Source organism: Pelecanus crispus, chromosome 5 (assembly GCF_030463565.1).
Source record: "Pelecanus crispus isolate bPelCri1 chromosome 5, bPelCri1.pri, whole genome shotgun sequence".
Lineage (NCBI taxonomy): Eukaryota > Metazoa > Chordata > Aves > Pelecaniformes > Pelecanidae > Pelecanus > Pelecanus crispus.
Genome location: NC_134647.1, coordinates 41,367,682 through 41,511,860, shown reverse-complemented (window position 1 = coordinate 41,511,860; position 144,179 = coordinate 41,367,682). Strand labels below are relative to the sequence as shown.

The 144,179-nt window shown below is 43.2% G+C and overlaps 2 protein-coding genes across 5 annotated transcripts; one reads left to right on the top strand and one right to left on the bottom strand.

Annotated features, from left to right (window-relative positions):
* Positions 1–59,253: 59,253 nt before the first annotated feature.
* FN1 (fibronectin 1) lies at positions 59,254–114,346 on the top strand. 2 transcript variants are annotated; one of them, XM_075711642.1, is made up of 46 exons: positions 59,254–59,407; positions 59,801–59,929; positions 61,396–61,533; positions 63,326–63,457; positions 63,583–63,720; positions 66,265–66,423; positions 67,840–68,040; positions 68,527–68,706; positions 70,139–70,315; positions 71,250–71,402; positions 73,282–73,410; positions 75,033–75,176; positions 77,782–77,903; positions 79,125–79,302; positions 79,427–79,603; positions 81,037–81,165; positions 81,283–81,372; positions 81,921–82,115; positions 83,508–83,780; positions 87,047–87,313; positions 88,880–88,974; positions 89,331–89,499; positions 90,353–90,439; positions 91,194–91,385; positions 93,706–93,978; positions 95,026–95,208; positions 96,190–96,279; positions 96,833–97,102; positions 97,505–97,621; positions 98,057–98,221; positions 98,924–99,079; positions 99,870–99,983; positions 101,709–101,978; positions 103,854–104,041; positions 105,148–105,235; positions 105,414–105,590; positions 105,828–105,917; positions 106,135–106,314; positions 106,889–106,978; positions 107,814–108,280; positions 108,854–108,992; positions 110,459–110,623; positions 111,888–112,013; positions 112,593–112,699; positions 112,990–113,100; positions 113,547–114,346. In XM_075711642.1, exons 1-46 carry the CDS (start codon positions 59,254–59,256, stop codon positions 113,619–113,621), a joined length of 7,449 nt encoding a protein of 2,482 aa, XP_075567757.1. In that variant the 3' UTR covers positions 113,622–114,346. The 2 variants fall into 2 exon arrangements, with proteins under 2 accessions (XP_075567757.1, XP_075567758.1); XM_075711643.1 differs by lacking the exons at positions 59,254–59,407; positions 59,801–59,929; positions 93,706–93,978 and having other exon boundaries at positions 61,426–61,533.
* A 5,204-nt stretch (positions 114,347–119,550) lies between these two features.
* On the bottom strand, positions 119,551–143,758 carry ATIC (5-aminoimidazole-4-carboxamide ribonucleotide formyltransferase/IMP cyclohydrolase). 3 transcript variants are annotated; one of them, XM_075710926.1, is made up of 16 exons: positions 143,737–143,758; positions 142,966–143,092; positions 141,119–141,195; positions 140,005–140,071; positions 137,306–137,394; positions 135,802–135,953; positions 135,527–135,683; positions 133,674–133,799; positions 133,397–133,504; positions 132,041–132,126; positions 130,728–130,817; positions 128,931–129,059; positions 127,872–127,964; positions 121,874–122,056; positions 120,163–120,318; positions 119,551–119,670 (listed from the first exon to the last, which is right to left on the bottom strand). In XM_075710926.1, the coding sequence occupies exons 1-16, from the start codon at positions 143,756–143,758 to the stop codon at positions 119,551–119,553; spliced, it is 1,782 nt and encodes a 593-aa protein (XP_075567041.1). The 3 variants fall into 3 exon arrangements, with proteins under 3 accessions (XP_075567041.1, XP_075567042.1, XP_075567043.1); XM_075710927.1 differs by lacking the exon at positions 143,737–143,758 and adding an exon at positions 143,572–143,590; XM_075710928.1 differs by lacking the exon at positions 127,872–127,964.
* Positions 143,759–144,179: the final 421 nt, after the last annotated feature.

Here is a 144,179-nt window from a genome sequence, read left to right as displayed (position 1 = left end):
TGGCCATCTTTGTTGGCTCCCTCCAGCTACAGACAGAAGATATTGGTCTGAAAGAAGTTGGTCATGTTTCCAGGACTGCTGAAATTGCTCCCCAGATCAAAAGACTCAGCTTCCAAGAGCTTTGGTTACCAGAAAGGGACTGGCTCAGAGTGGGTGGCCACTTGGTAGAACTGCTCAAAAAGTAAAACTATCATGATTTTTTTCCATATAAGTATGTGTATATATGTATATTCTAGAGGAGTACCTATATTATAGAAGAGTTCCAGATTTTTTTCTTGTATTATTTGTGGAACCAGAGTATTCAGTATCTTCAGATGCTGGACAACAGCCCAATTTCCCAAAGTTTCACTACAACAGACCCTTTGTCTGAGAGCTCATTACAAAGTTTATTATTAATTGCTCAGTGCTCTCACTCAGAGGTGTCAGTCATTCAGCTGAGGTGTATATGCAATTCCCAATGGCAGAGGTAACTAATTACAGTTCTCTCCCCTCTCTCACCTCTAAACTGTCTGAAGTGAAGCAAGAACAGCCCACAAGCAAACTCACATTTACCCACCTATCTGCCTGGTGGGTGGGCTTCAGCACACTGTGATATTCTACTTGCCCATGCCAATGGTGAAAACCTAAATGTTTGTGCAGAAAGCAATGAGCCAATAATCCATATTCTCCTTTTAGTTCCTTTGGATGAATTCAACTTGTTAGAAAAGGGCTTTTGGCTCTGATAAGCAGAGGAAATGGAAAAGCCCAGCTCTGCCTTTATCTGAGACTCGCTTGTCTCAATCTGCGGTAGGTTCGAAACTAGTGAGTTGTTTTGGATAGCAGAGTGGTTGGCTTTTTCAGCTATGGCAGGTTTAGACTCAACTTGAGTGGGATTCAAGATGCGAACAGCTAGTAGAAATGAATGGTCAGATAAAGAGCTTTCTCTGGAGAGATTCCAATACTGCCACCTATGCAAACTGAACTCTGGCACAAAATCTGGAAAAATAGTTGGCTTGGATTTGTCATATGTTTCCTTAGTACTGTGGGAAGCCTATAACTATAGCAAGTACTGTTATAATCTCTGCTTTAAATATAGCATCTAGCCCAGCTTAATTTTGTCTACGTTGATAAGTGACACCTCAAAATGTATGCTTATACATCAACTTTGGCAAGGACATCTGTGTTAGATGTAAAGGATCCTATGTCATAGCATACACATGCTAATGAGCAATACTAGCACCAACACTCAGCTGGCATCCCTATCACAGTCAGCAGTTCGCAAAGCTAACAAAGTTATGACATACATTAGCCTGTAGACCTCTCCACTTCTGATGTCTTCCCAGATTCAGTCATTTTGTCCATTGAGCCTGATGCTCAAATTGTTGCATTTTTCTAAGAACCATTGCTACATCTAATACTGTTTCTGCTCATTTTCCCCCCGTATATACATCCTCATGCAGCCTCCTTTCAGGAGATCCTCTTCAAAGAACAGTTGGCAATACGGGAAGCAGCTTATTCCTTACCCAGTCAGAGCAGGGGACTTACTCAATAAACATCATACCAACTAGTCTCTGGTTTGCTCTTTTTTGGCAGTTCCAGTGGTTTCTCAAGCAGGTGTTGCTTCATGCAGTGTATCCATGTAACATAGACACATTAAGGGATGACTGATACCCTGCCTACTATAAGAAAGAGATAGAGGTGTTCCCCTTTGCTGCTTTGAACATCTTATCCATAGTCTCCTGTGACCATGAGCTTTGTTACTTTAAGATAAAAGCTACAGTAATACAAAAGAAATTTTCAAGGTAACTTAAAAGAACTAAAAGGGCCCACACTGGGAATGGGACATGTGGCTCTTCTGGGCTCTGTTGAGCACACCAAGCTTTTTTAAGTAGCAGAAAATGCACATCTGCTTTTCCCATGGAAACAGCAACAGAATAGGTAGTTATATGAATAAGTAAACGAATAAGTGCTGTCTGCATGACAGCATGGATGAATGGAAATGGTGTTTTGAAAAGGGCACTGAAGTGTTCAAACACAGCATTAGAGAGCAACATTGCTGTGCTGCCACTGCTGGACCACCACTGTGGCCTGAAGAGAGGAGGATACAAAGCCATCCTCCCCTTAACATTCTGAATATAAGCATGATCAATATTATTTTATTAAGAGACTAGCCTAAGAACTATGGGAAATTAAAAATGCCTGTAACAGAGGCACAATTTCCATCCCTTAAACCACACATTTCAAAATAGATGTTTAAAATAGGCAGTTCCTACCCACACAAATCTAGCTCCAGAGTTAGATGAGTTTGAGACACAGGGGAAGTTGGAGGTTTGTCCACTGTAACTTAGGATATGTATCTAAGTGGATTTTGAGACTATTGAGAAATCAAGATACTATTTATACAAAAAGGTGTGGTTCAAACACTCCCTCCCCAAGTTTAAATGTGAGAACTGAATACCAGCTTAGACCAACAGCTCTTTGCATTGCACTGATAGCATAAAAGGGATCTATTCAATAATCTTTCCCAGAATCATGCAGAAAGACTTAATATATCATTAAAATGCAAAAGGTTCCTAGTTTCAACATGTGCATGATAGTAATATATTGACAAATTGAAATACTTGGTAAAAGTCTTAATTTTCTCTGAAAATACACCATGAAAGTGACTACACATTACAAAATGTTCCCATCACCTTTTCAACAGCACAGTCATAGCCAACATTTTTATCCATACTATGTTTGAATATGCAGAGCAAGGCTCACTAGTAGATTCTGGTGACTTTGTGCTGCTCTGGCACTGCAGGACTGTTAATAGCACCATTATAGCATCTCTTCATTAATGGAGAAAACAGCCAAAATACACTAGTAAACTCCTTGCTAAGATTACATTAAAAATGCCAAACTTTGCTGAATAATGAAAAAAATATTCATGATTAATAGAAAAAGCAATCAAGATTAATTATTAGGCAATTGAATCAACTACAGAACTGTTCTGGTTCTAGACAAATCAATAATTATTTATCCACAACAGAAAAAATAAACTTCTGGAGGTTAGTGGTTGGGCAACTATGATTTCTACTACAGCATCTGGCTAAAAGGTTATATTTCACTAAGCACCATTTGATTCAGGACCCTAAGTGTCATTTTTCTAGACTCCATTAGACACCTGAAGGCAGGGGCAGACACTTAAACCTTAAACATTCTGGGGCACAGGACCAAGTTAAGAGCTACTCTAGGCATTTAAAAATGCAGGCTGACACCAATTTAAAAAGGCAACCTTTTTTTAAAAACACTGTCTTACTGTAATGTAATTTTTAAAGGATCTCAGTGACTTGGAGAACTAAGTGATTCTTAGTACATCCAATGCATTTTAATTTGTGTATTGCATGCATAAAGAAAGAGACACTTAGTTCATTTAGCTCATCAGAATTTTGTGTTTTTCATCAAAAGAACAGATTACTTTTGAATTCCCCATCTGATCTAGTTTAAACTTCAGGGAATAATAGCCATATAGTTGTAGCTAAAAAAACTTATTCTAAATATTGTGTGCAGCTTGTAAAACTTAAAAACTCCACTTACAAACTCAATCCTTATCAGAATTTAGCATACCAATACCCCCCCAAAAAACTGCAGACAGAAGACAGGAGAGAGAACAAGCCCTACATGCATAGCACTGGCTACATGCAGAGACAGGGCATGATGCTACAGGGGTGGGAGCTGGAGAATCTGCAGCTTGTCTTCTTCCCCACTGACAATACAGATAGAGCTGTACACTTCCACACATCCAGCTGCATCCTTTCCTAAGTAAGGACAAACACAAGATAACAAAACCTGATCAATTCCTGGCTAACAAGACTTTTCAGCTGCTCACAACCAATATCTTGCAGCATCCCAAGTGCATTACAGCAAATGCAGAACATGAGTGGAAATAACTTCTGTAACACCTACAGCAAAAGAAACCATGACTATTTCCGTTTACTGGCTCCTGCTTCACTCTTCAGTATGAGCTGGCTATTCATCTCATATGTTGCTGGTCATCAGGATTCACAGATATTTTACAGCTCCTTAAGTCATAAAAAGCTCAGTGAGATGTGAAATGGGTCAAGGATTTATCAACTACTTATATGGTAACCTTTCATCAGCCTCTCAGCTTCACAGCTTTTTGTATATATAATATATATGTGCATATACTTGGCTTGCAGCAAAATAGGCCATGTTCAGTAAAAGGCATGTTCTGAAATAGTTTTTGCCAAGTCAGCTGTTACATAGATTTACACCCAAGATACAGTTCCCATAGTAGTGTTCACTTTGAATAGGATCTCAGTGAGGGGACAATCCTGTAGATTATAGATGGTGACCTCTATACTTCGCTGCCTGAGCCTTTTAAAAAGAGTCCTCGGCTAGCTAGGACTGAGGAGCACCACCACACCACCTGCCCTCTCTGGGCAGAGGCACCGGGGATACAACACAGGCCACATCGAAACTCCTTAAATTCCATTAAAGTTATTGTCTGACAAAAAGACCAACCTCAACATTGATGGACAAGACCAACTCCAGCCCTATGCTCTACCAGAGTGACAGAATGTTGAAAACTCCCAATTCCCTTTGGCATCTTCTGCAGCTTTCAGTGTCACTTATCTTTCAAGACCTCATTCCCCATCTGAGCACAGCCAGGTACATGGTGCACAGGAAAGGGCAAGGTCCAAGATGCTGGCTGTGTCCTACGCTGGTCGGTCAGACAGGGAGTGGTGGCAGAGGTTCCCCCCTTGGGCATCCATGCAAACGCAGCCACCTCACTGTCTGCAGCCCAGGGAGGAAATGACTGGAGCCTCCAGACTGAGACAAGGGGCATTTCTGCCTGGTCTACAGTGGCAGTGCTTTCACAGGAGTCAATTATTCAGCCTGTGTATTTAAAGACTCAGTAAATAACTACTCAGGGGATGTTTTTTTTTCAAACATACTAATGATATTTTCATCAAAAGACCCTTTCTACAGAAATAGACGAAGGAGAAAAAAATATTTATTCAGAGTGTGTTTCATGGAAGCTCCATTGGCTGGTGTTTTATGGTAAATGATTACGGTGTTCTGGGGACAAACAGACCTGGTGGGCTAGAGTTATTCCTGCTCTTGAACTAGCACAGGTGCAAGAGAAATAGCTTGTACATTGTCTACACAGACTCCACTGAGGAGAAGGGATTTTTCCCTCCAGTCTGCTTTATAATAGCTCTTTAGTGCACAGACCCACTGGAGCATAACATTGTCCCCATCATCATACCTCTTCCTTCTCCATCTCTTACTGAAGTTTGGCAAAGAGATGGACAGATTGGGAAGCAGTAGGTTTACCCTCACACCCTTCAGGCTTTCTGGGCTGCTCAGTAACACAAGTATTCAGCACCTCTTTTGGAAGAACAATTTGCTGAAGGTCCTGCAGATGCATCTGCCTCCAGTCTTCTGGTTACATATTCTAGTCCCCAACAGAAATACCTCTTACCAGCATGACCAAGAAAAAAAATTTCAAAAAAAGGATGACAGTAAGGTTGTTCTAAGCACTAGTAGACCATAACCTTTCTTCTCATCTACAGAAGAATTCATCCCTAATTACTATTCCTATCTTTGGGCAGCAATTTTGGGTGGTCTCTCTTTTAGGAGCACTTTGGAAATTTCCCTTTAGGTCTGCAGTCAGCTGCTCTTAAGTCTGTCTGCAACAGCAGACAATGGGAAACAGCATGAAAGAATGGATCCAGTCAGGCTAGCACTCAGAAAACTGTTCATACTGGGATCTTTCTCACAGTTGCTCAGACAGCTTGGAATATTATTATTCTTCAGTGACTCATATGATGGCATATTGTCAGTAAAGCTATGGCCTTTTGTACAGAGCCACAAGTCCATGTTGTGCCTCCGTCCAAAGTGGGGAGAGAGCCACAACTGTTCCACATCTAATAAGCAAGCAGAGACACACTGCCAGTTGTGTAAAAAGGGACATTTGAACTGGGCAGCAACTCAGTCTGTTCTCAGGAAGATATGCAGTCAAACAGCCTCATATTTGCAACAATGTCCGAAAGCTGCAGAAATGGAAGGAACCCTTTCCCAACGCCAATGCAACATATTTTTTGTGGATCCAAACACCTGAATTTGGAGCTGTGCTTTAGGATTGGAGGCAAGACTCCTGCATTGTAATCCCCTATAAAGTAGGGCTCCAAGAAAGTCAGATACCTATAGAAATTTGTATGCACTGGAGCTCACATGCTGCTTATGACCCATTCATTTCGGAATGGGGATGCAGGTTTAACTTCCTCCAAGGACAGAAGTGCTCTTCTCCACTGCGACTCAGTCCAAGTGCGTCACCTTATTCAGTGATGAGCACCATGTCCTGTAATATGCCACAGAAGTCCCATCAAGGAGGAATACTGGCTTGAGGAAAGTGTGATAACATGGGCCTGGCTTCATGGTTTGGCTGATCACACATGGCTGAGTGCTCAGAGCTTGGTAAGTTGCATGACTTCACAATTAAAGACACGATATGTTTATATCACGCAGATATCCAAGCATTTGTGGATTAAAGTTGCGAGCATGGCAAGATTTCTCTGCTTTGTAAGTGTCCAACAACAGCAATACACCATGCAAGCCCCTCCCAGCTTACCTTTTCAGGCAGATTTAGACACAAAGATGCCTCCAAATCATCCATAACAAATTGATACTTTTCCAACAAGATGCATCAGTGTCCTGAAATCACTTATGCCAGTAACAAATACCAGCCACAAAACCCACAGAATCCATTGGGCCTCAGTTCACCCTACTTGTTACATGACATGATCTTTATAATAGATTTATGGGTATATCATAGCTGAGCTGAAGTAAGCTACTGAACAATGAGCACCTGCTTGTTTCTTCAGCTCATTCATTATGGGTCAGATTCAGCCTCACTACATCCAAATGGGAAACCCTCTCACTACTTGATTTGGTTTGATCCTGTTATATGTAAGAAGTTGTTTTATGTACTTGGAAGTTGCAGGGGGAGGAGACACACACATTCAGGTGACAGACAAACAACTAACAGATCCTTATAACTAGATCAAGATGGAAGCATTACTATTGACTGTTTCATGCGCTACAAAACCTGTTAAACGAATTGGACATGAGGTAGCCTTCACTCCCAAATATATACTCTGCCATGTGATTTTTGCATTTACCAACTTGCCTGGGTTAATACATTAAGTGGAGTTAGCCTTCCTCGGGGAAACAATGCAAATCTGCTCAGAAAAGCATTTCTGAGAAACGTAGACAAACAGTGGGCCAAAGGCTCTGCTGGCCCAACTCCACTGAAATCAGAGCAGCAGAAGATAATTCAGCCATACATTCTTAGAGCATTACAGCTCAAAAACCTCTCCCAGAGGGGAAGAAAAAACAAAGAGAAACATTCTCCTTAAAAAGAAGTTAGAGAAATTTATTTTATCAGAGATAGAAACACTCAACTCCCACCTCTCTATATAAAGAGTTTCCCAAATGACCATCACTTCAGACTATGAAACCTCTGAACTTCAGAGGAACTAGGAAAGAGAAACAAACAGAAATGGAAGAGAGGTGCTGTTAAGGGGAAAATAATGTATTGTTTTCCTCAAAGCTAATGTTTCTTTTTAGGAGACCAAAGTGATCATTGCTTCATTCAGCTTAAGCAAACAAATCACCAGATCTAAAGAAAGGATTTTAACAGTAAGTAAAGTTCCATTAAGAAATTGCTTAACACACTCAAATTGGCATGACTAGATAACTGCAAGAAACAAAATTGCTTTAAAATTAGTGCTGCCAATTAGGACACAACACCCTCTTAGTCAAAGTACAACAAATGAATGTGTCAGTCCCGCTAGTATCTTTTGATAAAAATCAAAAGCGGGGCATGAATTCATCTCCCCTGCTCCAGCAGACAGGATGGTGTCATTCCCAGACAGGGAAGCAGGACACTCCCATCACTACCATAAGCATTCCCAATGGTTTGCTCATACCACAATATTGTAGCTCATCTACCTCATTACTTCTGTAATTAGGTCATGATATATCTCCTAGAGGAAAAAGTACATAATATTCAACCAGGTAAGATTCCCCAAAGGCCTGTAAGCTACTCATGTCCCTTTCAAGTCCACTGGAGTAAGTGTTCACAGTATCTGCTAGAAGCCAACCTGCCATTTCCCTAATGAAAAAGGAGGGGTGAGAAATAAGAAATATTTCAGTACCATCTCCTTCCTCTGTCCACACAGGGCTTGTGCGCTCCCAACCTAGTATCTGCAAAATATCCAGCACCCTCTGAAAACATTCTTTACATTAAAGAAATTTAATACCTTACCATTAGTGCACTGCTAAGAGGTGCCAGTAGCAACGAGAAGATGCTTTATTATGTTTAAGACTGCTAAAAGATATACTGAAGTTCAGTTAATTCTTACGTCTGCTGTCTCACCAGTATGCAGAATATTCCTTCCCCTGGCGCAAACCACCAGATGTGCTCAAACTGTGCATTGCTCCCACTTAAATGGCATCACACCTGCCTTTGTGAGATATTTAACAGAGCAGAGAATGTATCAGAGGATTTACGTGTCCTGAGGTATCTCAGTTTCCAAGCTGCACAGTGCACAATCTGCAATGCTGTGGCCTCAAGGTTTTGCTGGAAGACCCATGGATTATGACACCTTGTTCTTCAAATCTGTGATATCTTTCAAAGGAAAGGGCTCCAGTGACAGATGCAACTGAAAACAGAACGTCGTCACAGGGAAGAAATGTAGACTGAGAATATCCAAGCCAAAAGATTTGAGCTAATTTCAATCTAAATTAGTTCTGAATCCTTTGGTGCCTTTCAAATGCTTTTGCAACACTGACCTAAGTTTTTGGTACTGATGGGGGTTCTTTTTACTACAGTTTTTTCAGTGCCCAAATTCAGTTCCAGTTCAGGTATTACACCTCTGAAAATCCCCCTTCCTTCAAGATACTGTAAATTAGTTACTCCAAAAAAACACAGACATCTAAAAATGTAGATCTCATCAGCTTTAGCAGTAGCTCAGCACTGCAAGAGATAGTGGAACTTGCCTTTCTGTGGCTCCAAAGCACCTGACAGTCGCACCACAGAGCAACTTTTGCCTCCCCCTCCATATTGGATGGGAAAGATTTCCCTTTCCTCCATCTTTTTTTTTTTTTTTTTCTCCCACAGAATCCCTGCCGTAGAAAATCAGAACAGTCTCACAGTGGTTATCAAGTTTTTATATAGAGATATGACAGAACTCAAACAGTTCCCAACACCCACTACTCATTGTATTATCCTCCATCTTCTGATTTAATGAGTATTTGTAACAACTCTGTCAGCTCATACTGAGACATATGCACTATTTCTCACTTTATTCAACAGCTCTTGTGAGGTAAGAAAGAAGTTTGACATGGAAAAATATCCACTCGTCAGTCCTTGCATTTTCCAAGTGTTATGTGGGGTTTCATTATACACCTTGGAGGTAATTAGAATTAGAGATTTGATTAATTTGCCAAATATGATCTACATAAGCAGTTCACTCCCTTTTTTTTGAAAATTGTTCCTAAGCTCATATGTTTTTTCCATCAAGAGATACTTGTGAAGGGCAAGTAGGACAGTCTATTCTGCTGGAATTATGAAGCAAAACTAGTTTTATTTGTATCTAAGATAAGGGAGGGAAGAGGTATTAAAATGAACCAAATGTTCTTATGGGTTAAGATTTTTACTAAGTATGTTTGTTCACATTCCACTTGTGGGAAACAACTATTTGCCTCTTCTAGTGAGCAGTGAATTTCCAGCAACAGAAACTAGAAGTGGATGAATTCAAGCTAAGCCATCACTCCCTAAAGCTGCTTTTGCTCTACATCTGTCCAGATTTTTTGAGGAAGCCTCTCACCCCACAATACCCATCTCTGCAATGTATCCAATACAATCCAATAGGTTTCTTCATTTCAAAACTGGGCACAATTCTATTTGGACACAGGCTAACCAGGATCAGATTAATTCCTTGATTCACAGTTAAGCTCTTCTGATTAAACTATCATGTATTTGTTCAGATTCAAAATACTCCCTATATCCTCTACCAGATGGGCAAATCACTTTCATCTGCTGCAGCATCTTTTACTCCTGACGAGCAACCTTCTGAGTAAAAGAAAGGCAGAATTGAGCACTAAAATCAATTCACTCATTGTTCTCCTGGACACCTGGTTTTTGGGGTTTTTTTTTGTTGTTGTTTTTGGGTTTTTTTTGTTTAGTTTTTTTGTTGTTGTTTTAAATCTTTTGGTTTTACACAAAATGAAGCTTCCCTGGAGAGGTGTTTCACAAAGTTTCACCTTGCCGAAGTCTTCTGTTATGGCATGCAAACTGGAGACACTAAGATGTCCCAAATAAAATTTTATTCCAAGCCCACCCTATCTGCCGTGCAAGGTTTTAGCTGTTGTTCTGCTTTCTCCACAGAAGCAGAATTCAGCTCACCAGCTGAAAAATAAGGAAAGTTAAAATCCCAAGCCTTAACTTTAATCTGGTACGGCAGTCAGTGGTTATGGCATTTGACATTACTAAGAACTGTCAAGCTAAACTCTGACCTCTTGGCCACATTTTATCACAACTGAAATCAAAGCTGCTGAGAGCTGATGCCAGTCTGGAAATTTCTCCCAGTAAAGTTGATGTTGTTTCAGAGGCTCTAGCACTGGCTCTTCAATTATTTTTTTTTTTTCTCCTATTGATTGCTTTGTTTCTCATGTATGAAGCCAGACCATATTCCAGGGCACCCCACAGTTTTGTATTTTTTAATAACTCTTACCCAAGGGTTTTGCAAGCAGATGAGCTAGAGACAAATGGGTTCTTGACAGCCAGATGAGATAATCCTATATCAATCAAGTGTGAGCTCTCAATCTCCCAGATTCAGACCAATTAGAAGGCAGCTACCAGATAATACCCTATAGACTTTGAATGTACCCATGTTATGCAAGTGTACTATCACAACAGTTCTTCTCAGAAATGTGGGAATCTGGCACACTTACTCTTTTCTTGCACTCAGACTGTTGATATCTGGTTCAATAAGGACACATGAGGAGAGACACACTGCTCTGTGAGAGAAGGAGGTATAACAGCTGGATGGTATCCCTGCAAATCCAAACATTTAGGAACTGTGGTGGACAGCTTGACCCACCAAAACCAGAAAAGTCATGATTGCCAGTACATTTAGAAACCCTCAAGGCAAAGCTGTCAGGATGGTACAGGAGTCTCTGCCATCCTGACCCCTGTTTCATCAAGATCTGATGCAACTTGCTTTCAGATGTTAAGTTGCCTGTGCCATGGTGGTGTAGAAAACCACCCTGCAGGGGTACAAAACAGCACTGGTCCTTTTCAGTGTCCCAGGCAGCAGAGGAACTTGAAGGCTAGAAAAGCCTAACTGAGGCATTTAGCCCACACACCGTCAAAGCTTTCTTTGCATGAAATATAGTTAGGCAGCCACTCTGACAGCATTTACTGAAAAAGAATGCTATTTTCCTTCTTAATTAAGAGTTAAGCATCAACCAGGGATTTATTGGTATAGAGCTGCTGTAAACGAAGACTACATGCTTGGAACATGGCACAATTTGTCTACCATGAGTGTTAAAAAAAAAGGCCTGCCTGTAACATATTCATTAAATACAACACAAATGTTAACACAGAAAGCATAGTGCAGAAGAGGTGGACTCAAGGAGTCAGCACAGCTACCAGTAGCAGTGAGAGTGCAGAAGCAGGGGAAAAACCCATTAGGTGGCCCAGGGATTTTGCATCATTCTTCTTGGAGTATGTTCCATAGTCCTTCCCTGATCACTTATCTGTTAGCTAGATTGATGCTGTTTGGACTTACCCATACCACTGATCACAGTATGGCACTGACCTTCTTAATTTAGAAGAGCAAACTGAGTGTTTCTGAAGAGCATTCAAAAAAATGGGGAAGTGTTCATACTACAAGCATCTGGCTTCACTAACTGTCCCCACGTGCGGCGTTCAGGAGCATCTTCACACCTAGATTGGCTTTAGAATCTAAAAATCAAAAGTGTAAGATTCAGCTTCAACTGCAGCTTTTCCTCAGCTTGGGCCATTTACAAAAAGCTCTCCCTGGTGGGGACTCCCAAATATCCTCCGAGTATGAGGTTACAGTTCATAGCTCAGTTGCTCCACATATGTTGAGTAATATTAAAAACTCAAATTTAAAAGTAAGAACAATCAGATATCAGAGACTTGATTATTTGGTAATTATAGAGTTATAGAACTGAGATTTCTTTAATGATTTAAGCACCCAATAAAAGAGCCAGTGTACTTAATATCTAGGTTAAAGAGAAAAAAACCACACTTGAAGATTAGGGAAGAAAAACAAGAAGCTTAGAAATAGGACAAGGAGGGCTTTCTACAGAAAATGAAAGTGTTCAAGAGAAACACTGGCTGGCAGAAAGCAAGGACAAATGCCTGGAAGGGATGAAACTACATGTGGATTTACCAATCTCCTAAGACCATCCCTACTGGAAATTCACTGCTCATCTGCAAGAACAAGGGATTATTTGACCATAGCTGGATAGAAATCAAAATCCTCAGGAACACATTTTAAAAAGCAAGACAACTTATTTCTTGATTTTTTTTTTTTTTTTATTTTGCTCCTTACATAATGATAATATTAGAAAGACTGGACCCACTGTGTCCAGTGGGTCAGACTATTCTGTAAGCATTTGGAGCCATAGAAATGCTTGAAACAGCTGGAATCATATTTAATGACGAATTAGGGAATGAACACCCTGATATATAAAATAAAGAGGAGAGCAGCATCCATGTGACATGCAGCAACAGTGCAAAGTCACTCTAAGGCTTGTAAATCAGGACAAAAGTGAGGATCTCATGACAGATGCACAAGTCAAGGTGTAACCTTGGAAGCACAGGGGAAGGCAGGAGCTGGCTGTCTTTGAAGAGACAAGGCTAGGAGAGGCTAGAAGTGGTATGGGTCTTGCCTTACACCAGCAAGTTTCTCGCTACTGCAGGTGAAATAGGAGAAACCCAGAATTTATTTTAGTGTCTCTAACTGGTCCTTTTATGAGGACTGCACGCTTTGTTAGAAAAAGACAATCAGGATTTGTGTACTTTTCTTTATACCAAAACAACAGTAAAAGCCTTTATACAGAAGTGTTTAGATAAAAGTTTGTTAGTCTTACAGTCAGAAGTGATGACTAAATCCAGATGAGAAGTTTTGGCAGAAAGAAGCAGCAAGGACCCAAGGAAGATTTTTACCAAAAAGACAATAATAAGTGTTCTTGTTTGCTTTAGTTTAGTGAATAAGGATTCAGGGATACTTGAAACCTTTATTCACATCCCTGCTCTACTTCACTATGCCCTACATGCCAGTCTCAATTACAGGTTTGTTGATTCCAATATCTTGCTATAAACTTCTAAAGCAGAACCTTAATTGAGGTGGTTTAGGATAAAGTTTTCATCAAAATAGGTATGTTTCCAGGGAAGTACTTTGTTGGGCAGGCTTCCTCCTATTAATACAGATTATCCTACTGAAACAATTAGTCTCCACAATGATGGTCACCCAGTAGCAAAAACATAATTCTATGCAAAGTGCAAATCATCTTATCCAAGAAATCATAGGAGATGATATTCCCAGTCATACAAATCCAGGTACCCCCTTTTCCCTATTTTAAACCATTACTTAAATGTAGAAAATCATGAATATCTGAAACACAGCAGAAGTAGCAAGAATGGCCGTGAACTGTATGGTTATGTTTGCTGTGTCTTAGAGTCCATTGTGCCTGCAGCTCAGTACAGTTATTTTTTGTTTAGTACTGTTGAGTAATACTTCCAAAGTGTTCTTTTCTGGTAGGAAATTCATGATTTTCAGCTAGATTTTGAGAATTATTTTCCTGAGAAGCTGAAGAAAAGTTCTCCTAATTCTTTTAGTTATAAAACTGTATTATACCAGATCTAAACAAAATCCTGGTGAAGCAAAACTCCTAGTTTGGAATCCATATTGATATAAACCTGTAGTGTCCATTGTGGTGTATCTGAGGGAAGAATATGCAGCTGTTATACATGATTTTTACATGTGTATATTTGTTAGATTTAGAAGACATTCCATATGTTCTCCATCATATTATCCACACATTTGAAGTCACTGTACAATTATAATGTCCTCAATGATGCTGCAGGGTCAGGCTCTGCCGATGCTCTCATCTAAAGGCTAACCCCTTGCACTGTATACCATAGTCTCCAAACTAAATGTTACCCACAATAAAAAGCATTTAGTTCTCCATGCTAGAGAAACATCCCTGCATAGACAGTCTCCTCTTCATTTCCTTACATGCACTGTTAACAGCAGTTCTGACAACTCCCCATTCACACCCGTACATATTAATATTCCTATACTATCAGCAATTTTACCTATATTTATACCTCTTTGATAAGCCACTAAGATAACTCATGTTTGTTGCTCTTATAACATCAACATGTCCAAACAGCAATCGTGTTAGATCTAACACAGTATGCACCCTCTGACCACAGCTAACAGCACATTTGGGGGCACAGGGGAGGGCTGGGGAGAAGAGTGAGGCCACAGAAATACCTCCCATTATACCTTCCTGGCTTTTGGAGATCAGCGGTTTACAGACCTTTTATCACACTTGTAAACTGAGTTATACAGATACCATACCTTAAAATACTGCATATATTTTGGATCCAGAAATACCCAGCATTAGCTCCATGTCTTTTCACAGGCCACATAACTGGTTCTCACTGGCACTTGTGGATGGGGTGAGGCAGAAGGGACCATTCTCACTCTCTAACTTCAAGCACCCTATTAATAAAATTCAACACACAGGCTCTCTGCCTCCCAAGGCAGCCTCCGTCTGCCTCCTGAGCACACCCGTACATTGTGCAGCTTAACGTTCCTGCACTGCTTCCAGTCTTAACCAGATCAAATGTGCACACAGAAATGCATAGCCACTCCCATTCGTAAGCACACCTAGCGTTGTTTGCCCACAGAAGTACATGCATCTGTGCATGTAGCACATACATCGCTCTCATTGATGCTCACTTCATTAAACTAACTTTTTCCTTTTATCTTCAGTTTTTACATAATTTTCTTGAAGGCTCCTCTTCCATCCCCCAAGTTTTCAAGATTTTCTGGTTTTAATGCTTTTATTTTAAAAAAAGCATAGGAATTTCAAAACACCAAGTATTTCCACATGAAAAGCCCTCACTGTTGACCACCAAGATCTAACACTGAAGCACACAAATCTGACATAAAAGCCACATTACAGATAACACAACATTTCCACCAAGCCCTTAGGACTGTATTACTTGAAAAACTAGAGCCTGCAATGTAACTAAAGACATTGGGGCAGGTGACTTCTTTTATTGTGCATTTTAGACTTAAGATAACTTTTGCTTATGTTTATTTATAATGACATTCATAAGAACAGCATTATGGATGTGTATAAATAAAACACTGACATAGCTGAAACAGCATCCAAGATCAAAGAATAAATCCTGGTATATGGTTTTGAACACACAATTGATTTAAAGCTCCACAGCTCTGCAGTCACACCATGTTCTGAGGCATGTATTAAGTGTGCAGCTCTACAAACACAATTTATCATTGCCTTAAAGTGCAATTATAAAGTCTTAATTACACTCCTGTCCAAAAATCTTATTATTGCTCTGTGAAATGTATGTGTACTGCAAATGAAGAAAATTGAGAAAGGCTTTTATTTGGTTTTACAGTTAATGTAGCTTTCTTCTGGATAGTTAAATGGACTGTATTTAGTTTGTTTTGCTGTTTGTGCATTTTTCCTCTTAGCAACAAGGAGAAAAACAGTCTTTTTTAACTATAGGAAACCATAACTGTAAAATGAAAAATTGGCATAGAAAATAGAATATTTGAAACTACATATAACAAATCATTTACACTGTTTAAGCTACAAATTGAAAGTATTCCTTTAGATCTGAAGGAACGTAGCTTTGTTTAAATACAAACAAACATTTAGAATTGCATTTTATACAGAAACTTTCTTCCCAAAGAGCTTTACATGTGGAACCACTTCAAATCCTAGGAAACTCCCGAGGACTTTTGTTCATAGGAATATTCAACTCAGTGAGATTATTCATTTATTTAAAATTAGTCACTAGTTTACATATTTGCAGAAGTGAGTCTGCATGAAAGATTTTTTTATATACCGCTGAACTACAGACACCTCTAAAGCAAGAGAAATTTGTTCAGCAGCTCTATACCACAGAAGGCACCAAGAAATAAAGCCATCACATTTGAATAAGGGTTCAAGGAAGAGACAGAAAGGCAGACAGTAACAGACTAAGTTAAAACTTGACCAGGACTGGACTTTACATCACTTCTCTACACAAAAAGCATACCACAAGGTATTTAGCAATATGTTCACAAGTCAAAACCTTGCCTCTGCACCTCATGAAAAAAAATCTTGCCTCTGCCAGAGATGGTTTATCCTAATCCACCAAACCCCAGAGGAGAGTGCCACTGCTTTGAGCACCATTAGCATCACCTGCAAGAGATGAAACATTGCACAGCAAAGCTCAAAGAGAGCTGGAAGTGAACATACTCCAAAATTTCAGCCTGGAGGCTGTAGAATTTCTACTGAGTAATTGGAGGGGACAAATTTTATTAAAGTATTAGCATACAGCTGACAAAACCCCCCAGAATCTGTTATCATCCTGTAAATCTTAGGCTGAGAATGACTGCCATGGCCTGTTAGGCATGTCCCACACAGCCTTAAGGTCTTCCAAATACCTCACTGCAGACTGGTGTGATGAGCAGCCCTGCTCTCTGCTTTTCACAGAAATATTCCAAACACAAATATTTGTTGTCAGTAAAACACTAAGAAAAACACACTCAACTTCACACCTTTCAGCATGGTTTGGAAATTAATGACCCATGAGTTGGCAGCAAACCTTCTTCCTTGGGTTTGGAATAACTCTAGTAAACTATGGTAGCAAAGTGCAAAACAGGGTTTAAACAAGAGCCTTCCCAGAGTGTTGAGGTCTTCAGCAAATTCCTTTTTCTTAATCTCCATTACTGTATAACTAGCTGCTGTTTGTGAGTTTTCTGTGTGAGGAAGATGCTAGCTCTTATCAGGTGGGGGAAATCAAGGGTCAGAACAAGAGCTGGGCCCTGCTTAAGCCTCCCTCAGGTTTTCTTTCCTCCATCATCATGCTAATCTCAGCTTGAATATTGCCCACAGGTAAAAGCCAAGCCTCCCTGCAGTTAGGAGAACAAAAAGGCAAAAGAGATTATGATCTTAAAACAGATGGGGGAAGCAGGTGTTATTTGTTGCAATGCTTTTGAGGGTCAGCACAACTCTAGCAGGACTAGTCATATGCTAAGTGATTTAGCTGACAGCAGGAATTGTGTCATCCCTCCCCCTTTTTCTGTACAAAACCAGGTATAGTGGGCAGGGCCAAACTTCAGCAGGCTCTTTGAACATCACAGTATCACCAGTACTTGTGTTGCTCTAAGTACCTACATTGATCAAAACCTAAGGCTGCAAGCTAGTTCTGCATACTTAGCATTAAACTGCACAAGGCAAGTCTTCCAGCATTTAAAGGTATATCTGCAGAAGTTACCTGTAGAGCCAGAAAGGCTGTGACAAGCAGGTGCATCTGTACTGTCCCAGGCTTGGTAATCAAATGTGTTTAACTATTTGTGCACTGTGTAACACACTGGCTGTGTCCAAGTATTTATTATTCACACTGACAACTGCTTGCTCTGGGCTGACCCAGAGACTCTGGGAGCTTAGCGCTAAGTTCAAGCTAATTTCTAAACTGAAGCTAATAACCCTGCAGCTTTTGATCCACTCAGCAAGTTAAAACTGCGTCTGATAATACTGCAGATTTTCCCCAGCACTCCCTGCAAACCCACAGCACACCCTCCAAATTGTGGCTCACCACATTGCTTTCCCACCAGAGCTGCCACAGAAATGGCCTGGTGGCACACAAAGATGCAAACACTGCTCCTGGGTAGTGTCTTATCAAAAAAACACCTTTAGGTAGGGATTGTTGAACAGTAACTTCCTCCCACAGCATATGCCAGCTTTAAGCAGTTCTGCAGATTGAACTATACTAGCAGTCTTGGTGGAAAGACATTACTGTAGAAATGTGTTTCTTTTTAGCAAGCTCAATGTCTCTTGTCCAATTTCAAAGTGGAATTAGTTGCTTTCATTCTGGATTTTCATTTTAACTCAAGCCCACAATTAAACTGTACATAGATTTGAGCTGTACATGCTTATTGGAAGTGGCAGGTTCTGAATGACTGGCATGCCTCCAAGCTTGTGAAATAATTACACTCACTGCAGTCCTGCTACATCCAGGGGAGCTTGAAACCAAGTCTCACCAGTTCTGATGACCTAAAGTACACTCACCACTGTTTCAGCAAGACCAAAACAGTCAGTGGTACCTGTGAAGATCAAGAGAACATCAGTAGAGAGGATCAGATGATCCAGAATACTGGAGTTTACATTTCCTGAAGGGGTTTTGAACAACAACCTGACTGCACCTTTTGTTTATTCAAAATAAAGACTAGATCCTTGTTAATGTACTGCTGCCCATGGTACACTCCCACAGAGCAGCTGGGTATAGTCCATTTGGAAACCAGGTCTACCTCATCCCCTCTAATGCATCCTGAAAATGGATCCCATCAAGGAAGAATTCAAGACAGGAAGGCAAAGAGGTGGCTGACAGAAAAGGGTCTGTAGGCTTCCACCACAGCCACCACCTCTTTGTTGCCAGTTTTGGGACCTACAGAATAAGAGAGATGTGATAGAAATCCTGAATGCCCTATGAAAGCATCATCACTTGATATAATGGAAAATGACACAAGACAGCCTCATGGGTGCTGGGGCTTCTACCATTCCAAGTTTTGCCTGCAGTAGGACTGTATGTACAAACCTTTGTGTCAACAGGACTATAGCTAAATTAGTCCTTAAACTAGTTAAATAGTCTGAGGTCTTTACATAGTAAAGCCAAAAGCAGTTTAAGGAAAAGTTCTGAGCAGAAAGTATTATGCTTGGACAGACTGACAGAGCACCAATATAACTATACTGGTGACAATTAAACCTCTTCATTACAAAAATGTAAGTTGTAAGTACATGCAGGAGCACCCTTTTTAGCATGAAACAAAACTTTAAAAATAAACTATTTACATATATATACTGGATATCTGAAAGAAATCTGGCAGAATGAATCAGAGGTGGTTTGAAAAATGCTTCCAGGACTTGCCATTAACAAGGCTGACAGCATTTTGGTTTCTTAAATGACTGTACAGAGAGCTTTGAAGAAATAAAGAACAGTATAAAAACACTTCACAGAGCAAAGTAAACACTCCACCCTAATAGGAAGTCTCTCCCCTCTTCAGATCAGACATTTTGTTATGTTTTCAAGCCTGAATTTCAAATCCAGCCTCAGAAGAAGTCCCAGTCTGACAGCTATTGGACAAAACCCCAGTACCATGCAGTGAGGCACCTTATTCCAGGCAGTGTCCTAAAAAAAAAAAAAAAAAAAAAAGAAATCAGTACTCTGGGTTTATGTTGAATTTCCTGTGCAACATATCTTGGCGTAAGGTACACAGGAAAAATCAGACTCAAATCAGTTGCTGATTAAACAGCAACTTAAAAACCATTAAGAACTCCAAACTGAAAACAAAGCTTCAAAAGTCAGCAGCAGACCTCAAGTGATTTTTAATCCTTTGGGTTTTGTGACAAGCTCAAGCCAATACCATACATTTGGAAGAAGGGGCGGGCAACTCAGGAGGAGTACAGGGATCTTGTTAGGTCCTGCAGGGAGGAAATTAGAAAGGTAAAAGCCCAGCTAGAACTCAATCTGGCCAATGCTGTAAAAGATAATAAAAAATGCTTTTACAAGTACATTAGCAATAAAAGGAGAGCCAAGGAGGATCTCCATTCTTTGCTGGATGGGGGGGGGGGGGGGAACATTGTCACCGAGGACAAGGAAAAGGCTGAGGTACTTAATGCCTTCTTTGCCTCTGTGTTTAACAGCCAGACCGGTCATCCCCAGGGTACTCAGGCCCCTGAGCTAGAGGATAGGGACGGGGACCAGAATGGAGCCCTCATAGTCCAGGAAGAAGCAGTTAATGACCTGCTATGCCACCTGGACGCTCACAAGTCTATGAGGCCGGATGGGATCCACCCAAGAGTACTGAGGGAGCTGGCAGAAGAGCTTGCCAAGCCACTCTCCATCATCTATCAGCAGTCCTGGTTAACAGGGGAGGTCCCTGATGACTGGAGGCTTGCCAACGTGACGCCCATCTACAAGAAGGGCTGGAAGGAGGACCCGGGGAACTACAGGCCTGTCAGCCTGACCTCGGTGCCGGGGAAGATTATGGAGAGGTTCATCTTGAGTGAACTCAACAGGCAAGTGCAGGTCAACCAGGGGATCAGGCCCAGCCAGCATGGGTTCATGAAAAGCAGGTCCTGCTTGACCAACCTGATCTCCTTTTATGACCTGGTGACCCGCCTGGTAGATGATGGAAAGGCTGTGGATGTCATCTACCTCGACTTTAGCAAAGCTTTTGACACCGTCTCCCACAATATTCTCCTTGGGAAGCTGGCAGCTCATGGCTTGGATGGGCGTACTCTTCGCTGGGTAAAAAACTGGTTGGGTGGCCAAGCCCAGAGAGTAGTGGTAAATGGAGTTAAGTCCAGTTGGTGGCCGGTCATGAGGGGTGTTCCCCAGGGCTCTGTTTTGGGGCCAGCCTTGTTTAATATCTTTATCAATTATCTGGATAAGGGGATTGAGTGCACCCTCAGTAAGTTTGCAGACGACACCAAGTTGGGTGGGAGTGTCAATCTGCTGGAGGGTAGGATGGCCCTGCAGAGGGACCTGGACAGGCTGGACCGATGGGCTGAGGCCAACTGTATGAGGTTCAACAAGGCCAAGTGCTGGGTCCTGGACTTCGGGCACAACAACCCGACGCAACACTACAGGCTTGGGGAAGAGTGGCTGGAAAGCTGCCTGGCCGAAAAGCACCTGGGGGTGTTGGTTGACAGCCGGCTGAACATGAGCCAGCAGTGTGCCCAGCTGTCCAAGAAGGCCAACAGCATCTTGGCTTGTCTCAGGAATAGTGTGGCCAGCAGGAGCAGGGAGGTGATTGTCCCACTGTACTCGGCGCTGGTGAGGCTGCACCTGGAATACTGTGTCCAGTTTTGGGCCCCTCAGTACAAGAAAGATATTGAGGTGCTGGAGCGTGTTCAGAGAAGGGCAACAAGGCTGGTGAAGGGTCTGGAGCACAGGCCTTATGAGGAGCGGCTGAGGAAACTGGGGTTTTTACTCTGGAGAAGAAGAGGCTGAGGGGAGACCTTATCGCTCTCTACAACTACCTGAAAGGAGGTTGTAGTGAGGTGGGTGTTGGTCTCTTCTCCCAGGTAGTTAATGATAGGATAAGAGGAAATGGGCTCAAGCTGTGCTAGGGGAGGTTTAGGCTGGAAATTAGGAAAAATTTCTTCACGGAAAGGGTTGCCAAGCATTGGAACAGGCTGCCCAGAGAGGTGGTGGAGTCACCATCCCTGGAGGTGTTCAAAAAATGGGTAGATGTGGCACTTTGGGACATGGTTTAGTCTAGTCTACCCTTGATTGGTTTAGTGTGGACTTGGTAGTGTAGGTTAATGGTTGGACTGGATGATCTTAAAGGTCTTTTCCAACCTAAACGATTCTATGATTCTATGATCAGCTGCTTTTAGTGTCTGATGCAAAACACATCAATTCTCATCAAGAGTCCCATCAGCTTACTCCAGCCCCTTTGGATTACTCCATTTTATATTAGAAGAAATTTATGCTTGATGTGACATATTTCTCTTCTCTGAGCTCCTGTTGAAATGCCACTGAAGCTTTTTGCATTCATCTTATTGAACATTTTCCAGTTCTCTTTAACCCCTTTTGCATGTTTCTGCCTAGTGTTGTAGCTGTCATTTACTTCCACCATCAAGCTTGCACTGGGTCTCATGACATGTTTGAACCCAGAATTAACTGCACTAAAGTGAGAGGTGAGGACCCATTTACAAGTACAATAGCAATAGATTTTTTTTGCTCCCCTCAGAAGTAGTCAAGAGAAATCACTTTAGGATGAATACTACGGTGACAAGGAATAACACACACTTGTAACAGTCATCTGATAGCTTCTTCACCTCAAATATTAGCCATGTTTAGAGCAGAACATGAGCCAAACCATTTGGAGGTTCAAAAGCACTGAATTTGAACATTTTTTCCATTTGCCCATTTGGAATAGGTAAGATTACTTTTGGCTTGTAGTGTGAGAAAGTTCCTTCCCAAAGCTTTTCCAAAAAAGAATAGGAGCAAAAGTACCTTCACTCAAAAATATCTGTTTCCAGAATATTACAGGAATAGTTCGTAAAGGCCATGAAAAACTGGATGAGCATTAGCTCTGCTACAAGCAGGATCAAACTGTGGGTTTTCTGAAATGAATCCAGATGGGCTCAATTATTAGCACAACTGGGTTTTGCCCAATGAGGAATTAATTCATGAAAGTCACATTCTTGGAGGTATACATTTAAAACAGCGTTTGCCATTGTTCTCCACTTTCAATAACCAGCTCCACACATGCTTGAAAATAGACTCCTGAAAGTTTCAGAAACTTCAAAGAAAGTAGGAAGAGGTGACATTCTACTATGTTAGCTAGTAGACAAGTATGAGTTGCCTGAATGTTAGCATAAAAAACACCATTACACCACTTAGAAATAATATTTATCTACTGAAGTTGTGTCTGCTGCAATAAAGTCATCAATTCTGAGCAGTTTAAAAAAGGCAGTAAGTTATACAGTGGAAATGCTTAAACACACAACTTTATCTGCAAGGAATTTGCATGACAATTTTTCTCTTTTATCAAGAGCTGGCAGACAAGGAATTAACATGGTTTTATAATCCTGGCATAGAGTGGATTGTGGCTGATGTGACCATTTAAGGCTTGATCCAAACACTTACAAACTTTTGCCATTCACTGACTCCATTCAGTACACTCAGACATTTACATCTAGTCTTGCAAGAGTGGTCCCATCAGCCCTGGTCCCAGTAGGACTGGTTTGTTTTTGTGACCTAAACTCTAGCCAGACCCAGCCAAGTGCCAATACTTTGGGTGTGGGGAAACGTTTTATTGCAGGACTGGCATCACTACCTACTCCACCCTCTTCACAGTGCTCAGAGTACAGGGCATAGCCAGGGCCAAATGAGGCAGAAAATGCTGTTTCTAGGCAAGTATCACTAGGAGTATTGGAGGGCACCCAGATCTTATTTTCATAGCCCAAAACCATCACAGATCTTTATGGCAGACAGAAATGACACTGACTTGTAAAGCAAGATTTCTGAGATCTGTTCCTGGTCTGACACCTACCTTGTGATCTAGGACAAATTATCATTTCTCCCCGCCCCCCCAAATTATCAACCTACCTCAAAAGTTTTTTTTTACCTGTTTCAAGACAGAAGCTTTGGAGAACCAAGGACAGGGAAGGAAGGGTACAGATCCTGGTTTATTCATATGACCCAGAGGTACAAGATTCCTCCCACATTGTGACTGACAAAACATCAGTAAGATGTATTATTGTTGCTTTCCAGTTATGTCTGAAAAGCCCAACATCAGCAAGAGAGCAATACTCATCTCCTGCTTTAGGTGATGAGCTTCCCAGGTAACAAATACTCTCAACATGTGCCATTCCCTGTGCATCACAGAGCTCTGATATTAACTTGGCTTTCTGGGGACTACAGCAAAGAGCAAGAACAGTCCCAGAACTCCTCTAATTTGTGCTAGCAACCAAACTACCTCATCTACTCTTGCCTCTTCTGTGATAAGTCTGACATAAGGACATCGTAACCCAGAGGGCAGAGACCCTTTTATTCAACAAATACAGAAAATCTCTTTTGCCTTTACTTTTTCAATCTGTTCACATTTTTCTGTCACTGCTATTAAGCAACTGTTTCTTGTCTGGGGGTAGTTGAAAGATTCAGTCTGCTGCAAAGGCATCCTGCCTAAATAGGCTTTATTCCATCAAAGCACATAGTCATTATCTGGAAAACAGCAAAGGCCCTTGCTCCCCTAACTTTCAAACCCTAGAGCTGACCCCTTGGAGAAAGCTGTCCAAAGGGGAAGAAGTCTTCCCACCTGAGACAAGCAGAGACCAGGGCAGACAGCTGGCCAAGGAGACAGATACATACTGCAGAATATTTTAAGTACAGGAATTCTCCTTAGTACTGACTCACGATACTTAGAGGGCAGCAGGAGACTGGTTTGCAATGCCAAGCTCCCATCTCTCCTTCCATGATTTGGTGATGAGTCATCAGTCTGATTTTTAGTCAACACAGCTGAAGTGTTTCTTCTTTGCTGCCCCCCATGATGCTCTGAAACAGAGTCAGAGTCAGCTGCTCTGGGATGAAGCAACAGCCAGCACCTTTGTCCTACAGCTAGAGAAGGAAGTCACACATCATCTTCAGTCAGTGGCATTCCTAACAGGCAGGTTTGGCTGTGCCTCAGGGAGGACTGCTTTGATAGCACAGCTCCTGGAGCAACAGGTTATGGACACAAGTGTAGATGGGGAGAGGGCCACAGGGAGCAGTGCTCAGCGATCCTTGATGGCAACAGAGGTTTCCACCCTGGAGGTTTCTCACTTCAGGTGTCTGCCCTTTTTGTTCACTTTTGTGGCCTCCCTCAGAGCTTCCATAGGCAGACTTGGCTAAAAAAGGTCATGCTCATGGGACTTCCTACCTTCATAACCTCATGCCAGCACTATCTTAAATTGTTTCTTTCTATAGATGTTTTCTTCACAGTCTCCATTCAACACATAAATACACCCCCAGCTTCAGCCACAGAAGAGCTCAATTGAAAGGCTAACTCATGTCCATAGCATTGACACTCAGTATTTTGAGGAGTGCTTGAGCTAGTCTCCACACTGCCTTCCCTAGCACAGTGGGTCCCCAGCCCACTCCCGGGGTAAGTAAACTACTCTCTCTGTACTTCACTTTCCCACTGTCAATTTCACAGCCACTTAATTCTCCATTGCAGTTTGGAAAGGTAGCCTGAAGACAGCTAAATAAATGAGAATAAGATATAAAGATTCAAATCAGTACATCACCTTTTGAGGTACGAACCTGAAGATCTCCAAAGGGAACAGACTACTGTTCCTCTTCCACCACCACCTTCTGATGAGGTTCTGTGAACTTCTCTCAGCATCATGGTATGCAGTCAGCAATTACACAGGAATTAATTCATGAAAGTCACATTCTTGGAGGTATACATTTAAAACAGCGTTTGCCATTTCCCCCACACTGCCATTCAAAGTTTCCTCCCATATGTTGGACATACTTAGAACTCCCAATTAGAGACATAGGAACTGACATTTCAGTTTTACTGAAAACCTCCAAGTCAGTTTTCATCCCAAATTAGAGAAGTTTCATGTTTCAACAATTAAGTTACCATCTCAGGAAAATGTCTGTTGGAGTCAGAAAAATCATTCTATTTCAATAAAATTGAGAAGACTTGTCCAAACAATGGTGTTTTGAAGTTTGATAATACTATAACAACATATTTTCAGTGAAAGCATTATTCTGAAAGGAAATCCTTCATCTTCATTTGCTTATATGACAGAGCTACACCAATGCCAGCATTTTACCATAAATGTTTTGAATTTGTTAAAACAAATTTTCTTTGTGTGGAAACTTTCTGTGAGAAGGCTTCCTACCACATCTGCTCTCAAGAGCCTGCCTGCCTCCCTAGCTGTCATCACAAGCTTCTGTTGAGCAATGCACCCTGTGTAGAGGAGTCAGTAGATTACAGACATGACTACTAGTGATCAGCATCTTTGTACTGCTAAGAGAGCATTGTTTACATGTCAACAAATGTTCAGCAATACAGGCTTTATATTCCTTAAAACTGACCCCAGGTTCTCTTCTCTGCCTACTGCTTCAGCCCCATTTTTGCATGGTTTCCCCACCTCATCATGGTTTTGGATTGATAAATGATGGAAAAAACCCTTAAGACTAATCTATAAAGCTTCCAATCTCAATTTCTACTAGCCATACTTCAGGGTGGTAATTATCTGGGCAACACCTCCATTGAAGCCACCAATTTGCTGCCCTGGGGGTTTCAGCCAGGTGAGGAGTACTCTCTCTGTGTATCCATGAATCATATTTCTACCTAGCCTTTTGAGAGAGCTACTTAACACTTATTAAATGGTTGACTTTTTGTAACTTAGTACTAGAACCAGCAAAAGATTCACCCATATAAGCAGTTCCCACTTAGTAAACCATTGGCACTATGCACATGAATAATAACAGCTCCTGTAACCAATGCTCTTCCATGTGGAGCCAGGGAATTGGTGGTAAAATGCGTTTGCATGAGAGCAGGCACAAAACCCACACCCTGGGACAAGTCCTTAAAATAACTATGTTCAAAGAAGTTATGGTAGATACCACTGTTCTACTCTCCTGTATTTATAGAGAATGAAATGCTTCCAAGAGGTAGATTTCAGACACATGCACCAAAGAAATTAATTGCACTGGTAACTTTCCAGTAAGTGGAATTTGTTATATTTGTTCAAAAGTAGCAATCCAGTGGATAAAATGTAGCCTTGATATTTTACTTGCATAATCAGCAAATGAGCCAGAAAGAATGTCAAAGCAAAAAACCAAAGGGCTGGCCAGGGAAAAAAAAAAAAAAAAAGAAATACTCAGATTTAGTGACAGTAACATTAAGACTGGGATAATCCAAAAAGTGGAAGGAAAATGAGGAATATTGGGCCAAAGTCTCCAGTCTTTCATGCCTGTGCTGTTGATGTGGTGCAAGGATGATGGATTTCAGCCACTGTTTGGAAAATGAGATCTCCACTGTATGGGTGTAAAGCCAGAGGCAGCAGTAGGGAGAGGGGATAATATGGTGGATCACAATGGCCCAAACTCCTATTTACCTAGTAGTAGGAAGATTTTACTGTTTGCCATCACTGCAGAAATAGTGCAAGCTCTAATTCTGTTTTTCTAACCAATTACTGTCTGCATTCAAGATACACTAAACTGACTCTCAACACAGACTGGGCTCTCAGCTAGCTAAAAAAGGGATAGTACTTAGTTATATCAAGCTTGTAACCTCCCAAAGCTGTGAGCTGAATGCTGCTTTAGATAACATAAAGCTGATAACCCACCACCACCATCCTAGCAGCAGGTCAAAGGATTCATTTTACCACAGAGGAGAACTGCAGGGTGAAGCCCAAAGGCATTGATGGTTATAGCTGACTGAAGTGCAAGAATTTGGATTTGCATGTGCTGTAATAAAAGTACCAATATGATATTTCAGTTTAAACAGATGAAACTCAGCATGACAATGGTTCACATTTCACTTCTTGAGCCCTCAACAGCCAGCCTTGAAGAAGTTGGGAGCAAGGCAGGGTGAGGCTAGAAGTCTCCAGAAGGGATCCTACACCTTTGTAGTAGACAGGAGGTATCAGACTTGGTGTTTTAAGTTGGACTATAGCACTTCCCCAAAATCTATTAATTCTGGGGTGAACTTCCCATCAGCTTATATGACCACAATCATAGGCAAACATAGCACCAGAAAACAGTCATTAACTTGGACAAGACTTTGCACCACAGCTCCTTGTTCAGATACTCCAGATAGAGATTATCCATTTCATCCCACACTCAAAATATGCGTTGTAGGCTGACAACATATCTTAGAAGAGCAATGCTGCTCTTTCACTGGGAGAAGTGGGATGGACAAGGGGTGGGAGCACCAGGTGCATTGGGAAAGGATACATTGCCTTTGCACTCTTCTCTCACACTTACAGGAGAATGGCTGTTTCTGACAATTGGCCAACCACTATTTGTTTCAAAGGCATCAGCAAAAGGCTAAGGAAAAGGCTTGCCTCAAATAAACATCTGTTTCTAACAAAAGCTGAAAGAAGTTGGCTGACAGAAATCCAAGCGCCCTCAAGACCAAAGTAGTACCTGGCTTTTAGAAACTGGCACACAGAAGAAAATACATTTTGTAAGGAACACTGAGCACCAGAAAACCTTCCTGCTTTCCTTGGTTGTAAAGCTATCCAAACAAAGAGAGGAACTTTTTAAGGGCTTTGGGGGAATTAGTAGTACCAGCATTATTCACATTTTTAAGAGATTATTCACAAGTATTGTCTCCCCAGATCATTATCTATTTAAGTTTAACATATACTCTTCCCAAACCAGATCATTGTTAACAACAGGAATAAGAAGTCATAGTGTTTTACATTAATACTTTACTCTGCCTCTTCCCCAGGGACTAGGAGTGTAAGAAATGGGTGGGTCTGTGCAGGGAAGACAGCAGCTATGAAAGGATTCCTCTAACCCTTAACTGCTTGCAGCTGCTATCTGTGCCATACTCCATAAACAAGCCAGGCTTTGCCTCAGGCTGTATTTCTGTGCTTTGCTCAGCAAAGAGGGAAATATTACTCTGTCTAGACCTCCTTACAAAAGCACTTTCAACATTTTCTGCAGAAATATTAACACTTCCTCAAATAAGAAAACAAGACTTTTACCATTTTCATGAGAACAAAGAAGTGGTCTTAAAATGAAAAAACCACTAGAATTGGGATAATTGACAAAATACCATAACTCCTATTTACACCCTACACATTTTCTTCATAAAATAAATTTGTTTCCTTACCATAAAGTCCACAAAACTGAAGCAGAAGTTATTTTTTAGGACAAAAAGTAGATTTTATTTTTCTTCTGCTTGCTAATAGGAAGTTTTCAAACGCTGCCTGAAGTGTGCAGGGAAAAACTACTCCTTACCTTGGCCAGGGAAAAAGCAAGAAAAAAATCCCAGTATTTGTGATGCTATTTCTCAACAACATCATTGACGATGTCTCAGGTGAATCAGTATCTCTTCATCATGGTCAATCATTCACTGTCCATTTGCTCATTTCCCACACACATGAAGAGATGCTGTCTTTAAGCTTCTGTACTCAAATGGCCTCAATTTCTCCACACGACAACATGGAGAGCTATTTCAGAATACCTACATTTCAACCGCTGCTACATCTTCTTTTTCACTCTTTTGCACATCAGCACCAAGTTGCTGTAAGACTCAGTGAACCAGACTGAAAAAAACCCACAAAGAATATGCACAACTTGGTAAATTAAAGGCATTACCTGTTGTACACATTGAGGCTGTTCACTCAGTCAGAGCTGCAGCAGACCACTTGCTGGCATCAAACGTTAAGACCATGCACAGGAAAGCACAATGCTGAAAGAGAGCACACAGAAAACCTGTGTTGTCATCTTCATTCCTGGTCTTTCACGGGGTTTTCTAGCTAGTCGCACACTTCAGAGCTACTCAAAGCAAGCAAGGACAAGAAGAGTACAAAGGTTTACTCCAGTCACCATTGGTTAGTAGGAGCAGAAAGCACAAGCACCACTGAAAGCAGCAAGATGTTGACTATTCCTCATTTTAAACATCCCTCTGTGCAAAAGTGAAGTTTAAAGAGACAACTATCCATAAGACTTTCTAGCTTTTAAGGGTAGCGGGGTATAATTAGAATGGAGCAAAGCCATCAGCATCTAGAAACCAACCTTCACACACAGACACAGCACCCTTCTAACAGCAGATTTCTTCTTCAGAAAAGGACAGTCCTATATAACAGATTTCCCCACTTTTGAGGTTGGAGGAAGCTTCATACAAAGTTGGGTCAGGCAACAGAAAACCAAGCAGAAAGGACAACATAGCATAACCCAGTAATACCTCTTCCAAGCAGCAGAGAGCTTTGCACCTCCAGAGATACCTAGTAGAGACTCTCCCTTACAAAGCACCACACAAAGAGCTTCTGCTCCATTTAAAGGGGTACAAGCAGCAATCACATGGTTCCATGGCATACATGGAACCCCCTTGCAGTCCTCTCCCTCCCCTCCTGTAATCCCAGTAATGATCTTGCTCTGCTAACAAGCATCAGCTTTCTGCTGCAGCTGGTGACAAATGCTGGGCTCCTGGCTGATGGGAACTGAGGTTATTTTTTTCCCCTTCCTTTTCAAACAACTAAAAAGATCCTGTAAATTCAAAGCTTTATTTGGTTCAAATTTTGCTCAGTACATGCTAAAATCATGTATTCCAGAGGAAAGGAGTCAGTTCCTCTTGCACTGCCCTCCCTTTGGTTGTGTTCCCCCTGCCACGCACAGAACCCTGCCTCACTGCCGCACAGGGGTTTGTCCACCTAAATCATATAATGTGGGCTTGAGAAAAATCAACATTTTCCATCAAAATTCTGCTTTGACTGGAAATTTCCAGCCAGTTTTCCTTTACCCTGAATATATTCGAGGCAAACAATCATAACAGGAAGGGGCTATTAGTTTCAAATCACACCCCTCATCCAATTCAACAATTATTTTTACCAAGCCATCCTATTTATTTTTAATCCAATTTATTTATTTCTTTCTAATCCAACCCTTCAGAAATGCCAGTGGGTTTTTTATTTCTATTACAACCCATTTTTAATCTGATTTTAATTAGTACTCAGTTACAGGAAGGGTGTGGCCAAATTAAATTGTAATTTGTGAACTGACATCCCTCATTTACAAAAGAAAACAGCTACACAGCTAACTTTTTCACTATCCCCCCACTAAGAAAAGCTGTAAAAGAGACATCCACCAGCAAAATGTATGACAAACAGCTTTATTTGTTCTCCTGCATACTTCCACGCTTTTAAGCATCATGTCCTGCTCCAAGGGAAGTGAATGGCAAAACTCGCCCTGGTTCAGTGAGCAGAGGGTGATTATGCGGCTGGAAACAAACGGTGGACGATATTTCCAGGTTACTGGTCCAGGAGCATCCCACATCGTCTGCTACACAGATGTGTTCAGATGTGGGGTGGCAGCCTTCTGCTCAAGGGCAGTCACATCTTACACAAAGACAACTCCCAGGCAGGGCAGGGTATAGCAGCAGACTCATCTGGTGCAAGGCAAAATGACTACTTCATAGAATCATAGAATCATTTAGGTTGGAAAAGACCTTTAAGATCATAAGAGTCCAACTGTAAACCTAACACTGCCAAGTCCACCACTTCAGGATCAATTAAATTATGCTGATTTACAGAAGCTGATGCTTTCTGTCTAATGAAGTTGCACAGACAAGTTTTCTCAGTCAGCATTTTTCCTCACAGTCACCAAGAGCTTGCATGTGTCCTCTCCACCCTGTCCCCTCTGATTTTCATTGGAGGGTATATTATTTTAGTAACACCCCCCACAACCCCATGGAAGAGAGTTTGAAGTTTATCTTGGAAATAGGCTTCTGCTCTCAGTTATAATTAAAACATCAGAGGCCCTGGTGAGACAAAGAGACACTCTGGAAACCAATTTATCACATTTCTCACAGACCTCACCAGTGAAACAGAGAATTGAATCATAGAATCATAGACTAGTTTAAGTTGGAAAAGACCTTTAAGATCATCAAGTCCACCTGTTAACCTAGCACTGCCAAGTCCACCACTAAACCATGTCCCTAAGCACCACATCTACATGTCTTTTAAATACGTCCAGGGATGGGGACTCAACCACTCCCCTGGGCAGCCTGTTCCAGTGCTTGACTACCCTTTCTGTGAAGAAATTTTTCCTAATATCCAATCTAAACCTCCCCTGGCACAACTTGAGGCCATTTCCTCTTGTTCTATCACTTGTTACTTGGGAGAAGAGACCGACCCCACCTTGCTACAACCTCCTTTCAGGTAGTTGTAGAGAGTGATAAGTGTCCAGTTTTGGGCCCCTCACTACAGAAAGACATTGAGTTGCTGTATTGAGTCTAAAGAAGGACAACAAAGCTGGTGAAGGGTCTGGAGCCCAAGTCCTGTGAGGAGTGGCTGAGGGAACTGGGGTTGTTTGGCCTGGAGAAAAGGAGGCTGAAGCTCCTGGGAACACCACTTGTGACCCGCTGCCAACTGGATTTAGCTCCATTCACCACAACTCTTCGAGCCCAGTCATCCAGCCAGATTTTTACCCAGCCAATAGTATGAATCCCCATCTCTTCTTCAGCAGGAATAACAGACTCAGCTATTTGTTTTTCAGGACTCTGGCATAAGGAAGCGGGAAGGAGGACCATGATCTTTTTTTGGCACCTCCAGCAGTCTTCTGCCCTCAGCAACTTTTCTTGCACCCACACCTAGATCTGGAGGAACTCGTTGGCCTCAATTTCCCTCAAGCTGTCCAAGTCTTCTAGTTACAGGGCATTAGGTGCCTGCAAGTCAGATTGCATGCATCAGCTCAATTCTTCAGCCTTATTTCTGCCTGTCTTTCAACAGACTGACACACAGCAGAAAAAAAAAAAAGGATTCTCAGTACTGGACTGCTTTGTCAGTAGTAGTTGACTTACCCTTTGATGATTGGATAGCCTGCAAGCATCTTCAAAGGGAGTTCCACAATGAGCCAGCAATGTCACATGTCATAGCATCAGACTCACAGGCCAATATGGGTTAGAAGGGAGGCTGGAGGTCATCTGGTGCAACCTCCTCTTCAGAACAGGGAGAGCTTTGATCAGGCTGTTCAAGGCCTCATCTTGGCAAATTTTTAATATCTCTAAAGCCACTGGAGCTATTTCAGGAAGCGCAGAGACCTCAGAGTTAATCCAGGGAGGAAGCAGAATAAGTCAGTTGATGGGAAGGTATAGGGAAATGAAGTTAATATACGGAAGTGTATTTTTTTCTATCAATCCTACTAAGCATAATGGCTATGAAATTGTTTCCTGAGAATTCATAAATTCATGGAGGTCCTGCAGCACATCACCTCTGGGCCTCCATACCGTTATAATCTGAGATCCTCCAAAGACCTCTGCTGTGCCGTCAACACCTTTAATTTTAGCATTAATCTCAATTTATCTGGCATTTTTCTTAACAGCTCAGCTTCTAAAGACAGAGAGCTGTAGAACAATGTCTACTTTCATGGTAAAAAAAATCTGCTAGATTGTAGAGGAAAGCAGAACAGAGAACCTTACAAATTCAAAGGCCACAAGTCAAAAGCAACCCCAATTAATTTTACTAGTTCAACATGCAGTGAAAGCTGGTTTGCTACCAAGCCATGTCGGATGCGTGGATTCTCAATCATTTCCCCATTAGTTGGAGCTTTTATAACATCTCTCCTGGGCACAGTCAGACCTACTCACGCTTGAACTCACACTTCAATCTTTCCTTTCAGTCACAAGATCCCTCTCTCCCTTACTCAACAATTTATTGCTGACACTTAGAGAAACAAAACTATCTTTGACGTTTCTAGTCTTCTGGTGAAGTTGGTTGACATTAGTCAGTGGGTTCAGAAGCTGAGGGGAGCAGAGTATGATTGTATAAGGAAACAAAGCATAGGCAACACAGCTAAAATGATCTCACAATTTGTAAACCAACCTCATCTTTCTCAGGGATATGACTCTCTCTTTAAACACCTGTCCTTGCAAGGTACAAAGACTCAAAGCAAGGCTAAAGCTGAGAGCAGAATTTATCACAAGGAGGCTCAAACATAAAACATGTTATGTTTTAGTATTATGTTATGGGTATATAGACAGATAATATCATGTTTTATCCTAGGAAGTGGGAAGCATGGAAAACAGCTGCTGAGAGCATGACCACTTATTTAATACATTAAGTACACATACTATAAAAGTAGATCACTCCATGTATTACTGAATTAAAAAATAAACATTGCAATGATTTATATACTGTTTTCCTGTGGCTGAAGAGACACTTGTGACTAGCTTTCCAAGGAAGCAGCATTTCACAAGCGGCTATCTAATTCTAGCTGGTGTGTCATGTTTCAAAACAATACTTTTTTGAGAGCATAGGGCTCACTGCCCATTTGTCTCAACAAAATTCCCTATAAATCTTTCCCCCTTTTTTCTCTTTGTCACAAGTTCTGACTTTTGTGTCCGAATGATGTTTCTCTACAATGAATGATAAACCCAGTATTTGCTCTGATCACCTTACTCTTTTTCTAATAAAACCCTACTTGCTTCTATTAATCACCAGCTACCTAATTAAGCACACTGTTTAATGTCCTGTGATTGGAAAGCAAGGTATTATTGCCTGGAGTTTTTTACAGCAGTTTTGCCCACCTTCACCTATGGAAAGTGTTTAGCATTTGTCCTTATCTGGACCCTGCCTTCTGAAATTATTTCTGCCTTGTAAAAGACAAATTCCCAAATCCTTGCTCTCAGAAATTTGTCAGGATCCCAAATCCATGAACAGAACAATCTGCTGCAAGAAATGGGAGTAAATCTCCTCCATTTTCAGAAAAAAATGTTTTATGACAGTATTTCTGAGTGCGCATTGCTTGTGAGCTGTTCAGCAAGCGTTCCATTTAGAAGTCATGTTAATGAAACCACCCAACTTCATAAAGCCAGTTTTTGAGGAATTAAGTAGATCTTTGGTGGTCAAGACCAGCTGAATGTATTCCAGCCTTAGAATAGTGAGTAGGCTGTGTAAACGGCCTCTGAACTGCTAAATTACATGGCATTGTTTTTACTGAATGATTAAAACACTCCAACACCCACAAAGAACTTCCAAAACAGCTGAGCAAATGCTTTCAGAGGGTGTCACACTTTTTCCTTTCCATATTTAAGACATGGTCTTTTCCATGAATATACTTTTGTAAATAAAAATGGTTGGACAGATGTTTGCAGAAAACAAAGAAAAGGGGTCACAAAACCCATCAAAGCAAAATCAGGCCTGTTTTGAGCTGGAGAAATGGCTCACAGTTTCTCTTGAAAGATAAAGACAGATTCATTTATCTTTATCAGCGAGTCACAACCCATGTTCATTGTACACTGTCTTCCAAGCAAAGTAAAGACCAACATAATAATTGTGCAACACTGAGCCATCACCCAGAGAAGCAAGAGTACAGAGAAAAGAACACTAGAACAGAAAGGCCAGAAATCCTTCTAAAAACAAAGCACATCATTAAAGGAGAAAAAAGTTCCATTAAACATACATTCTCTAATATCTGAGAGAGCAATGTTCACTTTTATCTTATGCTAGCACCATGAGGCCTAAAATGATGATCGAGAACTAATGCATGATGTTTTGTAAAACAAACTATAAGACAGTCCTTGCCTTGAAGAATTTACTGCTTCAGTATGGAAGAGAAGAGGCAGAGGAAAAGAAAGTCAAGGCACCGAAGAGTTGTAGCAGAGGGAATGGGAACAGCACATGGATTCCCCTGACACCAGTTAAATGTTCAGTGCAACAACTCCCTAGTCTATTATTTTCCTGAAGGAAGAACAGATCTCTGTCATTTAAGAAATGTTCATAATTTAAAACTATTTTTACTACAAAGTCTGAAGTGCTATTTTGTAATACCATCAGCCCAGTCTCTCACCAGTGATGTCTTCGTATCAATAAGGTCAGTAAGAAAGGTAGCAGTAAAGAAGTAAGGAGAGGCTATCCCAGTGCACAGGAGTGGCCTGCTAAAGCCGCATTCCTGTGGTCACAGGGACTAAGGTCTTCCAAAATGATCAGGTCCACAGATCAGAACAAGTTTGGCAGCTGAGCTATCCTGAGATAGGAATCAGTGCCATGATGTAATGACCTTGGTCGTGCCACAACACAGTTGCAGTTCTCAGCTATCTTTCATCACCATTTACAACCTGACATTAAGGCAGGGCTTTCCATACCTACATGTTATGCATTCATGCAGCACTCAAAACAGGGCTACAGAGGACAATGAGGACTTTTCAGAAAAAATAAATCAAGTTTCAAGTCACTCCAGGACATGATATATGCCTCAACATAGGATACACAAACGGTCCTCTTCCCTATCCCAACCAGAGGATATAAATAATCAGCTGTCGCAGCACTGCATCATGTTGTTGTGATACATGTTGGGCAATAAGACACCTGTGTGAAAGGAACCTTTCAAAGTTATGACGCCAGTTTTCACTGGGGTCAGTCTAGGGGGTGAACAAAGATCACTTCAGAGAAGGCAGGTCCCAGGTGAAAACAGGAAAAATTAATTCACACAGTGCCTGTCATCTCCGTCAACTCCAACTGGTGCCCACCAGAATAGATCTGTGAAAGTGCAGTTGAACATCTTGATGCTAAATACCTGACTTTGAAGAAATAGAAGTGAAGGGAACTTTGGTATTCACATGCCAAGCATGAAAATAACCCCTTTTTGTACCTATACACAGCAACAATGCCCCACTCTAACAACCTGGGCCAACACTGAGCTGTGTCAACATATGACTCAGAAGAGGAGGAGGAGAAGATGGAAAAACAGGCCAAAGAAAGGCAAGACTGCTGGAAGAAAAGCAAACAAAAAACAGCAGTCAAAGCAGCTGTGTTCTGAAGGGAGAGTGCGCAACTCGGAAATCTGTTAAATTAAGGGGAAATTCACCTTTCATGCTTCCTAATACTTATAACAAGCCCATCTCACATTCTCAGAGTGAGCAGAGGAATGAAAGACATACTTTGGGATAATTAAGCAAACACAGGATGATTAAGAAGGTAAAGTTGCTCTCCCTTCAATCCAAACCACCATTACCACTGCCCCAGCTCAGAGCACATTCCATCCTTATTTTTCAAATCAGCCCACTCCTGAAGTGCCAGCTGCTTCCCTAAGCGGGGAATATAGCAGGTTTTGCAAGCGAGTCGGACAAAAGTCCAACCTTGTACAAAATACATCAGGAGCTGATAAACCCCACACAGGTATTTACAACAAAATGTTTCAAGGGAAGCAGCCCCATTCTACATGTTACAACTCTTATTTAATAGAGCAGGGCAAAAAATCCCAGAGGATCTCATGTTTGTGCCACTCCAAAGATCCTGAAAAAATAGAGGAAAGAGGCAGTTGCTTTTATTTGGTGGCCTCCCCAAGACTGTAACACAGAAGAAGGATTTAACAGACATCAGGGATATATCTGTACAGAAAGGCAAAGTTAGCCCTAAGTCATTGGAATTTCTTGCATGTCAGTGAGGTTTAGTACAGACCTGTATTTGAGCTAATAAACCAGCAATCTGACTTTCCGATCAGAGCAGACTTGCATCCAAAGCATTTCAAAAGTCCTGCAATTTCAGCATTTATTTTCATTCCAAATTAAACAGGAATATTATTTTCAAGATTCTGAACAAAACAGAAGTAATCTGACCCATGTTTCACTTCTATACCAGCTTTTAAAAGAAAATTTTCTTTAAATTTTGAAATTAGTATGAATTTTTAAAATAAAATTTTCTGCAATTTTGGGGGTGTTTGATATTATCATACATGCTGGTTCTTATTGTCTATCAATTTTGTGGACATTTTATTTACATTTCCAAAGTTTTGACTTTGAGGATACAGTACCTTCCAACAGAAAAATGTTCCATCAGGGCATTTGAGTTGCACAGGTTCTCACCCAGGAGTGCACTCAACACCCAAGTGCACTTGGATCATGAAAGAATTAAAAGTAATAGCTATAAAGTTAAAGAAAAATAAAGAAACAGATTTCTAAGAGATATACAAGCCATTGCACAGCACTTTGGATGACTATCACCTAGTGACGGGGACATAGGATAAAGTCCACTGAGGAGGTAGAAAGTCTCAATGGAAGGGGATCCTCCTTGTTCTCATAGGAGGCATCCCTGTACAGCATTGGCTGTATCTCATCATTAAAATCCCCGTTGCACTTGCCACAAGAGTAGGAGTGATAGCCCACAGCCCTGGCTCAGTTTCAAATGGGATTTCGCCTGCTTATAATTTCACTTGTGGTTTCAACCAGGAAAGTTGCTGTTTCCCTCTTGTTCTCGTAAATGCTGTTATGCATGGGTGGTGCATGGATATGCTTCTTCATTCCTCCTGATCACGGCTACTTTCTCCTGAGTAATTATTTCCCTTGAATAAGTATTTCCACTGAATACTTATTCTAGTGAATAATTAAAAGCACTTCAGGATCTTATAGGACGGATCTGTCTCTGATTAAAATATATTGTGGAGCACATCTCCCATCCCAACTGTGGAACAGCTGCAACAGCTGTACCATTTGCCTCTCTCCTGAACCCTTAATTTCAAACCTGTTTCAGAGTTGCCTATGGTAAAAATAAAGCTCTGTAACAGACAGTTTATGAATAGCTAAGTCCTTGGCACAAGCCTTCCTGAGGATTTCCACCCACACTGTGTCAGGGAGAGTGACTCCTCTGGAATCAATTAAATTACACCAAACTGTACCAGCTAAAGACCTACTTGGGTTATTCTCATTCCCCCATCTCACCCCAGCTCCACAGCAAGAGGAGCTCAAGCCTCCACAAATGTCCTTCATTACACTCTCTGCAAAGTATGTTTCTCTCACTATTTTGCCCTGCTTTGTCTACACAACATGCTGGCTGTTGTAGTATCAAGGTATTTGTATTACCAGGAAAAGTCTGGGGTGTGAAAGGAAATTTTAATTTCCTCTTAGCTGAGCACTTTACAATATGTGTTTTAATAAATCAGAGAGAGTCAAATTATTTGCTTGTAAATGCCAATGCGCAAGAGAATTAATTAGGGCAACAGCAGCCTGGCTGTAGAGCGTCTCTTGAGGGGGTTCACAAGCTCAGAACAGCTAAAGCATGGATTCCCTAAATAAATGTCTTCTAAAATTGCAAGCTTATACATTTAGCCTCTATGCAAAAATTGCTGGTTTTGAAATCAGACTCATGATACACCAAGGACTGAGTTTATCTATGTTCCTACAGTATCAACCATCAGCCCCGAAGTCCATGAAGATCCTGATATCAGGGAAGTGTGACTGCCAATGTGTCCAATGTATTCTGTAACCTGGAGGAGATTACATGATATTTTTTTACAGCTCCCAGCAGGAATAAATCTTGAGGGTTATTAGGCAAGATGGCATAATAGTCCTGCTGATCTGCTCCTCTGGAGATTGGGTTTAGGCCAGTAAGTAATGGTTTAGTAAAAAAAAATAAAAAATGTAGAGGACAATCAGCTGTTATAAGTTTAGATCCAATAAATACCCTGGTTGTTTAATTGTGCATCATTTTACCTGCTGCAATTCCTCCACCGACGCCTCTGTGCAACTCAAAATGCTGTCACTCACCTTAAGATTTCACAAATCCTTCAGACAACTGTAGGAGTGAGACATACTTTCTTTGTCTCTCAGAGCTCAATATAACCTCTGGCACATCCTCCAAAATTGAAACTCAGGATACAAAATTAGGAGAGAGTGCAGGACGGTGTGATAGCAGGATGAGTGTGGCTCTAGAGAAGGGAACAGGAACAAGGAGGATCTCATGGTCACAGGTGGCTGGGGTGGGCCATAGGATGGAGGACATATCCTAGAGGCAGCCTGGGTGCATGAGAAGAAGCCATGGGGTTCCTAGAGCTGAGCACGCTCATCAGAAAAAGCACCACCACTACAAAACCTGCAATTTCCATTGCACCAGGGTAGCAAAAAACTGAGCAAATGAGGCAGTAGCTTCACTCCATGCAAACTCTGAGTCAGCTTTTCTGCCAAAGGCATGCCTGAGTGTTTCTCTTGCAGCAGTATCCTTCCCAGTGAGTGCAACAGTCTTGACAATATCTTGATTTTTGTTGACATTAATTCCCTGCAAAGTCATTAGCAGAAATCACATACTCTGTGCTATTGGTGGCTGTGGGTACTGGGGAAGTCTAGTTTCTATAATGGAGAAGACTGGTACAAACTCTCACAAGTGAATGTAGTTAACCCCACCGAATACCTACCAAAAAAATATCTCATTTTTAATGGGCTGCAATACAGAGTGCAGTTAAACCAGCAGCATGGCTGTGTCTAAGTTTAAAAGCCTGGTGACAGAAGAACATCAGTCTTCAATATACTTATGGGAATGCAGAAACAGACACACTAGTTAGGAATATAAAGCGAAGGGGGAAAAAACCTCCTGATTCATGAAAGTGAGAAAACAATTGCCTTCCCTACCTGCCTGCCGGCAATGGATTTTTCCGCAAGACTGCTATTCTAGGCTCTGCCAACAACATGAGTCTGTGAAGCTCTTCCAATATGATTCACCCCAGTTTGTTTTCAAAACACACACATATACACAAACACATGTACTGAGGCACGTAAACTGCAGTTTGCATTAGGAGCAGAGTAGTTGTTTTTGTAGAGCTCAGCCAGAAAGAAAGGAATTTTTGTGGAAAGTTGTTCTGTCTGTTACTCTGTATGTAATCTTTAAATATTTCTTGGGATGCTGCATCTACAGCAAGCAATCAGAATGCATGAAAAAAAGAACCATTTGCCACATAATCCAGTTTCCATTTCTCTTTTGCTGCTGCATGTTATTAGCACATTGAACATAACTGCTAGCACTCACTTCTAAAGACTATGAGTAAAACACTTCTCTGATCTCTTTCAGAAATCAAAAGAAAGAGATAAGGTAGGATAAGGATTGCATTAAATATGATTATGTTTAGAATTTCTTCAGTCCTGAATGCTCTTTTTTCAGGGACTGACTTTAAGCTAAAAATTCAAATTATTCCAATTAAAACATGGTTCCCTAGTACAGCTGTCAAGAATAAATAGAACATAACTAGGACATTTGTGTGTGGCCAAAAGTCACCAAAACTTCCAAGAATTTCAAGGACAGTGTCAGAATACAAGATGAACTTGACATCACCTCTGAAATCAATAACATGAAATCTGATAGAGACAAGTGGAGATTGCCCAGTGATAAAGGGAGCTTATGTGGTTCAGCAGCAGAACTCTAGCAAAGAATTAAGGGATAAGCAAAACTTCAGATTATAAAAAAATCAGTGAGATGCTGTTGCCAAAAATTAGAATTCTCATTTTGGGCTGTAGGAATGGAGAAAAGCAGTAGAATAGCATAGGCAAGACTCAAAGGATGATTCCTGTGCTCTGCCTGATCAGCTGTGATGCCACTCCTGGTATTCTTTCAACGCTCCTTTCAACAAGTTGGCTAGACACAAATTGGAAAGAGTCTATTAGGGAGCAGTCAGAAGGCTATAAAAGGTGATCAGACATGAACTATGAACCGGGTTTTACCTGGGGGGGGGAAAGGAAGGAAGGAAGGAAGGAAGGAAGGAAGGAAGGAAGGAAGGAAGGAAGGAAGGAAGGAAGGAAGGAAGGAAGGAAGGAAGGAAGGAAGGAAGGAAGGAAGGAAGGAAGGAAGGAAGGAAGGAAGGGAGGGAGGGAGAGAATCACCATGCCAGCGCCCTAAATCATGGAAACAGACATGTTTAAGAAAAGGCTGCTGGGCAACATGAACAAGAAGAATTTAGTACAGTTTTCAGCTGTAGTGGTTTAAGAAAAACTTTCTGAACTAGGAAGGTGCAGCACTGAGAAGGGTTATTGAAGCCATCTCCTTCACAAATGGGTCAGGCCAATGACTGGTGGAATAGTCTACATCTCTCCCATCCATGCTCCCAGGATTGGAGCATGCGATCTTTTGAGCCCTGTAACCTTACTTTCCAACAATTACAAGTGCCTGCAGTAAACAGGTCCATGTCCAATTCCTCTCTGCAGTCAAGATGATTAATAGCTGAAGTCTTGAACTTCTTAGAACCGATGGAGTTCTGCCACGGACTTGAAAGCAGTCCAGATCTCAAACTTTGAATGCTAACATCTTCAATGCAAAGTTGAAGGACAATAACCAGTGAAATTCATGGGCTTAAGTTTTTTATACTACAGCCTTGCAAAGTACTTAGGTCCATCACATTGCAGGTCAGTTGTACTTCTGAGATATGGTTCACCAATATACACGGCTGGTATGAAATACAAGCTGTGACTCTTGTCCACCTACACATCTGTGTTTCCCCAGTGAAGCCCAGTATATGTTTAACTGGAGACAGAAATGACAGTTCTTGAAAAATAGGGGATTTTTTTTTGGTTATGCAGTGAGTTTTTTTGAAGACTTAATTCATCTTCTGTATTTGTTCTCAGGGTAAGTTTTTTATAAATCTAAATACACTAGAGACACTGAATGTTCTTTATCTTCTGTACAGTAATACCTTCAAAACAAACTAGCATGCATTTGCATACACACAGACACATTAGCAGACTAAGTGGTTGACATTAGGATCTGCAGAGCGGAGATCTCCATCTTTTCTTTTGTTTATTGTACCTTAGGTCATTTGCACTTATGACATCCAAAATAGACAGCTGGTTTGATGGCCCTTTAATATACTTTGCAGGAAACAATCCTTGCATTAATATCTTTGCTTCCTGAATTCCCTCAGTATTGTTTTTCAAGTCAGTATCAGGATAACTAGAAACTGTCATGGACATCAAATTGGTTTGTTTTTTTCATTTATTATTAGAATTTGCCATGACATTTAAGTTGAAACATTTCTCTGACTTTTTTCTTTACATAAAAAACACATTTCATTTGTTCAAAATAAAGACTTCTTTTCCTACAAAGATGAATTTGAAAACTGATTTTGTCCCTGTAAACTTTCAGTTTTTCAAAGGGGAGGGCTCCCAAAGTTTTCTGACCTGAAAAGAATTTGAGAATAAAAAAAGAGCATAGTTAGCATCATGCTACTCTGTGTAGCACCTGACCTGAGGAAACCCTGGGGAAAAGCAGCCAGTGATTATTTGAGATGCATTTGTTCGAGAAAGGGAAATAGACTTTCGGAAGCATCTGGCCACATGTGAATTCCTTTTGAACACAGGGGGACCAGTTCATGCAGTCAGAATATTTCAGTTCTTTAAAGAAAAATGAAATTTATTTCTTAGTACTGCAGTTTGGTTGGGGACAATCTGTGCGTACCGTAGATGTGGTTAAGGGAGGATTCCTGGAAGAGGCATTTGTGCACAGGGATGACTGACAATACAAAATACACAAGGAGTCAAGGTATTTTACTGTAGTGGTAGTGGAGATGATTTAAGACAGGTATGTGCAAGCCAAGGTTTGCCTTTGGTCTTTCAAACAAAATGAAAACAGGCTGTGATACCAGCATAAAAGACGGTTATTACTGTAGTCATAATAGACCCACTATAAATTCACTTTTTGTCTAGCTTGGTCCTCTGCCATAATGTGTCACAAGCCATCATAACGATGCCTTATAGCCTTCCTTGACATAGCATCCAAAAATGTCTTCCTTTGGAAGTATGCCTCCAAATTTCCACGTGTACACTGTTATTTTAATTCCTCAGGTCATCTTGACACCCTGTAGTATTTTTCAGATGTCATGTAGCTGCATATAGGTAAGTATACACTATGTTAGGAGAAATCAGAATTGTTCTCAGGAAATAGGTTTTGCCAAGATCTAGCTGTCTACAAATATTAGATACAAGCAGTGTTAGAAAGTGTCCACCAGAGTACCACAGAGCAATAATACCACCGTTAGCAAATAAGAATAAACACCTTCTGTCTGTGTTTCACTGTCATAAAATCTACTGTTTCCTGCTCTGAGTCCACTGCAGCAAAAGGGAACATTTGCTAAAATGTCACAACCTTGCTTTTAAAAGAAGTTTTGTAATCCAATATAGCAGCAATTTTATTTTAAGAAGCATCTGGATTTTATTAGATGCAAACACAGTTGGTAGAAGTCTGGAAGAGGAGAGAGATAAAAAATGTTCTCTCTGGAATATTTTAAACCAGAAGCATTCATCATGCTCAGCATAACCTTATAATATAACATGGGGGTTTAGGGTGACTGTGCAGTTCACTGCAAAGCTGTTGCTACTGCAGTGAGTTATTGTATTTACACTTTCATTGCCTCTGGCAACTTGCAAATGGTGACAGGTGAAAAGTTTCCTTTCTTCTTTGTGGGATTCAGCAGTTGCTTGCAGCCTCACTCAGATTCTCTCACAGCAGGAAAGACTGAAGACTGATTTCTAGTAATTTCCAGGCAGTTATGGGCATTTGCTGAGCCTTTTCCCTACAAAAAAACCCCTTTACTTTTGGGAAGTTGTTGCTCACAGGTGATGCTTGTGATGCTGTCCCTGTTGTTGGCTCTTCCAGCACCAGTTTAACAAGGTCACATCTTCTAGTTCCCACTCAAGGAACATTATATAATTTGTTCATTTATACAGAATTTATACAACATGAATATCTAGCAGACATATGAATGTAAATTTGAATATTAATCTAAATGTAAAGTCCGAGACCAAAACACCCTGAAGATAGCTATGGTTGGATTTAAAATCAACATCAAAACTTCAGTTTTATAAATGAAGTCTCTTCTTTCAATGAGGCAAATCAAATCAGTGACTGACATCTAGTATGGCATTTAAACATGAGAAAGTGTTACCTTCCCTGGAGATGAATCTCCCATTTACGCACATAACTCACTGGAATTATATATGTAAACAAGAACATGCTTGTCTAAGAACTACACAGTCACATACACTATGACATAACTTGCACTGGCAAAGACATCAGCTGCATAGCAGGAGGGTTAGATGCTGATCAGCTGGTACGGCTGGCTACATTCACACACAGATGCTAAAAAGGATCCTCAGAGATCTAGTGAAAAATTTAATGGGGCAGAAGGTGCACAGGGCTGCTTCCTCAACCCTACTCTACCTGCCTGTGGTCACCAGTCCTGGCAGCATGTCAGATCAAACGGGCAAGAAAGCAACACGGGGAAAGTCACATTCATTACAGCAGGTCTAAATCTCTCCTTCTTATACTTGGAAACTTTCCTCATCAGGAAGGTGTCTGGATTGACAGTTTACAAAGCTCCACCTTGCCTTAAACCCTATAGTAGAAGAAAGGATAAAAGGACACTAATCAATTATGAGCATCATGGCAACTAGCTTTTTTGCGATGTAACAGTCTCTTTTCTACTTTCTAAACCTCGCATGGCAAGCAATGCAAACTTCAGTAACATGTATTGCGGCACCCATGAGGGAAACCCTGAGCACCCCTCTGGTCCTGGGGAACCTCGTTCTGCCAGCCTGCTCTACCCTGGGGCTTCCATTCACCTAACGCACCCCTACCACTTCCAAGTGTGAGCATACCATTCTGACCCCATCCTGTCCCCAGTGTGGATAATTTATCTGGGGAAGGAGATGAGAATAGTTTGCCATTTTATTTATGTTCTGTCTACCATTTAGGAGAGAATTTGACCTAACAGGACTTAAAGATGTAAGCAGTCAGCCTTAGCTGAGGCATGTTTGCAGTGTCCCTGTGCATTCATAAAAACAAATGGTGCACATAGCACTGGACACATGATGGGGCATGTTTTTCAAATTAATTTTATCTGCATATGATTTCTGATTTAAAGTGCTACGATTTGGGAACTTTTTAAAATGTGTACCCCACTAGCAAGGCAGTGAAGTGTGCCCTGAATGCACTGACATATTCTTCCATCCCTAAAAAAATGCAGTAATATATGTAGCAGTAATAAATAAGCAGATTCCTGGAAACACTCGGTAGTAGTGAAACCTGCTGTGTGGCACTCAAGGACAACTGCTGTCATGGTTTAACCCCAGCCGGCAACTAAGCACCACACAGCCTCTCGCTCACTTTCCCCTGGCGGGATGGGGGAGAGAATCAGAAGAGTAAAAGTGAGAAAACTCGTGGGTTGAGATAAAGACAGTTTAATAGGTAAAGCAAAAGCCACGCATGCAAGCAAAGCAAAACAAGGAATTCATTCACTGCTTCCCATTGGCAGGCAGGTGCTCAGCCATCTCCAGGAAAGCAGGGCTCCATCATAGAATCATCTAGGTTGGAAAAGACCTTTAAGATCATCCAGTCCGACCATTAACCTACACTACCAAGCCCACTCTAGACTAATCAAGGGTAGACCAGACTAAACCATATCCCGAAGTGCCACATCTACCCATTTTTTAAACGCCTCCAGGGATGGTGACTCCACCACCTCTCTGGGCAGCCTGTTCCAATGCCTGACCACCCTTTCCGTAAAGAAATTTTTCCTAATTTCCAGTCTAAACCTCCCCTGGTGCAGCTTAAGCCCATTTCCTCTTGTCCTATCGCTAGCTACTTGGGAGAAGAGACCAACACCCACCTCACTACAACCTCCTTTCAGGTAGTTGTAGAGAGCGATAAGGTCTCCCCTCAGCCTCCTCTTTTCCAGGCTAAACAACCCCAGTTCCCTCAGCCGCTCCTCATAAGACTTGTTCTCCAGACCCTTCACCAGCTTCGTTGCCCGCCTCTGAACACGCTCCAGCACCTCAATGTCTTTCTTGTAGTGAGGGGCCCAAAACTGGACACAGTATTCCAGGTGCAACCTCACCAGCGCCGAGTACAGTGGGACAATCACCTCCCTGCTCCTGCTGGCCACAGCATTCCTGATACAAGCCAGGATGCTGTTGGCCTTCTTGGCCACCTGGGCACACTGCTGGCTCATGTTCAGCCGGCTATCTACTAACACCCCCAGGTGCTTTTCGGCCAGGCAGCTTTCCAGCCACTCCTCCCCAAGCCTGTAGCGTTGCATGGGGTTGTTGTGACCGAAGTCCAGGACCCGGCACTTGGCCTTGTTGAACCTCATACAGTTGGCCACGGCCCATCGATCCAGTCTGTCCAGGTCCCTCTGCAGGGCCATCCTACCCTCGAGCAGATCGACACTCCCACCCAATTTGGTGTCATCTGCAAACTTACTGAGGGTGCACTCGATCCCCTCATCCAGATCATTGATAAAGATATTGAACAAGACTGGCCCTAAAACAGAGCCCTGGGGAACACCGCTCGTGACCGGCCGCCAACTGGACTTAACACCATTTATCACTACTCTCTGGGCTCGGCCACCCAACCAGTTCTTTACCCAGCGAAGAGTATGCCTGTCTAAGCCGTGAGCTGCCAGCTTCCCGAGGAGGATATTATGCGAGACGGTGTCAAAAGCTTTGCTAAAGTCCAGGTAGATGACATCCACAGCCTTTCCATCATCTACCAGGCGGGTCACCAGGTCATAGAAGGAGATCAGGTTGGTCAAGCAGGACCTGCCTTTTGTGAACCCATGCTGGCTGGGCCTGATCCCCTGGTTGACCTGTACTTGCCTGTGGAGTTCGCTCAAGATGAACCTCTCCATAATCTTCCCCGGCACCGAGGTCAGGCTGACAGGCCTGTAGTTCCCCGGGTCCTCCTTCCGGCCCTTCTTGTAGATGGGCATCACATTGGCAAGCCTCCAGTCATCAGGGACCTCCCCTGTTAACCAGGACTGTTGATAGATGATGGAAAGTGGCTTGGCAAGCTCCTCTGCCAGCTCCCTCAGTACTCTTGGGTGGATCCCATCCGGCCTCATAGACTTGTGAGCGTCCAGGTGGCATAGCAGGTCATTAACTGCTTCCTCCTGGACTATGAGGGCTCCATTCTGGTCCCTATCCCTATCCTCTTGCTCAAGGGCCTGAGTACCCTGGGGATGACCGGTCTGGCTGTTGAACACAGAGGCAAAGAAGGCGTTAAGTACTTCAGCCTTTTCCTTGTCCTCGGTGACAATGTTCCCCCCCACATCCAGCAAAGAATGGAGATCCTCCTTGGCTCTCCTTTTATTGCTGATGTACTTATAAAAGCATTTTTTATTGTCTTTTACAGCACTGGCCAGATTGAGTTCTAGCTGGGCTTTTGCCTTTCTAATTTCCTCCCTGCAGGACCTAACAAGATCCCTGTACTCCTCCTGAGCTGCCCGCCCCTTCTGCCAAAGGCGGTAGACTCTCCTTTTTTCCCTGAGTCCCCGCAAAAGCTCCCTATTCAGCCAGGCCGGTCGATTTCCCCGCCGGTTGGTCTTACGACACACGGGGACAGCCCGCTCCTGCGCCCTTAAGACTTCCTTCTTGAAGAGGGCCCAGCCTTCCTGGACCCCTTTGCCCTTCAGGACCGCCTCCCAAGGGACTTTCCCAACCAGGGTCCTGAAGAGGGCAAAGTCTGCCCTCCGGAAGTCCATGGTAATAGTTTTGGTGCCCCTCCGCTTAGCATCACCCAAAATTGAGAACTTTATCATGTCGTGGTCGCTGAGCCCGAGACGGCCTCCGACCTCGACATTTCCCACAAGCCCTTCTCTGTTGGTAAACAGCAGGTCAAGTGGGGCACCTCCCCTGGTAGGCTTGCTTACCAGCTGCATTAGAAAGTTATCCCCCACATGCTCTAGGAACTTCCAAGACTGCTGCCTCTCTGCTGTGTGGTATTTCCAGCAGATGTCTGGCAAGTTGAAGTCCCCCATGAGAACAAGGGCTAGCGATTGCGACACTTCTGCCAGCCGCTTATAGAATGCAACAGTTAACAGTTGCGTAACAGTTACTTGGGAAGACAAACGCCATCACTCTGAACTTTCCCCACCTTCCTTCTTCTTCCCCCAGCTTTATATGTTGAGCATGGTGTCATATGGTGTGGGATATCCCTTTGGTCAGTTGGGGTGAGCTTGGTTTGTCCTCTCCCAACTTCTTGTGCACCCCCAGCTTCCTTGCTGGTGGGGTGGTGTGAGGAGCAGAAAAGGCCTTGACTCTGTGTAAGCACTGCTCAGCAGTAACTAAAACATCCCTGTGTTATCAACACTGTTTCCAGCACAAATCCAAAACATAGCCCCATACTAGCTACTATGAAGAAAATTAACTCTACCCCAGCCAAAACCAGCACAACCGCAAATTAATCATTTTAAGATTGTCTTGAGGATGGATTAAGCTCAGGCCATTTCCTGTTCCCTCCAGCAGCTTGGACATAAACAGCAGTGTTGTAAGGCACATTTTGTGTATCTGAGGACTGGATCTAAAAAGCCATTTAGTACCGCTCATAAAAGCCAGCTAAGAGCATAAGCACACAAATGTTAACTCATGAGGTCTCACTGATTCATGGTGTAAGCCTAGGCAGACAACAGCAGCTCTCCAGGGAGGGGACTTTGGCCAATATGCTTAAATCATGGGAGTGATTTTTACAGATGCCAAAAGGATTAAGACGCTCCATTTTTATTATTAATCAGGAATCATGCAAGGACCCACAATGTCTTTGAAAAATTACTCTACACATGTTCGTTTCAATATGAAATCATCCGATGGGCTGCATCCTCCAGTGGGTGCGTATCTGTTTCTTTCTTTTAAAAAACTTCTCTGCCTCCAAGAACAGGAATAAACTCTTAGTAATGGGGTAGGACTTAATCAGTATTTTCAGATCCTAACCAATACAGCATTATGGTTTTTTACTTCCTGTTTTGTGTTGATTTTTAATTAACGTTGACTTTTTTATATAAAATAGTTGGTTTTCAAAAGGCCAACTGGAAACCCTCTTGTGGATTACCTCATCTAGGCACAGATTTTTTTGTGTGCATATTTATAATTGTTTGAAGGTTTTCCAAGCATGCCTTAAAGTCACACTACAGTTTTCAAACACATTTATAAGAATGTTATAAGGTTATGAAACTTCAAAGAAAAAAATGAATTTTACATAGTAATGGTGTTTAGACTTTGTGATGGGCACTAGACATGGAAAGAATATTTAGGCCCCTATCCCATGAAGGCTGACACACAAATTTAAGGATATAGCTGCAGTCCATGGATTTAGAGATAGGCATGCACAGTATATATGCTTCTGTGGGATTGCTCCAGCCTGCTTAAAAATTGGTTGCACTTTATGGTTTTGATTTTGGCTTTTCTATAAAGAAGGCAGAATTTCTAATGGTCTTAAAGCATCAATCCTTCCCTGAGAGGTTAGACAAAAAGAAAAACATTGAACAGAAAGTAGGAGACCAAGCCTGCTTCCAAAGAAGCCAAGGTCAGAAATGGTCCCATTTCAATGGAACAGAGTCTAGTAGTAAAATTTCTGCTTTCCTCTTAAATATTAGTCTTCCTTTCCTTTTCTGCTCATGTGTCTGCCATAGCTCTCATCTCTCCAGCAGCTATGATCTGCTGCCAAGATTTGTTCTACTCTCCATGTAATTTATGACCCTGTCATGGAGCTTATTCATACACACTTTCCCAGTGGCAAGGCTGAGGATACCGATGTATTTAAATGTTGCTCACAGAGGTGTGGGGATTGGGCTCCAGAGAGACAAAGCACATGCCTAGCTTTATTCAGGTGACAGTCAAGGTAAATTAAATAGTGGAATTACTGCAACAGGTAAAGCTAGATACTTTAATTAATCTTTGCAGGATCTGAGCCTTTCAGCTACAAAAAGCCCCTTGCAGATCTCTAAGCTGTGAGCCAACAACAGCAGCGAGTTCAGTGCAGTGGGTTGCCTCTAGCCTAACGCTGCTTCCCACAGCAGACCTGCCTTCCCCTTAGCAATGTTTCTACCAGACACTATGTGCCTGTGGGAGCCAGGGGCCTAAATGACATGTCTATATAGACTCAGGTACTCAGAGACCTAAACTGTACTGTCTTTCAATGAGACTTAGGCTTACAAGTCTCTTGGACCTGGCCTGTCAAACAGTCTTAGGTCTAAAAGACATGGGAAGTAGATGTCCGTATGTCGACCTGAGCTTCAGGCATTTCAGAGGTGCTTTAACACCAGCACTCCAGAGCCCAAAGCTCTGTCATAGCCATCTTACAACAACATTGGTAAAATGCTACTGATATTCCTGTGATCCTTAGAATTTTGTTGTCTTAAATATTTCTTTCCTGTGCACAGATGCTCCATCTTCTATAAAAAAATCCCTTTAAAGGTATGTTTCTCTCTTCCCCTTTTTGTTTTCTTCTTCAAGGCTTTCCGTATAAGAAATGTGTCAAGCTGTTTTATTTGTTAGAGGAAAAAAGAGTAATTTTTAGAAGCTATGTTTCAGCAAGGTATTTTCTAAAGACAGGAGACTTATGCAGGCCCTTTACAGACTCCCATTTCCATGTCCCTGCACACCACTGAAACAGAACCTGAAAACAGTGAGAAGGAATTGTCAGTCAGGAGATAAATGCCATGTGTAGCACTTATTTTCAATATTACACATGACATTTCTGATTATAAATGAATTGAAGAGACATACTGTCAAAAACTTTCCGTTCATTTAATGTGCATGTAATCTGCATTTTATACTAATGCACTGTATGGAAAATATGAATGCTGTTCCTGGAAAGTAAACTATGATCTCTTTCTGCATTGTGTATAAATCTGGAGAGTATAATCAAATGCAGAAGCAAGGTACACCTCCAGACTCTGAAGCTTCTACCTGCCCCTATAAATCTTTCAGCTATAGAATGGACAGCAAGTGGCTTTATACTAAACTAGACAGATTAATACCCTGATTTGATGATATGTATTTAAGTAATGTTTGCTTTAATTTCTGCATGACCCAGCTAAGCAAAAATGTGCCTCCAGCCATATGGCTGGCTTGGGACATATTCAATGAGTACAAACACCAGATGCATCATCAAGAGCTTTGGGATATTTGTTTTTAGCATATGACCACAATAGATGATGCATCTTTGCAAAACTTCCTACTTCACTTAAGAATTATGCTTAGCTTTTTTGGTGTTGCCAGAAGCTATCCTGGACAATATAATGAGAAGCTTTCTCTCCAGACTACGTCAAACTATTTAGGGTTTTCTTTCCTTTGAACCCCCCTTTTTTTCCCCTGTTTCTGTATCTATGAAAGGGAAATGCTGATAGCTACCCAGTTCAGAAGGTCCTTAGATAAACCTGCTAACAGGCCCAAATCCTGCTACTTTTACAGAAAACATGAATTTCATTGTTCAGTTCAACAGGCTGGACTGCAATCACCTCACTGTAATCAGGTAAGGGGTTTAGTTTTCCATTCATTACATGCCTAAGTGCCTGCCTGGCAGCTGCTCCTATGCCTTCACAGGAGAGGTATAGACAAGAAAGTGTAGGTTAAATTATGATGCTATCCCTTCCCCACACACCAGTCAAAGGCATTTGCTGGTCTTGAGAGGAGAACTCTGCAAGAGAAGAAAAGCGCCTGAATCTCCCGCTTTCCTGCAAAACACTTTGAAGCTTTAAATCAGTGTGTAAGTGCTTGGAAGTAGTGAAATGGATTCCTGGAACATGGGCATGGCTCCTTGTTCTGGGCAAACTGACTTGTTTTCGCTTGTGATGTCCCAGCAGAAATCCTCTTGCAGTGTGTCATACATACATCAATGGCTAAATACTATCAGTGATAAAACTGTCATTTGCACATAGAAACACCTTTTGCATGACTGTATCAATATGGATGGCAGAAAGAATTATGTAAAATGGCCCATGAAAGCAGTGTATTTTTATTGTTACCACAATAATTCATCATCTCAAGAATGAGGAACACTGCAAACTCCACAAATACTGTCAGAAAGGTAAAACAAGTGATGACTGTTGGAAAGCATCAGCTCCAAATCTGTATGATTTCATGGTAGGTAGTTCAGTACAGACTGGAAATATGAACTCCAAGCCAGTCCAAGATGCAAAGCAATCCCAAAACCAGAACAAGGACTATAATCAAAAAAACATATGCAGACTATTATCAGTTTTGAGTGCCAGGGGAAAAAAAAAGGTCTATCCCACTATAATCAACAAATGAAAGTAAGGAATTAATTCAAAGGAGTAATGACAGAGCAAAAATTTTCTGAGGCAGTATAGAAAGTCCTTTGCCATGAGGTCCAGCTTTCAGACAAAAATTAATCAAAGCACATCTAGATTTTAACATAGAGCCGCACAAGAAACAGTTAAGCAATGAGACATAGGACTGAGGTAGCTCCGTTTCTCAATCTGACTCTGCAGTTAGGGGTTTCCAACGGAAGTGACTTGGGAAGAAAAAAAAATCTTATCAATACCTATGTCTATATAGGACCAAAACTCCCCACTAGCAAAGCTCCCTAGGTAAGAATCATACCTGTAAGGGCCCCTGACTTCAGACTAATTATGAGTTGACTGACACAGAATGAAACTCCAGCCTGCTTTACTAAAATTTCTTGCAAGAAGTTCATCTTCCACAAAGCGTTTGAGTAAGTCAGAAACGGCCCTTATGCCTTATTCTGGGCCTCTCTCTGGGCTGGATTCCCACCCACAGAAGAGAAAGAGTTAGGAAAATCCCACAGGAGAAGTGACACTATTGCTGGGCCACAGAAACAACCAAGTTAAAATAAATACATCAGAAACCAAGGAACGTCTTGCTGGCCAGGAGACCTGGACTACCAGAAGGAAGAGGGTGGAAGAGTAGGGAAAAGAAAGTGAGAATGAAGACAGGGAGAAGACCCAAGTTCTTCCACAGAAGCTGGAAAGTATAAAAGGCAGCCAACAAGAACTTCTGGGCAGGGCTGAAAAACAAGTGAAAGTGAGAGCTTCTCTCATCTCTGAGAGTGCAGCCAAAAAATCAGGTTACTAACAGTAAGAGAAGGAAAAAAAAAAAAATAAAGCAAACCCTTCAAAATTGGCAGTAAAGAACTATCCACACTCCTTGGCTCCATGTAAGGCTGAATGGAAGGGGTAAGAAGGAAACAGGACAAACTGCAGCTTGGAGCCAAAATATTTTCCTCCTGGCTCTGTTCAGCCCTTTGTGACTCTCAATTTCAACCCGTTACGCACTCCCCCATAATCATCATAATAAATAGCTGTTTGCTTGCTCAGTGTGTTCAACTTCCTCACAGCAAGCCAAGCTCAACCCAGCACTAGCATTTATTTCTGGATTTTGACCAGGCCTGCCTAAAACCCAACAAGACTTGGTGTGATTTGCCATATTCACTGGGAGAGAATAAAAGCAATGGCACACAAACACCAGAGTTTGTCGCCAAGTTCACCTCATGCTGCTGCTGGTGATATCACTGTTATTGAACTTGCTTTAGTACTTTTAAGACTGCTGTGGAAAAAGGGAGTGTTTCAGTTCTGTTTCTGGGCTTTGAGGGAGACTCAAGTTATGCTAACAACATGGACATAACTGTCATCCTACCATTAAAAGAAAAAACCCTCTATTACTCAAAATTCAAATTTTTGTTAGAAACTCATAATGACTAAATAAAAACAGCCACTAGAATAAGGAGCCTCCCCCCATCACCACCACTGGGTGGGATTTTGGCCAAAATGCAAAAATTAAAAAGAAAGTAACAGTCATAAGAAACTGCACTTTTCCAACTGTCATAGCCTTTTTCCTTCCTTTGTTCATGCTTAATGTGTACAGGCTTGCACATGATTGCAGGCATTGCTAATTCTCCCCTGTTAATTTTGGAGGGGTGTTCTGGCTCCTGATGGGTGATCTGTCACCCTCCATGCTCAGCAATGCAAATCCCTGTGTTGCCCAGGCTCCTCGCAGCAATCCTCTCTAGCACATTTTGTCCCAGTAGCCCTGCTTCGGGGCCTTTTGGAGCCCTCTCATTTTTGCTTTGGGGAGAAACTGCAAGATTCCATTTCCTTCCATGCAAGGAGTACTGGGCCATGAGCTGGAGGAGGAGATGGCTTGCCCATTCCCTGCAGTGGTCCTTGGGGGCTGCTTAACCTCTGAAAGGGGGAAAATAAGTAGCTCAAGCAGCCAGTTAGAGGGGGATTTCCTTTGAGTAGGGCAGACATCAACTGGGGAGATGGAACACCCCTCATTAACACAAAATAGTTCCAACTCTGCCTCAAATAACATCTCTTTCAAGACCTGGCAACACCGTGCTTGGTGTCCCAAGCCAGGTCCTACAGCCCCATTCAACAGTGCTCATGCGACATCCCAAAACGCCAGTTCAAATTTCCAGAACTGCCCTGCCAAGTTCCCAGAAATGCTGCAGAACATCCCTGGCAGGGTATCAGGCTGGGATTTCCAAAGGATTCAGGCAACATGAACAGGATTTGGGCATCTGTGAAAATCTCCACCAAGCATCATCTCAAAATGTGAAGAACATCATGATTCCAGCTCTTTCAAGCTGATATTGCCCTTCCAAAAGCTTCTCCTGTGAACAAGGGTCTGTCACATGCTACTTGCCTGCCAATTCACATTGTCATGGGTCTCATGAGAGTTCTCATTTTTTTTTGAAGTTCTGGCATCAGGAAGCATGTCAGAATCTCAGTTTCCATTCTTAAATCACTTTGTATGTGATGTAACTCCTCATTAAAGAATCAGGAAAACAAACAAACAAACAAACTGAACCCCCCAAAACAACTCCTCTACCTGGAAAAGAATGAAAATCTCTTCTCCCCTGCCTTCCAAAGCTGTTCCCCTGATTTTGCAGGGTGTGACTCACAAATGTTACATGCCTGGGGCTGACAGTGCCACAGACGCAACTGCAAAACAAGAGCCGTGGCTATGAACTTCTCACCACTGGCAAAGTACAACAGTTCAGGTAGACCAAACTAAATAACATAATCCATGGACAGCTAGAGAAAGGAAATGCGTTTTTCTGCGTTGATGACACTGAACATTTTGTTAGGAAAGACTGGGGAGGAGGGAGAAGAGAAGGGAATTTCCATTGAGAGTGCCAAAAATCTAATTAATGCCCTGTTAGGGACCATTTATACACGATGAAATTCATTCCTACACTGAGAGCCGGCATAAAGTTACGTACTGCTGAAGTTGCAGTTAACCGGCAGAAGGAATGAATTTCATTTAAAGAGCAATGTTCCAGATTCCTGGACGAGACACTCAGGAGTGAATGAAGCACTGTGCAGTAGAGCCTCAGCAGCCTTGAAATGAATTTTGCTATGACCTAACAAAAACCACAGACTTGAAATTGTGATGATTCAGAAATTTTCAGCTCACAACAGGAGTTCTTGCAAAATATTTGGGAACTGCAGGAAGTGTTTAATGGTCTTCCTATGTCAAGGAGAGGAATCCTGACCTCTTGTCTTTATGGTTCTTGTTCCTATGAGTGATAATTTTAGAAGGAGATGATTAAGCCTGTGTGGCCTTTCTTCTAAGGTGGCTAAAAGAATAACAAGTGACCTAGCTTGGTCCTTTCTGTACTGATTGATCTTCCCTCTTTGCTATTGGAATTTGCAGGAGAATGGTTACAGGGACAGACCATGCTCCCAGTCATATGTGTAGCTCCCCACAAGTGTGTGCAGTAAAGGATATCAAGTCGACCCAGTGGAGATGTTTAACTGCAGAGCAATACAATGGAGCAACAAAAGTCAGGATAACCTTATAAGGGCATATGCCTTTGCTAACCAAGAGCTGAAAAGTTAGGATTTCAGCAGAAAAAAAAAAACTTGAAAAGACTAAGAACATGAATCAGAATACCCATGGATAAAGCAGAGGTTTAGGACATTCTTAATCCTTATTCGGGTGCAAAAACCTTGGAAGGGTGGTTATAAATTCAAACTGATCTCATCCTAAGCAAGCCTTCAGGTGAATCTTCCTTTAATTTCCTGTTAGCTAGAGGGACGAACTGACAGCAGGACAGACAAAGAAGTTACATCCATTTCCTGAAATAAGTAAGAGACATCTCAGAAAGTCTAACAGCATGCCGTATAATTACTACATGTTTGTGTCATAATTACTGTCACTGATTCCTTTAGAAGTGAAACCAGGCTGTTCCAAATTGTGTCAAAATATGGCTCGTAAGATTATTTCTGGCTGCTAATAAATGATGGCTATGCAAGAAACTAATTTGAGCATCGCTGAAAATTATCATTTTATTTTGTGTGCTTCCAGTAATGTTTTCTTAAACAAGAATCTTACATTTGTCCCTGTATTTGTGTAACTAATGCTGTGGAAAGCACTAGACACAGTCACACACTTGCTAACACTGTATTTCTCATTCAATTTTCAGACTGAATTCCATTTTTAGTTTTGTGTAAATACCTATACAGTCATTGAAGACCTAAGTGCAATGCAAAATGACATGAACTGGACTTAAAACAGACATAAACGAGGTCAATGTCGATCATTTAGCCTTCATAGGGAGTATGTCCAGTATATGAACCTTATAAATGCCATTTAAAAAGAGTCGCTCAAAGCAGCATGCTGGAAATGGGGGTCACTAAAAGCAGCATCCTGGAAATGCATCTAAAAGTTTTATTTCTTGGGAGCAGGGACTCTGCTCCTCTAATGCCTGCAGAGAGCTAGTAGGTGCTTTATGTACCTATACCTACAGAGGTTATAAACTCCCTGGAGCACTCTTTGGCTATGTTTGCACAGCATCTAGCACGACGGGCTCTTGCTCCACAGTGAGGACTGTTGGTTGCTTCCTCATGTTTGCTTATTCTACCATAACCTGTTCCTTATGGATTACCTGTACTTAGCTCTTACATTAAGCAGGTTTCCCCTAGCAATTTTTATTTATCATAACCCTCCTGTACTTGAAGACTCCTCATTACCCTTTCCTTTTCCATGTCAACTGAGCTTAATTAGCAGCTCATAACAGCACCAGGACCTGTTCACACGCTCACTGGAAGGGTACACAGAAGCAAGCACTGTGCAGGAGCAGTGCTAGACTGCATACTGCACAAAAGAAATTGAAAATTTGACCAAGACCTATAAACAGTAATTGGAAAAGTGACCTAAAATTGCCTCCTCATTGCACATGTGTGTTTCCTAGAAGGAAAACTCTTCTTTTCTACTGATTTCCACTCAGCAATGCTTCCTTTGGAGCAGCGTAGGTAAAGTACATCCCAGTTATAAATGGTCATACAGCACCATTTTCTGACAATGAGATTTTCACCTTGCTTTTATCAGAGAATTCCAGACATGTTGTAAGCTGGAATTTGAGGATGACACTTCATATCTTAGGTCTCAGAAAAGCAGGAACACTTTCTGAAAGCAGGTTCTCATTTCAAGAAAATGGATATTTGCTAGTTTATGATGATGTGCCCCACTTCAAAAGCTAATGCTCTCCCTCGATGTGGCCACCTTAGTTCTGTGATTATTTTGAGGGATAATGTGTGTCCGGTAACTCAAAAAAAAAAAAAAAAAAGCAGCACGGTAGAACTAAAAATAAAAATTAGGAAAGATGGGAATTAGCTCACCACAGCTCACCTCAGTTGCCAGGTCAGGTTTCAATTTCCAGTAAGTTTTCAGCAGGAAAGCTTGTAAGCTTGTGTTAATATATCTGTGAGCATTCCTCATACAGAGGAATAGAAATTTCTTTGAAAACAGATACCTGACATCACAACTATGTGCTTTCCTGGAACAAAGCATGTGCTGGATCTGTACACTGCCTACTGAAAGAGTCTTCATCCCAAGTGAGAGACTACTGCTTGCATTTCAGTAAAGATAATACAACTGGTTTGCAGTAAGTGGAACCAGAGCTTGGTGCTCAACTTGCTGAAGAACTCTTATGGAGACCTGTGGATGTTCAGCTTAAGATGTTGGAAAACACTATAGACTACTTCACACTGATGTTTGTCTGAAGAGTTGCTTTCATAGTTCAGGAACCACAGCAGACTTTTAGATTAATAATCCCTTTGCCAAGACAGAGTATGCCTGAGAGGCACGAAAATGGTTTAGCAACACAACCTTGATACACAATCTGAACTTCAGTGCTGGCCCAGGCGCTGTACCAGAATGGGGGACACTGTGCTTTGCTCACTAGCAGCTTCCTGCTTGAGAGCCACAATTACAGTGCATGCTCTCTGCTTTACAGTATTCCTGCAAACTAGGGAAAAGAGACCCCCCCAGAGCAGCAGCGATGGCTATGGGAAGAAGACAGGAGAAAGAGGATGACAAAATTTGTATACAGGAGGGTTACATTAGATCACCACGCTGAAGAGCCCATATAGTTAAAAGGGGTTCAAAGCCTAGCATTTCCTTTTTCACTTTTCTTTTGTTCTCAGAATTGATTTTGGACAGCAAGAAATAAAGTCAGAGAAAGAGGCTATTAAATTTATTTTGAACAGAATATAACCACACCGTTTTTTCCAAGTGAGGTGTTAAAGATTTTAACCTTGAGTCACCAGCAGTAGAGAAAACATCACTTAGGGTTTCCTATTTCCAACCTGTACACTTATGTTACACCTCACCTTCTCCCCTGAGCAGAACATTATTTCTGCTGAATGCAGCAGTATCAGCTTACAGGCAGCGTTGCTCAAAGGAAAAAGAAAAGTTTTTCACTCCCCAAAAAAGCCATTTTGTTAAGCCAGATGTTCCACAAAATGGCACGACAGCCTTCCAGCCCGCTCTCCTTGCGGGGACGGGCCTCTCAGCCCCGGGCCGGGCTCCCCGCGCTGCCCACCGCTCGCAGCCCCCGCCTGGCCCGGCCCGGCCCGGCCCGGCTCGGCCCGGCCCGGCTCGGCTCTTTGTGGCGGCCGGGCCGGCTGCGCTCGGCGGGGCGTCGGCGGCCCCCGCCCGGCCCCCGGCGGCGCCGAGGCCAATGGGCGCCGGGGCGGCGGCGGCCGCCCCCTCGCCGCGCCGCCCGCCCTATATAGCGCCCGGGCGGCGCCGCTGTCCCGTCTGTCGGGCTGCCTGCGAGCGGCGCCGCTGCCGTGCCGTGCCGTGCCGTGCCGTGCCGTGCCGTGCCGTGCCGTGCCGTGCCGTGCCGTGCCGTGCCGTGCCGTGCCAGGATAGGATGCCGGGCCGCGCCGTGTGGCGGCTGGCGCTGCTCGCCCTCTGCCTGGGGGCTGCAGCGGCGGGAGGTGGCGGCGGGCAGCGCCGCGGAGGCAAGAGCCGGCGGCAGGTGCAGACCACCTCGCTACCTCAGGGCACCCCCGCGCAGGGCAAGCGTGAGTACCGCGCCGGGATGGGGTCCCGCGGGCAGGGCAGGGCAGGGCGGAGGGCTCGGCCCGGCGCCCCCGCGGCGCGGCCGGGACGCGAGCGTTGCCCCGAGCCCCCGGAGCGCCGGCCCCGCTGCGGGAGCCCCGGGGGGCTGGCTGGCTCTCTCCCCCGGGGGAGCTGGCTCTCTCCCCCGGGCTGGGCAGCTCGGCCCGTCGCTGCCCCTCGGGCGCGGCGGGACCCGCACACGTGTGGGGGCTGCGGCGCGGCGGCCGGTGCCCGTGGCAGGCGCGGTCTGCCTGTGCCGTGCCCCTTCCCTCCCTGCCTCTGCCCTCGGTAACTCCAAACTTTTCCTTCTCCTCCCCTTCTGTTTCCTCCCTCCGCCTGTCCGCCCCCCCCCCCAGAGACCTGTTTTGACAATGGAAGATACTATGAGATAAACCAGCAGTGGGAGCGCACTTACCTGGGAAATACGCTGGTCTGTACCTGCTACGGTGGAAGCAGAGGGTTTAACTGCGAAAGCAAGCCTGAACGTAAGTTGGTGGTCTCTTTCTGTCTGCATCAAGACCCCAGAATGGCTTTTGATGCTGAGTAAGCTAAGCCTTGTACTGAGTTATAACTGGCAGACCCGGTTTTCAGCTGAAGTTTGGTACTTAGGGTCAGTAACGGATCTACACTCAGTTACACTGAAGATCTGGCTTGGGATTTTAAGAAATGCTTTTCATTAGCAATGGGCCTGCCACCAGAACCCTGAGCCAAACATCACTCATCTCTCTGGAGGATTGGATCTAAACGTTAATTTTGGAGCCAACCTCTTCTTTATAATGAACTGAACTGACTCCTGGACTCGCACGGGGAAGTTCAAATCTGGAGTCACTTTGCAGCTCTGGCTCTGTGCTGTTTGATTGCTTCACCCCAACTTTTCATAGCTGTGCAGTGTCGTCAGCTTGTTTAAAAATATTTCAACTCGCAACTTTCCACAGCCCCCCAGCCATGCTGTGAGCTTTCTATAATTGAGTGTAAAATGAGATTGTTTAGTCTTCTGCAGAAAAAGTTTAGGTAACAGAAAGAACTTTAAATGCAATGTCTGCTGGAAGATGCATTTCTCTGGGATACAATGCAGTTTAGATAATCAGATGTGATCTGTCTGTATTTATTGGTGTGAAGCCACTGGTTTGCCATAACTCCTTTATGTTGCTTTGGAGATATAAGAGAAAAAATGGTTCCTGGCTGACAGCGTTCATGTAAGACAGATGGGAGCAACCCAGCAATCTGTTTTGCAAGGCTTGTGTGCTGCCTGCCTTATGGCTAGAGTATTTTAAGGAGTACTCAGTCCCCTTACTCCTCCATAAAAGGGGGTTTAATCTAGCTTTCCTTCTCCTGCAGGGATTCCCAAGTTTTACAGTTTCGAAGCCCAATAGCAAGTTTCGCTTGTGGAACAGTTAACTTTATCTGTCTAGTAGTGAAGAAGGTTGTTCTGCTGCAGATCTCAAGTCTGGTGGCAGCACTAACATAACCATTCTGTAATCACTTACTCATGCACAAGTATGAACAATTCACAAGTAGTGCTGTGGACTTCGGTGGGACCGCTGTAGAATTTGGGATTAATATACGCAATTTTTTTGCCAAGTCAGAACGAGGAGGATTAGCATGACCATGCAGCTTCTAGGAGATGTTTGCTCCCCCCTGTCTTCTGTGCTGTTGTACTTCAAACAGCTGGGATTGATCCATTCAGGGCATGTGTGTCCATGTGCCATGCTCAACTTCTGGCTCACTGCGGGAGGGAAGCTGAGCTTATTCAGCATTGTGAGGACCTTGAGGGGGGTGAATTTCACCCAACTTCCTCTGTGCCGTTCCATCCCGGGAAAGAAGAGGAGACTGATAGCATTTTTCTGCAGAAAAAAAGAGCATCCGTGTGAGGAGACAAGGAATGTGTGTTTCTGTTGACTCTACATGTTACTGGTATGGTTACATGAAGTTGATTTTTCTCCCCTCGTAGCTGAAGAGACTTGCTTTGACAAATACACTGGATCCACTTACCGAGTAGGAGAGACATACGAGCGCCCCAAGGACTCCATGATCTGGGACTGTACTTGCATTGGAGCTGGACGTGGGAGAATCAGCTGCACCATTGCCAGTATGTATAAGAGCCTATTACTGCAGCTATTGTTCCTTACTGTCATACTTTCCAGGGCAACTGGCACAATATTCCCAATGCCCATTAGCTAGAGTTGGGGGGGGGTTAATCTAAAGCCTGTTAAAATCTTGGAATTGAAAGTCCTTGCCCTGTGTACGTACATTTGCACAACCAAATTCCTCTTTTTATTTAAGAAGTACTATGTGTTAAAAAAACGTAGGCCAAAAATTACTGTTGGTGTCCAGCCATACAGGTTGGTACATTTACTATATATAAGAGTGTGTTACATCTTCACAGGTGCGTTTATGAAAGTAGTTTTTTGACTGGAAAAAAGAGTGAGGGTCTGTTCTGTAGCTGGTGAGTCAAAATAACACCATCAGCATTAATGGGACTACTCTGAATAAATAAATAACCACCTGAGAGCCAGTCCCCCTGTCCTCCAAAAATGTCATGCCAACACGTGTCCCTGAGGGAGCTGGGATTTGATATCCAGACACCAGCTCAATGTGTTTCTGCAACTCCTTTTTCACCAGCCTGACCCATGCTTTCCCCTTGTTCCTCCCTCTCTTCTCTTGGTCCTTTCTCCCCAGCTCTCCCTTTCATGTCTGTGTCTAGAAATCCTTTCCTTATTGAGTCACTGAATTGTTCACAATTTCCCTTCAGTTCATAATTAGACTTTCTGTGAGCACAGATGAAGATGACTGTGTGTCAGGACTTTTAGACTGAGATTTCAAAGTCCCTGAGGCACCTTTTGAGAAAAGGCTTGTTCTTAAAAGTATCCGGTTTCTTGTTTAAGACACATACTGATCCTAGTGGCATTGCTACAGAGGACTCAAAAGCCAGCCATCATTACAGTATGGAAAAAAAATGCATTGAATCTAACAAGTAGAGCTGAAGCCCTTCTGAATTTAATGGCATTTTATTGGGCAGGGATGATAAACGTTGTAAGAAAAGAAAGAGTCAGTAAGGAAATTGCAAACATAAGAGCTGTCTCATTTCCTCATCATCAACCTGGTTTAGAGCTCACTGGAGAGTCTCATTGACTGCAACTGGCTTTGAATCAATCTTCATACCTCTTAGATTCCTTGCCTTCATAAATGAGCCAATGAAACATTTTAGTGGCTCCTAATAAATGACCAGCTATGTGTTTCTCCTCTCTACCTGGGAAGAAGACCCTGTGTTTGCAAACTGCCCTTCAACATGTTTCCTTCCTTGGGCCAAGTGGTGGGTCCAGACTGCCTCAGAGCTGTGGGGCACCAGCAGGCCGCGAATCTGCCTTTCCAGGGCAGGGTTTCCAAACCCATGAGGACTGATGTCCCACTGGGGTGTCACACCAAGCACCTCCTTATTCTCCACATGCTGGCCTGGCCACCGTGTCCCTCACACTACATAGGGTTGGCCACTGAGAGGCCCAAGCGGTACCACCTCAGAACAAGATGGAGGCAAACCCTCCCTCGCCCAGCCCTCAGGCTGTGAGTGGGGCCAGAGGGAGAAACAGCACCTCCTTGCACCCCGGCATTCCCCTTTCACCAGCTGGGTCTCAGTTGTGGTTTGAAACCTGGAGGGGGTTAGCTGAGGAGAGGGGACGAGGGCCTGGGAGGCTCAGAAAATGGCGGGTGCCATTTTGCCGGCTGGAGGAGGAGGAGACCGTGGCCTGCCCCACTCCTCCTCACCACCTCCACCTCTACCCCAGCTGACGCCCTTCGCCCCCGGCTGGGGGGCCCTTACCTTATCCCCGCGAGGCTGTCCCCGGCGTGGCCCCTCACCTCAGCTCCCCTCTCTCCCGCTGCAGATCGCTGCCACGAGGGTGGCCAGTCCTACAAGATCGGCGATACCTGGCGCCGGCCCCACGAGACTGGCGGCTACATGCTGGAGTGCGTGTGCCTGGGCAACGGGAAGGGCGAGTGGACCTGCAAGCCTGTGGGTAGGTGGCGGCTCCCTTCTCCCGCAGCACCATCAGGGTGTATGGCCTCATCCTCCTCGTCTTCCCTGAGGCGTCCCCATGTGGGAGAGCCCTGGGTAGACTCTTGTCGCCTTCCCTCTGCACAGCCGAGCGATGCTACGACAACACGGCCGGGACATCCTACGTGGTTGGCGAGACCTGGGAGAAGCCCTACCAGGGCTGGATGATGGTGGACTGCACCTGCCTGGGGGAGGGCAGTGGCCGCATCACCTGCACCTCCAGAAGTAAGTGCTGGCCTGGCACCCGCTGGCTGCTCCATTTTATTTGTCTCATTTATTTTTCAAATCTGTCCTGCGTCAAAAAGAAAAGGTATTCCTTTTTCTACCCTGTTGCAAGCGACAGTAGTTCTAGAGGGATGGCTGTCGCCTGAGAAGGGGTGGGAAACAGACCCCTTGGAGGCGAGAGGGGAGTGTTTTGCACATCCCAGTTGCCATTTGCAGTCTGGGGACGCACAGAAGAGGTGGTGACAGAATGGCTGGATTATTTGGGGTTTTAACCTGCTTTAGAGAGAAAGGTTTAAGAAATCTGCAGGCCAGCTGAGTCACAGTTGCGCATCCCCCAGGAAGTTGGGGGAATTGCTTGATCTGCAGAATGGCAGAGAGTTTGGCCTAATATCTCCATTTCTGTTTTCTGAAGTAGGCTCCTGAGGGAGAATTAGGTGTTTTTAAAGATAAATAGTTACCTGCTCCAACAGCAGGATCTACCAGATTAAAACATCATCTTACTTTTTCTCTTTATTACTGTTTAATATGTATGTTAGCTAAAAGAGGGTTTGTTTTGTTTGCTTTCTCATCTTGCTCGTTAGTTTTTCCCACCATTTTATCTTCAGTGTAAACATGCTTCACCAGCACAGGTGACTTTTTTAGTTTTTACATCATTTAAGGACATTACCATAAATAGACATTACCGTAAATTTTCCATTTTATTTGTATTTGCAAAGCAAACAGGGCTTTTAAAATCCAAAATCTCGCTTGTTTATCTGCCTTCTGTTCCAATTTTGTTAGGAGCAAGCTCCATTGTGGAGATATCATGGTTTACACCAGTTACCTCAAGAAAATTTAACTTTGTACCTTACACCTTTGTTATGCAAGGTTTGAGAAACTCTTCTGTAGCCTTGAAATTGCCTCATACTCAGTTGCCTCAGGGCACACAAATAATGGCTTTCTGCTGATACAAATAGCAGACCTGTAAAGAACTAAAACGCTAAGGAGGGTTGTGATTAAAACTGAAGATCTGGAGAGACTTGGCCAAGAAATAGGCTGTAAAAATCAAACCAGCCCTGGCAACGTTAAGTCTGTTAAAAACACGTGGGGAGAAATCATTAAGTGTCAAATAGGAATGAATAAACCAGAATATGTTGTTTGTGAATTTTGGAGGAGTTATTACTAATAAAATGATTTGGCAGTACCTTTTCTCCTGTAACTCAGGTCTGCATTGTTGTATCGTAGGGGAAATTGCAATAAAATGACCTGTTTGTTCTTCATTTTGTTTTTCAAATGTCATCAAACAGAGAAATTCAAATTTATGTATGTAAAACAATAGTTGTAGCCCACAAAGTGGCATTATACTTCAGTATGTGCTGCTGTTATATATCTTTTATGGCCAGCGTTTTCCAGAATCACAGCTGACTCCTTGGGGGACATTTCAGCTTGTCATTGTCTAACTTGAGACTCTGAGTGTCCATAAGACAGGGTTTTTTTCACATTTGCCAAATTACATTATGAATACTTCACCGATTTACCACTCTTTTGGCAAATACTCAGTTTTTGGTCATTTTAGCTGCTGTGAATTAGTAATGTGTTTTCCACATTCATATTCTATCCCATGTGCTCTTTCAGTGGCAATCTGACATGATGCGTATGTCCTTCCACAGTTCTTCATAAGTCTATGTTCATTGATCCATGATTATATTTGAGCCACTGTATCAAGTTGCCCTTGAATGAGAAGGTAAAATGTTGTAATGGAAGAAGAACTAGTTAATCCATGTGGATCTGGCATCCATGTGGATCTGGCATCCAGACAAAAGTAGTTTGTTATGCTGTCCTTTGAACCCATTTACTCAGTTCATCAGGGGCTGTGGGTTATTAAAGACAACAGGGAGATTTAGAAAGTCTAATATTCCTGGTATGACATGAGCAGCTTATATTAACTTTATTGGAGCTTCATGCACACTTCTTTTGGAAGAAATGGTATTTAACATATTGCCCTCGAACAGGTTTTAGTTTCTTCCAGCTGAAGTAGAGCCCCAAACTTGAACTGTACCCTGTGTATAGTATGAAATGACCCAGCTACAAAGACTTCTGCTTTAAAAAAAATTAAAAATAGACATTAAAACATGTTTAAGCTTTAAAGGTGTATGCTAGACAGAATTGGTTTAAAATAGCCTTAAAAGTAACTAGCAGGAACGTTTTCAATACAGAGTGTGCTTTTTCACACTGATTTTGAACATAGCTTACTATGTTCATGCTGGGAATGTTACGATGCTAATTTTGACAATGGCTACAAAGTGAAATCGGAGTTCTGGAAATAAATGGGAATTTTTCCTTAGATTAAAGCATCAGGATTTTCAGATACTCTCAGCCTGTGCAGTTTAATGCAGGCTCTAGTGCATATGGGACTTGTAATAGTGGGCTGCAGAAAATGAGGTGGGCTCTCAATAAATGCTTTGAACTATCAGCTTGTTTGATAGCGTTGGTGGTTCAGTACTATAAATTGCACAGTGAAGCCATCCAATGCAGAAATAGCTAACAGCCATGTTCTTTATGCAGATAGGTGCAATGACCATGACACCAAGACTTCCTACAGAATTGGAGATACCTGGAGCAAGAAGGATAACCGTGGAAACTTGCTTCAGTGCATCTGTACCGGTAATGGCAGAGGTGAATGGAAATGCGAAAGACACACATCCCTGCATACGACTAGCACTGGTAAGTGGGGCATCATAGCGTCTAAGGTAGGGGAAGGAACAAGGAGTGGCACATTTTGAATGGGTAGGACTTGGTGCTGAATTGTGCCTTCCTAATTTGGGCATCTAGGAGTCTTGTCAGGGAAAGATCATCAACAAAGAGGGTCAGAGTTCAGGAGATGCTCCTTGTTTGTGCATGTGTAGATAAGATTAATTTATACCTTGTTTCCGTGCAGAAATGAGGCTTGCACATACAGATGTGATTGCCTGCACAATCAGTGCAGTAAATCACATCTAGAGCTGTGCATCCACAGGAACTATCTACTAGCTTTGTCTTGGAACCATGGCACTTCAAGTTAATATTTGAACTTTATGTATTCGCCTCAGGGTAACTTTGTTGAAATGTCCTTAATTTAAACTCCACTGAGACCATCTGGTTTCTTTGACAAGATAAATACACCTACTAATTGTTGAGCTTTAAAAAACAGAAATGTCAAGGAATGTGTACAATGCTATTTATTACAGGTACATTAGATTGCAATTTTGGTATGAAATATTACCTAGTTATAAGGTAGCATATGTTTTTTGCCCAGGGTTTGTTAAAGTCTTCAGCTTCTAAATTCTTTTTTGCCTTTTCAAGGATCTGGGTTTCCTTTTGGTGAATACAATGTAAAACTTCTCTGTTTTTCTTCAGTACCTACACTAAATTTTTCTTGGTAAATGACATTTAACTGTTCGGTACCAGCAGGTTAACTTCAAACTCTCAGAAGGTCTAAACTTCAAAATGCACAAAGCTTCAAGGGTGCCAGTATTTTGTGTCCATTAATATTTCCCCTATTTCAGCAGAGCTAAATTTGTGGAGATTCCTGTGGGAATCACTAGCAAAAATTTCTATAATGTACACAACAAGCCTCTTCGTCTTTCAGTATTATTCCAAATGATAATGGACCAAATCCTTTGATTCAAAGTTTAAAAATTCCAGAGTAAATGAATACATTTGTGTTTTATTTTTTTGTTTCCTATGAAAAATTCAAAATTAATCCTTTTTGCCTTATCTTCCTACTTCTTTGGTAGTTTTTTTATTGTCTTGTCACTGATCTTGATTTTTCTATTCTAGATTTGCTTCAACTAAAAATTTTTTTCCAAAAAAAATTGTTTTTAAACAGTTCCTGTGAAAAGCAGTTGACACTCTTAATCCTTTCTGAAGCCATTCTACATCGGTAGAAACCGGAGGCTATGATTAGCAGAACTGGGAGTTGTTCTTTTAATTTTGAAGTTTGCTAAGTGGAATAATTAAAATATGTCTAGGGAAGCTAAGAGAGTTGTGCCTTTGATCTGATGGAGTGCCTAAGGTTTTATTATCTCAACATCTAATTGAAGCATTCTGTTCTTTAGCTTTGCATGTAACATCTCACTTCTCTCCCATGTTCTGCTGCAGGATCTGGCTCTCCTAGCTTCACGAACGTGCAGACTGCATTGTACCAGCCTCAGCCTCAACAGCCCCAGCCTCAGCCATATGGCCAGTGCATAACTGATAATGGAGTGGTGTACTCTGTGGGTATGCAGTGGCTCAAGACACAGGGCAGCCAGCAAATGCTTTGTACTTGCCTGGGTAATGGAGTCAGCTGCCAGGAAATAGGTATGAGTTTGTGTTTAGTGCCTCTTCAGTCCAGTGAAATCTTTGGCAATGCCCTGCAGTTTAATTTCGAAGTAGAATCCTTTTGTGTGTGTGTATCAGAAATGTATTCTGAAGAAGGCATATTGGAGAAAGGTGCAAGGGGTGAAGAAATAGTTGTTCTCATTATTTGAAGCCTGGTTCTGTAGGGCAGAAACATTTCCCAGTGAGTTATATATAACCTGCTGAGGGAGAACAGAGCCCTTGGGGAGCAGCATTAATAACTTTATTCAAACCGAGCTGCAATAATATATGTTTGGAAAAGAATGTAAAAGAATGACACAGCTGCAGGGCTAAGTTGTCTGTTGCTGTGTATTGGCCCAGGTCCATGGCAGTCAGTGTGGGTTCACATCAGCCAGCAACTTGGCCCAGGGGCTCTATTGCTGTTTTAGAGCCCTAAGATTTGGGGATTGCTTTAAGTCTAATGCTGCGATTTGCTTTGTTTTAAAGCTGTGACCCAAACATACGGTGGCAATTCTGATGGAGAAGCTTGTGTTCTGCCTTTCACCTACGATGGGAGGACTTTCTATTCATGCACCACTGAAGGGCGCACAGATGGGCATCTCTGGTGCAGCACCACTTCCAACTTTGAGCAGGACAGGAGATACTCCTTCTGTACTGAGCAGAATGGTAAGTTGTTCTCAGAGGATCTTCACATGCACAGACGGAGGAAGGAGCACAGAACATAGGGACAGGCTGCCTGAACAATTCCGGTAGTTTGGAGGGACTCTAGGCATGCCTCAACAGCAAGGCAGTCCTGTGAATGGAGTGCTGTGTGGAGTCAGGGCACTTTGGAGGGTGCTCAGGGTGATACAGGTGTAGCCTTTGAGTCCTGTTCTCTCTCCTCTTCGCTGACCTTAGAACAGGAGTGCCTTGTCAGGATAGAGCTTTGGCCCAAAGGATGCTTAGACTCTGCCTTTGCTTGGCCGAATTGCTAGAGCAATGTCCATATTAGGTTGCGAAGAGGAGGATATCCATGGAGTACAGTTTGTGCAGTCCTCTGTCACTATCTAGCCAGGTTGCCATATATAGCAGTAATCTTAAGGTGATTTGTGATCACTGATCAAGAGCTGGTGCATGACTAATGCGGCAGCATTCCCTCTTGTCTGTGGATGGTCAGTATTCTCTTCACAGCACAGATCTACCTGTGTGGTTGCACTTCCTGGAAAGCCCATCAGATGTCCATGGAACAGTATCCAGGCAGCTTCTCTGGGGCCTGACCTTGGAGAGAATTTTTCACATTCCCACACGAAAATACTTCTTCTTACTCTGCATAGATTTTCTTTTTTTTTTTTTTTTTACTTTGTTCTACTTCAATTGGGTTTTCTCATAGAAGTCAAGCCTTTCTCTGCAGTGCGTGCAATATTCTTTCTTTTTTTAAAAAAACTCAAACAACTCAAAAGAAGAAAAACCCACTGTCCCTGACCACACACACATTCTTGTTTTAGTGAGGCTTCTTGTGATATACTGTGGGGAATGAGAAATATCAATATAGAAAAAACTCACCAAATACCTCCTTGTTCTCCAGTATTTCTAAAGCAGAGTTGCTCAAGGGGTGAGTAGTTCAGGTAGATTACAGCCCTCTTTCCACCGCTGCTTGCAACACATGAAGCTTCCAACCTGCAGGGAGGTTTTGACTTGTCCCATTGTACATAACTGAATTGTAACCCTTTTGTGAAGACTAAGGCTTTGCTTTAAGTCAAAGGGCACAACTGGGCAATAGCCTCAGTGAGATAATACAGGTATGCTGAGAACTGTGAGTTTATTTGATTCCCTGGGCCTTGGCACAAAGGGACTGCGAAGCCACTTCCCCAAACACATGGGAATTCCCATGGCTGGCTCCACAACTCCTTCCAAAGCAGTGTTTGAACTGAATTGACCTTGTGCAAGGCTCATGTTTCCAGATCTGAAATAATTAAAGCCAAGAAAAGAGGCCCATGGATAATATACAGGGTACATGTGGGCAAAATAGTGCTAGTGGCTTGTTTTTCAAGCTCTTCCCTGCATGCTAAGGGAGAGTGTAAGCTTGATTTGCATCTGTTTTCTTTTCACTTTTGTACAGTTTTGGTCCAGACACGTGGCGGCAATTCCAATGGTGCTCTGTGCCACTTCCCCTTCCTGTACAACAACCGCAACTACACTGACTGTACTTCTGAGGGACGGAGAGACAATATGAAGTGGTGTGGAACCACTGAGAACTATGACGCTGACCAAAAATTTGGTTTCTGCCCTATGGCTGGTAAGGCTGAGAACCATAAGGGGATTATGGAATACCTGTAAGTGGTTCTTTGAGCTGGAAAGTAAAGAGCTATCTGTCATTGGTCAGTTATTGATAACTTCCAATGAGATGCATCCCAGCCCAAAACCCTTCTAAGGCATTTCTGAAGTTTTGTTTTGTCCTTTTTTTCCCCACTGATCATCTCTAGCAGAGACTTAGGCAATGCCAGAAGGCGGCCATTTTCATTACTCCTTTGCTACAAGCCAGTGGTAGATTGCTTCTCAGGTGGTGCAAACTGGTGTAGATCCATTAGAGACCATTGGACTGTAGTGCTTTATAGCAAGTGAGGTTTTTATCTTGCATCTGCCAAAGTTTCTCCCTCATGGCTCGTCACTACCTCCTGCCTGATTGGTGGTTAGGAATAAGTCTGTACTTGTAATATCAGTGGGTTACCCTGAAAATGGCAGTAATGTCAAAATCGATATTGTGGTCCATTCCTACAACCCATGCACGTCTCCATGATGTCAGGAGGGGACATGTGGGAGGGAATGTGACTACAATTCTTAAATGAAAGGCCTTTTGTAACTAATGGCAATGTAGCATCTGAGCCCTTAAACAGCTTGTGGAACACGCAGGTCTTCAAATAGCTGTATTCATATAAAGGCATGTATGTAGCGAGAACCGATTCTTTCACACAGCACCCCTTGGACATTGTACAGAAGCTATTTCTAGTAGCTTTCAAATGAAAATTAAAATGAATGAGCCCCTACAAGGGGTCTGCACTTAGAGAATGTCATCACCCACCCAGCAAAAATGTTGTTCGAAATTGAGTGGGTGCCTAAAGCTGTAGATGTAGAAACCACTACACAGTATGAAGGAGGCATTGCAAATGGTCTAAGCCCTCAAAGTCTTGTTAATTCCGGCCACATAAAGTATCCTCTTGCTTCTCAACCAGCCCATGAAGAAATCTGCACAACCAATGATGGTGTCATGTACCGTGTTGGGGACCAGTGGGATAAACAACATGACATGGGCCACATGATGAGATGTACTTGTGTAGGAAATGGCCGCGGAGAATGGACTTGCATTGCTTATTCTCAGCTCAGAGGTACTGATTTTTGTGTTGATATTGCCAATTTAGTCTAAGTGTTTGGGTGGTGGGAGAAAGTGGTTTTCGTTTCCATCATTGTGAGTTCAAGCCCAGGCTCAAGAACTGTATATTACCAAGCTTTTCTTTGGAGTAGAAAGGGAATCTGAGGAACGTGAAGTTCCTGTCTTGTTTACATGCTGGAAAAGTACTATTTCAGCCTTTGCAGGCTAGCAAGCAGGGACAAAACTTGAAGAGCTTAATCAGGAGGTATCCCTACTTTCTTTTGTCTACATTTAGGATCAGTGCCACTGTGACTTTACAGTGAGCTCAGCAGAGGCACCTCCCCCTCTCAAGAACAGACAAAACTCCAGACTAGTCTGAAGCTTGAATGCAAAGCCATCCTGTTTTATTGTTCTGCAGTGAAATTTCCAATTCTTCTGTGCTGGATTAGCCCTTTGCTGGCTAATCTATATTAAAGTTGGCAGGACAGCACTGAGATTACTCTTTATTTATTTACTTATTTATATGAGTGACCCAAGTGGAGAAATGCTTAAGCAATACCAAAAAAAGAAGACTTAAAAGCACAGACATTCGATCATCCTACAGCTAGCTCACAGCATTGGCTTCGTGTCTGGAAAAGGCAGGGGGGTTGCTGTCAAGCAGCCAAGAAAGGACTCAACACCACTGCTGAAATGGGATATAATTTATAGGGAAAGGCTCACTCAAGGGCTTTGGGTTTGGTTTTTTTTATGCGTTTACTTCAGAATAGTGAGAAATGCACTGCTAAAAGTTCTGGTCTGTGAAATGCCTTTTTCCACATACACAGCTAGCTCTCTGCAGTTTCATTCTGGAGTTAAAGTGGTCTTTCTTGATGGGGGGCGGTGGGGTAGAGATACTTTGCTTTTTCAAAAGGCAAAGGTTATCTAAGTAGAGCTATTTAAACATAGCAGCCAGAGAAGGTCTTTAGCGCCCATAGGAGGGTGTGAGCACTGCTTAGTTTATCCTGATGCCATGCTCGTGGTGTGGGAAAGTATGATGGGGAATGAAGGCCTGGGATTAACTGAGTCACTTCCGCAAGGGCAGATGGTCTGTGATTGACTCTGGAACTGAACTTGGGTCTCTTGGGTCCCAGTTAACAAAACAATGTGCTTCTGGGGTGGTTTTTTTGTTTGTTTTGTCTTTCTGCTCCTTGCTGTGATTAGACTGGTGTTAGGAATTCTGGGCCAGATCACAGATTGACACATCACCATTGAACCTAATAGACCGATACTACTGTACTTAAGCATGGGATCTGGTTACTGTGTTTTGAGGGAATAGTAGATTAGTAGGTACAAGTAGCATCTTGGATATGTAATAGATTTGCTCCTGTCTTCAGATTGCTACAAAGTGTAGCGGAGATAACCAGCAGGATAACATCATGAGGATGTTTGTACCTCTTTGTGGTATCTTTATGAATTTGCATTAGCCCTTTTCTCCTTGTGTAGTTCTAATGATTTCAGACGGTACTCACCGAGGTATTCCAGTCTAGATCTTCCTAAAAGGAGGTAGTGAGAGAGTTAGTGTGCTATTTTAGATTTTTTTCCACATGTGAAATATGGAAGAACCAGGCAGTTCTGTAGTCTGAGTTGTGCATAGTACTTTGGACTGCATCCTACAGACCTCTTTTCTGCAAGTGTTGCTTGTACGCACACTGCTGATAAATGAACTCAGGAGCAGTGGTGTGTATGCAGCACTAATCTGTGATGATCACAGATATCAGGAGGGCTCCCTTTTGCATGAGTGGAGCTTGTCATGGTCAGTCTCTGTAAGCTGATCAAGAGGAGGGAACAATGTGCCGATTTTTTGTTAATGCTTAGAACTATTGCTGACAAAAGTGTCTCTGCTCTTTCTCAAACAGACCAGTGCATTGTGGATGGTATCACCTATGATGTGAACCAGACCTTCCACAAGCGTCACGATGAGGGGCACATGCTGAACTGCACGTGCTTTGGCCAGGGCCGGGGGAGGTGGAAATGCGATCCTGTTGGTAAGTCACCAGCTGTTCCTGCTTGCTGAACACAGACTGGCTGTGTAGGAACTGGCTATGGTATGGTGAAACTGATGTGTGAATTTGGACCCAGTCTTTGCCCACTTTCTGCCCTGAATTGCACAAATGCAAAAGTAGAAGTAACACTGGATTTGCTGGAGGGTAAGTGAAAGGGGATTCCTAGTTTTAAGGAGATAAGCTTGGGTTATCAGACATGCCACAGAAGAAGTTGATGATGATGCAGTAGTGATGGATTGTGGCAACATACCTCTTAAAATGTAGCAGGTTGTGGTAACAGGGCATATTAGCCCCACGCTGGGGTGATTTGGCTGAATTCTGGTACCTGAGCTGTCAGCCTAGCAGGCAGGGCACTTGGACTGAACACTGGTAATATGCAGCTAGGTACTGATGGTAGGATCAGTTTTCTTTCCTTTTTCTATCCTGAAATCTTTAGGTTTCCTCATTGAACTGAGAAAGGAGCACCAGCATGTATTAAGTTACCTTGGACTAAATTGATTTCTTTGGCTGCCCTTTGTTCTGGCAAAGAGAGAAAGCTCAGGATGAGAACATGTGTTAATAGCACTCTGGAGGTTAGCTAAAACCATCATGGTTCTCTGCAGGAATGAGGAGATTTCATCTCTTCTGCCTCCTCCCCTTCCCTAGTGAACCTTGATTGGAAGATAAGACCTGACTGTTTGGTTTGCAGTTACTAAATCCAAGAGAACTTCGAACTGTTGCCAAGAAAATCTGTTAGAAAGTACTAGTGCTTAAGTTCTGCTTTATTTACCATAATTTCTGTATAGGTTTACTGGAGGAACTTGGATTATAAAGCTCCTGAAAATTACTACTTTGAAAGAAGGGGAGGGGGGATGATTTCAGCTATCTGTAAAGGTGCAATTGGTTTAATTTTGTTGGCTCTCTCTAAACAAGGCTTCTGTTTATCCAAGCAGGCATAATGCTAGTTCTCATTGAAAATTTCCATTGAGCCAGATACACAGGCATAGGTCAGACTAGAAAGTGTTCTGAAGCGCTGGTACTGTGTTGTATTTACACTAGCTAAGCTGATTTCAGGATTTGATCTGTCCTCCTTTGGTTTATACACTGATAAATCTGGAAAGGCTCTGCTGAAAATTAATGGGTCACTTCAGACTTATAAAGTGTAATGGAATTCTGCTGAAGCCAGTAGGAATTTTGCCATTGATTTCCTTGAGAGCACCATGGTTTAGCTTTGGATGAGAGATGAATTTAGTTGATTGGAGCAGAATTGGGCTCAACAATAGATAGTTCAAATAAATCCTTTCTTGAAGGAACACCCCATTGACTTCAGTGGGAAGCTTGCCATGTGGATGGCCTGTATTTAACAGTATGTTAAGAAATGCATCACAGCTGAATTAGCCCCCTAGTATCTAACTTAACACATGCAGTGATACATCAAGAACCTTGATTTGAGATTCAATTTCTGTTGCCACTTTCTTTTTATGTAACTATATTTGCAAATAAACATTTGTTTTACATTTCTTTGTGTAAAAGTCTCTTGTGACTTATTCTTCTGTGTTTGGCATAGATTTTTCACTGTAGTTGCAGTGACATGCAGTGGTTAACTGTCTCTTTTGTGCCTTTAGATCAGTGCCAGGATTCAGAAACCCGTACCTTTTACCAAATCGGAGACTCATGGGAGAAGTACGTCCATGGTGTCAGATACCAGTGCTATTGCTATGGTCGTGGTATTGGAGAGTGGCATTGCCAGCCTCTGCAGACCTATCCTGGTAAGAAACACAACAGATGACTAACTCATCTGCTGAGTAAGATATGAGGAAAGCAATCTTTCCACCCCTCACCTGTTCAGATTTCTGTGCATTATTCCTTTTGGTTTCCTTTTTAAACAGAACCATTTCCCCTCCCTACCCTTGGCAGACACAAACAGGTGTCATGATTATAAAGAGGGGGCCAGGCTGTTACCAGTTATTCCTGAGGCCAGGGTTAGTTTAGATAATAACTATCGGTTCATACAACAACTCGGGTTTACATTGCCTCTTGGTATTTAGCGATAGCACACCCACAACCTTCGGTTTCTATTGCTTAAAACTCTTATATGTGTAGTCTTTCCTTCTCCACTCACTACAGAAGCAAAATCCACCATGGAACAAAGCATTTTTCCTGATCAATGCCCTGAAGAAATTAAATATTTGAACTTTCGTTTGCTTAGTCAGTTCCAGGAAATCTTTATAGGGACAGGCAATGCCTGTTTGTTGGCTTGTTCTGTTTCAGTTCCCTGAACAGAACATGATAAGGGGAACAACTCTACTTTCCTGTTTAAGGTTGCAACTACCACTGTCTTAATCTGAAAAAGATGAAATATTAAGGCTGTGTTGTGGCTTCCCTGTTGGGAGGAGAAGACTATGCTCAAGTCATTGGTTCCCCAACCCATGTCTGAGGATGAATGTGGAGGAACTGCGTAAAGATTGGATGTAGCAGCTTCAATGCTGAGTTGATTCTCTGCTTTTATATTAAGATAAGAAGCATCTGCCCACTTAGTAGCTGCAATGTATTTATCCCGTAAATGCACTGCAAGGTAAGAAAGGGAATGTGAGGCTCATTCAGAAAGAGGGTTTTAATATACATGATGCTGCTGTAGAAGGGGACTAGCTCCTTTGAAGTCTGTTGCAACTAAATGCTTCACATAAATAAGGCACCTCTTCTCTGTGACTTGCTTCATGCACATCATATAGAAGGTCTTTGCGACAGCACCCTATTGAACCTGACCTATACCCAGCAGCGTTGTCAATGAACCAACTGTGTTTCCATCCACGGCCGTACAGCTAGTGAGCCAGAAACAAGGGAATAGGATGCTTGGCAGACAGAACTAGGGACTACTTTTCTTTGGGGCAGTGCACTAAAGAGGGCAAGAATAGGAAGCAGGCCTTCTTTGGACTTTTTTTCCCCCCAAGTTTCTTATTGGGGCTTGCTGAGCTTCCTTGACTCCTGTCAGACTGTTTAAACAAACATCTCCCTGAGCTATGTGAAATATGCACACCTCCAGACTGGAGACCAGGGCTTTGGGCTTCTTTAGACACGAGAGTGACTGAAAATGTGTAAATAAACCAAATCAAATGTTTCTGAATGTAGGTTTGGGGTTAGGTGAGCTTTGAAATTTTCTGCCTGTGGGCACAGGTTTGTTTGCCGGGAAGTCCCGTTAAATACGGAGCAGGTATATGTTACGCAGTTGTCCAAATAAATTATAATTAGAAATGTTGGGAGTGGAGGGAGGGTGAAGGTATTTAATGGCTAAAACAAGACACTTCCCTACAGGTTCCAGGCTGCCCTTTGCTGGGATTTGCTGAGAACTAACACGAGCACAGTGCTGCTGAGTGTTCAGTGAAACCTCCCCAGCAGGGCTGGGAGGGACTGAAAGGAGAACCATGGGATCATAAAACCTTCCCTTCTCTATTTGAGGGCTCTGTGGAGAAAATACACCTGAGCCTGATCTAGCTAAAAGCAATTGGTAGTCTTAAGCATTAGAGCACTGCTGAACTTGTATTTTCATAAGTTTATGGGCCTGATTTGTCTCAAGACTTCCACCAGCCCTTCTGGTGTGGTTTGTGTGTGGAACATGTGCCTCACTGCCTGTGGAGTGCTCCACAGAGTCATGAAAATTCAGTGTTTCAGATAAACTGATGAAGAAATTTAGTAAAATAGTAAAAGATTAGTGTCTCTTTGCAGGGTGTATTCAATGTCAGATCAGGAATTTGCTCTTGCCATGCCACAAGATCAGACCTGGATTGGGGAGACATTTCTCATGTTTCCCTGCTCCCAGTGCAGAAGATATTAATTGATGAAAGCAGTTTGTTGCTGAGAAGCTCCCTCTCTTTGAACCATATAACTTTGCTTTGCAGACTTTTTCTATACTAGACTGCTCTGGTTTTCTATATCATTGATAACTCACAGGAAATTAACCCAAACAGCACATGTTAACTCCAGCACAGAATACATTCTAATCATTAGTTTTCTAAGGAGCAATCATGGTGGTCAAGAATTGGAACAGGCTGCCCAGAGAGGTGGTGGAGTCCCCATCCCTGGAAGTGTTCAAAAAACAGGTAGATGTGGCACTTCGGGACATGGTTTAGTCTAGTCTACCCTTGATTGGCTTAGAGTAGACTTGGTAGTGTAGGTTAATGGTTGGACTGGATGATCTTAAAGGTCTTTTCCAACCTAAACGATGAAGCATTACAGGTAGAAAGACAATATGGCTTGTTTCCTATGCATAGAAATAGTATTTGAGCCACACAACTTTCTTGCCTTTTGATGACTCCACAACAAAGGCAGAAGAAAAGCATCCCCAGTATGTAAAAAATGTCAATTCGTTTTTGTCAGGGTCAGCTGGGCCTGTTCAGGTGATCATCACAGAGAGTACAAATCAGCCAAACTCCCACCCCATCCAGTGGAACGCTCCTGAACGATCTCACATCACCAAGTACATTTTGCGCTGGAGACCGGTGAGTGCCACATTCATCATCATTCATGCATCAAAAATACTTTATTTGGCTTTTTCTGAGTCTGAAAGAAGTGGCTGACACAATTTCATCAAACTTCAGTTGCTAATGCAGTGTCCTTGTCCTGTCAAGGTCAACAGTTACTCTGAGGATCAAAGACAACCAGTGCTGTATAAACACTTGATGTTTTCCTGCCCAAACTTTACTGGTCACTGTGTTCATGAAATATCTTATTAACCAAAGCACAAGCACAGTAAGAAGGCAGGTTTATGTCCTTCTTCGCTTTAAGTAATGTAAATCCTTGTGGGAGCTTTCTCATCATAAGAAACATTGTTTTAGTACCATGTGCATATCCAGAGACAACTGGGATAGATTTTATCCTGTTAATGAGGAGGTAGAAATGAGTAGGTTATGAAGATATAAACAGCTAGCATAGGATTAAATAAACAGTTATCTCCCATCTTCTGTAAAGTCTAAACCAAAGCTGGTTAACCACTGCTTGTTGGCTCCTTCGTATTTGAGGAATGATTCGTTTTAACCAACATAGATGAGTTGTGTTACAGTTCCCTTGAGTACAGCTTCACAAAAGACCACTTAATGATTAAGAACATTAGTACCTCGATGCTGCCTGTTATTAAGAGAACAATAAAGGCCCTGATCCAAAGCCATTAAAGGCACTCAAGTCTTTTTACTGACTTCAGTGTATCTTGGATCAAGGCCTGAATGAAATGGACTTTAAAGCATTGGAGTACAAACCTCAGAGGATTGGAGCATTATTTTAGAGCTTCCCATAGAGTTCAGACAGAGGGTAGAAGGGGAGCACTTTTCTGTATATTTTTTTCAGATGATGGCTTAGAGTGTTATTGTGAACAGCCTTCAAATATGCATTTTCCAGCCATTCCTTTATGCCTTAATGCGTTTTTGATAAAGGAATGGGTTTAGCTTATATATTACAAATAATGCTCCTTTTAAAGGAAAAAGTTCAGAGCTAGATAGTTTTTCAATTTATCCCAGTAAAACTTGATCACCCAAAATGTCATTAGACCTGCTTCCTGGCATACCTTTCTCATATCCTTTGACTTGACTCTGTGCATTACCCATTCGAGTCACACCTGTCTTTGAATATCACAGTGCTTGGTAACTGTGTTAGCAGGTTAGGTCACTAGATACCTCTGCTTGCAAGCTAGGGAGTCTCACACTATTTGGGTGTCCTTGTTCTTGCAGAAAAACTCTGGAAGGCAGTGGAAGGAAGCCACCATCCCTGGCTACCGGAACTCCTATACCATCTCAGGCCTGAAGCCTGGTGTGATATATGAAGGACAGCTCATCAGTGTTCAGCGGTATGGCCACAAAGAAGTCACGCGCTTTGATTTTACCACAACCAGCACCACAGCAGTGACAAGTAAGTTGAACAGCAGAGCATCCAGAAAAACCTAATCTCCTTCACCTAAGTCTTTGTTTAGTGCATCCCAGTTAATACAAAAGTAGCAATGGTTAATTAAAGCTCTCTTTCTTCTCTCTTGTAGGCAACACTGTTTCAGGAGAGACAACTCTTCTTCCTCCCGTGGTTGCTACTTCAGAGTCAGTCACTGAAATCACAGCCAACAGCTTTGTTGTCTCCTGGGTTTCTGCTTCTGACACCGTTTCTGGATTTCGTGTTGAGTATGAGCTGAGCGAGGAGGGCGATGAGCCACAATATCTTGGTGAGACGATATTTAAGTCTACTAGACCAAAGCATTGTTAACAGTACATTGCTGTTTTCTGTGACAATCAGTATAGCTAGTGTAAATAGCGAGGATCTCACTACCTTTCAGTATGATTCAATTAGGGTATTAGAGTGGCAGCTCTCGCTCACATTAAAAGCTCCCTTAGTTCATTGTCCTTTCTGCATCAATGGCCGTGAGTTGTGTCCAAGGAAGAGTATGAGAACAAGGCAAGTTTATAGCAATACCCCCTATTATACCTGCCGCCTGGCTAATTTCCTTTGCTATACCTTTGTCCTCCTGTCAGAATGGACAGAGAGAAATCTTTCCCAAATGCCCTCTCTTGGCTCCTTGTCATCTCATGGATGTCTGTTCCAGTCCGCTCTGTCAGTTGTTTTGTTTGGTTCAGATCTTATTCATCTTTGATAATGTGACAACTTAGCTAAGTCAGGAAGCTGGTTAAAGGCACTGGACTCAGACCTAGGAATTGAATCCACTTTTCCAACATCTACTGTAGAGCCTGTGTCACTACACATAATTTCATCTTAATTTCTTTTTCCTAATTTCCTGTCTTAACAATGGTAATAGCAATATCTCACAAGGATTTGAGGTTATAATAATTATTTGGACATGAGTACAATAGAAGAACAACATGAGAAAAAGAACAGTAATCCTCTGACCTAATAATTCTCCCTGGACTGTTGCTCCCCTGAACTCACAGGCTTGGACTCATGAGCAGAAGTGGCTTATGCTGGGACTGCCAGCACTGTCACCACCTTTCTTGTCTGCACACTAGCTGCCCAGACAGCTGAGCTGTGCTGTGAGGCAGCTCCTGAGCTCATCTGTCTACAGACAGAGGTTTACAGGCAAATTGAAAGGCAATTCCCAGTTTCCCTTAAGATGTTTGGCTTCAGTCCGGCCAGTAAGGAGCTGCTTCATGGGGAATTTCCTACATCTGGCATGTAGGTGGACATCTGGGGGAAGGGATGGGGGAGAGAAGTTCATCAGCCCTCATAATATCATTCTTCTCCACTCATGAGTCAGTCTTTCCACATAACCTATTCAAGTGAAAATTTTTCCATATATTTCTGTATTGAAAATACAACAGTCAGGGTATGAAATGAGTACTCAGTTAGCTGAGATGACTAAATGCCAGCAGTGTACAGGGGGCTGCTGCTCAAGTTGCCATGCCATATCACACATCAAGCCTTGCTGTCCCAGGTGTGGTCCGTTTGCTGAGTGTGGAGACCTGTCCCAACCCTCCACACAACTTTTCTGATGTGCGCTAAAGACACAGTGCAGAACAATTGCTGTTTTATTGCAGGAAGACTGTGATTCAGCCCAGATTAGAACAGAGGTCTCAATTATTCATTTGGAGAGAAAGCAAGAGGATAGAATTGCTAAGGCAATGTTTTCTTTCCTGCCTTCCTCAGATCTTCCAAGCACAGCCACTTCTGTCAACATCCCTGACTTGCTTCCTGGTCGCAAGTATATTGTTAATGTCTATCAGATCTCTGAAGAAGGAGAGCAGAATCTGATCCTGTCTACTTCACAGACTACAGGTATGTGTGGGTGGGTGTTGCTGCACTTTGAAAGCTGTTTTTATTATTTGCTCAATAAATTTTTGTTACCTCTTATCCTCATGCTTGCTGTCCTTCTCTGTTTATTCCCTTAAACAGCTCCTGATGCACCTCCTGATCACACGGTGGAAAGTGTAGATGACACATCAATTGTCATTAGCTGGAGCAGACCACAGGCTCCAATCACAGGTTGGTGTAATTGGAGTGCACCTATTTTGCGCTATTGGTAGAATCTGAAATCTAGGTAAAAAAGAAGATGAAGTATAACTCTGGAACAGAGGGCTAGTGCATAATTCTGCCCAGTCTGAGACACCAGCTGGAAAGCACATGGGCAGTTTAGCATTTGCTTGGTTTCACTGTCTGAACCAAGCAATTCAGGAGGCTGGATGCAAAACAATTCCTTCTGGATTTAGTGAAATAAAAACAAGCCCCATGACCTTCTCTTTGTATTTGTCATCCAGACCATCCCATAACAAGCATGAGAACTGTACAGACCCTAAATCCACATGTCAAAGCTCAGAAATACTCTGATCCAGGTCAGATTATGCTTTGTAAGTCATTATGAGTGTGCAATCTGTAGATGGGACATGAGCGAAGGCAAGCCATGGGTACTACTGAAGTTCAGGGCTACTTGTATGAAACCTCAGTAGGGAGATCAGTTTAGTTCTCATTTCTAGCATTCCTTGGGCTGGCTTACTGATTGTGGCTAAGGACTATGTATATCTCTATTGCTTTAGGCTACAGAATTATCTACACACCCTCTGTAGAAGGCAGCAGCACGGAGCTCAACCTGCCTGACACTGCAACCTCTGTAACACTCAGTGACCTGATGCCGGGTGTTCAGTACAACATCAGCATCTACGCAGTGGAAGAAAATCAGGAGAGTACTCCTATCTTCATCCAACAGGAAACCACAGGCGTCCCACACACAGGTAGCGGTCAGCATGCTCTGGATGTCAGTCACTGAGTTTTCTGTTAGTACATAGAGCCAAATGACGATGCAGGCTTACATTGCTCTAGCTAAACAAATCCTTAAGTGGACTCAATTCTGGTTTTTGTCATCGTTGTTGTGGTTTTTAATTGTAAATGTCACTGATTGAAGTTCTATAGTAAATTCATACTCACTTATGAATTGACACAGTCAAGCCACCACTCTGCATTAATAGGGTTGTAATTCCTAGGGATCAGACTGCAGGCAGGTCAAAAGGTTGGTCTTGCATTGTGCCTACGGAAAAGAGAGACCAGAGTTTCCTAAGTTATCTTAAGGGGATTCTGCTAAGAGATCTTCTTAAGAGCCTGGTAAATCATTTTACCTCAGTATTTGGCCTGCAGATGTTTAAGGTTATGTACTCAGACACCACAACAAAAATCCAAATCATTCACCTGACTTCTCTCTGTCCCTTCCAGTCCTAACCATTATTTTCCATTGCATTCAGTGGGGATGGGAGATTGCTCAGCATTGACTGATGTGCCAAAATAGCAAAATACAATCTAAACTTGAGGCACCCACAATTCAAAAAACTAGTGGTTTCAGGGTTCTTTAAGCATCCAGTTGGGCTGAATAGGCAAACCAAAAGAAAGGATAGTAAAAGAATTGGGATCTGATGTGGTAGCAGTGGAATTTGATGGTCCTGCAAGTTGCAAGCATGTGTTTGCAAATGGGAATTTACCAGGAATGAACTCAGCTCAGTGATTTTATGGTTTGGCATCTGTATCTTCCAAAAATGTGCATTGGTTAACCTTAGGGCAGTATCAGTCCTAATCTGAAGAAACTTAATTTAAACATAGGAATTCAAGAGTGCAGTAGTGTGGACCAACACAGAGAGAACTGGATTTTGTCTTTGACTACAGTAAGGCTAGATCAGCCCCTGTACTTGTTTAATTATAAAAGATGGATTTTAAGTTAATTATAGACATTCAGAACATGCCGTGAGTTTTGAAAACCCTCTCTTTTAATTTTAAAAGGAGGTTCCTCTTTCCAGCCCTTCGAGTATTTCTTTCCCCCCCAAGCATATTCTTGAAGTTCCATAGCATATTACATCTGGTCTTTCAGTTCTCTTTCTGTGACAGCAAGATACCTTCTATGACTGAAGGCATAAAATACTTAAAACTACGTAGTTACATTTTGAATTGTAGTCTGCTTGTATTACAGTCTGGAAATGTGTGTATGAGGTAAGGGTACCATGACACTTTTAATTTGGTAAATATTCTTGGGCTATCCACTGTTCAATCAAAATTCACTTTTTTCTTCCATGTAAACCTATAGCTTCTCCTGCTAATTGCTGAGGACTCCCTCTAACACTGTTCTGTCACTCTGCTTTCAGATGAAGTTCCTTCACCCAGAGATCTGCAGTTTGTGGAGGTTTCTGATATCAAGATCACCATCATGTGGACCCCACCGCAGAGCCAAGTGTCTGGCTATCGAGTGGAAGTGATCCCTGTCAATCGCCCTGGCCAACATGGTCAGAGACTGCCTATCACCAGGAGCTCTTTTGTTGAAGTTGTTGACCTGCTTCCAGGAACAACCTATCTCTTCAAGATCTTTGCCGTGAGCCATGGCAGGGAGAGCAAACCTTTGACTGGAGAGCAAACCACCAGTAAGTGTCTTTTCTTCATGCTTTTTTCAACCTTTTGAAGTGCGTATTTCTCTGTCGCTTAGAGAAATATATAAACAGAGCACTTAAAGTGCAACAGTTATAGCCCAGGAGGTATCCCATAACTAGGATGACAGGGCTGGGAATTCATTCACTCAAACAATGATCTCTTCAGCAGATTTATCCTCCTCCAGGGCTTTCCAATGGGAGTTTAACTCTCATGGCACTTTAAAACAATTTCATATGGCTGGAATTCAACTTTTTTATTACTGACTGAGAATTGATGGGCCCTGCAGTTCTTTTACAGTAAAGATCACAGCCTGTGATTTTTTTTTTTTTTTTATTTTTTTTTCCTGAGGATACCTTAGGGCAGATTTCAGCATGACTTAGGAGCCTTGCTGAGATTGTTCTAAAAATCCCTATCTCCTTTCTGACAGCTACATACCTATTTGGCTCCACTGTCAGCAGTAGGAGTTCTGCATGCACATGTAAGGACAGGCCTTGCCATTAAGATGACTGCACTTCAGCTTTGCCAGGTCAGGCCTGGCTTTCCACAGGCTGTCTCACCACCCCAGAAATTTCACCCTGTCATCCCAGTGAAACCTGGGGAACTGGTTTGCAGCAATCTCAATGGACTGTTGACAAGAGCCATGGGGAGTATATATTTTTCAGGAAGGGTCATGCAGGATCTCTCAGAACCTGATTGCTAATGATCTAGTGGCAGTGCAGTATGTCACCAGCATAAGGCAAGATGACAAGCAAAGTACACAGTCTGTCAGGCATTGCTTTTTGCTTTGCAGAAGTGCAGAGAAGAGAGGAGCAGTGGCTGAGCAAGATGTACACTTTCAGATGGAAGAGGAGGAGTTTAGCATGGGTTCGAGTGGTTATCTCCATTTTTAATCTGAGAGAAGCAAATCAGACAGAACCTGGGATGTGGTTCATTTGAACAGATCCTGTTTGTTGGGCAATAGAAGGGTGATTTGGTGTTTGTGGTGTTCTTTGACTGGCTCACATTATTCAAAGGACCAAAAATTAGCTGCTGTTTGTGTGTTTCAGCACATCTGCTGCTGTTCTGATACTTATCAGTAAGTGAGAGCAACTTTTGAGAATCCAGCCCAGCTCTTTACAAAGATGAGAGGGAAGGAAAGGAAATGGGATAATCTGTGAATATAACCATGCTGTTTGAGAAAATAGTATTTCTTGGCACCCATAAAGTTAGGAGCCGTGAATAGTGCCTTTCCTTCTTACCATCTCCCTTGACTATGCAAGGACAATAGGATCCTTATGTTTGTCCTTTGACATAGGTATCTGATTTGAGTGTAACATAGATGAACACCCTCCCTCCTCGTTCAAGTGAGGCTTTCAAAAGCAAGGATGCAACTTAGGAGTCTGAACTCCCTTGGAAGCATTTAGAACAAGGGCTCAGTTTCCAGTTAGATCTGTAATTTTTTGTGGTTGTTTTCAGAAGTCTTGGCTAGGTATAGAGCCCCTCTGAAAGTCCACACACAGAGGTGTGCATCAGAATATAGACATTTGATTCAGACAGCACAGGTTTAGTTACAAATGTCTGGAATAATTTTCCATAGGCTATGATCATCCGCTTAACTGCTTTGCCTAAACCACATTTCAGAAAGTATTCACATAAATTGCGTCCTGTAATCGAAAGTCCTGGGAAACAGAAATCATTCAGAGTTCCCAAGGAAAACCCTGCAGCAAAAGTCTCTTCCCACGGTGTAAATATGATTCTCTTTTTGGCCTTCCGTTAAAAAGCAGTCTACAAATAAACTCTTGAGTGTGTGTGTGGCTTTTTAATCTTCCCCTTTTTCCCCTTTAGTATGGGGAAAGGAAGTGATAAAAACCTAATAGAGCTGGCAAATTAAATTGTGCAGAAAGGAACTGACTGTAGGCTACAAATCGGAGGAAGATACAATACTTGTCAGATGAGACTTAGCACAGATCTAAGTATCAAGAAGAGATAAAGCTGACTCTCAGTCTGTGGGTTGGAGGTGGGCCTAGGGGAGGGTCACACTCCTCCTTTGTCTTTTAGATTTCCCCCATCTTTGGAAGTGGTGGAAGAAGGAAGTCTTTGCTTCCTTTTCCCTCCCTCCTCAAAAAGGGAGAAAACAATTGGGGAGAAAACAAAAAGGACAAAAAGTGCTTCCCACTGAATCATTAGGAGTGTGATGAAAACATTAACTTTTATCGCAAAAATTATATTTACTTGGGGGGAGAAAAAAGCATTTGCCATCAAAAAAGACCACTCACTGCTCTTAATTTCAACACATAATTGGGGCTTAGAAGAGGTGGGGAAACTTGCCATGGAGATGCTATAAACTCTTCTCTGCAGCCAGTGGTACCCTGCCTGCTGTGGGGGCAAATTGCTTAAGTGTCTTTACCCTTCTGAGCCTCATCTTGTCTCAGTCAAAGGTAGTGACATCTCTGCCATTCACTGGACTCCAGTGCAGTGCTGAAGAAGCTGTGTTGCTTCAGCCTCTTGTTTTTGTGGTTTTCTGGGTTATCAGTTTCAGCAGCTTCCCAGAGGTAGTGATAAAAAGAGGAGGAAGCCTGATAAGAGCCATTGCATGAGTCCCATGGGAGAGATGAGCATGCTTAGAATTGTTGTATAGTCAGTTGCATGGTGTGATTATTTTTAAGTAGATCGAGGAACTGGTTTTCTGCAGAAAGTCGCTGACTCTTATTTATTTTTACATTAAAATGACAAAGTGGGGATGTTTTGTTTTAGGAAGGGATTTTGAGAGGGCAGGGAGTAGGACTGGGCAAAGATTTAAAAGAATAAATCTTTTTAACGAAAAAGGGCTAAAGTTAGGTTTCTGTGCTTATGCTGACAAGTCTAGACTGAGCTGATTTTTAAAAAATGCTCAGCATTCATGAGAAACTATTGAAATTCCTGAGCGTGGTTGGGTTCATCTGTCTCGCCTCAGCCGCTAGCCTGACTTCCTCATGGGATGGCACATATGGCAGCAACCCAAATTGGCGCAGCCCAGAATGCACAGGTCTGCCTGGCCCAACATATAATTGGATGGCACTGAGGCATGGATATAGTTGTTTCGCTTCTATTTCCAGCCCTGTCATAGTCTCCACCTTCTCTCTTCCATACTGGTAGACTCGTACCTTAAGTGAGAAATACAGGCTCAACAACCTCATTGTACATCCATGTGTTTTGCATGGTAATGGGCATGCTTTGGAAGCAGGGGTGAAGTAGAGATTCAGCTGGAAAACAGATGCATGTTATGCTTTTTCTTCCCCAGAACTCGATGCCCCCACCAACCTGAGATTTCTCAATACCACGGAGCATTCAGTGTTAGTGTTGTGGACACGGCCCCGTGCTGTGATCACAGGATACCGGCTGACTGCAGGTCCCACAAGAGGAGGTCAACCGAGGACCTACAATGTGGGACCTTCTGCTACTAAGTACCTTCTCAGGAACTTGCAGCCTGGCACTGAGTACACTGTGTACCTTGTGGCAGTTAAAGACGACTTGCAAAGCAACAGAGAGACTGGAGTCTTCACAACTTGTAAGTATAATAGGCACATATTCCTCTTCCCTAACACCCTGGCCTTTCTTCAAAACTTGTGCTGAAAGTGGCTGTTGTGAATTGGTTTACAGGAGAAGCCTTTTGAAGTAGCATTCCAGCAGAACTGCTTGGGAAATATTCCTCATTCTTCTTTCTGAACTATTTGGCAGGAGAAAGAGAGTTATTTGCATCAAAAAGCCTTTAGTGAAATATATTTCAGCTTTTTGGTGATGAAAAACAAAAGGGAAAACTTACTACTGGTACCTCAGTTTTTGTTTAACTGAATGAAAAAAAGTTTAATTTTACTTGATCTTTCCATTGTTTGGTTTTGGCATGGCAAATCAAGGAAAGCAAACAGCTCCCTTAAAATGGGCAACAAATAATGAGTCTGTCATTTGTATAAAGCTGAAGGCAGTCATTTCTCAAGCCCAACCATACACCATGTAAGGCAGCTCAACTGCAGTTACAGAAACTGACACAAACATTGCAGTTTTTTTTTTTTTTTTTTTAGTCATCTGTACTTGTGTTGCTGGCTTGGAAGAAATATTAAGCAAATTTGGGGAGGAAAGGGTGTTCTGTAAGAACCCACACATACTTCTAGAAAGAACAAATAGATTCACTGTATAAACAATGATGAAACAGTCATATAAACTAGCAAAACTCAAAGTTATCCAAGCCCAGAACCACATCCTCTTTTCAAAAGAGAATGTGGTTTTTTAGAACAATGTGAAATTAAAATAAGGGTTCAAACTTTTAATCAGAGTAACACTGTTGACCTTGGCAAGGTGCTTTTTGCTGACAGACAGCCTTATGTATAAATATTTCTCAATTAGGACATGACTGGATATCTTAGATGAATATTGCCTTCAAATTCTGGCTTATCTCAATGAAACCAGTCCAGTTTAAGACTATAGATTAATAAACCATGTCTCTTCATTAATGAACGAGGTTAATTCAGATTAAACTCAGTGGAGTTATTTGGACTGATTCTGGGGTACACAAAGGCTTTGGCTTCTGTGTGATCCTCCTGACAGGTATCAATGAGACTGCAGATTTCTCAGATTGACTTTGAGCTCCCTTTAACTCTGCTGACTTCAAAAGAGTTGAAGATGTTGTTGAGGGATGAGATGGTCCTAGCTGGGACAGCTGGATGACAGACAGGGGTGTAGTGTTCTGCTGATTGAATGGCATATGGTGGGTGAAGGAAAAAAAAAAAAAAAAGCTGCTTTTTGAGGAACACTTTAGGTATGCCAAAAACAATATTCCCCGAATACTTGGGGTTGGATGCATAGAGGACTTACAAGGCCCAGTTCAATATTTTCATCTTCCTCAGGAACAACAAAAACACTGGCTATGATTAGACCACTCGCATATTGTGTCTATCAAGCCCAGCAGCAGACAGAAGTCATCTGTCAGATCCCTCCCAAATCAATGGGTTTTCAAAAGTAATATAGTTCAGTGTCTTATTACATACCTCTTGCTATTTGGACTGCTGTAGGTCCGGTTTTCTATCTGTGTGGTGCCATCACAGCAGCTAGACTTCAACTCTGTCAATTCACTTCACAGATCAGCCTGTTGGCTCTGTTCCTCCTTTTAACACAGAAGTGACTGAGACTTCTATTGTCATCACCTGGACACCTGCCCCAAGGATTGGTTTCAAGGTAGGGGAAACTGAAGTCCCATGTTTCTTTTTCCTCTTGCATCATTGTGATAGGGAGGACAGATTAAAGCTGTTTACTATGGACTGCAGTGAAAATATTAGCACAAAGGGAAGAGGTGCAAAAGACATGCTGCTTACAGGGGGCAGGTCTAGGTCACAGAGGTCAATGCAAGCATGTCCTGTGGGCTTCAGGTCAAGTTCATCAGTGGGACATCTAAAACTGAAGTTACAGGATTAACAGTTAGTGTTCTGCATAAGGCCCATGATACTCATGTTGGATGGTAAGTCAGGATGCTGATAGTTAGCTGGGATAGGAGTATTTGAGACTGAAAATCAAACTTTGCTGCTTCTCTGCAGCTGGGTGTGCGCCCAAGCCAAGGTGGAGAGGCTCCTCGGGAGGTCATCTCTGATTCTGGCAGCATCGTGATATCTGGCCTGACCCCTGGCGTGGAGTACACCTACAGCCTCACAGTCCTGATGGACGGCCAGGAGAGAGAGACTCCAATCATCAGGAGAGTGATTACACGTACGACCCATCTGCTTTTCCACAATTATTCCTTCTTTCACTTGCTTCCCCTATGCTCCCCAAATTAATGGCTGTCTTCTGGGAGTGTCGGGGTTTAGCCCCAGCCAGCAACTAAGCACCACACAGCCGCTCGCTCACTCCCCCTACCCCGATGGGATGGGGGAGAGAATCAGAGCAGTAAGAGTGAGAAACACTCCTGGGTTGAGATAAGAACAGTTTAATAATTGAAATAAAGTAAAATAGTAATGATAATAATAATATAATAACAACAGTAATAATAATATACAAAGCAAGTGATGCACAATGCAATTGCTCACCACCCGCCGACCGATACCCAGACAGCTCCCGAGCAGCGATCGCTGCTCCCCGGCCAACCCCCCACAGTTTATATACTGAGCATGACGTCATATGGTATGGAATAGCCCTTTGGGCAGTTTGGATCAACTATTCTGGCTGTGCCCCCTCCCAGTTTCTTGTGCACCTGGCAGAGCATGGGAAGCTGAAAAGTCCTTGACTAGCATAAGCAGTACTTAGCAACAACTAAAAACATCAGTGTGTTATCAACATTCTTCTCCTACTAAATCCAAAACACAGCACTATGCCTGCTACTAGGAAGAAAATTAACTCTATCCCAGCCAAAACCAGGACAGGGAGTCATGGTCTTGGAAGGTTTTTTTTATTTTTGACGCTTAGGCGACAGTAGCACTAGCTCATGCAATGCAGGGTCACAACTTCAGGAGAATGTTTTTAGCTGAATCTGAAGGGTGAGGATATAATACGGGGAGAAGGGATGCTGAGGGAGCTAGCATGATTCTCAGTGCCATAAATGACCCATTTGTCTGAACGCTTGCAGCATTGTCTCCACCAACCAACCTGCGCCTGGAGCCCAATCCTGATACAGGGATCCTGGTAGTCTCTTGGGATAGAAGCACAACTCCAGGTAACTATGGGAACTCACACTGTGCTTGAACCTCCTGTTGTATCAGAACACTAATGTTTGTTCTGTGGTGCCTTGCAGTTCATTAAGGAGACTTTGATAGGAAGCTTGCTGTTGAGTCATTTAAGGAAAAATGTACATATTTCTAGATATCTTCAAGGATAAAATTCACAGTTAAGTATAGGTTGCCATAGAACTCTTCATGTAAAATGCTATTTTGGAGTATGAAAGCATTTAAATATTTCAGCTGGTTTCGGTATTTGAAGGATTTCTTCAAATATCCCCAGTGGTTTAAAAGAAGTCAGAGGGAAGGAAAGCAAAATGGACCAAAAAGATTGCTGGCAGTGAAGAATGAGTTCATGTCATTGAGAGTAAGCATGGAAGATCTGAAAGTGTTCAAGAAGAACTCTTCTCCAGCAATAGCTGATGGAGCTGTACAATTGACTTCCGTAAAACAAGGATTGAAAGCTTTTGAAAGTGCCACTCTCAGTCACTAGATGTATGTCTTCTTGACATGTTGTGAGATTTTCAGTTTGGTAACGTCTCAAAGCGAACTGAAACTATGCTGTAAGTAGGGCATGGCTACCTTCTGGGAAGCTCGTTTTGGGGTGCTTGACAAAGCAACCTCTTGCCTGCTGGACTCAGGGTGGCAAAATCACTTGTAAAATGTAATGTGTTTGCTTCAGTTGTTTATACTGAGGCCTGATGTAATCAATACAGCATGAGATTACTGCATACTGGTATATCTGTATTTCAGGCATCAGTGGGTACCGAGTGACCACTGCTCCTACCAATGGGCAGCAGGGCTCTACCTTGGAGGAAGTAGTAGGTGCAGATCAGACCACTTGCACCTTTGAAAACCTAAACCCTGGTGTGGAGTACAACGTCAGCGTTTACTCAGTCAAGGACGACCAGGAGAGTGTCCCCATCTCTGAAACTGTCACGCAAGGTAATGAGAGGATGAGCAGCCATTTTAGCTACTTAAAGTCAAATTGCTGAGCCCGAGACCTCTACATTGCAAAACTCCTGTTAGTCTGATAGCAGAGGACTTAGACTTAGAAGCGGAATAGCCATGTTCCAGCATGTGACAGAGCAGTTCTTATACCTGTGTACTTCTCTGCATGAGCAGCCTACACTGTCTGTCAACAGGGTGTGGTAAAGAGATGGATCTGTTGTATCAGTACACTGAGCTGAAGAGCGATGGAGATTTAACTTGGCCCTGCAGTGCCCTGGCATCTGGAGCACAGTTGGTGGGAATGGGAAGTAGGTGAAGGGAGGTATGAGTGAGAAGAGAACACAGGAGAGACTTTGGCAGCAATAGTGGCACAAGATCACTTCAGCACAATGGAGAGGAAAGCCAAGGTTGAAAGGTCCCTCACTGTAGCACTTCTGGGACACAAAGTGGTGTGTGCCACCTCACATTACATGCTGAGATGACTGCAGAAACTACCTTTGTAGCCACAGTAGCAAAATTAATATGCATCTCCCCAAATGGTTTCATTTAATTTTCCTTTGTGAGGGCTTTGTTTGTTTTTGTTTCTGCTCAGCCCTGAAATGATGCCAGCTACTGTGTTTGCTTGCTCTTATAACACTGCTTTAAAATTTCCATGCTTCACTGAAGTGCTGTATGCTCCCTGGGGGTGAACTAATACTGTGATACTGCATAATTAAAGCAGTAAAAGCTTTAGACTTCTACCATCTTCTGGTGGGGGAAAGCTAAGAATGTATGTCTATGGCTTTTAGCACTCTTTAAAGGTGATATGGTACATGCATTCCATGTGGATTAACAATGATTTTACAGAAAACTGGCATTTTTTTGCACCTATTCTGTAAAATAAGTCTTTTCCTAGAAAGACATTAAAATAGAACATAACCACTGTTATTAAAACCAGTCTTTTGCCATATTACTGTACCATAATTCCTTTTCAAGCTAACTTGTAATGACCCAACAGAATGGACACAGAGTCCTGCATCTTTGACTCACCTACTGGTGTCTGATCCTGACGGAGGAAGAGCATCCATTCTCTCCCAGTGATTTCAGGATCACTCTGCTGAAGTTACATAGCCAAATCTTGTGGCTTTAATCAATACCAATCTATTGACTTGAGCAGCTGAGGGTTTGGCCATTGTCAATTAGATGCATATAACATTCCCCACCTCTTGCCCAGTTCTGGTGGTCCTAACATACAGGAAAAGAACAACTTTGCTATACGAATAATATCCATAGAGAAAACAGTCACAGCTGTGCTTGTTTGCCATACAAAAACTTAGGCAGTATCTAGAAGATGATCTTTATTCAGTGGTTCAGTTCTGAGATTTTTGAACAATTTAGCCAAAAATCAAGTCAGCCTCTTGGACATATCATGTGCTGGGCATAACCTCTGAATATGGGGACATTGTTGCTCTTACAGAATACTTATCATCTAAAAGTCATTTTTAACCATTTGCCATCTTTCCAAGAAAGTGTCTTACTACTCACTGTTCCGTATCATCTGGTTTTAGCACATATATTGCAGCAGTTAGTGGTAAGTAGAACTTGAGGAATTCTGGGCCAAATCCTCAAGCCGTTACAGGGATTTGAGACTTTTTTCCAAATCCAGTGTAAATAGTCAGATAGTGGATGATCTACCCTGAAGCTTTGTGATGGTTCTCACTAGCTGAGGGTGTAGGCTGGTTTAGCCCCTTCAAACAGGTTGATATTTTTATGATCCCAATGATAGAAGTTAGACTTACCATTCGAACAAGACAAAAATCTGGAGGGTCAATCAACTAATATTTCAGAGGAGTAGTTTTGTTTAATAGACTTTGATCTCTTGTTTTCTACCTGCAAAAAAAAAAAATTGGTAGTATGTTTTTTTTCTGTTTCTATTTCCATCAGAAAATGATGGGTCTTTACGGCTCATCATTGATCAAAGTAAATTTGTTGCAAGTTAAGTGCCTCTTGTAGCCCTTCTTAAAAATTGTATGTCTGAAGTGGAAGTGCATTGTCTCATGAGATTGGGGTTTCAGCTTCTGTCTGCCCGGGGAGGCAGATGGAGACTGCATTGAAGAGTACAATATAAAAAGAAAAAAAAACCCCAAACAAAAAAAAAACCCTCACCAAAAAACCCCTCCTTTTCCCCCAAACCCCAAGAGAAATTCTGCATATCACTGCAATTGCTTCTAAAGTTCTGTCAATGTTAATAGTGATGAACACTGCTTTTTTCTCCCTTGTCTTTCTTTTGCCTCTGTATGTCTTTGCCTTTCCCGTTTGCTCTTTAACTCATTAGAGGTGCCCCAACTCACTGACCTAAGCTTTGTTGACATAACTGACTCAAGCATCGGCCTGAGGTGGACCCCGTTAAATGCCTCCACCATTATTGGCTACCGCATCACAGTAGTTGCGGCAGGAGAAAGTGTCCCTATTTTTGAAGATTTTGTGGACTCCTCAGTAGGATACTACACAGTCACAGGCTTGGAGCCGGGCATTGATTACGACATCAGTGTAATCACACTCATTAATGGCGGAGAGAGCGCCCCTACCACTCTGACACAGCAAACGGGTGAATTTTGAAAACTTCTGTGTTTTGTGACATGAACGGTGTTTCATGCTGTCACTGGCTGTTGGGATGATGGGGCTTTGTCCAAAGAGGAATCGAGCTGCTCACTGGGGGGAAGCCAGACAGACCCAGCTCGCTTCTTTTTCTAAATGGCAGCTGGGGACGGATATGCGCTGCTCAGTTTTCTAACTTGAGGCATTTTAATACTGTGAATGGCTGCAGACTTGCCAGGCTCATTCACCTTCTGCTATCCAGATTTCCGGGATCCAGCTGGAATCAAGAGCCTGAAATATGAGCTGTATATTCACCACTTTCAAACTGTAATTCCCCAAAATAAGAGTGCCAGAGGGCAGAGCAGTTCAGCAGACACCCTCCAGCCTTGATAACTATTTGAGCTTCCAGCAGTCTGTTTCAGTGGTGGCCCCACTCTTTCCACAATGCCCCAAAGGATGCAGATGAAACACCATTCCCTGGGTACATGCCATTGACAGCCATGCCACACCGTCAAGGGTCTCTATAGTGCATGAGCAGGAGGCGAGCTGAAAACTGGTTCTTGCATGAAATCCTATTGTGTTTGAAAATCCTGAGGCTGTAAATCCTTCGACACAAGTAGAAGTAGAGTCATAGGAAATTAGTGATATACCCTCTCCTCTCCTGTGTGTGCATGTATGAATTCTAGATGAGATTACTTTTCCATCTGTTAGCTGCTGTATGGCAACTTTAAACCTCTGTTGGCTCTGCATCTGTAATACGAAATCCAGCTGCAAGAAGCATGTTACTGAAACTTGCTACCTTGTTTTCAAATTAGCCCCACAGGGTATACTTAAAGTACTGGGAATTGCCAAGAGGTTAAAGGAGCCTGACAGTAGTACAGACATATTTTTCTCTTAACTATAGTAGAACCGAATGTAGTTTAGAAGTCTGGTTGCATGGGTTTGACACAGTAGTCTGTTATGCATGAGATACTTTCTCTGGTGATTCCCTGGACATACCTCTCGATCAACTTTCATGAATCGGAGAACTAAGATATATTTGTTCTTTGCTATGTAGCTGTGCCTCCTCCCACTGATCTCCGCTTCACTAATGTGGGGCCGGATACTATGAGAGTGACTTGGACTGCACCAACTTCCATCGTGCTGAGCAGTTTCTTGGTACGCTACTCACCTGTGAAGAAGGAGGAAGACGTTGCAGAGCTGACAATTTCACCCTCGGACAACATGGTGATCTTAACAAGTAAGTGGGTTACCTACGTTAAGTCAAACAAATATGAGAGGCCCCTTATAAATGACATAAGATGAGGCAAAAGAATAATTGCTTACTGTAAGTGTAACTGGCCAAATTCTCAGCTGATCTAAGCTGATGTTGAAGTAGCCTCATACAAACTCACATTAAATGGGGTTTGGCCACTTGCTTTACCCGAGTTAAAGCCAAACCACAGGAAAGTTTTTCCCATCAATCCAAGGACAGTGATGAATTGGACTATGGGGCAATTGCTTTGATTTGCAGCCTGGTTAGGTATTAAGAGTAAATACATATTACTCATCCGGTTTGCCAAAAACGTCAAGGACTTGCAGTGCAGAGGTTCAGGGAGGGGATCAGAATGTGCAAAAGGTCATTGCTCCTTTGGCTTTGTATGCTCGGGACCAGAAAATAAATACTGTTTGGAACGTTACAGGACATGGCAACAAAACGTGGGCATTTTCAAAAAACTGACATTAATTTTTGCTAGTGCAAAAGCTGTGTTGTATTTGAAGTTTTTTTCTCCATCCTAGAATCACGTTGGTTGAGTGAGAGACAATATCCACTTTCAGAATAAGAGACCAGATCTGGAGCTCATCTGAGTTAGAATAGCTGTGTTGGAAATCCTTGGCCCTATTCCAGTTTATGTCAGCTAAAGCTTTGACACAGTGCATAACTAAACTACTAGATAACTAGAAGGGACCTCATAGAAAACTAATTGCTTCTAGCCAGTCTCCGCAAACTAAGGAAGCAATGATAGAGGATACAATGCTCCTTCAGGCTAAAACGTGGCAAGCAACCATAATGCCACAAAAAGAACCGATTTAAATTTTTGACTGTCCTGGAGGCTCAGATCTTCCATCAAGCAAAATCTAATTACCTCCCTTAAGAAACACAGTTAAAATTGTGTACGTTGAGTGACTTCTAGCTATTAGTAAAGGAATATGTCTAAATTCCTGTGCTTAAACTCCACAGATCTGCTCCCTGGTACTGAATATCTGGTGAGAGTCTACAGTGTTTCTGAGCAACATGAGAGTGCACCTTTGTCTGGAATCCAGAAAACAGGTACTTAGACACAGCCTAAGACACATGAGTGATTAATGACATCCATTAAGATTCATTAATGGGACTTCATTGCTCTTTCTTCTGTATTGTCACCTCGTTGATGGGTCATCAGCTAGATATCAAAGAGCAATACAGATGTGCATCTTGGGAAGCTCTAGGAAATCTCACATCTCATTATGTCTGAGAGCCAGAACTTCTGTTGGTTTTAAATAGAGCATTGTAGACCCTGGTGTGAATACACCGACAGTGTCTGCCTGAGAACAAGCCTAGGCAGAGCCTATCATATCTATCACTGAGTCTTTCTTGTTTTGTAACTGTGTAGTGGAGTTTGCTGGTCATGTGTGTTGTTTTATGCTGTGTTGTCTGTGTGTGCCATACACTTTTTTCCTGCAGTCGCGTTCCAGTGCTTGTTTATCTTGCTTTGATCCTGAACACACATATGTTTAGTTCCGTGGCTGAATAGCATTTGGCTTAGGATCTGGCAGTGTTGTGGTACTGAGCTTAATGAACCATGACAGTTGAGCTCAGACTCTTGTCTCTTTGAAATACCCAGGTCTTGATTCTCCCACTGGCCTTGACTTCTCGGATATAACTGCTAACTCTTTCACCGTCCACTGGATTGCTCCTCGTGCCACCATTACAGGCTACAAAATCCGGCATCACCCAGAGCACGGTGCTGGCAGGCCCAAGGAGGACCGCGTGCCCCCCTCACGGAACTCCATCACCCTTACCAACCTGCTTCCAGGGACTGAGTATGTGGTCAGCATCATTGCCATCAATGGCAGGGAAGAGAGCATGCCCTTGGTTGGCCAACAAACAACAGGTGAGCCTTAAGAGATCACTGGCTAAAAGTTACCGTGAGGATTTTGGGCATCCTCTAGCAAAGTAGTTTCTGTTAAACCAGATCTTGTCTACCAGCTGGTGAAACTCTGCTCATGAGGAAGTGCTTGTGATACTGAGGTAGGGCCTGATTTAGAAAAAGGTGGGAGGACCTATGCTACTTTCAGATCAAGTCAGATGTCTTTAGGGCCAGCAGAACTTTTTTCATGAAATCTAGTTCAATGCCGGATGGTTTTTAACCAGATACATCACTTGTAGAGGTGTGCACACTGGGCTAAAGCTAAGGCAGATGAGCAGCAGAAGAGTACAGTATGATAGGTGGAATACGTAGCTGATGTACATTAACTACATCTAAACTCTCTCTTTCAATTCTCTGTTTTTCTAGTGTCTGATGTTCCAAGGGACCTGGAAGTCACCCCCACCAGCCCGACCAGCCTTGTGGTTTCCTGGGATGCTCCTGCAGTGACAGTCAGATACTACCGGATCACTTACGGTGAAACAGGTGAGGGCAGGCTGCTATGGCCAGTCACAGAGCAGAAACTCTATTCTGAGGCCATTAGAAAGCCACAGCAAATAGCAAAGGCAAGTTTGACTGTAGCAGGCAGAAAATTCTTGTATCTCTAAGATTCTTGCAGCATATTTAGAGAAGATTGCCAAATATAGGTTTCTTTTGTTTTTAAAGGAGAGCAAATCATTTTTTGTCTACCAAAAAGAAAGAGCATTTGGAGCACTCCAGTCATTTCAGAGGTGGTTCTGTGTACATATTTCATTCTTTTCCTTGGGTTGGTCTGAAAAAGACTTTGACCGAAGAACCACTGAAATCAACAGGATCCTGTCTTCAACTTGATGTATATAGGATTGTCCTAGTTTTTGTAATGATTTAAAATGTATAATTTAGAGATCCATTACATTTGTTTTTCCACCCTAACCTCCTTAGGTGGAAGCAGCCCTGTGCAGGAGTTTACAGTGCCTGGCTCCACGTCTACTGCTACCATCACTGGCCTCAAACCTGGTGTAGACTACACTATCACTGTGTATGCTGTAACGGGCCGTGGAGACAGCCCTGCCAGTAGCAAGCCAGTCACTGTCACCTACAAAACAGGTGAGACCTGTTTAAAGAAAACAAAACAACCCACCAAAAAACCCTACAGCTTTGTGTTGGCTTATCCCCATAAATTTGTATTACTGATCCCTGGTTTCTTTTAGAAGTCATGGGCTATGTTGTAAGCCCATCATTTTCAGCGGAGCCGCGTATCGTGGTGGCCCAGCATGATAATGGCATGACACAGAAGGGGATTGTGGACTTGAACTTTTGGAGGAGGGAGACCCTGTGGAGTCCAGATGGGGATACAAGCATTATTTGACTGCTTATTGCAGAGTGGAAATCCTATTGGACTCTCATATCATGGGGTCACTGTTGGATTAACTCTGTTGCTTCTGGTGCACTGTCATATTATGTGATTCTGATGAGACCTGACTTTCTAACTCCAGGACTGTTACCTCACTCCTGATCTGGATATAGCCTAATCCTACTCCTACTGTAGCTGCAGATAAAGGCAGTTAGTAGCCTATAAAACAACAAAAATCCTCAACTAACATTGATACCGAGGTCACCCACATGTCATGGTTAAGGCTTTTTTGCTCTGGGCTAGTGTGAGGGACAAATAAATAACAACATGTGTTTTCTGTTCTAAGAAGCACAGCCTAGAAAAGGAAGAGCAGAATGAAATTCAGCTAGGAGGTGACAGTGGAGGGAGGGTTTCCTGTACCAACATACTCAGAAAAAACTGTTTTTGTTGCCCAGAAATAGACACACCATCCCAGATGCAAGTTACCGACGTCCAGGACAACAGCATCAGCATCAGATGGCTCCCTTCAACATCCCCAGTCACAGGGTATCGGGTGACAGCTGTCCCCAAGAAAGGACATGGGCCCACAAAAACTAAAAATGTCCCTGCAGGTAAGGGTACATGACATCCTTCGCCAGATCTGTAAAGAATGCCAGACGTGACCACTAGAATCAACACTAGCAGGCACTACACATATGCTCGAAGCCAAACTTTCTCCTGCTTGTACCTTTTTTTGCCATCCTGCTGACTTCAGCTGGGCCTCATCCAGGAGAAACTAGGGCAAATTTTTGCCCCAAAAGTTTCACATTTCTTTGACACCACTGTGCTGCAAAGGTTTGTTCTTGGCAACCTCAGTGTCTCTGAAAGGCACCTGGATTTCAAAGAAATGCCATTGGATTTTCTAGCATCCAGCAAAACTTCCCCTGAAACCCTTGACCCTTGGTCGTAGCATGGACTCAGTCACATATGCTATAGGCTTGACCTCATTACCATAAAGTCTGCCAAGTCAGCTCTTGGGAACACAGTGGGTTTTGTGGGATCTGCAGAGATTAGCACTCAGGAATGCTTGTGATGCAGTTGGGTTAATGGTCAATCCTATCCCTGAAAATGGTGAAGCTGGTCTGCTCTTGCTTTATGTTTGTTTGGTTTTTTTTTTTTTTTTTTTGCTGTGCTGAGCTGCCCTTTTAGCTGTGGGGCCTTTGAACAGGTACAAATAGCAGATGCCTTGTCCTGCACTGCCAGAGAGGCATAGTGCAAGCAAAAGGTGAACCTGATGTGTCAATCCTATCTCGTTTTAATGATATATGGCTAATACAGGCCCTTCACTCAAGGCTGCTTAGAGGCCAATGCTCTGCAGCTTTGTGCAGCTGCGGATGGACTAATGTTGTTCTTTCCTGCCAGATCAAACGCAAGTCACTATCGAAGGTCTGCAGCCCACAGTTGAGTATATGGTCAGTGTCTATGCTCAGAATCAGAATGGAGAGAGCCTCCCCTTGGTTGAGACAGCTGTCACCAGTATGTATTTCACTTCACGGTAACAAAACAAATGTTATCTATTGATGTCTGAATCTGCCATGCAGTATCACATCCCCAGTGAAAGCAAATGGCAGGTGCCTAGTCTCCTGGAGAATGCAAGGTGGTCTGCCCTGTGATAAATACTGTGTACCTAAATTGCAGATACTGGCGAAAATGCAGTCCCTCTTCCTCAAACACTGGCAAAATGCAATTCCCCAACCCACCAAAATGATGCGCTTCTGATTTTCTTTCCCTAAAGCTGCAAAATCTTTTTGGGTTTTGTTTACCTTCAGCCAATCAGTGGAAAAATTGTGCAAAGATCTCCTTTATGGAGCTAGGTGGCAAAGGTAATTACTGTCAAGGAACTGGACTTGGCTTGGGAGCACTTGCCCTGTGCAAGGGAGTAAGGGAAACTGCATGAGTTATCAAGAACTTGGGATGAAGCATTGCAAAAGAAAGGACAGTGCAGCCCTCAACATCCTCTGTCTGCCTGTAGAAAACAGTAGTACTGCTCTGGACACAAAGAGGAGGGAACATATAACTCGGAGGGATCTCTCTCACGTAACGTGCCTTTTTCAGGGACACCTCTGGGGTAGGGATTTGCATGCACATTATTTCCTTGCTCAGGCTTGTATTCAAAACCACAGCTCAGCCCCAAATACTTACAGAATTATCCTGAAGACAACAGAAGCTTCTCTGAAGCTTTGCAGAGGTGGGAAAAGAGTGCATCTCAATTTCAAGCCAACAAATTCCTGGACAAAAATCACCTTTGCCAACTAGAAAATGCAGAAAATCCAGGACTAATATAACCTAGCAAATAAAAACATTGAAATCCTTTAGAAAAGCACAGTTTGGATCCAATATAAAAATGATATGCCAGATCCTTCCATTTTGTGTAACAAATGGATATAGCTCTGTGGTAGCCACGTTAGACTTCTGTGGAGCAAGGCTCACTTGCCTTGCTGTCTAGCACTGAGCTCCCACCTTGCTAGGAAAATCTGATGAATCTGATGAAAATCTGGTCTCATTAAGAAGTGTGCGTATCACCCAGTTGCACCTGTGGACATTCCCAGTGCACTCAGTACAAAGCTGAAAAGTTTGTTTCTAACTGATTTTGAAATATAATATACTGAGTAATTTGCTTTCTTCTTAAGTGTGTTAATTGGATATTAATTTATGAAAGAAAATAGTGGGACTGATTCTCCTTGGACTGGTGCTTTGCACAGCAGCTTACAGTAGTGAAAATCAAATGCAGCATGAATCTGAACTTACCGAGTCAGGTGGGTTGTCTGGCTGTCTTTAGCACTAGGAACCAGTTACGGGCTCTGATGGTAAAAACGGGTCTTAAAATTCCCATTTCTTTTTTTTCCTTGACCATTTTAAGGTAGCTTAATGCTGCTAGAGTTGCGTAAAAAGGGGTTTCAGTGCCAAGGGGACTCAAATATAATTAAGAGTTGGTGTCCTGGCTGCTTTGAAGGTGGTAATGCAAGTCCGTTTGGTTTCAAAGCCAAGATTGCCTTCGTGCTGTCTGGCACCCACAAATTCTCAGCCTTATTCTGCATGGGTGTAAGCACGTGTGCAAGGTGCAGCACAGAGGAGAATCAAGTACCCCCTCTCCTGCGCAAAACCGAAAACTGCTTTGCATGTATTGGAAATGCTTTTTATTTTCCTCACCCACAACCTGCTTTTTATCACATAACCTCTTACCGTTAATTTGCCTAACAGACATTGACCGCCCTAAAGGACTAACATTCACTGAGGTGGATGTTGATTCCATCAAAATTGCTTGGGAAAGCCCTCAGGGGCAAGTAACCAAGTACAGGGTGACCTACTCAAGCCCTGAGGATGGAATCCATGAGCTATTGCCGGCCCCAGGTGGCGAAGAAGACACTGCTGAGCTGCATGGCCTCAGGCCAGGTTCTGAGTACACTATCAATATCGTTGCCATATATGATGACATGGAGAGCCTGCCCCTCACTGGGACCCAGTCCACAGGTACACCTTTAACTACACCACCCAGCAGGCCATGACAGCAGTGGCTTCTGCCCTGCTGGGTAAAGTGTGCTTCCATGTGCAACTGGTGCTCCACGCGGGGGAAGCCCCAGGGGCAGCCAAGGGGATGTGATTGCTCTTGAGAGATGGCTCAGTTGGTGCTGGAGAGCTGGCTGCCAGCAGAGTCAGCCTACATACATATTAGGGAATGCAGGAAAGGTCAGCAGGATTGAAGGAGCAGATTCTAGAGAAAGGAGGGATGTTACCTTATAGCCTTCTCTCAGTCCTCAAGTGGATCGGTAATGTCTGGTCCCTAGTCACGGAGCCTAATCCATGGTGAACTGCCCTCTCACAACACTCTTGTCTTTAGGATATGGGGCACCTGCAAGCAGCGGCAGTTACCAATGACAGAGAGATAAGGGCAGCTTTCATCCCACAGGGTCCTTGCTGGATGGAACAAAAGATCAGCACGAAGGGCTAGGAGATGGCTTAACCCTCAGGTCCCACAGAGCCTCTAGATCCTTCACTGGCACTACCCTAAGGACTACAGCCCATGTTCATGCCCACGCCCTGCGCTCACATCACCTCGACAAGATAGAGGACATGCTCCGTTCAGGAGAGTCCCTTATGTGCCAGTCTAATCCAACTCCATGTAGAATACATTTAAAATTCCTTTGTGAAAAAGGAAAAGGAAGCTATTGCTTGAGATAAAATTACTTCCAGCCATATGGAATCCATTGCAAAGCTTCCGGCATTACCAGACATGTCTTTATTACAAAGGTAGCACCTTTGTAATAAAGGTCTTCCATTCATTTGTGGATGAATAGTTGGCACTATAATTGCAGGCATGTAATGAAGACAGTGGTTCCTAGTGTACAGATTGCTATACTAAACTGAAGCAAAGTGCTGTAATGATTGAAACAGCTGGCTGACTACCTGCCAGAAATGCAAATATACCAGTTTTTAAAACCCACTCTTTGTGGTTTACCCTTTGTGGGATGTTCAAAAGCGTATTTGCAGTCATTCAAGACTTTCCATTGACTCTCATGGGCTTTAGATTGAGCTCTGAGCAAAGCAACAAGGGAGAATTATCTCATATTTCCACTCTATAAAATTAGAAAACTTCACAGCAACATGCTAATAGCGGACACTATGGTAAGGTATATTTTTCCCCTTTTTACAGCCCAAGGATTATCAACAGTAAGGCAAGAAAATGTTTCAATGGATGCTCCTTTTTTTATGGGCAAACATTTGTTTTTAAAGATATCAGATGTGTTAGCTCATGAACAGACTCTTGCGTGATGAGCCTTATGGCCATCACAGCTCCGCTTTTCCATTGCCTTGCTCTCTGTGTAGTAATTTACACTTGTGCAAGTGGCTGTAAAATGCTTCCCCTCTGCATTTGCAGTATTTTTATATTCTCTTTGCAATTCCTGAGCCTACTTCCTACTTACTTTTGTAAGTCATCCATCGTATTTTAGAAATGAACAGAGATAGGCAAGTGAAGCAGGACTAAACTATTAGCTGTGTGATGAAAAGCAGACAGGCAGAAGAATTAAAACAGACTGGCCTACTACGGATTTAAGCACCTCCCAGAGCCCTCACCCTTATGTCACAGCAAGTGTTGTTACTCACCTAACTTCAGGGTTGAAGCATCGAGATCTCCTTATTTCTGCTGAAAAGTATTGTAGATTTGAGAATCTCCTCCTGAATACCTTGTCTCCTTCCACAGTGCTTTATGCCTGTGTTTGCAGAAGGCACACCACTTTCCTGCCCATGCATTTCAGGCCTAAACCTGTCTCAAGTTCAGGAGAGAATATTGTTTTATCTAAGACTTCTGTCTTTAAACTAACCATGTACCAATCCGGGTTTTTGCAGCAATTCCACCTCCAACAAACCTGAGGTTTACTCAGGTGACTCCCACCAGTCTTACCATCAACTGGAATGCACCAAACGTTCGTCTCACTGGCTACAGAGTCAGAGTGAACCCCAAAGAAAAGACTGGTCCTATGAAAGAAATCAACCTTTCTCCGGACAGTACATCTGCTGTCGTGTCTGGATTAATGGTAACTCTTTTCTTTGTGTAATGCAGACTGTGCTGTGGGAAGGAGATGTTAGGAGAATTTGAAGCAATTTCAAATTCCTGGGTCAGGAACCTCAGCTGGAGTAGATCATTACAGCTCCTAAGGGTCTGACTCTGTTTGAAGTCTGACTAGCCATCAGCTGTAACTACTCGTTACCATAGTTTTTAAGAGGCAAGGAATGGGTCTGCTGAATCTGCATTGTTTCCCCTTCCTCATTTAGCACAGAGGTACTGGATGCCTTAATCAAATGCAAATTGTCAGGTTCACAATCAACAGTAACCCAGTAAAATGCTTTTACTCATCTTTCACAAAAGAGGTCAGATAAAGCAACCTAATGCAGAGATTTTCAAGCTGTGATATGGGAGCTCCGGCAGTCTATGGCCTCTTTTTAAGACATCTACAAAATGTAAGTAAAAAATGCAAGTCTTTTGTGAGCAGGCTTAAATTTGCTATATAGCCATCTTTTCCACTGGAAAAATTTCAGGAGTTCCTGAACTGGAAGAGGCTGAAAATCACTGCTTTTTTGGTTCCTGCTATCTTAAAAACCTACTGATCAGTTTTTAAGGAATTTTATGAATCGTTGTCACAAAATGAGCCTTAAAAAACACTCTAATCTTAAGTGGACTCCTGGTCTGATGCAGTCAAGGACAAAAGACCATGCTGTAACTTCCACTGTTCTCTTTTCTTCACAGCAAGAGCACCTTATCATAGCAAATGGCATCCATTAACCCTAGGAAAAACAGGATGTAAATTAGGTTTTTCTGAAGGATCAGCTTTGAAGCACAGATTCCAAAATGAGGGATGACAAATAAGCTTCTTCCAGGATTTCCTCTGCTCCTGCGTGTGCACCTGTGCACTACTAGTATTATCAACAGCACTGTTTATCAAGGTCCATGTCTACTCTTACTACAGCTGGAAATAATTAGAATTATCCTGTCAGTCCTTCACTGATTTATTTTAAGGTTTCATACTTCAGTAACTGACCAGTGACCAAGAAATGTGGCTCTACCAAACACTGAATGAGGGCAGGAGTATTTCCCACTGTGCCAGGTCCTTCTTATAATATGGTATAACTTTGTCTATTCTAGGTAGCAACCAAGTATGAAGTGAGTGTGTATGCCCTGAAGGACTCTCTGACCAGCCGACCAGCCCAGGGGATGGTCACCACTCTTGAAAGTAAGTAGTGATCATCCACAAATGACCAATTAGTACTGTACTGGGTGCAGAGGCCGAGATCCTACTCTGTGTCAAAAGTGAGGCTCTATACAAAGCTCCAGCAAAGCCTTCACAAACACTTAGCTGCTAAGTTTCACAATCCCCACAGTACTGACAGGAGTTTCTCCTTCTGGTGCAGATGTTAGTCCCCCACGCAGGGCCCGTGTGACAGATGCCACTGAGACAACCATCACCATTACCTGGAGAACCAAGACGGAGACCATCACTGGCTTCCAAGTTGATGCTGTCCCAGCGAGTGGCCAGAACCCCATTCAAAGAACCATCAGCCCTGATGTTAGAACTTACACTATCACTGGTAAGTGAGGGGCTTCTGCAGGTGCAGGAGCTTCCAGGGTCATATTGGAAGGTACACAGGGTTCTTGTTTAGTAGCTGAATTTCCTTGATGAGAAATAATATAGGAACAAAAGGTAAGAAAAAATACCTGAGTCATAAAGACTAGTCTCCAAGAAGTTGTTGTTGAAAGACATCCTGATGTCCCTTTTAGATGGCTTCCTCAGATTAGCTAACATTTATGTTTCAACTTCATTTTAGGCTTGCAACCTGGCAATGACTACAAGATCTACCTTTACACTCTGAATGAGAACGCACGCAGTTCCCCAGTAGTGATTGATGCATCCACTGGTAATGATCTTATCTGACTTTTCTGCTCATGCTAACACATAGTAATCACATATGGTCAGGCAGAAGCTGTCTATATCTGATCACATATAATAGTTACTATGACTTACAGCAATAGGTTTTACTCCTGAGTTTGAGAAAGGTGTCAGAAGATGCAGTTCAAGTGAAGAATATGCTTGCCTTTACTGCATTTGACTTGTTTCCTTTTGTTTTCACCTAGCTATTGATGCTCCTTCTAACCTGCGCTTCCTTACAACCACAAGCAACTCCCTCCTGGCTACCTGGCAGCCTCCACGAGCCAAGATCACAGGCTACATCATCAGATATGAGAAACCTGGCTCACCAGCCAAGGAGGTTCTGCCTCGCCCTCGGCCCGGCACCACCGAGGCTACTATTACTGGTACCTGTCTCTGTTTTGTCTGGAAGCTCTTCACCTGAAACAAATTTGAAGAGAGAGAGGGAAGACCTAATATAAAATTAGTTGATGGTCAGCTAAGAGAAGGACAAAGTTTTGTTCCTTTACTGTGGTTTCTAATGACAGACAGTGGTTTTATAAGCACACCTGTCCTACAAACACAATACACTTCTCTGATCATATCAACCATCAGATTTGAACAATCCATAGATGTTTGTTTCCACTGTCATTGCAACTGTCATCCATTCAAGTAAAAAAGCCCATGACTCTGGCATCCCATGACTCTGGCACCCCATCAATCACACATTCTGAAGATTCATTATGTTTTGTGTCTGCAGAGTCCATGATCCCAGCTGACATGGTCAGATTTCAAACTCACTCTGAGCAGCAGGAGGCTGGACTCTTCGTACTGTCCTGAAAACCTCAGATCCAAAATGCAATACCCATACTATAGCCATACCCACCTCTCATTCTGCCTTAGGTCCCACACATAATTGTAAAAGAAAAGCAACTCTTAAGTTTTTAGATTGCTTTATGTCCTTCCTCCCTCCCTCCCTAGGTTTGGAACCAGGAACTGAATACATCATCTACATCATTGCTGTGAAGAACAATCAAAAGAGTGAACCACTGGTTGGCAGAAAAAGGACAGGTAAAACAAAGCTCTGGATTGTTGTGTGCCAACAGGAGATGATGTCTTCCACTTGGGGAATACTATCTTAGGACTGAAATAATAACATTATTTAAAATTATCCTGTTCACGCCATTCAGCCGCACCTTTTTTTATGAGTCAAACAGGCTTTGTAAAGAGGTTTTCCTTTCTAGAATGCAGGAGGTAAGATTCTGAAGTTACATGAATCACATTTGGCTGCGTTTGAACACTAAGAACAGAACAACATGCTTGGTGCTTGATTCTTGCGTGGGTACCTAATTCTTAATTAAATTAGGGTTAACACTCACATTTCCATCTAGCACATGAAGGCAGAATCTATTAATTTGTTGCCCATTGCATTTCTTTTACTTTACACCCTCCACAGTGCGACATTGTGATACCTGTAGCAAGCAAAATAGCAGCTGTATATCCAAATGTGATAAAAGAGCTGGTTTCTTACTGCACGCCAGTGATTTTTCTTAAACTCATAACCTATGAATATCTCTTATAATCATTTCTTCTTCTCGACTTGAGCAGCGGTAGCTTTTTTGGGTTGCAGTGTTCAAAACTGTTGCTCAGCTGTATGAAAATTTCATACCAACACACTTCTTATGCCTATGTATGAAAGATATACATATATTTATATACTATATAAATATATAGAGAGATAGAAATTACCTTCATGATCACAATGAGGTCATAAAAAGTGTGTTGCATCTTGGGATGATTGCTAATCTTTGCTTGGAGTGGTGTACAGCATCCACTCTAGCTGTTTAATTTACCATTGTTAATTTGCCATGCTTTGCTTTATGGCTTCTAACCTTTCTTTGGCTAGATGAGCTTCCCACGTTGATTACCAGACCGCACCCCAACCAACCTGACATTCTCGACGTACCTTCCATTGACGAGGGGACCCCTTACCTCACAAACAACAGGTATGACAATGGAAACGGTATCCAACTTCCAGGCACCTCTGGGCACCCGCAGACAATAGGACACCAGGGTCGACAAGTCTTCTTTGAGGAGCATGGCTACAGACGGCCTGTACCCACTACAGCAACTCCCCTTAGGCCGGGGTCAAGACGGCAACCACCAAATGTAGATGAAGCGATTGAAATCCCTGGGTACCAAGTGCCTATCATAGTCGAACCTTCATACCCGCACTCCCGTGGGCCCAGGCGCAATGACACCACAGGTCAAGAAGCTCTTTCTCAGACAACCATCTCTTGGAGGCCATTGCTGGAGAGCTCTGAATACATCATCTCATGTCAGCCAGTCAGCCAGGATGAAGACACTCTGCAGGTAACTGAACTGTCTTAGCACAGGAACAGTGTTAGCCTCACCTGTGGCAGCAGATGTCTCTTGGAAGTCCAGCCCTTTACTGTGTTAAGGGTGTGGCAGTCAGAGTTGGCTTAAAGAGTCTTACTAATATGTAGCTGAGAGAAAGATAAATGCCTCCCTCCTCTCCTTCATGGAGAAGGCTACAGGATAAAACTGCTAAAACAGAAAGCCCTTGAAATGCTGTCAGTATCAACATTTCACCAGGGAAGGGGGCAGTCAGGGAGAAAATTGGGAGTTTCAAAGACTGAGGTGCTGCTTCTCCAAGCCAAAGACTCCCTTAGCCCTTCTCCTTTGTCTCCCTTGGTTTCTGCTTCCCTGAAATGGCAGTTCCCTCATGAACCATGGTCCAGAGTAGTCAAATTTAACTTGGTATTGTTTGAAGATCCCAGAATGTCTAAGCGGAACGGGCTGGCTCCATTGTGGTGTAGAGCATAGAAGTCAACCTAAACACCCTGTCTTTCCTATGAGTGGGGTGACACCTAAAGAGTAATCACCCTTCCCTTTCTGGTGACACGGCATTGCCTCTTGTTGCAGTTCAGGGTTCCTGGAACTTCCTCCAGTGCTACACTCACTGGCCTTACAAGAGGGGCCACCTACAACATCATAGTGGAAGCCCTGAAAGATCACCGGAGACAAAAGGTGCTGGAGGAGGTGGTCACAGTTGGCAATACTGGTAAGTAAAAGCTTTATGGAGTCTAGGTGAACCTGTGCTGTTCCTGCCTCCTTTCCTGTACTCAAGGCAACCTACCCGGTGCCCAGGCTTGAGAATAGTTCAGAAAGGAAACTTCTCCAGACATGGAGAGTTCATAGCAGGGCACTGGGACAAGTGATTTGTGAAGTCCAGTGGTTTTGGATAACTGGCACACTGACCAGAGCTATTCTGATCTGTTGTCTAATCATGAAGAATGTGGTTTGGCTCCATACACTCCTCTAGGGTCAGAGACCAAGAGAGAGCAAGAGATCTGGTATTTGTGGCTCTCAGTAGAAGTTGGGGATCACACTGGTGTGGCAGATTCCTGCCCAGCAGCAAAGATCTGCTGTCACAATAACACATTATGCTTATGGGAAAGTGCCAGTGGCCAGCTTAACTGCTCTGTCAGTCTTTTGCCACTGCTTCTGTGTCAGTTATCTAGCAGCAGTGCTAGACCATCCTGAAGGTGCTAGACCATCCTGAAGCTCCGGCAGCAGAGCAGGCTGCCTGCAGAGATGCTAATTAAGCACAAACAGGTAACACTTAGAAGCCATGTGACCAACCACAAGTACTTGTGGTCAGAGACAGCACTTGCCACAGCTGCAAAGCCCAGAGCCCACACACCCGCTGTGGGACCCCAGCACAGGGGTCTGATCAACAACTCTTCCTCTCTCCCTCCATCTCCTCCTGTGTGTATTTTGAGGTCAAAAAGGAGAGGAGGACAGGATGGTAGAAGAGGAAATGAAGAGTTAAGGATTTACATTGTCCATCTATTAAGCCTCTCCATGCAGCCCCGTACTGCCCCCACCTCCCTGGGAAAAAAGGCCGTTTCTCCCCTTCCAGCACCCCAATTGCCGTATGTTTGTCACAGACTGAACTGAGAGCATTAACTTTTGACCCTGATCATTACACACTGAACTGGTGGTTTTAAAACACCCACTTTTCAATCAAGGCGCACACCGAAGGTGGACATCTGTATACAACAGCATGGCTGTAAGGTCTGGTCTCCTCCTTCCATCCCCCTGCCACGAGCTAGAGTCTGAAGTGCCCCCAAAAAAGTGCACATGCAGCTACCAACCTCCTGCTGTTCTTCAGCATCTCACAGCACATTTCTCTTAGAAACAGGCTAAGTCAGGTTGTTGCTTTCCAGCAGCAAATGCAGAAACTCACACTTGCTTGAAACTTGGCAAATCAAAATGGAAATAGCCTTCATGTCAGGTTTTTTTATCATTCAACTGCTCTGACACATGCAAATGGAAAATAAATCACAGGGAGTCTGGACTGCTGACAGAGTCATCAAGTATATGCCCATGGGGTAGCTCTATTACTGCCAGGATATTGTAAGAAGAAAAAAAAAAAAAAAAAGCATCTATTTAGTGAAAATCATTCTGTCTTTCAGTAGTTCCTATTGCTGTGTGTGATGCCTGTTTCTTTGTTTTTTGTTCCAGTGTCTGAAGGACTAAACCAGCCGGCTGATGATACCTGCTTTGATACTTACACTGGCTCCTTCTATTCCATTGGCGAGGAATGGGAGCGGTTATCTGAAACTGGCTTTAAACTCTGGTGCCAGTGTTTAGGCTTTGGCAGCGGTCATTTCAGATGCGATTCTTCTAGTGAGTAGCTTGCTTTTGACCATCCCTGTCTAAGCTCCCTGAGCACTAACAGCATATGTTTGACAGAACAAGCCTGACCCAAACATGATGCAAATGGATGCAGGCTCTCAAGTTTTTAAACCAAATCAGTGTTTTGCATCATGAGAAGTGATGGAAAACTTTGGTTACTTCTGAGCTATGCAGCTTATCTAGTACTGCCATTCACTGCATCAGCAACAATCAATATTGTATTGATATGTAATGACTTTTTCACTGAAGTTAAATGTTTGTTTTATTTTCCCTACCCTTGCCAGGCACCACTAGGTAATGTGTAAAAGTGACACAGGCAAGATACCTAAATGATAGCATCCGAGTAGCCATTTAAGATGACAGCTTTGATTATTCAATTATGGTTGAATCTTCATCTCCTAATTATATACATCGTTGCAGTGGGCCAGACAGAACTTGTGTGGATTTCAGTGGTATTACAGAAAGTACTGAGTCTGTTTTGCATTACAGACAGCCTTTGCAAAGCATCTTGCAGAATGAGTTTTCTAATTTTCTCAGCTGCTCTTTGAAGCTCTGTCAAGCAGGCAACACCTCTGCAGGGGCACTAAGTTTTATTCTTTACAGGACTGTGGTTTACATGGAAGAGTATCAAACTTCATGTAAGGGAATGGAACAAAAGTCTGTGATTGAGTGGTTTAACACAACACATATCCAACTAATTTAAATTATGCTTTTAAATTGTGGAGTAAGCTGTGCAAAGAAGGTGTTTCTGCAATTTGCATAGACTCTGAGGAGTGACTGCAGGGAAGAGACTCTTTTTACAGGATTAATATTTATATTTTGTCATTTCATACACATGGCTTACCCATTGTGTTTTGCAGTCACTGTGAAATGGTTTTACTGGGTATTTGCTCAAAGTGCATTTAAAATATTCTTCTCTCCCTTTCTGCCCCGTGTCTATTAAATTCCCTTTAATTTTGCCTCTCCTCCTATTAGCCAACCATCCTCCCCCATCTTTGTCACATCCTACTTGCTCTTTTCCTAAGAGCCTCTAGCCATCTCCTAGAGCTGTAATGGTCCTCGCCAGTTAAAAGCTGCAGGAGCTGAACCCATTTCCAGCAGGAACCCATTTCCTCCTTGGGACTTACATGAGCTGAAAAGATTCTTTCTCCTGCCCCTCTTGGTCCCTGAGACAACACCAAGCTGTTCTCCTCCCACTATGTCACTGCAGCGTGCGGGTTAACTCCTCCTTCTCTTGTTCCTCTGCCTTCTCCAGAGTGGTGCCACGATAATGGTGTAAACTACAAGATCGGGGAGAAGTGGGACCGGCAGGGGGAGAATGGCCAGATGATGAGCTGCACCTGCCTTGGAAATGGAAAAGGAGAATTCAAGTGTGAACCTCGTAAGTCTCCTTCTGATGTTAATTTAATTGAGCTCCCATTCAAGAAGTTTCAGTATCTCAGGGCTGTTCCCATTAAGGTCCTGCCATGAGGTCAGGCAGAGTATCAGTATGTCCGATTCAGTGACAGACTGAATCTGTTCTCACAAGAGCTAAAGGCATAAAACTCACGTTGCTAAGCTTGAAAAGAAGTAAACCCTCTTTTCTTAGCTAAGGTTGCAGCACACTCAGCATCTGTCTGCCTTTGGCCCTGGAGCCACATGTCACAACACTTAAGTGGTGTAGATTACCATAATCAGTAACACAGGCCTTTTCTGCAGGGCCTGTCCCCTGAAGATCCTCTACACTTCACACTGTGAATTAAACTGCATTGCTCTTGTCAGGCTAATACCCTCATGTTCTAGTTTAAAGTGTCTGGAGAGTTATAAAAATGACTGATGTTCCCCCTGCCAGTCAGTGAGCCTCTGGTCAAACAGGGAGAGCGCAGTGGCCAGAGGCTCCTGTTCTGATCACCAAACTGCTCTGAGAATGCTTAAAGCCAAGCACAGGCCATGCAACTGAGCTCTGCCTGTCCCTCCACAGATGAGACCACATGCTACGATGATGGGAAAATGTACCAAGTTGGAGAACAGTGGCAGAAGGAGTACTTCGGGGCCATCTGCTCCTGCACTTGTTACGGAGGACAGCAGGTAAGCAGGAGGGACATGGCATGCTGAATGAGGAGAGGAGGCTGTGCTGGAGCAGAGTCCTAAGACTGCTGGGTTTCAAGGTAGATGGTGTGTAATGCCTGGCAAAAACAGGCCCATGTAAGAAGAAAAATAATTAGTAGGAGAGCATAAGTACTTGCAGGGACTTGGAGTCAGGGCCTGCATGGTATAAGATGTTGCTGGAGCTGTACCCACATGCATGAATATTAGCAGCTCCTTGGCCATCGGCATTAGCGTGGTCTGACGGGTGCACACGTGTTCTGTTTCTCTAGGGCTGGCGTTGTGACAACTGCCGCAGACCCAGCGTGGAGGTGGCCCCCGAAGGCTCTGCTGGTCATACCTACACACAGTTTACACAGAGATACCACCAGGCCACAAACGCCGTGAGTACACTTTCCTTCTCTGCCCTCTCTTACTGCAGGTCTGGTCTATGGCACAGGTTTGTACAGGGCTCAAGGGATAAGAGCAGCGTGTAGCTTTCTGCTCAGTCAGAAGCGCATGATAGCCACTGATCCAGCAAACCAGCACTCTGCACAGCACAGAACGTATGCTCGAGCTCACACTTTCACACACAGTGTTCAGCGACATACCCATGTCGGCGGGACTTCTCGTTTACTAGCACTGGGACGTGCCTGCATGCTCTGGCTGAGGCAGTATTGCATGTAGTGATTTCCTAGTCTTCACTTGCTGCTGTAAACCAGCTGTGTGCTTGGTGCTGAGAAATCTAAACAGCCACACAGGCTGGCAGCAGTTCTCAGCCCAAACCACAGCACAGAAGTGTCCATCCTTGCAGGACAGAGTGCTAACTGATTTCCTTCCCTTCTAACAGAACGTCAACTGCCCAATTGAGTGTTTCATGCCCCTAGACGTACAGGCAGACACACAACATCCACGGGGAAAGTAACATCCAGCAAGACTTCTTGCAGCAATGGCAACAGACAAACCAAAGTATACCTATCTGCCACGATTACCATCCAAACTGGAGTGATGCTAGCAAAACTGCATCTTTTGAGAATGGCCCTCTGCTCTGGAGCCATTTTCCCAGCTTAAGCTCAACTCACAGCTTCTCCAAGCGCCACTCTTGGAGTGTTTCAGACTTTTCTCATGATTGATAGCGATTGTCTTGGTTTCGCTCAAAGTGTTGAATACCAGTCAGTATTTTCAAATTTAAAGAAAAAAGGGCAGAGATGCTAAATCACAAATTGGTGGGGGATCAAAATATTAAGGGGGAGGGAGGGTATAGAAATTCAGGGTTCCCATGCTATGCAAAGAACATTCGAGTACAACATTACTGAAGTTTAGCGATAGGAAAGTCCACCAAACACTTCTGCTTTCACATAAGCGTGCAGCCAGCAATAAGATAGGAACAGCAAATCCAATCACTGGGATATTTAAAATATGCACAGTCCTAATTCTTTCTCAATGATCCTAGTATTTTTCTAGCTGTATCTTTATATCTCATACTGTTATTTATCATTTTCGTTCCCCTGACCTTCAAGTGTTTTTATATGGGAAGAAAATGTATTGAAGACACTTACTAAGCAGTTGACAAAGAGGAATTTGGTGTAATTATGATCAGTGATTATTTTTATACTGTAAGTGCCAAAGCTTTACTACTGTGGAAAAGAAAAAACAACTCTTTTAATAAAAAGATTTACAAACAAAACATGTAGTTTAAGTGATTCTCTTTGCTACCATGGAATCTAGGATGAAGATTATTATTCTGAGCTGGAGTAACATTGCCTTGAAACAAGATGGAACAAACATCTCAAGCATGAAGCAAACCTCAAGAGAATCTTTGTAGAGCAGTTTGTTAATTAAGACTTCCATCTGCACCCCCTGCCCCAGTAGAGCACAGAGACACTCTGAGTATGTATGCTATGCTGCAGGAGGCAGAGGCTTGCTTTGTGGGAATAGGTGGAGGAGAGAGAAACGGGGATGGAAAGGAAAATATTCCCTGCTTTGGACACGAATTGAGGTAGAGATGGTCCTCAATCCAGCCAGCCGCTTAAATACCTAGAATCAAGTATGCTCTCAGTGTTTGAGTTGCCAAAATTAGTGAGGCCATCCACACCCTTGAAGTTGGATGTGTCCAAAGCTTAACTGTACTTGGATCCAGTGACTCCTCCCCAGGTCCAAATGGATGCTGGGTCTTGGAGACCCTGCTCCATGCCTTACCCCTGGGGAAGATCACAGTTCACCTCTCTCTGCAATGGAGGATAACTAACTTACCTGTGACCATCGAGAGGGTTTATAGAGGGGCTATCACACCCTTCTTTCAACTCTCAGCTATTCCATCTCCATTCGCAATGTGGTAAATTCAAATAACAAAATCCCAGAACTGAGCTTGTTTAGGTACTAGTGAGCATGCCCTCAGGCACTGCTGCAACAACATCATAGAAATCCTTCCATTACCTCTGCAGAAAGCCTCAAAAAAGAGGGGGACAGACAGCACCTGGGTCTAAGACAGCTGGGTCTATGCCTGCATGTTAGAGGCCAAGACTGTTTTCAAGTCTGCTGTGCTTCTGCCTCGTGGGGTGGGGGTGGGGGTGGGGGTGTAAATGAAATTCTCCTCAAAACCTTTTTTAAAACAAAGGCAGTCTTGATTACAAGAAACAAAGTTAGCACTAAGTCCCTTTAGCTTGTGCTGCCAACGCTGCAAAAACCTGTGCAGCACTTGCAAATGCAGAACATGAAAGGTTCTGTCATGATTCCTCCGGCTGCATTCCTCTCTTGGCTACAAAAGCACTGTATTACTGAAGTCAATGGATTTCTCTGGATTGAATAAAGCATAGCATGAAAATAGAATTTGGCTTATTGACATGAGAAACACACATGGTAGTTGTTTTCACAGATTGCTATCTATAGAGCAACCAAAACATTTGCAAATAGTAAAATGATTGCAGAACTCAGTTCTATCCCGCCAATGTTGAAGAGCCAAATGAGTGTCTAAAATACACGAGAACTAAAAATGGCATAGACAGAAACCAGAAAAATACTTTCCTTTTAAACTAGATTTCTATTAATTTGTCCTTTCCAAGTGAGGGCTATATATTTTGGACCAGAGACCAATTGCAAAGATCCCTCCTTAGTCACTTTGCCACTAATTCACTTCAGACACACAGGAATTGCCCAGCTGAATGGGAATCGTAGTCCACCTAACCCCCTCACTCTAATGTCACATCACCTGTAACAGCAACACCTCCCCCTCCCCGCAGTAAGCATTACAGGATAAAATGACTTAAACAATGCATTTGCCTAAGCTCTCTGTTGAGGTTTGTCCATGCCTTAAAACATGAGCGGTTACATTGCTAACAATTTCTGTTTAGCATTTACTAGTGCAATGCTGAGTATTTTGTCATTCAGCTAAAGCTTTTATTTTCAGTTACATTTGAAAACCACTAGCAGAGCGCAGCACAGAGGCAGTAGAAACTTGCAAAATCCAAAGTATCCACCACAAGTCTTTCCTTCTAGAAACAATCAGCAACAAAAGGAACCAAGGTTTATGAAGGTTCCTATGCTTCACCCAGGCTATAGTGCATAAAGTGGCAACAGAACAGCTGCTGGACCTTAAAACACAGGCTTGATGTATATCCATGGTCCACTGGAGCGCTAAGGTCAACTAACATTGTCCAACCCAAGTTACCTTCACAGCTGGGGCAGCCACCCAGGTGGGGATGAAGGCAGCATCTGCCCCTGTTAGCAGGGAGCTTTCAGACACCCTAGGCTCCCAAACAGGGTGCTCAGAGCTACACCAAGCCCAGTGGTGTTTAAGCCCTTGGATGTTCTTCTCCAGCAGTGGAGGTGCATCTCCACATGGTTTGTCTTCTCAGCTAACACAGAGCTTTGGTTAGAGCGCAGGAACAACCAGAGTCAGGACTCTATTCCAGCAAGGAATGAAGTGGCTGAAGAAAAGAAAAAAAAAAAAATCCGCTGCTACTGACGGTGAAGGCTAAGAATGATTCCTCCCTGCCCTCTGTTTACTTCCACACTTTTGGGAGCTGTTACCATTCGGCCAGCACAGGACCTGCCAGGGGCAGGGCACCATATGGTGACGGTGTGAAACAGCCTGTCAGCAGCCCGCTCTTCAAAAAGCATCAACTTGAGGGAGCAGACCTATCCCCGCTTGAGAAAAGACATGCCCTTTCCTATGGGAAACAGATACTAAGCAAAGCCACACGGTTTGCTTTTAATCATTGTAAATATCAAAGGGAGAAGCAATTAATTCAACTAGCAGGAGATCAGCATACCTCATAAGGAACCCTTACGGACCAACACAGCTCTTTCTTACACAGAACCACTCATCTGGCCTGCGGCACGAGGGGAAGGCTCACAGCTCTTAGGCCCAATTGTCAGCAGGGACTTGCTGCCAGCAAGGACTGGATCCCCCCTTTAGGGCATCTCTCAGCAGCTTAAAAACAACAGCTCCTGACCTGACCTCGCAGAGCAGCAGTTGGAGCCGTTGCTTCCAGACCTGCAGACTCCTTCCAGAAGGACATCCATGGCTCCGTGCCCAAAACAGGAGCCAGTCAAGTGCCAGGTCTCATGCATTGCCAGTTTCCTTCAAGGGGAAGGCTTCAGGCCAGTTGAAATTGTCACTGCAGCCCAGGTGACAAGCCACCCCGAGGGGCATTCCTTTGAGGTCACCTCACACCTGGAACTAGACCAGAGTTTTTTATCAGTCATTAGTCAGACAAGCGAGGCAGGGTAGTCAAGGACACTTGCTTGGGACACTGGACATTTAGGTGTTTTTCCCCAATTCTGTATGACTCCTGTACTACATGTCCTTTAACCTTACCATAGGCACAACAGGAAGCAAAAGCATCCCTCTATGGATGCTGTAAGATGACCTGTACATAGACAATTGCAAGTAACAAAGCACAAGATACCACCTTAGTTACACATTTACTAGCATCTCATGCAGAAATCTCACCTGGAAGATTAGTACCTATTGACTTCCATCAGTAGATTAAACAGTGCCCCAAGGACAGCAAACAAAGGGTAAATGATAAACAGGAATACATGAGAATGGGAGCTACCAGATGTTTATTACCAGTCTCTATTTTAGCGACACTTAAGAAGATGCAGGTGAAGAATGGGCTAACAGATTCCTGAGAGAACCTCACACCATGGTATGTACCAGCTTCAGTCAAAACAGCATGACAGAGAAGATGCATAAGGAATAGAACAGTGGAAGAGAGTCCAAACCCCAATTTTTAAAGTATAAGCTAATAAAACCAGGGAAGGCTCCAAACACTGATACGCCATGAGAACCAATGGCACAGAAAGCAGTCAGATGGGCCACAGCTAGGGTTAGCACAGCCAAGAGGTGAGCCATTAAGCAATGCACCATTCTTATTTTGGACTACTGTCTTAATCTGGACCCAAAAAGTAGAATTCTCTGTACCTGGTCCTGCCTAATCCGGCCATTTGGAAATAATCCACTGTAGAGATCAGAAAAGAAAAAATAATCCACTGTAGAGATCAGAAGAGAGGGGAGACTGCTCCCTTTCAGGCCAGAACAAGGGCAGCGCTGGGCACACAGAATTCCTGGGCAGTGTCCAGGGCCCAAGACACAAGGATGGCAAGGGGAACACACATATATAGAGAGCAGATGGAATGAATGTGTTAAGGTAAAACCAGCATGTGGATGATGATCTTTTAAACAACTCACATCCCCCAAGAAGTATCTTTGTCTTGCTCAGTTCAAACCACTCTGCACCAAACAGGAGGTCAGATAAAATAAAATCTATGCCCACAGTCACAGCAAGTCAGGAGCAGGGCCAGGAACACAACCTGAATTTCCCCCTCTTCCAGGTCTGTCCCCTACCTATGCACCCCTGCTATTGCTGGAGCAAGGGGAACACATGCAGACTTTCTGCTCTGTACCAGCTGAGATCAGAGCCACGACAGAAGTGTTTATTGCAAAACTGTGGACTGTTCCTTGCCAAAAACTCAAAAAAATCCCTTTGAAATTGTCACAGTGATTGCCAGCAAAAACGTGTCTGGGCTGTTACTTTATTCATCTCACTGTGCTCCAGATTTTCACTTTGTTTTTCTAATCAGAGTTCAAATCTGCTTAATGCAAATTGCGCACAATGGAGAAGGGAAGTGGCTTCAGGCAAGATGCTTCCCAGATGCCTGCCTATGAACCCTGAACTGAACTCCCCGGTGTGAAAACAAGCATTGCAAACTCGCAGGAATGAGTCTTTTACCATGGAGAAGGCAATCTGACACTGCCTCTCAGCCCAAAGCACACATCTAGGGCAGGATTCAGAGCACCAAACCCAAGACTGTCTTGCACAAAGGACCCGCTCCTCTCTCCTCACAGGGGAAGAGGATAATGGATTAGAAGCCCCTGGAGAAAACCACCTGCTGACTCAAAAGACAAAAAAAAAAAAAAAAAAAAAAAAAAAAGCAAAGCAGTTCTTGACAACACAGCTATTTGTCAGTTCATTGATAAGTTGGACATAAGCCAGGCTTTCATACCATTCCATAGGCCTTCTAATGAATTAGTAAATTCTAGACCATAAAAATCTACCTCAAAAATAAACCTTTTTCCTGAGGACACTGTATTTGGATGACACAAGACTACAGACTCCACATAGCTAAGAACCATACGTTTATTTGCAAAAGAGACTTGTTTTCTACATTGGAGGCCAACTTCTTGCGCCTTCGTTCTCTGTTAACACAGGGAAAGATCTCATTTACAGATCTTACAAACACTTGCTAAGCACAGACTGCAGCTGCCTCCCAATTAAGCTGGTGATATTCCAGTCACTGCTGCTGGTGAGACGGTGACCAAAGAGGGACCACAACAGCCCACGGCAAACTCAGTGATGAAACAGCCGAAGATTGGTGTGAATGAGAGTTATCCCCAGCTCATTGCAAGCTTCAATCACAACCTCGTCGGCAGCCGAGCCAGATGGGGCAGCGATGAACTGTACTCCGCTCTGAACAAAGACAGAGATAAGTGGAAGGATTAGAGGATGGTAAACCAAAATCCCCCTGAAAAGAAGCTGACAGCCCTAGTCCTTCATCCACATCCCACGATACTAAGCATTGAACAAACAAAGGCTTCCATTGCCCAAAGCCATTCACAGAGGAGTTCCTCATGTGAACAGTCAGCTCTCTCCACAGCTCAGAAATAAGTGTAAAATGGTTCCTCTGGAAGCAACAGGCCTTGTCTTGATATTCTTAAATAGTTTAATAAACTTTAATCCTCTATTCATCCCAAATCAACAAACTGAGCAATGGCTGGGTAATTACTATCCATGTGAGACCAGTAACCATGAGAAATATCCTTCCCAGGATGCGCTCTTCTAGCCAGCAGTGTAGAGCAGAGACATTCCTCAGGAGTCCACACAAAATTCAATCAAAAAGCCCAGGTTGAGCAGATGTTTCCTTAGAGTCACCCTGACATCCTGGCCCCACCATGACCTTACCCGTTTAGCTCTATCGACATTATCCCTAAAAGGGAAGAACGCATCGGAGCTGAGAGAGACAGCAGTCAGCTTGGCAATCCACTGCTTCTTCTCCGCTTCCGTTAACTGCGTGGGCACCTCTTCAAACATCGCCTGCCATTTCACCAGGTCTTCATCCTGCAAGAACAAAAAGAGCCAGCTCAGCCCCAAAGCACGGGCTCCCGGCAGTCCCCTGACAGGAGCACGTAAGGATGAGTGATGATGGCATTCCTCTGACACCCAGCTCAGCTGTGCTTTCTGCTCCCACAGCTCTGCTGGTGGGAGCTTCATACCAGGGATTTTAAAATCCCAAGTGACGGTGAGAACACATTACCACCACCAGCTCTTTTTGCACCCTTTTAACTCCTTTCCTTCCTCCTCCTCACTCCAGGGCTTGAGGGATTCCTCCTCCCACCCTTTAATTCCAAGATGCTCTGCTTGGCCTGCCTGCAGTATGCTGCTCTGTGTAAATGCCAGTACGCGCAAACAGGATCTGGTAGATGACTTAACAAATGACAAACAGCAGCTTGGTTTATGATTCACCTTCTGAAACAGCAACTGCTCCAGTTCTTACCCCCTTAAACAAGCAACCGCTCACAGGGATGATTCATGAGGTCCCCAATCAAGCTCTTGGCCTTCAATACTTAAAAAGGACATACTATTTTCTTGTCTCACTATTGCTTGTAACAGGGAGGTCAGAGGGATTCTGAGAATCCAAAATGCCACACAAGCAAACAGCACCATGCAAGAAGGGGAGGACAGCTCCCCTGAGAGGGCAGTGAGAGCTGAAACATTAACCATACCTTTAACCCTTCCTTACAGCTGGGGGGAACTATCAGATGAAACCAAGCTGCACACCAAAGTGCCGGGCAGGTTCCAGCACCAGGGGCGCTGGGTGCAGTATCAGAGGGGCGAATCAGGACACTTTGCCACTGGGCCATTAAACGACCTTGAGGAAGTCACCATCCTGGGCCGTGGCCACTTGATCCCGCAACTCTATGGGATCATCTGTTACTGACACCCAGGCACAAAGCTCAAGTCGTGCTTAAGTACTACATAAAGACCAAATGCTGCAAGTGCACCCATCACCTCTGGCTCTGACAGTTTGACAGCCAGCATGGAGGCTTCTTGAGAGAGTATCTGCGGACGTTTCAAGCCATAGTCAAAACACCCAAACCCTGGTACCTGGACCTTCCTGGTGGCTGGCTACAGACCTTCAGAAGCACCAAGGGTAATACCGTGTGACTCACATAGAGTTAAAGGCAGACAGCACCTTTGTCCCAACAGCCTTTATAAAGGCTGACCAGTTCCAAAAGTGGTAACCAACCAAGCCTGCTCTTGCCTGAAGTCCTTACAAATTTAAAACTTTATCCTTTGTAAGGACTTGCCTGAGTCCTTACAAATGTCTCCTCAGCACGGAGCCAGCACAGAAACAGCTCAATATAGGCAGAAGGTAGAAATGGTAAGGGCATCATTTTATGCCAGAGGAAACAGTCTGACCAACTCTGAAGTGAGCTATGAAAGGACTTGGTTTTTCTGGTACTGGAAGAAAAAATGAGGTGGAGAAGAAAAGGCCCAGTTATCAGGAAGCCTTGCCAGGTCCTAGCACCCACAACTGATATTTCAACCAGCAGTTCCAGCTTTGTTTTGCAGAAGCTGGACTCTCCAGGCAAACCTTTCAGCCAGCCCTTACCTCACCAATGGTCCCAGTGACATACTGATCGATGGCGTTGGAGATCTCCGCTCTCTTCACACCCGCTTTGAACTTCATGGAGAGCACACGTGGGTGGTGCCGGAGCCACCAGTTATTTGCCTTGTCACCAGCCAGACGCGTGCAGTGGATCCGGGACTGCTGGCCAGCTCCAATACCTATGACCTGAAGCACACAGATAGAAAGCACAATCACGCCTTGCTGCACATAGATCACAATCAGAGCTGCATTCCAGCCAAGCAATTAGGAAAGACCTCCCACAAATTAGCTGCTCCTCACTGAAGCAGAGAAGGAACGCAGGTAATTAGCAAGGAAAACTGAAAATACCTGCATCCCCAGTCCTGTAAATTGATTACAGGTACAGCTCTCTGCACTGCTAACTTCCATGGCTCCGCTGAGCTGACAGTCACTCTCAGGACACTACATTCTTTCATTCTTCTAAATAACATAGCCCCAGTCATTCAAGTCAAACCATTAATATCAGGAGAGTGATACAATTATGGCTTTTGTTTAAGGCAAAATGAAATCCTGTTGGTTGTAGAAACAAACGTGACTGCTAAGAGATGGTAGGCTGCCTACCTGTTCTTAGCGCACTTTGGTTAGAGGATTAAGTCTGAGCCTGGATCACCCAAATACCATAATCTTTCCTGGTGGGCCAGACATACACAGCTTAAAGAGATCAACTGTGATATGTGGTGGATTACAGGGCGGTTTGTCTGTCAAGGCTGATAAGAAAGTAAATCTACTGCCCAATCAGGAAGGCTGGCCAGTAGGACTATTACATCGCATGAATTATCAAGGCCCTGGAGCTACCAACACATTTCCTACTCTGCCATCTGCCAGAGTCCAGGATTTTAAAAATTGCTGCTGCTAACCTTATTTAATAGCACTTGTGCTTGATATCAAACACACCTAGTGCTTCCAGAATCAAAATCCAAAAAGTGATTTTTTTTTCCTCAAGGAAGCTTCTATGAAAATATGGTATTTGCTCAGTTTCCATTTGGTTTTTTTCAGACCACTATCTTTGGAGTTCTCATCAGACACATTCAACCTCTGTCAATTTTTTTTCATGTACACTATATAGACTAAAATATGTAGACACTCTTTGGAGTCTGGTGGTCACGTAACTCGGCAAACCATTTGTCACAGTTCAATGCACAATGCAAACAAGCTCTTGCATCCTGTCTGAGCTGGTGCAAACTCACACTGGAGACAAAGGCAACTCTTAGGTGCTGACATCACTGAAAACTGAACATGGCTGGAGACATCTTGGTTACTGGAATGCTGGCAGAACTACCCCTGCAGATATGGTCTGCCTGCAGTCACAACTGGCAAGCGCAAGGGACAGAGCTGAGGTCTCTTGGGCTCCAGACTGTCTGCTGTTCCTCAGCTTTGCCTCTGCCACAACAGTATGCCAAAGGCACACAAAAGCCAGACCTAGCCACTATGGCTGTCAAACTCGGGCTGATAACTTTTCTCCATGGCTTTCAGAGCTGTGGGTCCTGCTTTGCAAAGAGAGCTCCTGCCATTTCAAACCAGAGAACTGATGGAAAACAAGTCTCCCATAATTTCCTCCTCCTATGAAGCCACAGCTGAACTGTTCACCAGACTGTACACACAGGGGACTGCTCCAGGGACACTGTGGTGAGGCTAGCGGTTCTGGCCAATGCCTCAGAGTTTCCAGCTCAGACTGAAACAGATGGTAAAACTATAAGTCAAAGGCTGCCCTCAAAGGAATGAATCATTTGTCTTCTCATTCATCAAGACACAGTGACTTCACCTCTTACCAGAACCATAAAACATGCTGCTGGACACTATTCCCCCAAGAAGCAAATGCAAGACTTGGGCTGCTATCTAATATCATCTGCTCAGCTATAACTGAAGTCATCGGTGCTTAATAAACCTACAAGCATATTAGGATTTTCATAAATACTAAATAGATGCAAAGTTTCTCACGGCTTAGTGATACCTTCTCCCCTACAAACACTCCCGATGTCCAACCTCTGCTCTCATGTCCACCCCGTTTAACCTTCAAACTTGCAGGGGACCCTGCATCTCAAGGCAGCTCAACGCCAGCTGTGCGTAGGTATAGCGTCTCTTCCACAGAGGTTTATCCTTTCTCCCTGGACAAAGGAGAGGGCTTAAAATTGTCATACACTGCATGCCATTACCTGTCACCCAGCCCTTAAGAGTGGGCCTAGCAAGCCAGGCTAGGCTAAGGCAGAAATTTTTAGCTGGGGATGCAAATGGTAGAGAGTACTGGGCAAAGTGCTGGTAGCAGGGACCAAAATACCATGAAACATTCCCAAGTTTCTGCAAAATTTGATGTCATGTGCCAGAAGTGCAATGTCCCCTCTGCCCTTTCACAGCCAGAATGGTGCCTCATCTTCATCACGTACTTGTGAGCTGTGGCCTTGCACTCCTGTGATGGAACTGGCTAGTCTGCTGCAAGCCCTGGCCCACAGCTGGCAAGGGCAATGATACTGGAGAAAGTGTTTCCAGGCCAATGCAGCCCCAAACATACACAGCTCCTTCATGGGCACACATTAGAAATCAAGCTCTACCTGTCAGCACCCAATCAGCCTTCTCAGAAAGACTGTTTTCTTTTTCTCTGCGAGCTACTCAAAATATTTTACATTTTTTGTGACCTAAATTTTATCAGAAAATGTGTAACTGAACTTCAGCTTGTATTCAACAACTCCAAAATGGCAAGAACCTTGTACTTCAGTTAAACAGAGTGATGTGTCCTGTAAACTCTTCGTAGGCATCCCCAAATCTACAGCGATATTATCTGCAACACATGGGAGTTTTTATAATGGCTTAACAGGCAAGAGAATATAAAAGCTGCCTGTCTGCACCTCCTTCTGATGAGCCCACATTGTTCTAGAAGGAAGTTCATAGTTACAGCCTGGGAAGAACATGCTGATAAGATGCACTTCACTGGAAAATGATGATCCAGGGAAAGCGAAATCCTTTTTTGTAGAAAAATACATTTTGATGCAACACTGCTGGGAAAGATTTCTTCAGTCTAGCCTGGAATTCTGGTCTAAAAAGGAGCAATCGGAAGGTTGAGCTTCTGCTTAATGCAAACTATAGACTTGCACCTGAATCTCTTTCACACTGGCCTGTCTGAATATACCTATTCTCTGCCTTTTTCACTTTGTGTGAAGTGAAAATCTTTCTTCCTACACTTCATCTCTCCCTTCCTCAAATGTTGGCTTTCTCACATAAGAAAACACAGCTGAAACCTCAAAATCCTCCTCAAAGGAATCCTTCCCCCTCTATTTTCTACACAAAAACTAATTATGTTTCTTTCAGAGTTTAACCTCCTGGGAATCAAAAAGTGCTTAAGCAGAGCCTATTAAGTGTGAGGAGTGAAAGGAGACAGTAATACAGGGTAAGTAGAAAAATCACTTAATAAAAAAACCCAGCTTAAGTGAAAATTGAGAACTACTTGATCAAAACACTTTAGCTTGCAGGACAGCCAAACATGCCCTATAGCTGGAATACTGTGCAAAAGCACAGAGCAGATGAGATGGATAATGCCCAAAGGATCCTTGCAAAATGATCCAGACTAGCCTGGATTTGCTCGGATTTACCCTGAATAATGAGTGAAAACAGAAACCCTAAATACATTTGGAATTATAAAAATCAAATAAAGGACTTCACAATTGGGAAGACAAGTAAACGATGAAGTTACTGACAAATGTCTGCACCATTGGTGGGAAACAGTAAGGTAAATTAACAGGTTTGCTATATCCGACTGTGCAGAGAATAAAGAAAGAGAATAATTTTAAATTGCTAATTTAAAACATGATCGTATCATTAAAGAAAGTGTAAATCAACATATTACAGACTGGCTTTGCTGGTGCTGAAAGTCAGACAAAACAAGTGAAAGTGTTTATTGCAATTAGTGGCAGCTGGCTTCCTGTAAATTAAGTGACACTCAAGTCCATAAACGCCTCCTCCCACTCCATGCTTTCCTAGAACTTATTAACACAACCACCAGCCCTTGCTGGAGTAGCCAATCCACTCATAAACCCAAAGAAGCCAAGCTGTCAAAAGAGTTCTGGCTGTCTGATACACAAGAGTTTTGCTAGGCATCAGGGCTGCTGTGAGGCTGAAGTAACCCTTGGAAAACCAAAAGCAATGGAACTTAAAGAAACCTGGACTTCCCAGGCTTGGCTCATATAACCCAAACCAAGTCAGACCCTGGAAAAGCATTTTAAGTGTAACAATCTGGAAGTTACTTTCCACCCCTGGTTCTTGATTTGCACTATTTTTTGGTTTGCACCCAAATATTCCTGTACACATCTGATGTTATCTCTTGGTAGGTGCATGACCAGAGTTAGTTCTGCACAGCATCACCAAGAAGAATCTGAGCTAATCACTATCTTAGTAAGACTGGTTTTCAGTGGACCTTATTTCCTTCCCCATGTACTCTAAGAACAATGGTCTCAATACTTAATAGTCTCAGGAAGCCTTTAAGCTTTGATTTGAAGAACCCAACACAGACTCACCACCTCCTTGAGTAAGTGATTGTAATTGCTGCTGATCTTTACTGGTAAAAAAAGTCACTTGCTTCTTAGTGCAGTACACAGACCTCTGATCTTGGCCTTCTCTGTCACATATACAACAAACCAAGACAAAGCACATTTATATTTGATTAAAATATATGCCTGCAAATATGCAAAACATCACTGAAGCCAGGCTAGTAAAATCCCTGCCTGCCCACACTGCTTTTCACTCCTCCCTCCTGCCTTCTCCCTTCCATATGGTACATGCATTACCACACACATTTCGGAAACATCTGCAGCACCACGTTAAGTCCAGACTTGCAAAAGCACTGGGGAAATTGTTGCTGTAGCAAGGAAGGAGCAAAGATAGTGACACCTTTGTTCTTGGGCTATGAAAACTAACACTCTTGAGTACGGAGAACCATTTAAAAGCAAGAAAAGAACCCCAAAGCTGAATAAAGAAAAATGCCAGATCTCCAGAGACAGGTTTTCAAGAACCATACGGCACATGACCTCAGAAAGTACTAAGAGACAGCGCTGCAATGTTTTCAGGCTGTCACAACAATCTGACAAATGCAGATGCGTACCAATGCAAAAAGGACAGCACTGCAGTTCATTCTCGGTCTGTACCTGTAGGGTACACCATTTGATCCATTTTGCTGATTTATGATGTACCAAAGTGCAAGATCAAAAACACTCTTTGTCTTTTTCTTCTCTTTTTTTTTTAATAGTCCAGGCCTATGGAAAAGTTACCATGGAGAGCAGAGAACCAGATAAACAACAGCATTATGAGAATGAGCCACTGGGTAAAAATGCAATTTTTTAATACATTTACAACAACTTTTGGATAATTAATTTAATTATACCTAGTGATAATGTGGAAAGAAATTTTTTTTTAAATTCAAGATTCATATCTCAACTACACATTTGATAATTCCTCTGTCAATCCCAACATCGTAAGTTTTCAAAAAAATCAGGGAGAATGCCCCAAAGGGAAAAAAAGAAAGTACATCCCATCTTTCTTATATAAAAAGAAAATGAAACTGAGAACCATTTGGACAGTCAGAATCCAGCTGTGAAAACTACTGTCGTTTTCTAAGGCTTTATACAGACTAGAACATATGTGTACATGCACTCAAAAAATGATATAAAAGGACAGAGTAGTTGGAAAGAAATTACTCAAGGCCAAACTTGCAGAACCACATAAGAGCTTTTCCAACCCTATCATTGAAAGAGCCAGCCCTGTCATTATCATGAAAAAATTACACCAGGGTTTTGAAGCAGCCTCTTGAGACACACAGGTTTAGCTACTATTCTGCATGGCACTGTCTAGGGCAGTTCATCTGTGCCTGTTTAATAGCTTCCTGTACGCTAAACGATTTTAAAAGTCAAGCCTGACAAAAGCACTCTCTGACCAGCTTGGCTGCGAAAGCACACTCTACAGAGCTGTCTCATTTGGTTACCTGCCCATCCTTGGCGTAGCAAACTGAATTGGACTGGGTGTATTTGACAGCGATGCTGGCAACAATCAGGTCTCGGACAGCAGACTCTGGCAGCTGAAACAAAACGCCATTGTCAACCGCCCATCCTAACAACCATGACTAGCCAACTGGCTAGTGATCTGCAAACCCCCAAAGCCATCACAAGTAATGTATCATGGAGAGGATAAACAAGATAACAAAAATATCCTGTTTTGTTCAATTACCAGCAAATTTTGTTTAGATTAAAAACTGTAAATGATTGGTTTGGCAGCTATCTCATAGCTCACAGGGATAAGACTCAATCTTACCAGGTCAGGAGGGCTCTGTCACTGGCCCTAAGCCTGCAAAGTCTTCTGTATTTGCTCACTGTCATCAGATGTGCTCACAGGCAAAAAGCTAAGCACATGCTTAAATACACACAGGACCACAACAATAATAATAGCTCCCAATATCTGCGTTAAGTATTATTTTTAAGCCTGTTCCATTACTAATTTATTAAAATGATTTTTATTACCTCAATGTCTGAACTTGCTTCTGAGCCCATGACTAATCATGTGCTCATTAACATCTGTTTTTTAATGAGAACAAGATCAGAGACAAACTGATAACTTTCTGATGATGTGAACTCTAAATGATGAGCAATATCAGCAGGGCCAGAGTTTATACAACACACAGTATACAAGAGGGAGAAGTAAACAGTGAGTCAGAATGAGATCACAATGGATCCTTAGCACATGGCTGTCTCACCATAAGAAATTACACAGTAGCTTAAATAAGAAATACAAATATTTTGGTAGTCAGAGATAAAGGGCAAGGTCCAGCTCCTCTTATCTATGCAAGGAATCAAAACAAAGGCAAACTATCATAATTTACCCAAGTATATTTTGTCCAGAAAGTTTGTGGCATTGTTTTGTTGAAAACCAGTTAAATCTCATTAAAATATTTTAAGAGCTCTTAAAATAGAACAGTGATGACTTCCTTGATGAAAGCACACCAGTTCATTCCACCAGTCGTTAAGGTCATTTATCTTCTGACACTTACATTTTTATTCTTTGTAACAATGTTCTTGAACAATGACCGGTCGATGACTGCATTGTTCCTCTTCTGCATGAGATGCAATCCATAGAGGGTTCGAATCTCATTGTCATCTGGCTCGTAACGGGGATCCATCTAAAAGCCAAAGGACAGGCCAATAAAACTCTCTTAAGAGCAATTCAAAGCCAACATCCAGTAATAGCTTAGGTTAAAACACATTATCTAAAGAACCCAAAAGAAGTGAACTGTTTATAGAAAGCAATGTCAAATCATCAGAATTAATTAGAATTAACTGGAGCAGCAAGGTCTCAACAGCACAAAGTGAAATTTACAGGGTGAAGAGAGGTAATACAGTATAGATGCTTATCTACAAATGTCCATGTTGCAAGCCACAAAAATCTACAGTATTCTAGTCTTTCACAAAAAAGGAAAAACATCCACAGAAAAAGAGTCTTCCAGTCTTCCACAGGAAGGCAGAAATATTTTGAGTTGCTTCATACATGCCTCAAGGTACAACTCCCAACCCTCTTCGACATTAAAGAAAACAGTGAACACTATTATTTCCAGAGATGCACTCTCCTGGGGCACATCTCCAAACAAGCATGCAGTACAGTTCATTTACACAAGTGTAAGGGGTAAAGTTAAATGGAACTGTTAAACGGCATTCAGGTCTACCCATGCACGGGCTTATTTAGAAATATGGTAGCCCCAGTTCAGGTTATTGAGACGAAGTAAACCGGATTAAGGCTACCAGCTCTAAATAGGAGCGTGCGCATGCTTCATGTGATTTCCCTAATCCACGTTAATTTGTTCAGATCAACTTTCCTTAGCATCCCACTGCAGATGGGCCCTGAAGATACAGGCTTAACCAATACAACCTCAGCCTTGCAAAGCTAATTGAATTCAGGAGGTAATCAGCTGCCTAGACTGCCTGCAATTTCATTCCTTCTTGCCTGAAGCTCCTGAGCCATCTTCTACAGCTCTCCTAGTAGTAACACTACAATTGCAGCTTCAGCTAAGCCTTGGATTTTCTTTTTATAATGTTATAGTAAAGCTCTCTGCTTGTTTGTCTCTCAGAGTCAGGCAGAAATAGGACCTGTTCAGCTGTTCTGACAGCATTATGTAATCCATTAGTCACGTTCACCAAAACTGGATGATTCTGAAGTGCCAACAATCACTGCGAGAACAAGGAAGGCAACCTGACACCGACCTGACCACACTGTATTAATATTCCTTGACAACCATACTGGCTGCAGTATGATGCAGGATGATGCAGGTGCATCATCCCAGGTCCAAACTCTGCCTGTGCCGCTATCTTCATCACTGACCGTACTAAAGACTGCTCTACAAACACCACATGCCCAGACAAGGCTTCCCCCAGTGATATACTACACATGCTTCTCACTGCCAAGACTCACAACATCACTGAGGCACTATATCTTAGTTAAAAAGAATTCAGGGGGGAAACAAATTCAGCAAAAGTGAAAGGAAAGCCAGCAGAGAGTGGAAAGAGAGCCCAGAAATTCTGTTTCATTGAAGTACTCTTGCTGGTTCATAGGTTTAATTACTTAAGCCAAGGGAGGCATTATGAAAATACTCTGCTCTAGGACTATAGGCTAAACATGACCACAACAGTGCTGGTGGAATTCTAGCTCGTACAGCAATCCCCAAAGACCTTTGGAAAGGCTTCCATGCGCTGCAGGGGCACCTGGATCAGCCCCCCCCAGCTATTTGGACACTAAGTCTGTGAAAAGCAGGTACAGGAAAAGCAGCAGAGGGTTACAGTAGAGCAGGAGTACAAACCTGGAGAACACAGTAACCACCATTCTTCTTTTTGGCAAGGATTTTGAGAGCTTCTTCCTCATAGCCAGGAGCTACCACACCATCAGATACCTGCAACACACAGAGATTTCAGCTTCCATGTGAAAAAAACAGAGGAGCTAATACTGAAAGCTCCACCTGCCATTTCCAGAATGGCATTGAAGGCACACCTCTTAGGGTCTATACATACCACACAATATCAAAAGCACTATTACAATATTGGTTTCAGTCCTGGAAACAGCAGAGCGCTATAAACTCTTGGCAGGAGTTAGTAAAAAGTACCCCACCACCACTTTAAGCTGCATGGAACTAATAACTAATATCCCCCTCCAGGGGGAAATGGCTCATGCATGACATCCCCACTTCTCCGCCCTAACAGCAAACATGGCTTAAAAAAAAAAAAAAAAAATCCTTATTTCAACAGTGACACTCCTGATGAGACAAAAATATTGGCAAAAGAGCTGTTAACAGCACTGAAACTGAGAAGAGTTTACATTCATTAGTGCCATGAAGTGATATACACTTTTCACATTCTTATCCTACAGTTTGGGTGGGGGTTTTTTTGTTTTTAAGTAATAGTATACCAAATGTTATCCTCACAAACCAGTCAAACATGCTCTTTCATTTGTTTGAAAAGAAGTCTCCAATGTACAAGACAGCCTTTTGCATTGTGTCTTCCCCCTCTCAAAAAAATTGTAAGCAACATACAACGGGATGAATGTGTTTGGTAAAGCATTAACTCCCAGTTGTTTAACCCTGTATTTAAACTAGTGACTTGCACAATGCAGTCAGCTATGGAGTTAACATTTAATCCAGCAAAGTAAAAAGTGCAGCCTGGAAAGTGGCTGAGCCTACACATAACTTATATCAACTGGCAGGTAACTATCTACATCCACATTCCCGCCTTGGGCAAGAGGCTGGCCATCAGCTCTCTGGTCCTCTATTGTTCCGATTACAGCCATTCAACCAGATACTTGTAACAGTGTAATCAGGGTTCATTTCCAGAGGCCTACTTGGAGGCAAGAGATTTGCAGTCATCCCTTGGAAAGCTGCATTTCAAGCACTGCTATTTCACAGGCTCTCCCACACAGCCAGGTTTTAACTGGTAGGAAGAAAAATGCATCACAACGTAGGTATAAATTCTGCACTCCAGATACCAAATTACACAAATGGACCAATAGGTAGCCTTCAGTAAAATGGATCAAATTCAAACAGAATGGCTGTTACAAACCAATCACTCCTTCTAGTCTGATTCTCCTTTTTAAACAGCAGCAAATCATTCGAGTGTAACTAACCTCTCTAGAAATAATCTTGGCTGTAGCCACATCACAGATATCAGACAGGGCAATGAAGTCACCAAAAGAAGACATCCGATCAGCACCTGCAAAAATCACATTTTTAGTAACTTATCAAACTGTAGCATAATACAAAGAAAAATCTTTGCTCCTACAATCCAGTCAATTTCAATGACAGCCAATAATTTAATCCCACAGCAAAAATAGGCCATATAAGAGCAACAAGGATGAAAAATCCTACCTCAAACACATGCACCTTTAAATATTCCCATAGTTCAGGTATTCTTCCTTCTTCACTGCATTTGTCAAAGCTCTAACTCTGTAATGTCTACCTCCATTACCACAAGCAGCTCTGCTGTAGCCATGGTGGCAAAAGGACAAGGAGAGGCAAGGATCATACAGAAAGATTTTAGATGGGAGACAGTTGGAAAAAGAGGGAAGCTTTTAGATGCCTGTGCTCCCATCTGGCTTTTCCTGTGAGAAACCAGACTCAGAAATGTAGCCAAGAGCAATTTTTTTTTCTTTCAAATATAAATACTCTCTGTATTTAATGGCATAACTAAGGTGAACAATTAATGGCACTCAGCTCCTATCAGGTGCTCTACTACTTAGCAAGGTCAATTCTTCTGTCCTTGCCATTCTAAAGGTTTGTTTTTCTACCAGTCCAATGATTTTCCAAGGACAATGTTCAAAGATGGTCCCTAAAGTGATGAAAAATGAACACAAGCCAATGTGACCTTTATCAAATTTGTTTTGTTTTCTATAACCTGTGCCCATTTTCTAGGAATGACATGGAAAATGAGAGAATTAGCAAAGTATCTCAGCTAAGCAGAGGAAGCTATTTTTATTTACTTGTTTTTATCTTTTTTTGTGATCTCTGAAGTACAAAAGCATTAAAAAAACACCCACCAAATACCAAGCAGAAACATTTCTACTCAAGTTTAAGTATTCCTGAGCACCCCATATGCAGTGTGAGTGTGCTACCAGCACAGCCATTTATTTATCCATCCTTTAGCCAAAACCCCATTGATTTATATAAGTGTATATATATACACACACGCGCATGCTTAAATTTAAAAAAAAAATCTCTACAGATCTTCTACATACATCAAGAAACAGAATCCAACATGTTTTTAGCCTCTTTGAAACAATATACAAGGTCTGCTCACTTGGAGAGCAATTTTTGATAGGCAGTCAGTTCATTTAGTCAGTCAGTCAGATCCTTATGGAGAAAAACCCTGCAGAGGAAGAGTACACTGCAAAGGGAAGAGCCTGCAAAGTGCTAAGCATGCTGCTCAGGTCCTGAGAATTAAGCTCAGCTCTTTGGACATGCTAGTTTATTCCTGGGCTTCTCACCTCTGCTTCGTGCATAAGCAGATGCCAAGGGCGTTAAGGTCTGGTAGAAGTCATGCACCATGCAGACTTGTGCCTCCTCTTCGCGGAGAGGTATTCCAACAGCAGCACCTAGTGGGGAATACAAGCCAGGGCACTCAGACCAGAACCTCTCACTGGTCCTTGCCCATGGGACCTCCCGGAACTGCCAGGGTAAGGAACACAGATACACCACTGGCAGGGCCTGCCAAAAGTCATGGTCTGTTCAAAGAGAAAAGCATGGCAAGAAGGAGCCACCCACCTGCAGGACTGACATGTTTGAAGGAGGCTGCAGCGGGAATGCCTAATGCCTGCTTGAGTTCCTTCACCAGCTGCCAGGCATTGAGAGCATCACACAGGTTGATAAACCCTGGAGAGCCATTCACCACTGCAAACATAGCACACAAACAGACACATTAAAGCTGGCAGAGTCTGCTCCCCAGAGTCTGGACAGCAAGCAGAAGAGATTTCTCCCACCAAGAACTGAAATCACTACAAATTGTTCTTGTTAAACGACCCTGGCTCCTCAGCAAGGTTAAGTGCCCTGAAAAGCTTCAGTGACTTGTGAGGAATGCACAGGCTTGAGATTCAGGAGATACCAATACAATTCTCTTTGCTACCAGAAGCTGCTGATACAACCTTGGAGCAAGACACACACTGACCCCATGCACCTCCCCCTCTTGTGAAAGGGGAACAAAAGAACATTCCCCCTTATGTTCTCAGAGCTCTTCAACTGGCAGCCATTTGCAACAAGAGCCATCTCTTTCTGAGGATGCCTACCAGAGCTTGGTTTTGACCAAGGTGCACAGGCAGTGCTGTCAGGAAAGAACACAAAAAGCACATCCTCTGCTCCCTAGCAAGTAGATTTCTTTACAAATCCAGTAAATAAATTTCATATAGTGACTATGGCTCTGATTCAACAAAGTACTCTGGCACTAGCCAAACTTTAAGCACATGTTGTCTCTAGCTAATGTCAACAGAACCACTCACAGCCATGAAATTTAGGGCAAGCTTTTAGCAAAATGCTTCATTTGTTCCTTTCATCAGAAATCCATGCCAAGAGTAAAGGTCATTCAAAAGTCTGCTCTCAAAACCTTTTGCCCTGGCCCTGCAAGAAGAACTGTTTGTACTGACATGGCAGGACTGTGAGCATTTCAGGAGACAGGAGGAAAAGATCATTTTAGCAATAGTCCATGGCTAGAACAGGTGAACACAGTGTTGTTCTGCTGCCATACTGGGAGGCAGACTTGCAAGCAAATCAGCTTCCAGTGCAGGCATGGAAAAGCTTTCTATGAGATCCCAGAATTGAAATAAGGAAATTCTGCAACACAAAGCTTCACTGTCTGCTCAACAGGACAATGCCTGCACACAAGGCAAAACTGGTTCTCACTAACATTAAAAGCAATCTCAAGAACAAGAGTAGCCAGACTTTTTTTCTCTCCAAAACAGGGGTGTCCCTCACTGCAGCAATGCTGCGATGAGTGGCACACTCTGTAACATGGCTGAGACAGACACCAGACCTGTCCCAAACTCTTGTGAGCGAGACTAGTATCCCTTCCTTCTACCACCACTAGCAGAAGCAGCATTCTAGAAAACTAAGGTAATAAACCTCTGCTCAAAACCATCAAAGAAAGAAAAAAAGAACAAAACCCATTCAAAAGTAGAGAAGAATAGCTTGGTTTCTAGACAGAGTAAATGGTGACACAAAAAGATTGGGAAGATACTAAATAAGGAAAATGGAAAGGAGCAAAGCATCTTAAAAGGATAGCAAAGTTTTACTTTGCAAAATCTGGATCTGATGTCAAGCAGAAGGTGCACCACGTAAATCTTCCCCAAGAGTCTTCAGTGCGGACACACAATCTTATACCAACAGAGAATGTGGAGCTACAACAAGTCTTGTGGGGGTCAGCAGGCAAGCCTTTCTGTCTCAACCTTTTTCATTGCAAAGCTAGTGCCACTCAGTAATAAAGTAGCTGTTAAGGTACTGCTGGCCGTCCCTTGGACTAAGGTACAAGATGGTATTTCAGTTTTAAAGACAACTGGCCGACATGCCCAACCACCTCCTTGCCTAGCTATCCCAGAGCTCCCTTCTGGCCAGCGTGGCCTAGGCCTCACCTGTCAGAGGAAGTTTGGATCTCATTGTGTAGAGCTGCGCAGGACTCTGGTGAGGATTCATGCCATACCTCAGGGGCAGCTGGGACACCCCCTTGCTGTACTCTTTCCTAAAGTAGTCAGAGATGGCTGCATCGTACTGAGCAGTGTGGGTGAAAGCCTGGGGACAGAATGGGGGACACCCATCAACTTACAAAGGATTTGGTGTTTAAAGAAGTGAACGAACAAAAGACAAACAAGTCTGGCCTAGCCTTTCGCTGCAAGCAAATGTGACCAACCTTCAGTGCAAGGTGACGCCTGGTTTCCATAGAGGTGTCTTTGTCTCTTGATGTCACCATCTCTTTAGCTACTGCGGAGTAGTCTGCAGGGTCACACACAACTGTCACGCGAGCATGGTTCTTGGCAGCTGCCCGCAGCAAGGCAACTCCTCCTGCAAGAAAAGGATGGAGGCATGAAGCGCTTCCCTTCTGGACACAGCATAATAAAGAGCCACATCTGAGGCCAAGAAGGGACATGCATCAATCGATCATCTGTGCCAGATGAATGTGCCCCCCTTTTTTCCAGCAAGGAGAAAGGACTGCAAGAGTACTCTTCAAAATGTACAAGGCTGGTGAGTTTGACTCAATCCACTGGTGAAGGTGCACATTGATTTGCCTTTGCAGATACGGGCAGAGCTGCAGGGTCACGCATGGGCTGCAATGAGCAACTGGGGCAAGAATGCCTCCAAGCAGCACAGCTACATCTTGAAGAGGATGGCTGTCTCCACATATCGCTTAAGCACCATCTTCTGCAACACTGGGCTGGGGAGGGGTCTATAGGAAGATTTACCTCTATACTGCCAAGCAACTGGGGTTCCCAAATCTCTCTGCAAATGTTAATGAATCCTGCCCAGGTTCTCTGTGTAGAGTAAAAAGCCACACTTCTCCCTTAAATCTGACTCTGCACAGCTATTACAACACTTTAAATCATACAAGATACTAGCCTGTTGCAAAGGAAAAGTAGAGGCTGGCACTGCTATATGCAGAGTGAGTACTACTCCATAAAACATTTAAGAGAGAGCTCTGCTGGGCATCATTTGGACTAAACTACTGCAAGAAAATTCAATCCCAATCCAACCTCATGGCACAAAACTCTGCCTGTACTGTTCACAAGCTGCCAAGCAGAGATGCTGCAGTGAAGGACTGGCAAGCCTTTTGGGGTTATTAACTAGCAGAAAGAGCAAAACTGCTCATGATACAGGCATCCGTGCTTCCAAACTCAGGTACTAACTACTCTCCCACATATGCAGACCAACCCCTTTCCTTGTAGCGGCTTCCTACAATGAAGGTTTCAGCAACCCCCAGAACACTTCCAGTGGTTCAGCTTTTTCTCTCCAAAGCTCATGTTTTTTATTTTTATTACACTGCCAGAGGCTGCAAAAAAGGTTCAATCTGCTCTCCATGTTTCAGTAGGAAGCATGCTCCACCTGGCCTTTCCTAGCACAGCCTTCTACAGTTCAGCAGGCTTCTTCCTTTGGGCTGTGCGTGACTTGCCCACCTATGCAGCATGGCTTGCCAGCCTGTTACAACAGCCACTTGCCATTTTAATTGTAGGTCTGCTTAAAAGCAATGAGGTTTACCCAACTATGCTTTCAGTCTGCTCCTTGCAACTCTTGCAATCTTTAGCAGACTTCCTTTATGGGGTGTGCAAGGCCACCAAACAAAAAGACAAGACCTGAGACCACTTAGAGACCAGAACCATCAAGTCTGCCTGGAGAATAGATTTGCTCACCCTTTAACTTACCAATATCAATCTTTTCCACTGCCTCTTGTACAGTTACATCTGGAGAAGATACGGTCTTCACAAAGGGGTAGAGGTTACACACTACGACTCTGAGAATTGAGGGGAAAAGCAGGGTTACTCAATGAGAAATAAAAAGGCCAGATTGGGCTTGGAATGCACAAGGTACTACCAGTGTTTTTATGGTCTTGTCTCTCAGATCAGGGACCAGCATAAAATCCTGTACCCAAGGCTTCTTTCTCCAAAACACTTAAGAGTCAGTGGTGTTCAGCCAAAGGCCAAGTGATGTTACAGTGGTGAAACAGTACACGCATTATACAATTTAACTGAACTCTGAACATTAAACAATGTTACAGTGGATAGAACCATATTTTACAGAAGTTAGTTAAAAGGAAGAGTTTCTTGAAATACATGGGCCTGTGTTTAAATGTTTAGTGATTTTGGTATGCAACTTGAGCCATATCAAAGGACTTCAAAGTGGGCTCTCAGCAGTACTGAAAACAGGCTTCTGCCAACTTTCCTAAGAGAGTAAGCACTCAGAGCAAGGTCCATTGCAAACATAGCATAAACAGACTAATTTCCCACAACTTTTTCAAGAGCAGGAAACAACCTACATATCACCTTCTGGACTTTTAAAATACCAACAGCATATGAAACCTGAGTGCACAGCCTGGATCTCATAAAGCCTCTGTGGCACATAGAATCATAGAATCATTTAGGTTGGAAAAGACCTTTAAGATCATCCACTCCAACCATTAACGTACACTACCAAGTCCACACTAAACCAATCAAGGGTAGACTAGACTAAACCATGTCCCAAAGTGCCATGTCTACCCGTTTTTTTAACACTTCCAGGGATGGTGACTCCACCACCTCTCTGGGCAGCCTGTTCCAATGCTTGACTACCCTTTCCATGAAGAAATTTTTCCTAATTTCCAACCTACGAAAGCAGGTGGGAGAATTGACTTCCCCTCTCAAAGTAAGGCTGTGCCTTACGGGAATTAGTTTCTTGATCTGATCTGGAAGAAGCTGCAGTCTGTATTCCAGAAAGCATGAAGTAGTAACTTGCCCTGTCCCATCCTGCCAGTGCCACGTGAACTATAGTGAAAGGAGGTATCTGTTTTGACTTTCACAATGTTTTTATTCCAAGAGAATTAATTCACTCTCTTGATCTGAATGTATGATGGTATCAAACTCCAATGCATGCCTAGTATTGGCAGTGAGTTACTATGATGCATATGCTTGCATCCAACTTTTAATATTCCTTTGTTTCCACAGTGTGATGAATTCAAGCGGAAGATCAGCTTCCAGTATTGTTTTCAGAACCCCCTATGTCTCTGATTTTCCTATGATACCTTTTATTTTCTGTTCTATTTCCAATACCCTCTCCCCCTGCAATCCATTCATGCTCCTGACCTGTTGCAAACCATCAGGAATCTGTGGACTTTAACACTGCTAATGCTTTTATTTGTGGAAATCAAGATAATCAGTATCAAGGTTTCCTACCTTGACTTGGGTATGTAAATTTTATGCAACTACACAAAGACCTTTCTGCTGAGGATCAGCTCCTTCTGCTTTATATAGGACAAATCCACCAAATCCAAACTGTTACTCCAGATGCAAGCGCACTGTAAGTCACTGACATAAAGGCATGTTACATCCCCTGCACTTCAGCAGAGCCTGCTTTAATATGCAGTGTACTCTGAAGAGCCACCACTGCTGAGCCATCTATGAGTATTCCTGTGGTTTTAAATTCCAGGTTTTCAAATTCAGCCTGGAAACCCATCCATCTTAGGCACATCAGCTTTTAAACATAATTTTAAAAGCCAAGATGCATTCTGGCCCAATCTCCACAGTCAAACTATACCTCCCATCCTGGCTATACCTACAATTTAGTATGTTCAATTCAGCCATTCATTTCTAAACCAGGAGCTACCCACTGACATGGACTTGGTTACTCACAATCACTAGTTAGATGTTAAAACCAATTAGTTAAACATAATCCCAAACTGCCCTGTGTGAGTGTACTGAGTAAATACATTCTAACAAAAACAGAAAAAAAAGAAACCCCTTTAGTACATTAGTGCGCAAACTGTGTTACTTCAATTTCTGGCTGCAGCTTACTTGCTCCCATGATGCCTCTCAAAGTAAGTTTTGTCTGTTATCTGTGTGTTTTCTGTCTGTACAAATGCTCTGTGTTCCTGACCCACTTTTCGTGCCTACTTTTTATTTATGTGTTGAAACTCAGTAAACATTATGCAAATATCAAAGGGTATATTTACAAAGCAAGTATTTCAAAATCGGGCATTGTCATCTGATCAGACACCCAGAGCCAAGCTGAGGGGTGATGGGCCAGCTTCAGAAGTACTGAATTCAACTTTGCAAGAAGGGTAATGTGGTCCAACATTGACTAAATGTGAAGTGTCAAAATTCCCAGGTAATCAGAAGACATTAAAATGTCTGTTCCCTGTGGAAACCACAATGTAACTTTCTTGGTTTAGTTTTCTCTTGCTACAAGTGATTAAGATGCCCCTGTAGAAACTTGTATTTTTAAAAACATAGTATATCCTGACAGGGAAAAGGAAGGAGATTGCAGATCTTCTGGTGTGCAGATGTTACAATCCCTACTTCTCCCATTCACTGGTGTCTCCAATGTGCATTTTTGATTACTGATGAAATGCATCATGTCCCCCAACATTTACCTTACAAGGCTGAAATCCTGTTTGTTCATATCTGCATTATCTTCTGGAATATTGCGAGCCAAGATGCCTAGTTACAAACAACAGTACATCTTTATTTAAAAAAAGAACTAAATCACTAACAAACATTTTTTTAATTCAACATCCTCCTTCAGACTGTGCTCTTCCTCAGAGATTTTCTGCCATAAACTTTCTGATTCTAGTTCAGAGAACAGTCCTCAGCCCCTACTCCTCTACCCTACTGCATTTTACTGACTCTTTGGCTTTTCAAATTCCATACTAACAGATCTTTTTCCCCCCAGTGCTAAATCCTAGTGCATTCCAAGTGCTGAACAGCAACCTCAAAAACGTACTTTATAGGCATTCAGTTGCTACCCTTAAAACACTAAACTGTCATTAAGGAGGTCATGGAGAGGAAAAGGGCACCTGCTGCTCCTCAGCCAGCAACACTCAAAGCCTATGAAGCATCTGGAGCAAAAGAAGCTGTGCCTCTAGCTGAGCAGCATAGGTGGCTAGCTTAGGTCTAGGAACTCAGCGAAACGTGTGGGTGACTGGCTGGCACAGAGTAAGCAACAGCACAATCCTGGGTTCTAGGCTGTCAGAGGAGATTGTCTCCAGCCCTCAAGTATAGTGGGAAAGCAGATGGGCTAATGTGCAGATTGTCCAGTTATCAGACATCTTCCTTGCTGAAGAGGAGCCAGGAAAGATTAGACATGCAGAAATCACCCACTAAGATAATGCTGTCATGTTCCTTATGCTGCACACCAGATTCATCCACAGGTTAAATTCACTGGAGCTCTCTGCCTGAGCAGGTCTGAAATCAACTCTGCAAAGAATGTGCAAAGGCATTTACAGAGAAGCCCTGTTACTTGTAGCCCTGGGGAAGAAAAGCTCTGCTAACTGCATAGAGGCCAGCATAGCAACAGAGGAAGAAATTCAGCCACTGTGCACTTCTTCACCCTGTGCTTTTCACTTCCCCTGCTGCTAGAGCAAATCTGTTTCCATTACCCAGTTCGTCCACACAACCCTTAAAAAAGACATCTGTCAACCCCTTCTTCCCATCCTCATGGTGCATGGATTTCTCCCTTACACTGAAAATACATTAGCAGAAACATACCAGCATGGACTGCAGGATGAAGGGTTTTCACACGTCCACCTAACATCTCAGGGAACCCTGTCAGGTCCGAAACATCTCTGCTCAACAAGAAAACACAGCATGATAATAAATGTGCCATACTGACTTAATCTATAGGTTGAATGTTTATTATCCCCATCAGGGCAGTAATTTAGATCTGCTGGCAATGTTGGGTTTACTGGAAGGAGATTTAAAACTTAGGAGTTTTGAAGGCAGCAAGGTGGGGAAACAAACCTAGCTTTCTTTTGGCCATCTGTTCAAAAAAAAAATCACCACCTTTCCATCAATGACAGGAGGAGTTTGGAGAGAAAACACATGCATGATTCCTCTAAACTTCAGTATCTTGTATCTCAGTAAGAGCACAACATATGGAAGGTGTGTAACCAAACTGCTAGGAAAAACCTATAGTGAGTGACAGACTAGGATACCTCCTTCTTATGGAAGGCTGGGAAGTAGTTCTGAGATGAGGCATTCTATGTTAAGATAGATCTGACATTTTTATTATGGTTGGCATCTGTCAACTAGTCAGCAAAATGCTGCTAGGTACAGAAAGATTAGTAGAAACGGCAAAAACATTGGTTTAATGCTCCCTCACTCTTCACAAGATGTTGATCTGTATCTTACGCAAAAGCTGCATCTGACAGAAGACAAAGGACACCACTTTCTAGTAAGTGACCCAAAACAAAAAAAAATTGTGTAGATTTCACTACAAACTCCCCCGTGCCAAAGAGGCAACAACTACTTTTTCCATGAAATTGAAACAAAGTTCATGGGTCACACTCAACTAAGCAGTATGGTTATCTCTTAAATACACTGAAATAACCAAGATAGGCAAATCCCAAGTCAACATGGTTTATAGAGAGAATGGAAGACCATCCTCAAGAGAAGCAATACCTCAGTACTGTTCTTCCCAGCTTAGCCCAAACATTAATTAACGTTTCACCACTCCCTGTGACTGTTCATGATGGTAAAGGAACAAAAAAAAAAAAATGGAGAGGGAAGGGGAAATGTGACCATCCTTTGCTTCAGGCTTCACAACCAGGCAAAGAACTTGGAGAGACACGACAAAGTGCTGGATAACAGCGAGGACAGGGAGCTCTGGAGGCGGTGTATATTCATGCTGATGTGTCCCTGGGGCCTATCACTGCATTCACTGGAAGCAAAAAAGGAATCATAGTCACCTGTCCTGCCAAATAATTGACAGATTTTTCATCACTGTACTGGAAACAATTTTTATTTGGCCAGAGCTGGTGTTTTTAATCACAGCACAGAAAAAACTAAAACAAATTTCCCCAGAATGATGGGCCAAAACAGCCGGTGACTGTACATGTCCCTTCTCAAACAGTGGATGCACAACACTCTGAAAAAGCTGACCATCATGCTGAGAAAATTATTTGTGACAAATGATCTCCAGTGAGCTTCAACATATTCCTGACACGTCACCTTTCCTGTCCCAGGACTGGGCAAGGATCAGCTTTCACCTGGCTGTGAGGAGCAGCACCGAGGTCAGATTAGGAATTTCAAGACAACCGACTGTCTCACAGGAAAAAAGCTGGCTCAAGGCAGATAAGGCATCATCTCCAGCACAACTCTCCTGACATCCCTCTGTGTGCTGACCTGCACAGTAACACTCTTTGGCCTCCGTCAACCAACTTCAGGCCAAGAAGGTTCTGAAGTTTGCTCTGGGGCTTTTGGGGTGGGGTTTTTTTTGGAAGGGAAGACTGGCTTTCAGACCAACCATTTTTGCTCACAGATGGAGAAAACAGTTTAAGCAACCTCAGGTCCCAAATGAGCATTTTTGGTGAAGATGTATAGGAAAGTGTCTGTACCTGACAGGCAAGCCAGCATCTCTCAGGGATTTGGCTGTTCCTCCAGAGGCAATTAAACCCAGGCCAAGAGCATTCAGATTCTTTGCAAATTCCACCAGGCTGGTCTTGTCAGAGACACTGAGTAAAGCTGACAGGTGGGAAGAGCACAGATATTTTGGTTTCAAAAGGGGAACAGAGAAAGAAAACAACAGGATTGAGAGGCGGAAGCCTGTAGAAGTTTGGTAACTTGGGAATCTCCTCCGATGTGAGGTGCCGGGGTAGGGCAGGGAGAAGCTGCCCACCAGGCCCTCACCTTTCCACAGCGGAGGTGCCCCCCTCCCCGCCCCGGGCAGACACCGGCGGGAGGGCACCCAACGCGGGGCACCCCCTCACCGTCGTTCCCGCTTCTCTTCCCGCCCCCCGCGGGAGTTTAAACCCCCCTTTCACACAGCGGCGGCTGCCCGCCAGCTGGGATCGAAGCCAAGGTATAACCAGCCCCCACACGCCCCCCCCTCAGGGCAGGGGAACCACCGGCCCGGCTCTGAGACGAGCGGCAGCCGGCCGCCCCTCTCCCCCCGGGGCCGAGCCCGGCAGCCGGGCGATACGCCTCGGCCCGGCGGCTCCGGCCCACCCGCCCGACGGCCATTTCGTGGCCCGGCGGGGGGGCGGCCCCCCCTCCACCCCTCGGCGGCTCCAGCGGCCGCGGCCGCTCCTCGCTGCCGCCACCGCAGCGGGCGGGCGGGCGGTCGCGGCCCACCCGGGGCTGCCGGGGCCTCGCCGCCCCCGCGTTACCGAGCTGCTGCCGGGCGGCCATGGCGCCGTCGGTGGGTGCGCGCTGGCGGCGGCGGGCAGGCGGGAAGGCGGGGAGGAAAGGGGCGAGCAGCGGCGGCCCGCCGGGATTTGGGCGCCCGCTGCACGGGGGGCGGGAGCCTGAGGGGCCGGACGGGGCGGGGCGGGGAACGGGGAACGGCGGGCGGGGGGGGGCGGCGGGGTGCTGGCGCGGGTGTGCAACGCACGTGCTGCGTGTGAGCGCCGGTGTGGCGCGGCCGTGGGGTGTCCGGCAGGCCCCTGTGTGTCCGGGCCCGGAGAAGCGGTGGGTGCCCCACTGCTGGAAGTGTCCTGTGTGCAACACGTGTGCCTGGGTGTGCAGCCCACGTGCGGATGAGCAGGGCTGGGGTGAGGAGGGGGCGGCCCCCCCCCCCCCCCGGGGGAGGTGCAGGAGGGCAGCCCTGCCT

Coding starts and splice junctions, on each gene's coding strand:
- FN1 (XM_075711642.1), top strand. CDS start 59,254: ATGCCGGGCCGCGCCGTGTGGCGGCTGGCGCTGCTCGCCCTCTGCCTG. Junction 71,403..73,281: donor TGCTTATTCTCAGCTCAGAG/GTACTGATTTTT, acceptor TTTCTCAAACAG/ACCAGTGCATTGTGGATGGT. Junction 91,386..93,705: donor CTCTGAAACTGTCACGCAAG/GTAATGAGAGGA, acceptor TTAACTCATTAG/AGGTGCCCCAACTCACTGAC.
- ATIC (XM_075710926.1), bottom strand. CDS start 143,758: ATGGCCGCCCGGCAGCAGCTCG. Junction 141,196..142,965: donor GATGCTGGCTTGCCTGTCAG/GTACAGACACTT, acceptor CTTGTTGAGCAG/AGATGTTTCGGACCTGACAG. Junction 135,684..135,801: donor GGCGTCACCTTGCACTGAAG/GTTGGTCACATT, acceptor TTCTGTCCCCAG/GCTTTCACCCACACTGCTCA.